Raw genomic sequence first — 144,179 nt, forward strand, 5'->3', positions numbered from 1 at the left:
CCACTTATTCTCCCAGTCCAGGATGCTTCATTTCTATACACCTGACCTTAATCATTGGTCAGGGATTCTTTCTTTGTCATTCCCTCCTCTCCAACCCTGTTTTCCCATTCCCACTCTCTCTGCCCAATTCAGCCCTTTGTCACCTCATATCAGAATGGTATTTCCCATCTTCTTCTTTTTTGGGGGGTACCAGGGATTGAACTCAGGGGCACTCAACCACTGAGCCAAATCCAAGCCCTATTTTATATTTTATTTAGAGACAGGGTCTCACTGAGTTGCTTAGAACCTTGCCATTGCTGAGACTTGCTTTGAACTCGTGATCCTCCTGTCTCAGCCTCTGAGCATCACTGTGCCTGGCCCTATCTGCTTTTTGGATTTCAGCTGATAACATAGTTCCTATGGCCTCCAGGATTTCTGTTCCATAGGGTTTGCACCTGTCACTTTCCTATGAAAAACAGTCCAGAGATATCCATAAAAGTTGAACCTTCAGGAGACGATGTCTAACTTTTCACATTCTTTCTTCTCTCTGCCCTGCATCCATCCATCAAAGCACAAACATCTGCTGAGCTTTCTTTTTCTACCCAGGAAGTGCTGCCCTCTCTGTCCAAAGTCCTTTGTCGGGTTGCCTCCATCCTGTCTTCACGGTGACCTTGGAATCAGCCCCGAGAGTCTACCAGACAGAGAGCCCTTAATATTAAGAAGAGGTAGTCATTTGCCTTCATGTGTCACTGCTCATTGCTTTCATGTGTCACACATCAATCTGGAGGTCCCTTATCTTCATGTGTCACATATCATTGTCCTAAACCCTCTAATGTGACTTTGATGCTGCTAGCATTTCCCTGAACCTAGGTGCAGTTTCCTAATACTTACTGGAACAAATTAGCTTAAAACTGGAGAAGGCAATAGAAGACTATTTGGGGAAAACTAGCTTCTATTATGCCCTTACAGTGTGCCAGCCTCTTGCACTACTTTATGTCATTTAATATCTGCAGATTCAGTTTTGCACGATTGCTTAATAACTGTGGAATGCCCTTCCTTTATCCATGAAGATGAGGATGATTATAAATATTTAAGTGCAAGTTCCTAAGAGAAAGTTTCCAAGAAATAGTAGTTCGCTGCCTTTTCCATAGAAGACTTTTGGGCAATCAGGGTTTTTCCTTACAGTTACCCATAGACCTTGAGGTGCCATGTATACCACAGCAGATGAACTTAAGATTCTTATGGAAAAGTTGAGAAGAATAAAGAGGTGTGGGTACATGCACGTGTATACCTATGACAGACAAATATGCAGGGTGCACTTCACCTTATATGATGAGCTGTATAAGTCCAGTTATAAGAGATACATGTGCAAGGATGATGTCTGACCATTTACAAAACTGTAATGTCTATTCACTAGGCTGTGCTTTGTACATTAATAGAAATATCTGCAGGAGAAATTAGTTTATGTAATTGCTGAGATGGATGCTAATGTAATCAGCAATGATATAAAGATACTTGGGTTAGAGATAAGCAAAATAAAACACACAAACACACACACAATGTAAATGCATTTGTGCATCTGTCCACCTGACTAGTAGCAACCTGTCTTACACAAGACGTCAGAGGCTTTCAGCATTTTTTGTTATTCTGCATCCTGCTGGGAGAGTTGTTGCTTCTCTGTTTAATTTTACCAGTGCTTGCTTTAAGCCTCTCTTTTCAGATATTTGCATTCAGGAATTAAAAATAAATCCAATGGGAACATACATTGGTTTTCATTTTCTGAGGTCCCTAAGGCAGTAATTGGTGCTGGGGAAAAAACAGATTTTAATTTCTTTTCAAGACTTGAATTCTACTTATCTACTTCTGAGAAATTATAAAACATTTGTGGTCATTCTCCTTAAACTTTGGTCTCTCTAGAGCCTCCCTTCTCTTTTGTCTGAGCTGGGTGGCAAGGGTACAGAATTCTAGAATTTCAGGACTCCCAGTGGAACTTGGAGATCTTTTTGCATAATTGCTTATTTTAAAGGAAAAGAAGATGAAGCCCAGAGAGGAAAAGTGGCTTGTCCAAAGCCACATAACCACAACTTGGAGGAGACTGAAAGGATCTGGCTCTGTCAATTCCTAATCAGGAAGTTCCAGGGAGTACAACTGAAATCTTAGCTTATGCTGTCCCCCTGCCTGGGGATACCCACCATCCTCAGGCCTTGACCCTCTACCCACCAGGGGTCATAGGAATCCTCAAGCCTGTACCAGCCATGAGGTCCCCTGAGATCCCAGACTTCACTCTTCCTACCTAAGTCATCTTCCCTCATTCTGCCAAAACTTCTTTGAACCACAAGATGATCTTGTTTCCTTCCTTCCTTTTATTACAGAGATGAAAAATGGACAGAACTTCATGGGATGAAGACTTTTCTAGTGCTGCAGTGTGATTCTGGCATTCTTGACAATGTAACCATAACGTAGCCAACAACAAGGACATGCATAATCTGAAGTCACAGGAACCCAGACTTCTACCAGTCTTTCAGGGGCAGAGCATTCTTCCTGTGGCTTAAGCATATCTTGCACACTCTAACCATGAAGCCTTCACACCTATTGCTGCCACTTTGGGGGACACTGCTGTCTGGAATCTGCAGAGTTTTCTTTATCTACTCCTTCAGGTCATTGAGGCCTTCTCTGATGGGCTTATTTAAAAGAGTCAGCCCTGCTATCCAAATTCCCTGTTATTATTACAGTGCCAGTAATTGCACATTTTATTTACTTGTTATTATTTGGCATATTGTCTTCCTTCCCCAAAAAGGATGTAGACTCCATGAGAGTGGGGGTTTTTCTGTGTCTTTTCCTTTGTCTCATTAGTAGTGTCTACAAAATGCCCAACATATAGTCATTCAATACACATTTATTAAATGTGTGAAAGAATAAATGAGTAAATAAAGAAATCAATAAATAGCATAGTTCTTCTATTAGACCATGATGCCTTTCGGTTTTCTCAATGGCCATAGTCCTAAGGCTCCTTCTCCATTAAGAGTGCTGACCTGAAGACTTATATCTGTTACCTCTACTCAAAATTTTATGGAATTCCATTTCAGGCTGCACCAATGGTGGGAAGAAGGCCCTTCCTTCCTCCACTTGGTGCTTCTAAAAAAACATTGCACTGATGTCAGGATTAGAGCTTGGTGGTGCCAGAACCCAGCTCTTATCCTGCATGTGCCTTCACTCATTGGGCCTTGACTCCTTTGGAAACTTTATCTTCCAGTTTTAACAATCTGTGCTTGGAGGAACATTAGCCTCAGGAATGTTTCATAAAGCACGATTCTGCCCTGTCAGAGCTGGAGTTCCAATATAGAAGAGCAAGAGACGGTCTCCGGCATGGGAAATAAAACAGGGGACCTAGTATTTTGAATCAGACATGTGTTAAGATTTGGTTAAGGGAGCTGAAAGGGAGACTTCATGGCCAAACTTCAAGGTCAGAGGAAGACCAGGGATAGTTTCAGCTACTTCATTAGCTCCTTAAATTCTTCAAGTGAGAGGATTGGTGGAAGAGGCTGGGATGTAGCTGAGAACAGAGAGCCCTGCGTCGTGTGGCCTGTGGTGCGAGTTAATGGCAGTTTCTGGGCATTCATGCAGTCATCCAGGTTGCTGGGCTGGGATACAGGAGCACCTCCTTTGCATTCTTGTTCCCAGTGAGGCAGCATTTCCCTGAACTAGACAACTGCCTATCTGCTGTTCTTTTTCTGGGGAGGAGGGAAGGGTTACCTGATTGCTGAATTTGTGATTGGAACTGGTAGCCTCTTTTTGCTTTCTTGTAGGGCCACAGTCTAACTCCAACCCAGGGTAGCTTGTCGTTTTCCACTAGGTCCAGGAAAGAGTAAATAAATAAGTCTGCATAATTATAGGGAGCAGCCTTAGAAATCTCACTTGTGCAAAAACATAATCTGCCTTCTCTAGTATCAGCTTCTTATCAATAATCAAGATGATTTTTCTGACCTCCACGAGCCTCGCTTTTGAGACTTATGTTTTACTTGGGTTAGGACTTGGTGGGAAGAGCAGAGTTGTTCATTGGATCCCACCAATTCCCACATCATCAGCGAGTCAGTCAGTTGCCAAGGCTCACTATGTTCCCTGTGCCGTGGCAGTGGGGAAGCTGGGTGGGGAACCGCTGCTTGTGGATCATGTGCTGTGTGGCAAGCATGCTCTGGATCCATTGCACATGTTCTCACTTAAGCCTCAAAGTGGCTTTGGATGTTAGATTATCATTCCCATTTTATGGATGAGATGACTGTGACTCAAAACTAAAATAAAAACCAAAACCAAAAGCTCATTCCTGGTAAGCATAGTTAATATATGTAGGGGTGAAAATATGTGTTTTACTGTGTTTGCTGCCAAAGTGAACTGATCAAGTGTAGTTTCTGGTATCCAACTCACAGTCCACTGATAGGAGTAGCTAACTAAATCCCAAATGACAAATTTTCCAAACTGTGGCACTGTTAGTTAGGCACAGCTGCAGTGGCAGTGGGAAGAGAACTGTCTACTCAGATGAAGAGGTGAAGTTATGAGAAACTTGCTCAAGGGGGATGAGTAGCAGGAGCCAGATCACCCTGGGTTATTTATTATCTTATAATTTACTATTTGTTTGATACTAAGCAAGTTATTCAACCTCTGTGAGTCTCAGTTTCCTCATTTGTAAAATAGGGATCATTGCAACCCAGAGCTTTGTAGTATGTCTTAAACTATGTTTGGTTTAAGTAAACAGAGTAACTGTTTTTAAGTATTGATGTTCTCCTTATCTACTCTATGGATCTTAGCCCTGGACATGGGTTGTGGGGTCAAGAAATTAGTTTTTCCTGGAGATATATACAATTCAGTTGGACGTATCTTTGATTTCTGGGCATGAGCTTCTTTGAGTGTGATTCTCACAGGTGACTTCCAGAAATTCAGCAATGAAATAATTTCATTACCGGACCACAATTACCACTCAATGGACTGACATTAAAATTTCGTAGAGCCAGCTTTATTTGAAGCTTACAAGCCTTTTGAAAGAGTAGACAGACCCAGATGTTAAAGTAACTTTTATTGCTTATGCTGCAGCTACACAACTCTGATGAGACTATTACAATCCAAGTGTCCCCATGCTTACCCCAGGAAAGCAGAAGGTAATTATCATTTCTGTGAGTACTTGGAGTGCTGAGAAGCATTTTTCATCACCAAAACATGAAAAGGAGGTAATTTTCTTTTTATTTGTTTAGCTCCTGATTGTTTCTTCCTTTCTCTTATGGGATCAAAGAAAAAAGTATTGCATACTACATTTGCCTAGGGATTAAAATAAGATTGTGTCCTCAAATCATTTTGTAAAGAACACAATGGTTGCATTGTTTCCTGGAGGATAAAGTGTCCAGGTCTTGCAAAAAAAAAAAAGGTAAGTTTAAAGCAAAAACTTACAAATGAAATTCTGTGGGGGTTTCTCCTTCCCCTCCCTCCATTCTAAGCTGGGGAGAATACAGAGAATAAATAAAGCAATATGGAAAGTCCGATGTGTATTGAAAGTCTTCTTTTCTGTGTATCTCCTCAAGCTGCTGTTCATACAAGGAAGCACTTCTAAAACTGCTTTTAGTACCAATAACTATGCTGTCCATTTTGGGTTAGGCCTGTCCTGCCCAAGGAAAGGAAATGAACTATCTCTATGCCTTGAGCACATGACCAAGTGTCAGTTTGAGGAACCCCATCCAGCTCCAGATAGCCTGCCCGAGCAACCATGGGAGTGTCTCCTGAGAATCTATTTTTGTTTGCGGTTTAAAAACAATCACCTCATGGTATTCTTATTCATATGGAGGCTTGAAAAACACTGACACTAAATTTGTGCTTTAGCACAGAATAGAAAACACAATCTGATTTCCCCAAGAGTTGAACTAGAAACTCTTTAATTTGGCTCTGTTGGGAAAGACAGATCCCCTAGATAAACAAAAATAGAAGATAACTTTTTTCTAATATTTATTATTAGTTGTAGATGGACCTTATTTTATGTATTTATATGTGGTGCTGAGGATGGAACCCAAGGCCTCATACAGGCCAGGTAAGCGCTCCACCACTGAGCCACGACCCCAAGCCAAGATAAATGTTTTATAAAAAGCTTGCTCATCTTAGAACCTCCCTCCTCTGCCTCCTGCTTTTCATGCATTGGTGTTATTGCTCCCTTGAGATCACAGGATGTTCCAAATGGTGTGGTAAAATTGAGCATATTCTTTGGGAGTGTTCCTCGGCCATACTCCAGAGAGAAGAGAAGCTCAGAAATAAGTCCCAGAGGCAGGCATGTGCCCAACCAGCTTACAATTCTTTGATCTTGACCTGGGCCTTGACTTCCTTTCTATTAAACAATTCCCCTCCAGTTTGATTTAGTCTTCTTTATCCACTAACCTCCTTCATTTCTCAAAGCTCGACTCAATCTCTCTCTCTCTCTCTCTTCTGGGTGCCATGCTTATTCCTATCTGCTTTTCAAGACATTAAATGAAAATCCTCTGTGTAACATTCTCTAATCCATTCTCCCCCTTCATTATTTTTCATGGTGTTTGCTGGTTGGGCATTAGTGCTCTCCTTGGATTAAGAAAAGGTGCTGAGTTTCCAATAGGCTTATGACTCCCCCAAGATCAGGAAACTAGTTCATGTTAGACAGGTCTTCCCCCATTATGCTGTTTTCCATATAAATTGTGTAGATCTAGGCCTTGTTCATCAAATTGAGACGTGAGAAAGGGTTAAAATGGAAAGGCAAAGAAACTCAGGCTCCTTGAGGTAGAGTCTCTGGGTAGCAGGGCTGAGAAACAACAGACACAAACCAGGACTGTCAAGCTCGGGCTGATTCCTATGTAAGCAGAAAAATATGGGAAGAACTGATGGTGAGACATCTACTGCCTGGTACCCAGATCCAAAAAGGGGCACAGTCACCTGATTGGACTAAAGGTGTGGGAAGATCTTGTGGACACTGAATGCCTTACCAGGATTGGGTGGAAGGCTAGATCCCTTAGCCCTGCAGATGCCTGTATACCACCAGACAGCAGCCATTCACTGAACTCCTCTCTTGGGATCCCTTCCCTTTGCAAGCTCTGCTTGCCTGCTTTGTATTACTCTAATAAATCCTGTTACTTCACTCTCACCCTGTGTCCAGGGATTTCATTCTTCAAATTCACAAGACAAAGAACCCAGCCCCACATCCCAGTGCTACAAAATCACACATTTTTTAAATTAGGCAACTATATGTACCAGAAGCATGCTAGATACTATGGGATATAGATATATGCCAATGAAGTCTCTTCCATTAAGAAACCTACCATCTCATTAGATTATAAATCAAATTCTTTGATTTTCCTCTCTATTATCTTGATCCTGCTGTCAAGATTATCCAGTGACTATTTTATTTTGGCTAATCTATTTTTCTGTTCTATATTTCCATCTGGTTTTCATTATAGTTTGTCTATTTGTCTGATAAGATACCCCTTCTTTCCTTTCAAGAGTGTTTACATTTACTTTGCACAACATGCTTAAAATATTGTCAAATAATTCCAACATTGATGTTATCTTGGGATCATCATCTGTTGATTAGCTTTTTTCTTGACACTATTGATGTTTCCAGGTTCTTCATATTTTGTAATTTTGGATTATGTCTTGAACATTTTGAATACTATGCTATAAGAGTCTGAATCTCTTTTAAGTTCTATACAAAACATATATTCTTTGTTCATTTGTTTTATCATGCAATCAACTGAAAATCAGGCTTCAAGTTGTTGCCTGTCTTCTCTCTGGGCTGTGGTTCCAACACAGGTTTAGTTTTCAAAGTCTTTAGTGTACTCTTTAGTTCTGAACCATTATTTTTTTGTAGCCAGTTTAAGATCTGGGAGGGAATTTACCATAGTTCAGTTCTGAAAGCCTTTTGTGTACATTTCAGGTCCAAGTTGGATTATCTGGGGACTGGACGGGAGATAAGGAAAGGACAAAACAAAACCCAAAATACAAGATTTCTATCATTCTTTATGACTCCACTTTTGCTCCTTGAACCCAAAATAGAGTTTTCTTGGATTTTTTAATGGGTCAACTGTGTGCCTCCAAGGTTCTTATGTGGAAGTTCTAATTCTTGGAGACTCACAAGGCAACAGTATTTTGAACTGGGATCATGGGAGATGTGTTCAGTCAAGATGAGGCCATATAGGAGAGGGGCAGACCCCTAATCAAATATGACTAAAGGTATTTTTAAAAGGTAAGTTTGGACTCACACATATAAGGGAAGATGATGTCAAAAGAGACAGGGCTAGGCTGGGCTTGTGGCTCAGCAATAGAGCACTCATCTAGCATGTGCAAGACCCTGGGTCCAATCCTCAGCACCACAATCAATCAATCAATCAATCAATCAAAATATTCTGTCTCACTACAACTAAAAAATAAATATTAAAAAAAAGAGAGAGACAGGAAGAAGATAATCATAAACATGCCAAGAAAAAGGTTTGGGACAGATCCTTCCCCCATGGCCTTTAGAAGGAACCAACCCTGCTAATACCTTGATACTGGAATCTGGCCTTCGAAACTGTACAACAATACATTTGTATTGTCTAAGGCATCTAGCATGTTGTACTCGGTCATGAAATTTTTTAGAAAATGAATACTCTTTTTGTATTAAATCCCTGCCCACAATTGGTATACAATTATGAATTTTAGGTTGTCTTTGAAGCTAGACTGTGAGATACTAGAGGGAGGAAAATGAACAAAGTGGTCACCACTGACATATTAATTTGATTTCTGTTTCCTTCCCCAATCTGCCTACTATCACATGCTCCTTATATTTCTCAGATAGCTTCTATATACGTTCTGTTCAGGGTTTTTAGTTTTATTAAGTAGGAAGAACATGGTGGAGTGTTCTTATTTCATCTTGACCAGCAGAGTGTGCTTTTGTGTAAGTGTGTGTGTATGTGTGTGTGTGTGTGTGTCCCTCACACAGGGTTGGTTTGAGAAAAAGGATCTCATGCTATTCATCATTTTCTCAATAAATGAAAACAGGGAGCTCTCAATCACTTTTGTTTCTGAGACTAATTTCCTCCAAACTCAGCTTAGAGATGTTAACATCTTTAGTTGTAATTTAAACTTCTGAGTTCATCTGTTCATTATTGTTTAGGGCGGAGGGCCTTTTTGGACTTTGGTGCTATACAAGTGAATTATCTCTCCTCACCTTTAGTGAAAAATGAACAGGCACCCATGGTAAAGACATTCTTAGAAAGCCTGTTCCCATTTCATTAGATATATCCAATTCACTTTATAGAATTTATTGATCTTTTTTTTTAAAAAATACTAAAATATTAAAAAGATGGATCAGATATGACTCTTCAAGAAATTTAGGCAAATGACATTTCAGAGCCTGATACTCTCGATTTAAAGAATCGAATTAATGTGATTCATCATGCAGATACTATATGGATTTTTTTAAATGAAACTAAGAAAGCATTTTGTAAACATGAAGTGCCAACCCACCAAAGGGTTATGGTTTATTGGGCCTACATCTGTCTTCTTTCCATCCTTAAGAGGAGTCCAAAAATAGGATTCTAGGTTTTGCTGAATAAAATTGTGTTTACCATTTCCAAATCCCTTCGATTTTGTTTCCACCTCTTCTAATATTTCAAGGTAAAACATTTCTTATAATTTTAGTCTGGAAATGTGCAGCAGCCTTGGCTGGACCTTGCCCTTTTTGGAAATATCCCAAGCATCGCTAAGTCTTTCCAAAAGAACAAGTACCAGATTTGCACACTGTATTCTGCACACAGACACCTGGGTCCCACACAGTGAGAGAATATGGTGTATTCAGATTTAAGAGAAAAAATTTTAGGTATGAAAGCAAGTAACTCTTTATACTGACAGACAATTTGCTTTGCTGTTGAAACCACCCCAGTTTCTAATGTCTTCTCTCCTACTTCTCCAGCTGTTTGTTTTTGAGCTCATTCTTGGTGACAATAGCAGTAGATAGGAAAAAAGTTTGTGCTTTCAAGGGACTTCAATACTAATGGCAGAGGGCGGAAGGACCTGGAGAGAAGGAGGAGGAAGTAGAGAAAAAGGAGAGGACAAAGAAAGATCAGCTCATGGTAAGTGCTGGGAAGACAATTACAATAGGGTATGATAATAGGGAAAATGGGGTGTCAGGAAAAGTCTGTGACACATGAAGGTCAAGCACTCCAAGCAGAAGTAATAGCTACTTCTCAGGCCCCGTGACAGAGATGGGTAAGATGGGACACAACTCAAGAATATGACAAAGAGGGGCAGGCACAAGATGAGGTCATAGTGATCATCTCAGACCAGGTTACACAGGACTGTGGAAGCCAAAGCCAAAAGCTTGTGTTTCATTCAAAGTGTGATGGAGCCATTCCTGGTTTTCAAGTAGGGAACATTCTTGTTTATATTTTGAAATTTTCACTCTGTCGGTTTCATGACAAGTAGTTCATATTTCTTCTTTTAGATCCACTTCAAACTTTTCTTGAAGCCCTGGGCAAAGTCAATTCCCTCTTCATCTTGGGCTCGAATGCAGATTTGTCTTTATACATAGTCACTTGAACTTTGGTGATTAATCCAATAAAGATGAGCCTTTTTCCTCTGTATATACAATGATGGCATAAAGATAAATTAGTTAATAGAAAATGGTGTGGCTCTTAGGAACATCCTCATAAATTCTAGTGTACTACTAGTCCTTAGCATTTGAACCTAAAATATGGTAATTTCTAATATTTAGTCTTAAATTCTAGTTTGTCATTTTTTATGTTTAATTCATCCAAATGATGCTGATCTCTTCAAGATGCAATTTGTTATATTTGGTCCCCTGGTGGGTTTGTCTGCCTAGTAGTTATAGAAACACCATGACAGGGTGCATGTTGCTGCAGGTGCACCAATGTCCCTTTCTCATCCTATAGAAACAGTTGGACAACATTTCCCACCTCCAGCTAGTTGTGGCCATTGGACTGAATTCTGGCCAACTAGATGAGATGCACAATTTCCAAGCTTGGCTTCCAGAAACCTCCCATGGGTGATTCTTCCATTCCCTTTTCTAATTTTCAAGCAGAATCCAAATTACTAGAATCCACATCACCTTTTTTTTTTTTGGTGGGCCTGGGGATGGAACACAGGGCATTACCCAGGCTAGGCATGTGCTGTACCACTGAGCTACATACCAGTTTCAAATACTTCTCTCAAGTTATCAGAGATGAACATAGAACAAAATAATTGTAATAAGTTCTTATATAACCACTAGCAAAACACAATTCATCATTCTGAAAATATGAAAAAGAAACCTCCTTAGTTTAAGGTTCATGACTCTGAATCTCAAAAGTTGAAACCAACAGAAAATGGAGCCAATGGCTTCCTTCGCTGAAGTACTCAGTTAAAAGCAGTGTCTGGTCCACAGGTGGCTTCCTTTAGCATTTGTGAAACATGTCATACTTACACCTTCTTATTAAACATCCCACTCATGAGTGGAGTGTGGCCTCCTGGAGGACAGGGTGGTGGCTTTGGGTCACTGTAGTGTCTTTATGCCTAGCAGAGAGTGTGGGAGATATTGCTTGTTTGGGGGACTAGAAAAAAATCCATCCCCTATGAAACAACTATAATTAGCAACCAGAAGACAATTGGCAGTGATTAACTGCTTTGGGGAGGTGGGACACTGGATGTGAGGACAGAATCAGGGACTGTCAGCTGGTGACTTTCTGGCTTTCCCTCCATGGTATACCAACCAGGCAGAGGGCACAGCAAAAATTCCAGTCTATGTCGAGCAGACAGAGGAGCAGAAAAGCTCAAATTCTTCTTTGAAAATGGTATTTATCCATCACCCAAATGAACAGAGTGTGGATACTAAGGTCAGCAAACATTTAGAGTTCAGATATACAGTATAGGAAAGCAGCCTGGATGTCTCATCACAGCTGAAAAACGAGTGAAATGGAAAATAAGAAAGAAGCCTGCTGCCAAGCCCATGAAAAACTCATCCTGAATGCTCAGGAGGTCTCCACACGTGTGAATAATGGTTTTGCAGGAATCAGAGGAAAGGGTTAGGAAACTAAATAATGTTTCAATAAAATCTGAGAAATCATGATCTCTATTAAAAAGGGAGCAGAAAGGCTTATGTGAGAACTCGTTGAAATGCAAAGGCAGCAGGCTGGGAAGACAGGAGGGCTGAGAGAGATAAGGTAGGACTGCTGCAGAATCAATAATTCAACAGCAGCATTTAAATCCCTACTGGAAAGATCGGACTCAAACCAGTAACGTGCAAATTGACAGTAGGGCACAATGTTAGCAGTGGGTTACGCAGCCGCTCCAAAATGCAAAAGAAACCATTATGAGAGAAGAAACTGACGTCTACAGAGGAGAAAAACACACAACAATAATATTAGAGATCTCCAGTGTTACTTTAATAGTAAGAATGCAAGGTTTTAATCTGATCAGATTATAAAACTTGGCTTAATTCATATGATCTTCATCTTCCCACTCCAATTTTGTTTTTATGCTTATCTGTGTTCTGGAAATTTCCAGCCTTCTATGGATTCATTGCCAAGGAAAGTGGGCACTATTCTGCTTAGGGTCCTAATTTTTTTATTTTTTTAGATATTGAACTTGCTTAGAGCTGAGCTAAGGGAATAAAAGTAGTGAATATTTAAAATAGGACTAAAGACATAATATATATTATATATATAACATATCATATAATGAAATAATGAAATACTGTTTGGCTGTAAAAAAGAAACCCTGACATTTGTGATGACCACATGGATGAACCCAGGGGACATTATGTTAAGGGAAATAGACCCATGAAAGAAAGATGAATGCTGCATGAACTCACTTAAAAGTGGCAGCAGAACTCAAAGGAGTGAAGAGTAGAATGGTGGTTACCAGAGGCTAGGTTGGTGGAGGGGAGGAAACAGGAATTGATAGTCAAAGGGTAAGAAGAATGCATGTTGAGATCTACTGTTCAGAGGGGTGACTATCATCAATAATAATGTGCCTTATGTCTCAAAATTACTAGGAATAAATTTCAAATGTCTCATCAGAAAAAGAAATTAATCATTTAGTGATGATTGTGCTAATTAACTTGATGTAATTACTACATGTTGTATACTTCTATTAACACTCACAATGAGCCCCATAAATTAAGTAAGTGTACTTTGTCATTAAATATAGTATTAATACAAAATAAGTAAGAAGCCTATCTCAAAAATAAGTGATACTGAAGACTATAATGGTACTTAAGAGTTCATTGTGACAGAAGTAAAATTTCAGTTTAATTTTTGTTTCTCTGTAGAAAATTGTTTCTTATCTTTATTTTGCTCCCTAAATAGTTTCATCTTGATAAGTTAAAAGAATCACAACAGGTTGTATGAAGGGATTAGTGGCATTTCATTAATATTCTCTGGAAAGTACTTTTCATTTACAAACCACAGAATTGTCTTTAATCTAGGGAAGTTCTCTATCATTACTATTTCAACTTTCTCTCCTTATATGCTGCAGATCGGTTCCAAGACCCTCTGTGGATACAAAAATTTGTGAGTGCTGAAGTCCCTTAAATAAAATGGCATCAAATTTGCATAGGATCTATGCATACCTTCCCTGTACTTTAAATCAATTGTATATAGGTTGCTAATAATAATACCTACTACGATGAAAATGCTATGTATATAGTTGTTACTGTGTATAGTTTAGGGAATGATGATAAGAAAAAAGTCTATGCATGTTAAGTGCTAATGCAATATTTTTGAACATTTTTCAAACATTTTTCATTTTCCATTATTTAAGTACATGGAAGTAGAACCCACAGATATGAAAGCCAACCTATTATTTCTTCTATCCTTCATGACATTGTGTTCTATTATGGATTCCTAATTTGAATTCCTAAATTTGAACTTGGGCACAATCTGTCAAGTAGTTCTCTTCTTTCATCCAGACTAAAATTTTCATTGATGTTTTTAATATGACCAGTGAGCTTTTCACCTCTTTAGTCTGTTCTGATATGATAACATTTCTTTTTAGTGACTGCAAGCTCTAGTTTTAAAGATTTGAATCTTGATGAGAAAACTATTTCAGGATGTGAAAGATTTCTCCTTTATTTCTTAATTACCCATTTTCAGACTCTTTTTATCTATGGTATCTGTCCTCATTTCCCAACTCTTCTTTGCCCTACTCCTGCCAGTGAGAGTGGGCCGGTTGAGAGCTTCTCTCAGAGTCTGTGGGTTCCCTTTTCAAGTCCTAGGCATCTATCTGCTCCTTCAAATGTGGCAAATCATCGTCCACAGTGGTACTTTCTGTAACCCAAGTTTTACTTTACCTTGTAGCAATTGCCCAGTATTTTTGGTGTGTACAAGCCACACTTGTTGAACTTTTAATAAAAATAGCATTTTCCTTATTTGAAGTTTTATCGATCATTTTACTATATATCTGGGGTGGACTCCTGTATCCCATTTGCATGGATAGATCTCACATCAATTTTATGATTAAATTGAAAAATAGCTGAGTAAAAAAATCAATTTATATATAATTTTCTTTATTCCTAAGGGTTTTACAAAGAATATATGTTATTCATATTACCAGGGAAATAAATTTTAACATTCATTTATATTATCGATAAGGAAGCTGTTCTTAGGGGACCACCTCAGATATGTGAAAAGGAGATTTGACTAATAGGAACCAATACTTGCCTCATCTATCCAGCTCTCGGCTTATTCTTTAAGTCAGTCACTAGAACATGAGCTTCATGGGGGCAAGCATTTTGCTGATCTTCATCCTGGTATTCTCAGAACTTGTAACAGCTTTTGGTACATAATAGGCTCTCACGAATCACCAAATGAGTGAATAAAGAACTCTGTGAGCTGGCTAAGAGTTCTGTAAAGAAGGTAATTCCACAATGCCATGAAACCTAAGTTACACACAAGCCTAATACGTGTCAGTATAAGTCAGGTTCCTCCTGGGGACCTCCCAAGGGCACTGGCTGTCTCCTCTATAGCCCTTTCCTGAATCTTTGTTGTTGGATCCGCTCCATAAGCTCCAGCTACCTTGAACCTCGTTTGGACTTTGTTACCAAACTATCTATCAAGCCTGGGTCCTTCTGGATCTGGATGAAATGGCATTTCCTGACATGAGTGTTGCTTGCTTTTGACTTTCACTTTTATCTACTGGTTGCCTCTTCTTAGTGTCTATTTGAGAGACGGATTCCAATAATGAAAATTTATTTTTTTCTGATGAGTGGGAAGAAATCAATGAAAATGTTAACCTTGATTGTATTGGAGCTGATGTGTTGGTGAATTATTATTATTTTTTTTCCTTTGGCATTTGCCACTCATGGATTTTCCCAGGTTTGTAATGTTGACCATAATATACATGCATAATGGAAAATTCTATAATGTGTCTGACATAGAATTATATGACACACTGTGCCATCTTGTATCCCTTGTTCCAAAGTACGTTGGTAAAACTTAAGGCACAGTTTGAGTGAAAGAGTCTTTATTCATTGCTACCCTTTCCAACACCATAAGAATGCTATCTTCCCAGTATTTTGAGAAGTTCCCAAAGAATATCTGATATTTGAATATCAGATATTTTATTTGTTATTTATTGTTTGCTGAATTTGCCATTTTTCTTCTGTGCTCCACTGTAGTGGTGTCCACTGACTGGGCTTCTGGATACCAGGTCAACGGTACATAGGCAAGCTCTTGGGGCTCCCAGCTTTGCTGAAGTTGCCATCTCCTCTTCCTCCAGAAACTAGAGAATTTGCTTCTGCTAATTGTTCTGCCAAATTGAACTTTGTGACTGACATAGAATTATATGGCACACTGTGCCATCTTGTATCCTTTGTTCCAAAGTATATTGGTAAAACTTTCATTGCAACTCCTTTTCTCTAGAAGCTGGAAGGGTGTTCTTGATAGCAAGATGGCTGGACATATTTGAACATTTCCTGAGCTATATTCAGAATCACTATAACTCCCATCATTACTGCATTGCCTTGGGAACACATGTAAATGCCACAGCTCTTTTTTTTTTCCTTCAGACAAATTATACTTCAAGATATCTCTTGCTTCATCATTGCACAGTTTCCATAATATCTCCCCTAATGTCCTGAGCAGTCTTCAAGCTTATCTGCATTTGAGAGTTAATATGCCATTGGCTGCCAAGGTGGAACATTGTCACCTATCTATTTTAATTTGATTGATAGAAATTTTGTGGGTACATCTCTTTTTTTGCACATTCCTAATTCTTGGAATGCCTGAAGCACAAGATATTGCATGAGTATTATACTGTGACTCAGAGGATCCCGAGTAACATTTGGACAAAAGAAACCCTTACCTGTTTTGCTTACATGCAGCATGGTGTCTCTGTAGACATCTCCTTCCTCTACATATAGCTTTTATCCATGGAATTCTTCAGGATTCAGATGAAAAAGGGAAAAATCTGGATTGGGAGTCATGGGGATTATAAATAATGCTTATTTATGATTTGTGAGAAAGAGTCAACTTAATAATCTCAACATTAGTAGTACTATTAATACTGATAACTAATATCAGCTTTCAGATATTGAATACCTACATTATAGACTCTTTTCTAGGAGATTTACCGAGAGTATCATGTTTAATCTGTACTGCATTAGAAATACGATCCTCACTTAACAAAAAAGGAATAATAATATTAGAGAGGTTGATAGACCTGCCAAGAGTATAAGGAGCTGCTCAGTTTCTCTCTAAGCCCTACTCTTTCTAATCACTCTAGGAGTAATATAATGCTAGAAAATGTCTTGTCTGATATTGGTGATATGGTACTTACATCATCCCCAAATCTTAATTCTGGGCTATTTATTCATTGACAGCATACTCCAGATTTTGGCTGTAAGTATGATGATAAAGAAAAGATATAGAAAATACTTCTCATGCTTGAGGGGAAAAAAAGGACCAAGGGACGACAGCGAAGTGCTTAACAGGAAACTGAGAAAGAAGCCACATTGAATGAATTGAGAAATTAACTCAAAGGGTGAGAAGTTCCCTAGCTCAGGTTCTAGTGAAGAAATGTTCAAGGCTCAACCTGGCACTGGAACAACCTGTCAAAGAGGCTGAATCTTCACTTCAAATACTACCTGGGTTGGGATGACCCCAGAAGTGGTCCCTGAGTGTCCCTGCAGAGGACTTGGCACTTGGACACATCTGTTCTCCCCCTTCTGTGAAGCAGCCCAATGAAGAACCCTCACAGGGCAGCTCACACTCTCACATTCTGGGAAGATGATCATGTCTACAACAACAAGTTCTTATTAGCTCTTCATCTGTGTTCTAGAACTTCTGGAGGAAGCCCTATTCATTGGGTTTCACCAGGACAGATTTAGTTCTCACATCTCCTGACTTCAACAGAGCAAGAAACACTTTCCAGAATGCCTTCATTTTTCTTACATAGGAGAAGCCAGGACCCTCCACCCCAACAAAAAAAGTGAAAACCAGGCACAGTAAATCAAACTTCCCTCATATAATTCCTGGTTTATAACCAGGAGTTCTTTCAGTTAAGTGAAAGGTGGATGTGCCATTAGACCTCTCCTGTGTGATCCCAAAGGAAGGACTAAGCCCAGGGATACAAGTTTTGAGGGGATGAATGAACTTTGCTCAAGTGGAGGAGAATATTACAGCAGCAAAAGCTGTCCAGAAATAGAATGAGCTACACCAGAAAAGGATCCATGCATCAAGAAAGGACATGTTGCTAGACATGATCTAACATAGGCTGGAAAAGCATGTGACAGATACATCAGAGAAGGGACTGCAATATCATGCAGGATATTGGATTAAATTTTTCAAAATTACTATTTCAGTTATCTATTGTCATATAACAAATGTCTTCGAAGTTCAGTGGCTTAACATAATAAGTGTATTTTAGCTCACACTTTCTATTGAAAGTCTAAGTACTTCTTTCATTTTTGTTGGGCTCCCTCAGGTGTGTGCAGCAACCTAACCTAGGGACACCTGGCTTTGCTGATATAGTCTGGGTATGGGAGTGGGTGAGGGTGGTATGGCTGAGGATGGTATTGGCCTGGACCAATGGACGCTCTTGAGATCTCCCTTCCTCCATCAGTCTGGTCTGGGCTTATTCATACAGTGGTAGCAGGGATCCCAGAGAAATAAAACCTCACAGCCTCTTGAGGCCTGTGCTTGAAATGGGCACTTTATTTAATTGACTGAAATAAGTCCAAGGCCAGTAAATGTCCAAGGTGTAAATAGACTACCTCTTCATTGAGGGGGAACTGCAAACACTTCCTGCAAAGGATGTGGATCCTGAGAGGATGAAAAGCTCTGGGCATCTTTTTTGGTATTTGACCACAGTCCTGCTTCCATTCCAGAGAGTCCATGATCTGTTAGGCTTTATGAACAGGCTGTGACTTTTATTTACTTTTTTCTTCTGCTAACATATAACCTGCTTTGTAGCTAATGAATTTTTGGTTCCTTAGGGTGACAACTTGTGGATATCAGCTGTGATTCCTTGCATGATTTTGTCTTCTTTATATTCTATTCAAAAGTTTTAGGATAATAACAAAACCAACATCATTGATTTGAAACCATTATACGCAGGCCTTATAAATGCATAATTATATGTGACCTGTGCAACTAATATTTGAGGCAGGTAGAACATCCATTTGCTAAAGGAGAAACTTGGACTCAAAGAGTTTAAGAAAATTACTTAAGGTTACCCAGTGAAATCTGCTCAGTTTCACTGTCTGGGGCTCTTTCTCAGAGTTCTTTGGGCTTTTCCTTGAAAGATGCTAGTTGTTAAGCAGGATGTTCCCCATATCACAGTGCAAAAAGAACATTTTACTGTGTTAAGAAATAAAATCTTGCTAGGCATGGTGGTGCACACCTGTAATCCCAGAAGCTCAGGAGGCTGAGACACGAGGATCACTAGTTGAAAGTCAGCCTTAGCAACAGTGAGGCACTAAGCAACTCAGTGAGACCCTGTCTCTAAATAAAATACAAAATAGGGCTGGGGATAAGGCTCAGTGGTCGAGTGCCCCTGAGCTCAATCCCTGGTACCCTCCTCCACAAAAAATAAATTAATAAATAAATAAAAATAAAATAGAATCTTTCTCTACATTCTGTCTTCATATTCTTTTCCACAGTAAATCATAGGTTCATGGAGGTAGAAAGATGAAGATTTTACATATTAGATACAGTAGTAATTCTCCATTCTGTCTTCCTTTTTAAATATATTCTATTCAACACTTGTCAGTAATACCTAATCTTTTCCAAGTATGGCCTCAGAAAAATCTAGATTTTATGTGTATTATCTTATATCCCATGGTAATACTATGATATTATAATATTATATACTCCTATAGCAATTGGTATTATAATATTAGGTTCTAGCCCACAAGATAACAAGGTTTGCTAGAGGTAAACTCAGAATTTAGAACTATTTAAGGTTGATTCCAAACCCCAATTTATTCTACTGCATCATAAACTTCTTTTATTATCTTATTTCCTTGAATAGATAATAAAATTCTGCATCTTGATGGAATTTGATTTCCTTGAATTGCTATTTTATTTATTTATATTATCTCATTTTTTCATTACAACAAGGTTGGCAACAGATGAAGATCAATGTAAGAATTTCTTTCCCTGTCCCTGCTTACAGATACTAGAGTGCAGACTGGGAAATTGGCTTACCAGAGCTATCTATGGTGGGCCTGGGACATATAATCAGTACTGTCTTAAATTCTAAGATTGATTTCAAGTATTTGTTAACATCTTCAGATAGAAGTGCCTCTGCTGCTTTAACTTATAGTATCCACTTTTATATTTTTCATTGAGAAAAAACCACCATTGTGTTACATTTTCTATATTCGATGTTGAATCCTTTCTCATAAGCCCAATGGGCATTTTTTGATGCAATAATATACATGCTTCTCCACATTTCTGCAAGAAGATAAGAGAGAACAGTAAAAGTTTGTCCTGACCAGGCACAGTGGCACATGCCTGTAATTCCAACAACTTGGGAGGCTGAAGCAGGAGAATTGTAAATTCAAAGCCAGACTCAGATACTAAGCTCAGCTCAAAGCAACTTAACAAGACTCTATTTCAAAATCAAAAATAAAAAGAGTTGGGGATATGGATTAAGCCCATGGGCTCAATCCCCAGTACCAAAACAAACGAACAACAACAACAAAAGGTTTGTTCCTTTTTGAAGTATTTCTTGGAGGAGTAAATAAAAAATATTGATAATTTTGTGTTGGATATTTATTAATCTCCTCTGAGTTTTTTTTTTAATTAATGGAGTGCAATAACAAACATGATAGATAAATGAGAAACAAAAGATCAATTTAAACAAATTTGAGCAAGTATGTGATACTCCAATTTCATAAACATTAAATTATTTTGGTTAATTTTTCCAACTACAAATCTACACCTTTTACATGACAGAGAGGTTGGGAGGTTTCCTCTGTCAAATTGATCACCAGACTTTCAGGTGCATCTGACCTCTTATGAGATTCTCATATTCAGTTGTTGGCCCTACGGTTTCTTATTTCATAGCTCTAGGATGAGGTTAAGAATTTGCTTTTCCAACTTCCAAGCCCTCAGGTGATGTTGATGCTGCTGGCCCAGAGACAGCATTAATCTGGGACATATATATATATGTCTCCAAAAGGAAGAGTGGCCCAGAAGGAAGAGTGCCTTGACACTAGGAATAAAATGATAGCAACAATGATAGCCACACTTTTATAGCTGGTGGTGATGAAGCTTTTGCAGGGTGTCAGGTGTTCTTCTAGAGCTTTATGGGAAATACTTCATTTAATTCTCTCATTCTCTTTAAGTAGAGAAATTAATTCTAATTAATTCTGTCCCTAGTTTGCATATGAGTCTGATGCCTAAGAATCCGTTTCTAATAAATGTAGAAGCTGGGACTTGAACCCAAGCAGACTCTAGAGAACCGACCACTATGCTGAGTTTTATTAGTTATTTACTCTGAGTTCCATTTATCCTATCTATGCTAGTCAGCATATCCACCAGAGACAAAGAGTCAGTAAGAGATAGATAGGTGGGGGGGGGGGAGGAGAGAGAGAGAGAGAGAGAGAGAGAGAGAGAGAGAGAGAGAGAGAGAGAGAGAGAGAGAGAAAGAGAGAGAGGAATTTGTTGTGAGTTTTTGCATTGATGATAGAGGCCCAAACGTCCCATGACTGGTTGTCTGCAACCTGGGGAATCAGGAAACCTGGTTTTATAGTTCAGTGTGAGCCCAGAGGCCTGAGAACCAAGGCAGCCTATGGTGTGACTCCTAATTACAGGCCTTCAGGTGAGTGATGGAGTACCACTGGCATAAACCTTGGAGTTGGAAGGCCTACGAACCAGGAGCTTCAATGTCCCCCAGGCTGAAGAAGATGATATATGTCCCAGCTTAAGATGGACAGAGTGAATTCACCCTTTCTCTGTTCTTTCAGGGCCTGAAAGGACTGGATGATGCCACTCACACTGGTGAGGGCAGAACTTTACTCAGTCTACTGATTCAAATGTTAGTCTCCTCTAGAAATCATATTTCATCAGCCACCTGAGCATCCCAAAACCCGTCAAGTTGACACACAAAATCAGTGTGCACACAATGTATAAAATTGAACTCAGAATTCTTATTTGAGCTCACAGGAAATGCTAGAGTCTTGCTCATCTCCAGCTCTACCACTTAATGATGTCTGTGCTCTGACATCATTCACATCCATGTCAAATGGAAAGGTCAGACCCACATGAGACTTTTAATTAATGCGAAATTCCTCTAGATTAGAGATGGGAAAATGCTTTGAGATGGGAAAATGAGTATAAAGTTACGGTGACAAAACTTGCTTATCATCTCCGCTACTGTCAATTCTCCTGTGTAATTTTCACACGTGTTCCAATAGGTACCTGAGACCTCAATGCTGTTTACAAAATTACAGAGCTCAGGAACGACACCAACCATTGTGACATGCATAGGAACCTTCTTTGAAACCCTGATATAAATAATGGGGACGAAAGGGCTGTGGTGCAAAAGCAGGGTCAACTCCTGCCAGTTCATGGATGACTACTGTGTCTAGACACTCTCTCAAATCAGGACTTGTCACCTCATTGGAGGTCATGATAACTCAGTAAGGTTTGGTGTTATTTTTGTGTCAATTTTCAATTAAATTGAGGTTTGGAGAAGCTGAAGAGCTAGTAGTCAGGATTAGTTTAGTAAATCTGTGGTTGAGCCAGAAATGAACCAGGATGGACCCCCACCCTTCCTTCTAACCACTCTTCTGGGAGTCAGTGTTTACACCTTTCAAGGGAACTGAAACCCAGTTTTTAAATTTTTTTTTTTCATTTAAAATGTTCTCATATCTTTCATAGATTCTATCCTTGATCTAAGTCAGGGCAGCGTATGGTAAATTGAGAGAAAAATGCATGTTATTCTTTAATGTCAGGAAACTTCTCAGCAGATTTGTCATTCTGAGCATAGCCACCTAGTCTACAAGAAGGTCTCATTGTATAAGTTTCATACATCTGTCCACAATGTCCAGAGGTTTTTTTCAATTGTGAGTTTTATGTCAACTAAATAAGACTTTGCCACCTTGATGAAGGCTCAACATATCTTCTTGTTCCCCAAACTTGCCAAAGTTCCACAGAAGGATACAATGTAAACTTAGAGTCACTTTCCCTGGAGGAATTTCTAGAGACCCTGGGCAGGAGATGCGTCCCTCTGGACAGTTGTGTTGACTTCCACAGTGCAGCTGAATCAGCTCTCTGTCATTCCCTCCCTGCCCTTGCTGGCCTATTCTGGAATGACACCTTGTCAGGGCACGTCAGGCCTCGTCTCCACCTGGCCACTTGGCCAGTGCTCACCTCTGATGGCTTTGTCACTAGAATGTTGCTTCTTCTGGTGAATCTAGTAGATGTCTGACTCCTGGGTTGCAAGTTACCTGGAAAAGAGCTTCCTCCTCTCTAGGTGGAATCATTGCTGGATCTTTCTATATCCTTGCCTTTGATTCTGCTCTGCAGTGTGCTAGAGGAGAGGTTGTAATTTGAAGCCTGAAGCTTAACTCCCTATTTGGGCTCAAAGTTTTTCACTGTGAAGGAGTTGGAAAAAAAAAGGACTGAAAAGCAATTTAATAAACTTAAAAGTCTGGGGCTGGGGCTCCTCAAATTGCAGAGCTTATATTCATGCCAATTTTAGATAGAAGAAGGAGAGAGTTTGATGGGTACGTGTTTGATGAGTGTGTTTTTAAATGACTCTGTGTAACTTTTTTTCTTTAAATAGGTAACTGGCATATCCAAACTGTGAGTTTTACAGATATTAGTGCTTAGGGTAAATGCCATCTCAGATGCTTATGCACAATATCAGCCCTGTTAGGCATACCCAGCTAGCTGGAGGATCTGGCAGACATCTGGAAGTGGGCTTATGGATGAACAATTTGTGAAATGTTCATCTGGACAGACAGGTATGAGGACAAAAATCCATGGGACCTGGTCAAGCCTCCCAATGCTGTCCCTCAAAGAAGTTTTGGGGGCTTTTTATTTACCCATTTCATGTTCCCTCTGATTATCTGACTCCAGGTCCAGGGTCTACCATCTTGTTTGCTGTGGGACCTGAGAGCCACTATTACCATTCTGAATCTCAGTCTTCTCTTCAATACCTGGAGGAAGGTAGAGTAACACCCGATTCTCAAGGCTTAAACCATACTTCTGTATTTAACTTTGTACCTGTATGCTGTAAGGCTTAGAAGGTGCTAAAAGTAGGGCCAAGGGTGAGGTCCATGGTAGAGTTCTTGGCTAATATATATGACACTTTGTGTTCAAGGTATCCTAAAAAGTGTCATGACTTTCAAGGATTCTTCTGACTGAAGAGTAAGCCAACTGAGGCCACGAGGAACTGTGTGAGTTATCTATGGTCATGGAGGTCCCCAGAGCCCAGGATCTATCCTCCCTCTTCCCACTCCATAGCCAGAGTTCCTTCTTTAGCCCAAGTTCTCTGAATCAAATTTGTCCTGTTTTTCTGATTTTCTGATTCCTATGCAATAAATCAAACATGATGTGCTACAACCCAGAGACTCCTGCCTGATTGTAACAACTTCAAAAATCACAACAACCTTAATCAAAGGTAGAACCCCGGGGTTTTTGATTTTCTTGTTCCCCACACCTCAAAGGTACATTATACAAATGCTTTTAAACAACAACAAAAGGAGTTAGGGCCATTTCCTCCTCCCCACTTCTGCCAAGAGATTAAAACAATCAAAGAACTTTTATAAATTCACAGCCTTGCTTTTTAGCAAGGTCATCAGCTTCAAAGGGCATTACTTTCTTTATCGATCGCTTTGTTTGGGCTGAGATGTAGCATCCTGTTGTCACTCCCTCCACTGGGGCTAAGTGTGCATTTGTCTCTTTACATAGGAACAGACCAGTCGTGGCCATTCCTCCATTCCCAAGTGTTTCTTGCAGTTACTATTTTTTTTTTCCAATGGAAGGATGCGCTTTGACTTTGTTCATGGTTTGAAGCATCTCTGCTTGAGGCTTTACTTTCTCAGGCTTTAGGGTCATCACTGTTTGCAGAAGAACCCAGAGACTGGGAAAGAGAGCCTTTGTGAGGGATGCCTGTCCATTTACCATGGAGCACTGAACGGTGTGGGGGTGGGGAACGCAGTGGCCACTTCTGAGGTTGATGAAGCAGGACACTTTTATTTGATTTTTATTTATTTTTTGATATACATGACAGTAAAGTATATTTTGACATATTTTTACAAACACGGGGCATATCTTATTTTAATTGGAATCACAGTCTTCTGGCTGTATGTGATGTGAAGATTCACTAGGGTCTATTCATATATATACATAGGAAAGTTGTGTCAGATTCACTCCACTGCCTTTTCTACTCCTATTCCCTCGCCCTTCCCTCCATTGCTCTTTGTCTTATCCATTGAACTTTTATTCTCCCCTCCCCTTGTTGTATGTTAGCAGCTACTTATCAGAGAGAACATTGGTCCTTTGTTTTGGGGGGATTGGCTTATTTCACTTACCCTGACAGTCTCCAGATCCATCCATTTACCAGAAAATGTCACGAAGTCATTCTTTTTTATGGTGAGTAATATTCCATTGTGTATGTGTACCTCATTTTCTTTATCCATTTCTCTTGAAGAGCACCTAGGTTGGTCCCATAGTTTAGCTATTGTGAATTGAGCTGCTATAAACGTTGATGTGGCGGTGTCACTGTAGTATGGTGATTTTAAGTCCTTTGGGTATATAGTGAGGAGTGGGATGGCTGGGTCAAATGATGGTTCCATTCCAAGATTTCTGAGGAATCTCCATACTGCTTTCCAGAGTGGTTGCACAAATTTGCATTCCCACCAACAATGTATGAGCATGCCTTTTCCCCCACATCCTCACCAACATTTATTGTTACCTGTATTCTTGATTGTTGCCATTCTGACTGGAATGAGATGGAATCTCAGTGTGGTTTTAACTTGCATTTCTCTAATTGCTAGAGATGTTGAATATTTTTTCATATATTTGATGACCATGATATTTTTTCTTTTGTGAAGAGTCTGTTCAGGTTCCTTTGCCCATTTATTAATTAGATTATTTATTTATTCATTTTATTTATTTTGATGTGAAGTTTTTTGAGTTCTTTATATATCCTTGAGTATAATACTTTATCTGAGATGCAGGTGTCAAAGATTTCCTCCCATTCTCTATATTCTCTCCTCACGTTCTTGATGGTGTCCTTCGTGGTGAAGAACCTTTTTTGATACCATCCCATTTACTGATTGTTAATTTTATTTCTTGTGCTTTAGGAGTCTTGGTGAGGAATTTGGGTCCTAAGCCAACGTGAGGGAAAGTTGGGTCTACATTTTCTTCTTGTAGGTACAGAGTTTCTGGTCTAATGCCCTGGGCTTTGATCCACTTTGAGTTGAGTTTTGTGCAGGGTGAGAGACAGGTGTTAAATTTCATTCTTCAGAGTAGCCTGCCATCTAGGCTAAGACAGTCCCCACAGCACCCTGAATGTCACAGACTCCCTTGTTTGGCAAATGGTCATGAACATAACATACAGCACAGTCCTATCCATTATATAAATAATGGAAATAATGTAGTAATTCAGTCAGAGAGTTGGGCCACTTACATAGAGAAAAATCCACAAATTTGTTGGACTTCTTAGTCTTTATTTGTGTTTAGTGTATGTGGCAGGGACTGAGAATCATATCTTTTATTCAGTCATACATCTGGACCTCTCCTGAATTTTGGTGATTTCACAAAACTAGGCCCTGGCTAATGAGAGATAGTCATATAAGCCTCTTATTTTATAAAGTTTAGTTTATAATTTAAAAAAAATCATCTATGGTTTTCCAAGGTATTAAATATTTCTTTTTTTTCTCTATAAATTTTATAGTTTTTAGTTTCTATTGATCCATCTTGAGTATTTTCATGGATGGTGTAAAATTTAGATCAAAGTTCATACTTTTGAATATGGATATCTAATCTTTTTCATAGAATTTGTTAAGAAGACACACATTCAATGAGTATGTTAATCTATCTTGATGTTAGTTCTACACTCGCACGATTACTGTAGCTGTGTAATTTAGCTTGAAACCAGGTAGTGTTTATTCTCTAACTTTCTTATTTTTTAAAAAATGTTTAGGATTTTCTATTAAGTTAACTGCATTTCCATATAGATTTTAGAATCATTTTGTGAATTTAAAGGGGAAAAATGCTTTCTAAAATTTTGATTGTGATTCCACCAGATCTGCAGACCAATGGGGTAACTGGCATCTTAACACTATAAGTCTATACAATATGACTACAGTATGCCTCTTCACTTAGGACCTCTTTAATTTGTTTCAGTATTGCTTTTTTTTTTTCCAGTAGTCAGGTTTTGCGCATCTTTGTTTTAGACTTATCCAAAAATATGTTAGAATTTTGTGACATTGTAAAATTATGACTTTTGGGAAGTAATTGAGTTTTAAAAATTTTTAAATAAAGTTTCATTTTTAGATTTGGAGAAAAAATGTGCAGGTAGTTTTAAAGAGTTGCTGTGAACCCTGAGCCCTCTAGTATACCATACTATATGGTATATATTTTTTAAATTAATGAACCAACACAGATATAGTATTAAGTAATGTCCACATTTTATTCAGATCTCCCTAGTTTTTGTCTAATGCATCTTTCTGTTACAGGGTCCCAGTTGGGATACCTCATTATATTTAGCCATTGTCTCCTTAGGTACCTCTTAACTGTGACAGTTTCTGGAACTTTCCTTGTTTTCAATGAGTCACATGGTTTGAGGGAGGAATCATTAGATATTTTGGAAAACATCCCTCTATTATATTTTTGTTGTTGTTGCTGTTATGACTTAACTGAGATTATACTTCAGGAAGGAAAACCACAGAGGCAAAGCGCCATTCTCCTCCCAGGATACCCGGGAAAGATAATGTCAATATTACCTATCTCAAGTGAGCCCCCCGCCCATCACCTAGCTGCTGTATTTTGTCAGTTTCTCCTTGGTAAAGCTGTTTCTTTTTTCTTCTTTGGAAGGAATTCACTAGGCATAGCTCACATTAAGGAATGGAAATGTTCCACCTCTTTTGGGTGGAATAGCCACATAAATTATTTAGAATCCTTCTCAATGGGGATTGTGTCTCATATAATTCACTGATTTATTTATTAATCATTTTTTATGTCAATATGAACTTGTACTTATTTATTTTATACTTTGACATTAATTTTCACTTTATCCATTTGAAGGAAGTCGAGGCACAGAGAGCTATTGAATTTGCTCACTGTCACAGAGCAGTAATTGTGGCCAGACCTTGAAGGTGGCTCTTCAGGTTTTATGTAGGACTGGGCTGTCGTGACAGAAACCACCTTTGTTTTCCACTGCTCTTCCTCTGGAAGACCATGCATGCCCTATCATCTATGTGAAATGAGAAAATCCTGTGATGCTGTGGTCTCCACGGAGAGGGCCAGTCAGAAGCAGATATTATTGACAAAATTCTCTCTCCATATCTGTGAATGGGAAGATTGACAGAAGTATGGCTTCATGAACCATGTCAGGCTAGAATTTACAGGGAGCCACTCAGAAACTCTAAGGCTGACCTTATCCGTAAAATTAAAGAAGTTCTGTCCAGAGTTCCACTAAATTATTTAGGTTTTCTAGTTCAACCTAATGGAGTAAATGGAAAAAATATACAGTGGATTAAGCCTCAAATCACAGGCTAGGGAGGCTGATAGTTATAATGGGGTCCTGGGAGACTTAACACCAGGTTGCCTGCATTTGCTACCGTCATCATTGGCTTTTTATTATTTTTTCACATAAACACATTTGCGCACTTGCAGTGATGGATGTTAATTTCATCAGAGTTATAAATAAAGCAAAGGGTTTTTACCTTTTGAAAGCATAACAGTACCTAGCTTTCTAGTGTATTCATTGTACATATGAGTATATCTCCTGTGTTTGAGCCTGCTAAGTTCCCTTTTTGGCCACATTAAATCCCTTAGTTAAAGGGCTCTTGGAGATATTTTGAATGGAGTGGTTGTCCTCATTTCCATTTCAGAGGATTTGTCGCTGATATACAGGAATGCATTTGATTTATGCGTGTTGATTTTATATCCTGCCACTTTGCTGAATTCATTTATTAGCTCTAATAGTTTCTTTGTAGAGCCTTTTGGGTCTGCTAGGTATAGAATCATATCATCTGCAAATAGTGATAATTTAAGTTCTTCTTTTCCTATTTTTATGCCTTTAATTTCTTTCGTCTGTCTAATTGCTCTGGCCAGTGTTTCGAGAACTATGTTGAACAGAAGTGGAGAGAGAGGGCATCCCTGTCTTGTTCCAGATTTTAGAGGGAATGCCTTCAGTTTTTCTCCATTCAGAATGATGCTAGCCTGAGGCTTAGCATAGATTGCTTTTACAGTATTGAGGTATGTTCCTGTTATCCCTAGTTTTTCTAGAGTTTTGAACATAAAGGGATGCTGTACTTTGTCGAATGCTTTTTCCACATCTATCGAGATGATCATATGGTTCTTATTTTTAAGTCTATTGATGTGGTGAATAACATTTATTGATTTCCGTATATTGAACCAGCCTTGCATCCCAGGGATGAATCCTACTTGATCATGGTGCACAATTTTTTTGATATGTTTTTGTATCCGATTCGCCAGAATTTTATTGAGGATTTTTGCATCTAGGTTCATTAGAGATATTGGTCTGTAGTTTTCTTTCTTTGAAGTGTCTTTGTCTGGTTTAGGTATCAGGGTGATGTTGGCCTCATAGAATGAATTTGGAAGTTCTCCCTCCTTTTCTATTTCCTGAAGTAGCTTGAAAAGTATTGGTATTAGTTCTTCTTTAAAGGTTTTGTAAAATTCTGCTGTATACCCATCCGGACCTGGGCTTTTCTTAGTTGGTAGTCTTTTTATGGTTTCTTCTATTTCCTCAATTGATATTGGTCTGTTTAGGTTTTCTATATCCTCCTGACTCAATCTGGGCAGATCATATGACTTAAGAAATTTATCTATGCCTTCACTATCTTCTAATTTATTGGAGTATAAGGATTCAAAATAGTTTTTGATTATCTTCTGTATTTCTGAAGTGTCTGTTGTGATATTGCCTTTTTCATCCCGTATGCTAGTAATTTGAGTTCTCTCTCTTCTTCTCTTCGCTAGCATCGCTAAGGGTCTGTCGATTTTGTTTATTTTTTCAAAGAACCAACTTTTAGTTTTGTCAATTTTTTCAATTGTTTCTTTTGTTTCGATTTCATTAATTTCAGCTCTGATTTTAATTATTTCTTGCCTTCTACTTCTTTTGCTGTTGTTTTCCTCCTCTTTTTCAAGGATTTTGAGATGAAGTATGAGATCATTTATTTGTTGGTTTTTTATTTTTTTAAGGAATGAACTCCAAGCAATGAATTTTCCTCTTAGAACTGCTTTCAATGTGTCCCATAGATTCCGATATGTTGTGTCTGTGTTTTCATTTATCTCTAAGAATTTTTTAATTTCCTCCTTGATGTCTTCTATAACCCATTGATCATTCAGTAACCTATTGTTCATTCTCCAAGTGATGTATGCTTTTTCCTTCCTTCTTTTATCGTTGATTTTCAGTTTCATTCCATTATGATCAGATAAGATGCATGGTATTATCTCTACTCCTTTATATTGTCTAAGAGTTGCCCTGTGACATAATATATGATCTATTTTTGAGAAGGATCCATGTGCTGCTGAGAAAAAAGTGTAACTGCTTGATGTTGGGTGGTATACTCTATATATGTCAATTAGGTCTAGGTTATTAATAGTGTTATTGAGTTCTATAGTTTCCTTATTCAACTTTTGTTTGGAAGATCTGTCCAGTGGCGAGAGAGGTGTGTTGAAGTCTCCCATGATTATGGTATGGTGGTCTATTAGACTCTTGAACTTGAGAAGAGTTTGTTTGACGAACATAGCTGCACCATTGTTTGGGGCATAAATATTTATGATTGTTATGTCTTGTTGGTGTATGGTTCCCTTAAGCAGTATGTAGTGTCCCTCTTTATCCCTTTTGATTAACTTTGGCTTGAAATCTATTTTATTTGATATGAGTATGGACACTCCTGCTTGTTTCCGAAGTCCATAAAATACTTGGGAATCAACCTAACAAAAGAGGTGAAAGACTTATACAATGAAAACTACAGAACCCTAAAGAGAGAAATAGAAGAAGATCTTAGAAGATGGAAAAATATACCCTGTTCATGGATAGGCAGAACTAACATCATCAAAATGGCGATATTACCAAAAGTTCTCTATAGGTTTAATGCAATGCCAATCAAAATCCCAACGGCATTTCTTGTAGAAATAGAGAAAGCAATCATGAAATTCATATGGAAAAACAAAAGACCCAGAATAGCAAAAACAATGCTAAGCAGGAAGTGTGAATCAGGCGGTATAGCGATACCAGACTTCAAACTATACTACAGAGCAATAGTAACAAAAACAGCATGGTACTGGTACCAAAACAGGCGGGTGGACCAATGGTACAGAATAGAGGACACAGAAACCAATCCACAAAACTACAACTATCTTATATTTGATAAAGGGGCTAAAAGCATGCAATGGAGGAAGGATAGCATCTTCAACAAATGGTGCTGGGAAAACTGGAAATCCATATGCAACAAAATGAAACTGAATCCCTTTCTCTCGCCATGCACAAAAGTTAATTCAAAATGGATCAAGGAGCTTGATATCAAATCAGAGACGCGCCATCTGATAGAAGAAAAAGTTGGCTACGATCTACATACTGTGGGGTCGGGCTCCAAATTCCTCAATAGGACACCCATAGCACAAAAGTTAATAACTAGAATCAACAAATGGGACTTACTCAAACTAAAAAGTTTTTTCTCAGCAAAAGATACAATAAGAGAGGTAAATAAACAGCCTACATCCTGGGAACAAATCTTTACTCCTCACACTTCAGATAGAGCCCTAATATCCAGAGTATACAAAGAACTCAAAAAATTAGACAATAAGAGAACAAACAACCCAATCAACAAATGGGCCAAGGACCTGAACAGACACTTCTCAGAGGAGGACATACAATCAATCAACAAGTACATGAAAAAATGCTCAACATCTCTAGCAGTCAGAGAAATGCAAATCAAAACCACCCTAAGATACCATCTCACTCCAGTTAGATTGGCAGCCATTATGAAGTCAAACAACAACAAGTGCTGGCGAGGATGTGGGGAAAAGGGTACACTTGTACATTGCTGGTGGCACTGCAGATTGGTGCAGCCAATTTGGAAAGCAGTATGGAGATTTCTTGGAAAGCTGGGAATGGAGCCACCATTTGACCCAGCTATTCCCCTTCTCGGTCTATTCCCTAAAGACCTAAAAAGAGCATGCTACAGGGACACTGCTACATAGATGTTCATAGCAGCACAGTTCACAATAGCAAGACTGTGGAACCAACCTAGATGCCCTTCACTAGACGAATGGATAAAAAAATTGTGGCATTTATACACAATGGAGTATTACTCTGCATTAAAAAATGACAAAATCATAGAATTTACAGGGAAATGGATGGCATTAGAGCAGATTATGCTAAGTGAAGCTAGCCAATCCCTAAAAAACAAATGCCAAATGTCTTCTTTGATATAAGGAGAGTAACTAAGATCAGAGTAGGGACGAAGAGCAGGAGAAGAAGATTAACATTTAACAGGGATGAGAGGTGGGAGGGAAAGGGAGAGAGAAGGGAAATTGCATGGTAATGGAAGGAGACCCTCAGGGTTATACAGTGGAGGGGGTAGAGAGAGAGGAGGGGAGGGGAGGGGAGAGGTGGGGAGGGGGGAGGGTGGAGGATGGGAAAGGCAGCGGAGCACAACAGACACTAGTATGGCAATATGTAAATCAATGGATGTGTAACTGATGTGATTCTGCAATCTGTGTGTGGGGTGAAGGTGGGAGTTCATAACCCACTTGAATCAAAGTGTGGAATATGATATGTCAAGAAATTTGTAATGTTTTGAACAACCCACAATAAAAAATTTTAAAAAAAAAGGGTTCTTGGATATATGAAGAGGGGTTAGATTTATTCTGAGCTCGGAAATCATCTTATGTAGTCAAGGGGAACTTTATAGGCAGTGCATAAGGATGGGAATAAACAACTTCTTTATAAACAACTTCTTTATCCCTCAGTCTCCATATTTGCAGAGTGGGGATAATGATAGAACCACTTTATAAGGTCTACCTCAGTATTAAATGAGATAAATTATATGTCAGGCATTTAATTTTGTATTTTATTTAGAGACAGGATCTCACTGAGTTGCTTAGCACCTCGAGGCTCACTTTGAACTCATGATCTTCCTGCCTCAGTCTCCTGAGCCTGTTGGATTACAGGTATGGGCCATTGTGCCCATCTGAACATCTTTATAATATTGTGTATCCATTAGCAAATTATTTAGCTAGTTACTTTTAATACCTTTGTATTGTTCTTAATACTTTTATATTGTTTTTGTATTGTCACTTAGTGTCCTTTTGTTTCAACTTGAAAAGCTCCATCATTTCTTGTAGGGCTGGTCTAGGCATGATAAACTCTCTCAGTTTATGTTTATCTGGGAATAGCTTTATTTTTCATTGTTTCTGAACGACACCTTTGCTATGTATAGTTTTATTGTTGGCAGGTATTGTTTGTTTGTTTGTTTGTTTAATATTAGCCTGCAAAATTTCTGCTAGGAAGTCTGCTGAAAGCGTTAAGGACATTTGACCACCCCTCATAGTCTCTGGAGATTGTTTCAGCAGGAGAGTTTCCTCTCTTGATTGACCCCTGGTGGATGGGATTGCCCCTGGGTCTGCATGCAGTCATTTGCGGTTGAAGCCAGATCACTTGGTTGCTGCTGGGTCCACACTAGATCCATGGTTGACAGATCTATTATCAAGCACTTAAATGGATGTGGATCCCATCTGGCTCTTGGGTGGATTTTCCAGGACTTTCATCAGTAGGGTTGGTGTTAGAATGAAAGTCAGCTTCAGATTTCACAAATATTAGGCCTTTTACCCCATGTATGGGTGTGTCTTCTTCCTGGTACTTGAGAAGTCTCCCCCTGGGTCCCTCTGTAGGTCCTTGCATTGGGGAGACTGCTCCTGACCTGTGGCTGAGAGGAGATGGAGCCAGGTCACAGGTCATTTCACGATCCACAAGGGGTTCATGGTTGAGAGGCCTCTGGGGTGCAGACAAGAGTGGGAAGGACTGCTTCTAGGGCACATCTTAGAAAGGCTGGAGTGAGTTATAGGATTGTTTCAGTGTCCACAGCCAGGACTAAGGTCCCTGGGCCTGTCCCCTGAGACATGAGTGGGCCTGGCTATTGCCAGGTCCCTTGATGGGTGGTTCAGATGGCAAGATCAAGGCTAAATGGGCTGTAGATGAGTCCACAGAGCCATTTCTTGTCTGGAGCTAGGACCACAGTCAGTAGCCTGCCATCTGGGTGTGGGGCTGCCTTCTGAAGATGGCCTTCCTCAGTCTTGGTATTCACAAGGGTTCTGCAACCTCCTACCTGAGATCCAAAGCTCCGGAAAAGGCAATTTTGTCTATGAATGGCTGAAAAATTACTGTAGCAGTGAGGAATCTAAGCAGGGGACTTCTTATTCTATCTTGCTGACATTCTCGATGACTCTTAAAAATATACAAAAGTGGACAAATTAGGAAGGAGAGTCAAAATTTACAGAAATGACCAAATGGGAGTGTGTTTTTGAGTATATTTATGTCTATTTTTGGCTTGACTAAAGAGTTCAAGTTATAAATTTTATAGAAATGGTAGGTAAAACTCTTACCGCATAGAATTTCTTTCTGGCCAGTAAAATTAGGAAAAGAAGTCTCTGTAGGTCAGCAGAGACGGTGAAAGAACCAGACTAAAAAAGGAAAAGTAAATCACTGTTTTTACCAGGGGTTATCAGTTATTTTTATAATAGCCTTTTTTTCTTGAATAAATGCTTTTCATCATGCTTTCTTGAATAAATGCTTTTCTTTGATGATCAACTTCCAGAGAACTAAAAGATTTATTTTAGTGAATTTTATCCAGTTTTGGTGTTAATTTGTTTTTAGGAGAATGGATTTGCTAAACTCTGTATTTTGACATTCCAGAAGTAACACAGCATTTAACAGTTAAAAAAATATAAAAGAAAGAACAAAGAAGAAAGAAAAAGAACAAACACAACAATGACAACAAAATTCAAGGGAGTAATTAAAATAAAGTCAAGCTTACTTGCTACAAAGAAATGAAGAGAGGGCACTAAACACAGCATTGATGTATACTAGATTGGATTGTTTTGGAAATAAGAAAAAGTATTAGGCAATTTCCAGGGACAAGGTGGTAATGAATGCCTAAAATAACGTCATAATGCAACCTGAAGAAAGAAGAAGGGCCCTTGAATCAGGTATTGCATAAATGATTTTTAGGTTCTAGGCAATGAAGGTAATTGACATAAAGGAAATGCACAATTGGAGATTATATATATATATATATATATATATATATATATATATATATATATATATATATTTTTTTTTTTTTTTTTTTTTTTTTTTTTGGTGATCCTCTTGAGTTCTTTCAGATCCATTGATTGCTTTTGTGCATCATCTGGTCCTGATTGAAAAGGGATAAATGATTCAGGTAAAAATGGCACATTTAAAACATATGTATATTTCCTCTGTTCATTTTATCTTTAGACTTTTAGTTGCAAATGGCAGAAATGGAACAAGAAACTGTATGCAATAAAAAAAAATTGACCTCAGAATGAACTGATAAGGAAATAGGAACTTGTGAGGTGAAATTAGGGAAACTGTGGCTCTATAATCGAATAGTGACTGCAGGAAAAGACTTGGAATTGGAGAGATTCACTTACTTTTTGATTCACTCAACAAATACTGAGTTGTTATCAAGATCCATGCATGGCTGCAGATTCCAAAGAGGATAATAGAAGCAAAACTTTCTTCCCTGCAGCATTTGATATTCCATTGGGGTGAGGCAGGATACAATCATGGTAAGGAATTAAAATATATAAAACACCAGGGTGTGTCAGTTTTATAGCAAATGTTAAACAGGATACTGGGAGAGGAACTGGTGAAAAGTGCTGCCATTTTAAAGAGGGTTGAGAAGATGGGCCTTGCTGAATGATGATGTTTGAGCAAAAAGCTGAAGAGAATGTAAGGCCTGTGAGCACCTGGGTAAAGAGCATTCCAGGCTAAGGAAGGCTAGAGCTGAAGAGGGAGTGTATTTGGCTTGTGGAGTAACAACAAGCAAGTGATGCAGTAGAGTGATCAAGGGCGTTGGTAGAGATGGGGAGGTAGAGGGGCCAGGAAGGCTGGATTATGCAGGCTTTTCAGGATGTCTCAAAGACTCGGCTCTTCTGCCTTGAGTGTGCTCTTCTGCCTACCCAGAGTGCCTTTATTTGTGCCTCGAGCTCCTGTCTCTTTTGGTTAGCATTACAAGTAGCACATTTTATTGCATTGCTCACACTCCTTTGCTTCTCCCCCTACCCTTAGCAACAGGGCTGAGTTACCTAGGAGGTCCTCCATGGGAATGCATTATATTGGGTGTAGTAGGAACAGTTCTAACTATTTGTCTCAAGTTAAGGGGATATTTACATTTGTGCTAAGACAAATTTCAAAGAGAATAAGGCAAGTTATAATAAAAAAATCTGTATTTCAAAAGATTCAGAATAATGATAAAATTCAAGAAATTTTATGGAAAGACCGATGGGAAGAAATGAGTATTGTAAAAATCTAGATGAAATGTGTCTTTTATTCAATATGCTTATTATTACTTAATGTTATGTCATACAATTACTGGCACTTTTTCTTCCACTGAAATGATATCCCATTAGAGCAGAAACTGTCTTTCGCACAACTAGGCTTGCATTTCCTAAAATGATATCTAGGTACATAATAAATATTTGTTAAATGAATGAATGATCTCTTTAGGTGAATGCTAAGCTTGGGTATGAGCTTCTTCATCATGCTGAATTATTTTATTTTTCTGGAGATAGGAACTCTAAAAGCTTTTCCAAGAAAGGTGAAATTTTTTGATATATCATCAATCCTTTCATGGAATGTATTTCACTTAATCTCACAAAGTCCTACCTAAGAACCTTTGGTGAAGATGACAATATCTTTAGGAGTAGAGATATAGGAATTTCAGCAATGTTCTTTGGGTAATTATTCCTTATATTGACCAACATGAAAACTCAATATCCTGCCCATTATTAATATCATCATATTAACTATTTCTATTAATTATAATCATGATTAATAAACTTATATAATTAATTATATTAATTTTTAATTTTTAATAATATTATCTTTTAGTTCTAAAGAGACTGAAGAAATACAACTCATTAGTAGTTTCTGGTTAATATAACTTGGGGAAAAATAGACTCCAGTACCCTGTGATAACCGGTAAGACATTGAACCTTTAGTTTTCTTTCTCTGACAGGATAATCACCTAATAGTCGCTGATGTATTTCCCCATTTATTAATCTTGATTGTCATTTTAAGCCTACAGATTATAGCTATTTTTCCAATTAGCAGTAAGTTTTTCTGTTCATATACTCATTTCATTTGTGCTTCTACTACTCAGCATTGAGGATTTAGACCAAAGGAGGAGGTGATACACAAGAAATCTTGGCAATGCTGCCTCCAAATGTCAGACCTGTGGCATGTGCACGCATACTCACGTGCACACACACACACACACACACACACACATTTCATGGGATGACCTCAAGATGGCTCAAGGAGAGGACACTTGTAGGTCATTCTGGAGGAGGGGTTCTCTTGCTTCTGCCCCTGGAGTAGACCTCTAATCTTTTTGTCCACTGCATTCCTTACTGATCTTCTAAGAACAACTTTATTTTGTCTTGGGGAATAATCTGTTCCCTCTGGTCCACATGGGTGAAGTGAATAAGACGGATTTGACCTCCCCAACTGCCCCCCTTGTCCTTAGTCATGGGGAGTGGTGTAGGCCTTGCACGGCTTTGCTGTCAAGGCTTCCAACCCCAGAAGCATGGTGGAGAAGTGATCTCAGTCAGGGGTTCAATGTCACCAAGAAGTCAGTTCTCTGACTTCCATCTGCAGTTCCAGGGAAGTGAGTGGTCTCTTCTGCTGGAACAGACACCACGTGGCCAATAACCTGAAGCCACTGGAGTCAAAGACAGAAATCACAATGTGTTCCACCCCCAGGAACAGGAGAAAAGGCCAAGCCTGTAATGGCATCATTTGGGGCCTGGATCACCACTCACCTAAAGCTAAATCTCCTCCTGGACATGCAGCTCACAGAAGCACCTGATTCCCGTTCTCACTTAGCTAGTGTGAACTGGGTTTTCTGACCCCAGCAACCAGAAGAGTCCAAAGTGTTGGAGATAGTAATTGGTTGTATGCTGGGAAGCCCATCTAAGTAGCTACCCATACTCCTCAGTCTCTCCCTTTACCAGATGGGAACAATAATCCTGTCCCAAAGTGGCAAAGGATACAGAGAGGTATTTAAGGTATTTGAATAGACTACTAAGTCACCTTCAACACCTTTCTCTCCACTATGGGCAACTGGAACACGGGGTGGGGGAATGTGGGGAAACAACATATTTTATAGTTAGACCATGTTAACGTGTCACAAGACTAGTGCTGATAACATTTGAGGGAATATGTAAGAGGAAGAAATTTCTTTTGACTTAGTTGGAAGACATTAAAAACTAAAGAAAAATTTGTTGGGGGATAAGAGTCATCTTTTTGAAAGAAAAATATTATGTGCCATGCACTCATGCATTATCTCACTTATTATTATCTCAATTATAGCAAATGTATGAATTCTTTTTTTTATAGATCTGGAAATTAATATGAAGAGTGTTTGAATGATGGTATACCAGTAATTTGTAGCTGATTCAGGATTCAAACCCACATCTATCTAATCCTAGAATTCATGATCTTTATGAAGTTTGCTTTATATGGTAAGGAGGATGTGGGAATTCAGGAGGAGCAAAGGAAAGCTTGAAGTGACCTGGGATCTTTCCTAAGTTTCAGGGGTCCTTAATTAACACCAGTGCAATACGGGCATCCTCTGCATCACCAATATCCAGCCCTGGATGTCAGACAAGCAAATCATGGGCCAGGTGACTGTGGGATTTGAATGGCTGTATTACTGAAGACTTGGGCTGCTCACAGTGCAAGCACGTTTGCAATTTCCAGGGTGCTCAAAGCTCAAGTGGAAGTGTTTGAATAATGCAGATGCTCTGAAGAGCAAAGAATGAAGAAATGCACATTCCTTCCCATTTTATCTTGAAATTATTATCTGGATTGCCATTTAAATTCATATGCAACCTAAAAGGCAGTTTAGACCTTTTACCAGTCTTTCAATCTGCTTTTCATACCAGAAGCTTACTTTTACCATTGCTGATAGACAAAAAAAATGTATAGGATTTTACAAAAGCAACCATCATAAAAAAGCCAATTTTAGAGTTGCCTGCCTATCCTATTAATTGACGTTTCTCCATTATGATTAATTTAGAGGACATTCAAGGTCCTAAAGATATATGATTTTAGAAATAAGAATTATATGACAATGGAGTTAGCATTAACAAACATGGAGAGAAAAGAGCCAGCATTTAAAGATCCATTATATGTTAAGCACCTCGTTTGAGTTTGCGAACGTTACCTTGGTAGATTTCTTGCAACAATTCTTTAAGATAACTCTTTTTAACTGTCTCACGGACAAGACTCAGAGGGAAAAGCAATTATTGCAAAATTATAAATTTTTTTTAAAAGTTAGCATGTTTGGAACACTTAACATGTGGGTGGTATGCTAAGTACATTTCAGGGTCTGATAGTGCTACATGCTCTGATAGAATCCTGTCCTTGAAAATGGGCACCCAGGCTCAGAGGTCAAGTATTGCTCAGGATAGCACAAAAGAAAGCAGGTAACCAGAATTTGAATCTAGCACTGGAGGACTTGCAGAGGAGTCAGGGTGTTCAGTTCTATCTGTCCCAACATTTGCAAGTTTTAAATGCAGTCTTGCAAAATTAGGAAATTTTGAAATTCATAGATAATATAATCTAGATACACATATATTGCAAGAAAAACCAACAAAAAGAACTGAATGCAATATATAAAATAAACAAATTGGCTTATAATAAAACAAGTCCTATAATATAATAAATAATACACATTACTGTATTATGCATAGTTTATGAGGTACACAGACATTTGTTGTTATCATAAATACTTTATATGTAATTACACATGACACTCTAAAAGACTTAATGAATTGTTGGTATTTCCAGTATCATAGGTTCACCAAAATAAGAGAACTACAGAGACAGGCTGATCTGAGTGCATTAGCTAGGCAATTCAGACATCAAAATGTCACTACTGTTGGTAATTTTTTCAATGGAAAATAACCCTTAGAAACATCCTATAAATTAAAAAAAAATCTTTTCTCACTTTACGTGGCAGTAGCATCTTCAGACAATTATCTTTATTTTAATATCACAAAGCATACTCTGTGTATGTAATAATCATTAGCAATTTCATAATGATTGTACAGTGGGCACTTTAAAAACTGCATAGGGCGTGGAATGATTCTTTGTGTGGGGGTCTATCCCTGGCCATGCAGGACAGCTAGCCACCACAGGTTTTTAAACACAGTGTTGGTCACCATGCCCAATTCTTGGGACTATCAAAAATGTGCACTATAAATGTCAAAAATGGAGAGTTATAGTAGTTCTTTTGAAGTGCTGTCATCAGCTTCTCAAATTGCGTCTGTCTGAATCCCTGTGGACACTGAGTCACTCTAGGTGAGAGCTGGGGCGGATGGCTCCTTAACTGAGCCTGCACTTCCCCATCTCAGTCATTGTCATCTTCAGGGTGTTTACCTCCTGTGCAAATTACTGTTATTTAATACTTTCCTTTTAACAGGTTCACTTTTATCATAAAATTTTCACTTTACAAAGAAACTTAAGCCACCATCTCAAGTGGAAAACAAGAATCACCACAGTGAAATGCAAACTTAAAAATAATGTAATGAGTAAAACAAACATGAAAGAACAAACAGAAGGTGATGCTATTAAATTCTGGTTATGTCCTGTTGCCAGCTCAAGGAGTCTCAGCTTGACATCTATTCTCTTTTGTGTAATTCTCCCCATTAAGCCCGACTTGTCTTCTCAGAATTTCAACCACCCGCCTCTCCTGTTCTTGGTCCAGTTTCTAGAAGAACAGAGGGAAAAAATTTTTCCCCTCTATCATGTGGATTTACCTGAAGTTATTCTCCCTTCTCTAGGATAAAGGAGTGTTTCTTTTTACTTAAAGAGAAAATGCATTATTTTTTCCAAGTATATCACCCTTTATGTAAAGATTTTTTCTTTTTTATAAAGAGAAAATATTGTGCTGTATTTGTTACTGAGCACTACTCTAGACATTGAAAACATATTCTTCCTGCTTTTTTATACAATGCTCCAATGCATGTCTCAAAACTCCCATTTTATGGAGAAGGGAATTAAGCTACAGGGCATTTGCTTTTATATAATTGTTACAAAGTCTGACAGCAGTTCAGTGGCAATGTCAGGGTTCCAACTGAGGGCTAACTGCAAGGCTCCAAGAATGCTAGTGCCTCCCTCTTGTGTTAATTGGCCATGGAATTAAAAGCCATAGTAACAGACTTGCCTGTCTGTATGGAGACAAGGATTTAAGGTGATTAAAACTCCTCTCTGCCTAAATAGAGAGGTTTTAGGCTTGACCTAGCAGTGAATAAATATAATTTCAAAAGTTTGACTTTAAACCTCATCTCATTCCTTGAGAGGGTAAGTGACTCTGGCCATTCACCCAACACAATAGCTCTGTTGGGTCTTCATTCCTAAGCCCTGCCTCAAAATGGAGTACACAAACATTGATGCTCTGGAAGTTGGTTCATTGCTAGAAACAGACTCTGTGATGGTGGCTGGGTACCCTTGTGGCCTGGAGGAGACAGACATTAAACTCAAGAGCCCAGGAGAGACAGGGGCTTCAACAGCCAGCTTTCCCTCCTGTCACACTCCTGCACACGCCTGTCATTCTGAAATTAAAACGTGCTTTTCCCTCTCTAATAGGGTCATGCTCACTGCATTAGATCACTTCAATTTCAGACCTCCATTTTTCTTTTGGACCCTCTGACCCACTAAGCCTTCCCTTCTAAATCTTCCTCCATCACCTGGCCGCCTACTTCCTGAGCAAATACGGAGACAGCTCCCTGCTCTCACCTGCATCTGCCTGTGTTTTCCTCATGTCCTTGTCACCAGGGATGATGTGTGCCTCTTTGCATGGAACGAGTCTGCTTCTTTAATTTTTACTTTTGTTCTTCTGTTTCTTGTACTGTGGGCTTGACCCCCTTCAAGGGTCTGACCTCACTTACTCCCTGCCAGTTCTTCCCCATCACCATTAATACAAGACAAATTCCCTCTTTTCTTTGAGATTTTATCCTCTTTGTAGATTCCTTCCTCTGTCTCGTGACTCTACTTACCTGTGTTTACTATTTATGCCTAATTCTCTATTTGCAGGCCTGACCCTTCTCAACTCAAGACCCCATACACAGCCTTCATAAGGGCATGTCCAACTAGGTGTCTCACAGAAGCCTCTTCTGTCCTCCTCTTCTGAGCATTGCTGCTCCTGACATGACCATCTGGCTGTCAACCAAGGCGGGCCTGCAAGGTCAACCTTGACTTCCTGCCCTCCCTCTGCTCTACCACCCACATGCAATCAGCTGTCCGCATGCAGGGACTCCTGATGTTTCAGGTGGCCTGTCTAGACTTCTCCATTATCTGCCACCACCTTCTCTCCAGGCCCCTCACCTTTCCCTGCTCCTGGAGGACTTCCGTGGTTCTATGCTGAACTCCCTTTGGCCAGTCTTATACCCTAAAATCCATTTTCTGCACTGTCGCTAGTGGGGTCAGAGGAGAAAATCAAACTGAAAACGTTCTTTCACTGGTTACGACCTCTAGGATAAAATACTAATTAGCATACAAGGACTATGTTTACATGAGGTTTCATTACACTGAAATAATATATGATGGATAGGCTGAGCTAAGTTGAATAGATATGCATTTGTTTGAGATCTTGCATAAATGGCAGAACTGGTATTTGAACCCTGGGTTGCTAAGCTTAATCACTATGCCATATAAAACATGTGAGCCATTAATATCTGTGTTAGTAGGTTTTTTGTTGCTGTGACCAAAAGCCCCGAAATGAACAATTTAGAAAAGGAAAAGTTTATTGGGGCTCACAGTTTCAGAGGTTCAGTCCATGGTTGGCCAAATCTATAGATCTGGGCCCAAGTGAAGACAGAGCATCATGGCAGAAGGGTTTGATGGAGGAAAGCAGTTCATTCATGACAGCCAGAAAGCAGAGAGAGCTCTGATTATGAGAAGCCAGGACTAATATAATGCTGGGGACACACCTCTAGTGACCTACTTCCTTCAACCATGCCCAACCTGCCTGTAATCATCACCCATTAATCCATCCCAATTATTAATTCATGAAATGGATGAATCCACAGATTAAGTTATAGCTCTCCTAATCTCAGCAACTCACCTCCAAACATTCTTGAATTGTCTCACACGTTAGCTTTCAGGGAACACTTCATATCCCAACTCTGACAACATGTCATGAACAAAAATTCCAGAGAAATGACTTTCTGTACTAAGAAGAGTGATCAGAGTGACCCAATTCATGATGTTCCCTAGGGTTGAACCCAACATTTTCCAGGAGAGGTGCCTGCATGAGTTGGCTTGTATGTGAGGGTGCAGAATCCTCACATCCCTTTAGGCTGCCTCTAGAAGCAGTAAAAGAAGCAGCAGCCATTGGGGACAGGGGTATCATGCAGTGGCCCAGAGCTTGGGGGCTGCAGACAGAGCCAGTGTGGAATCTCTGCTGAGTCACTCTGTGTGACCTGGGCAAGTTGCTTCATCCTTTGTGTCCCAGTCTTTTCAGATTTAAAATAGGGATAATAGTAATCCCTGTATTGGGATTTTTGTATAGACTGTAGAAATGTAGGGCACATATCCAGCGAGTGTCTGGAATATGTTAGATTGCTTAATAAGCTTCACTTACTGCTTCACAATATCACTTGAGATAGAGGCATGGTGCTCAACTTGAAGCCTGAATTCTCTTTGTCTTGACATCATGAACTCCTTTATGTCAAAACAAACAAACAAACAAAAAACAAAACAAACCCACCTTTTTCCTTCTCCCTAAAGCATCACTATATACCTACTCATTGATTCATTTGAATGTGCATTCCACAAGGGACTAGGAATATTTAACAGTATGCAATTTAGGCTCTCAAATAGCTTCCAAAACCAGAGCCAGGAAGCCATATACACAGGTAGCATACAACAGTGTAAAAAATTGCTACAATTTACCAATCCAATTTGCCAATTTCTTACTCATCCTTCAAGTGGGTAAATGTGGATATCTCTTCCTATTGGAAGCCTTCTTTGATTTGCCCATGAACAAAGCATTTTCCATTCTCAGTTGTCACCATGACCTTATTTACTCACTGTAACCACATGCTTTATAATTACTCATATTAAATGAAGTCTGAGACCTAGTGTTTGTTTCCACCCTTTTGTGGGGCTTTTGAGTTTCATACAGTGCCCCCAATACAGGAGACGTTCAGATGTTAAATGATGGAAGGAGGGAGAGAGGAAGACTTGGAAGGGAGGAATGCAGAAGGAAGATAATTGACTCCAAAGGAAACACAGGGGAAGAAGACACATTCCTGGAGAGTAAGGGAGAGAAGGAATCCTCAGAGCACAGAGGATGACGGCAGTTTTAGCCTAGCAGTCACCTGTATGGTAGGAGGCTTGTGAGCAGTGGCACTCTAGGCAGAAGGAAAAGCAAGTGTAAGGCATGGCACAGAGGCATGGGTTGATGGACATATTCACCAAATATGTAAACAGTTGACATTCGAAGGTGGAAGGGAGAGCAGGGGAATCACAATACAATAGGCTGCAGCCTATGAAGAGCCTAGGAAGCCACACAAATAAATTTGGACCTTCAAAGCAGAGTGGGCCCTCAAGAGCTTGCCTGTCACCCTAAAAGTTTTAGTCATGATGGAGAACATTATTTTCTCACTTTCAACCAAATGCTAAATACTTGATTAAAATTGAGTGCAGTTAGACAGCTCCAGTGGTATTTCCTAGGAACCTAAATCACAGGGTTTTGGCATGTCTGGTTTTAAAGGGAAATTGAAATCACTCCAGTACTCATTCACGCTGAAACTACTTTTAGAATTTCCAAGAACAATTGAAAACACAAATCTGTCTCCTAACAATGCTCAGGCACTGGGATTCTTCCTACCTTTATTCTGTTGAATGAGACAGAATGGAAGGAATAACAATACCTGACATGCCCTTACATTGCATTTCTAGAGCACTCTCACAGAAATGATCTCATTTGATCTTCACAGAAACCCTGTAAGCTAAGCACTATTATCTTCATTCAGCAGCGCAAATAGGCACGGAAATAGTAAGGCAGGCAAGAATCCATTCTCTTCCTTCTCCTTTCCTCTGACCCTCCCACCTAGGTAAGGTCTGATGATTTCTACATGTAGTTAAAGGCCCAAATGAATCACCAAAGAGGAAGCCAAGAAAGAGACTATGTAACGTGTGTTTCAAATGTGCCCTGTCATTATGCACTCCATCGCCACTCCTCGACGGAAGTGTAATGTGTGCACTCTGTAGGAAAGGACACTGAGGGTCAGAGAGATTAATAAACTGGTTTAGGTTAGTCCAGCTTCAGAACCATAGAGCCAGATCTGAACTTCCATCTGAAGACTTCAACACACTCTGTCCTTCATCAACTTCATACTATTGGGAGGTTAGCGAATGTGGCCTCAGATCTTGGGCTGCCCTGCTTGATGACTGACTGGCCTTCGGAGATTGGGACGGGTCTTGTGATACTCAGAGTCTGTGCTTTGGGTTCTCTTCTGTAGAATGCAGATAGTTCTTGCTCCTAATTCTTTTCTGAGAATATTTTCATTAGTGCCCAGTACTTCCCATTTCACCCCCTCCTCCCTTCCCTGTCCCCCTTTCTCTATTTCACCAGTCTTTATTCTGTTTATTTATAGTTACTTTATAAGTAGTGCATTATAGATATACATCAAGGTGAAATTCATTGTGGTATATTTATATATGTACATAGGATACTTTGATCAGTTTCACTTCACCCTTCCTCCCTTTTCCCATCCCTCCTTCCTCCACTCCACTGATCTCTCTTCTATTTTTATGGAATCCTCCTCCAGCTACTTTTCTCTCCCTTATTTTTGGTTTAGCTTCTGTATATGTGAAAAAAAATGTTGATACTTAACTTTCTGGGTCTGGCTTATTTCACTTAGCATGATCTTCTCCATTTTCATTCACTTACTGGAAAATAACATAATTTTATTCTTCTTTATGACTGGTAAAACTCCATTGTGTACATATACCAGATTTCCTTTATTCATTCATCTGTTGATGGGCATGAGGGCTGGTTCTATAACTTTCTTATTGTGAATTGTGCTGCTATAAATGTTGATGTGCCCATATCACAATAGTGTGCTGATTTTAATTCTTTTGGATAAATACCAAGGAGTGAGATAGCTGGGTCATATGGTGGTTCCATTCTGAGTTTTTTGAGAAATCTCCAAACTCGTTTCCAGAGTAGTTGTACTAATTTGAAGTGAATGACTCTTTTCCCCTGTTTCCTCATCAACATTTATTATTATTCATATTTTTAAAAATTGACATTCTGACTGGAGTGAGATGAAACCTCAATGCAGTTTTGATTTGCATTTTCCTGATTGCTAGAGACATTAAACATTTTTTCATTTGTTGGCCAATTGTATGTCTTTTTTTGAGAAGTCTTTTTTAGTTCATTTGCTCATTTATTAATTAGGCTTTTCTTGTGTGTGTGTGTGTGTGTGTGTGTGTGTGTGTGTTTAATAGATTTTGGGTACTAAGTCCCTGTATGAGGAGCGGGTAAGAAAGATCTTTTCCCATTGTGTTGGTGCTGTTTTCATGCTCTCATTTCCTTTGCTGTGCAGAATCTATTTAATTTGGTGCCATTGCACATAGTGATTCTTGGTTTATTTCCTGCATTTTGGAAGTCTTGTTAAGGAAGTCAGTCCCTGTACCAATATATTGACTGTTGAGCCTACATTTTCTTCTAGCATTTGCAGAGTTTCTGGTCTAATAGATCTTACATCTACAAATTCTCTTTTGATGTATAAGTGTAAGGCTTCATGATATTAGGGATGACATCAGATAGAAAATTTTATAGGGACCAGGAGAATTCTTTCTATGTGTGTAACAGCCTCACAAGTTCAGTAACTGGAAACAGACTTAAGGTTTATTTCTCATTTGTGAAAAGCCCCATGATGGATTGGTTCTATCCCTGTTCTGCAGTACTCTTCCTTCAGGACCCAGACTGAAGTAGCCACTGTCTGGGACATCACCAGGTGCAGGGCTGTGAGAGAGGGCAGGAGTATGGATTGACACCAGCTCTCAATGCTGTGACTCCAAAGGTGTCCACACTGCTTCTAATCACATTTCATCAAGGAGAGATAGTTTACATGACCAGAAAGTGCTGAGGAGATGCTGTCCTTCCATCTGCCTGGAAAATGGACGACCCAGAATTTCCCTTACATTGCCAAATATTTGGTTCTCTTTCTTTCCAAACAAAATGCATGAACCCTTCCTCTGCTCTGAGGGAGACAATCCTGAAACACCATGGAGGGTACCTAAGATCAAATTTCAAAATTGGGGGATGTGTGAGCTTTTGTGGCAGGTCTCAGGACCCCTCAGTGTTGTCCTCAATTCACAGAGAAGCTTCATTTTGTTTCAAAAGATTAAGTTGTCCAACAACCAATAAGTGCCAAAGGCAGGATTTACAGCAGCTTCTTAGTCTTCACAACTCTTGTTACTTTCATTGCTTTATTCCCTGTTGACCAAGTCAGAAGCAATGTGGGGACAACTTGTCTTTGAAGGTCATTAGCCCAGCTGAGGAGCTGAGCACAGTCACCCCAGCTTGTGATCAAAGCTGGAGCAGGCATTGGCAGAGACCCTGGGGGCCGGAGGGGATTGAGTGAAATCTTAAGGTGAGTTTTCCAGGTAGGGAAGCAAGAGAGGAGGCATGGAATTCCAGAAATGAGAAAGGGCATGGACACCCAGGGGCTGCTCTCCTGTGCAAAGTGCTGCAGTTTGAAGTGGGTGTTGGCCTGGAGCCTTTGGACAGGGCTGTGTAGACCTGCTGAGGAATATGGACTCCACCCTGTGGCAGCCTCCAAAGAGCTGAAGAAGGAAATGGTTAGTCTCAGTCCCCAGAAAAGGCGAAGCCAAGGTGTGATTACACGTGTGTGCATCTAATGAAAAGAAGTGGAGGAGAAACACTGCAGGGGGCACAATGCCCTGGGAAGGAAGGACGGAAAGAAGTTTGGGTGGAAGCATCCCAGAGTTGGAAGGTCAACTGAAAGTGTCTCAAGATGATAAAATACAAAATTACAATATAGGCACATTTAAAGATAAGCACCTATTAGGAAAAACATAAAGAAAATTAAAGCAATTAAAAGTGCTTCTGTATGAGTAGCTGGGTGGGAATAAAAAATCATGGGGTCATGAGCCTGTGCACAGTGTCCTTAACTCTGTGTGTGTGTGTGTGTGTGTGTGTGTGTGATTAAAAACTGCCTTCTTTTTCTAGCCTACGTAGAGGCCACATTTCTAATGTGACTTTGAGGTTTCTTCCTCAAAGTGTGACATGAGGCAGCCCAGCATGAGGCACCTGGCCATTTTTCCTTCAGACATTGGTCTTTTACTGAGTGCTCCTTGGGGTTTTATAAACTCTATAAAAGAATGTGTTTACTGTAACCTTTCTGACTATGCCCATTAACTGTTGCCTGCTTCTTGATGAACCTTGTGCAATTTGGGAAAGAAAAGAAGGTGGCAGAAATGGCTTTCAAAGAGAGGATAAGAAACCCGTAGTAGAATGGGCACCAGGTGGGACAATGTGGTCCCTGACAACGTGCGCTGAAGCAAACAATCTGTGTCCACAGAGAGGTAAGTAGGAAAACCCCAGGCGAATGGCCGTGGAAAAATCTCTGAGGAGCAAAATGCAAACTCAGAGGAGATGGAAATAGATTATCAGAAAAAGACAAAGGGTCAGAGCAGATAAGGGGACCCAGAGCAGCAGTGATCTCTTAAGAGATAACTAGTACTGGATACACCACACGTGTCCACTTCACACTCCTCCACACGTGTGCACACACATGCACACACACACCTCCCCAACTCACATTGCCTGTTTGCATGTGGTGCTGTGGAAGTTGATTCAAATCATGTCCCGTGGCATGCACAATCCCTCATGTCCTTGAAATGAAGATCCAGGCCTCTGTCTCTCCACCTAAGGCTCTGCCATCCGATCACTGTCCTTAGGGCAGAGCATCAGAGCTTTGTGGTCCATTCATTTTTCTTCAAAAAAAATACATCTTCCTGTCTCAGCGTACACTTACTTCCCATGATGACCCCTCAAATATGGCCTATGTGAAAATTTTCCTTTCCCTAATAATTTTTTGTTCAGTGCATTAATTTTTTTTTTTAAAAAATTGATTTGCTATGTCTCTATATTTTTAGTACCTTGTGAAAGGGACTTTATGCAGGTTTCCATTTACCCTGACACCGTTTACCCTGGCACTTAGTAGATTCCCAGGTTACATTTCTTCAGTGAATAATTAGATTTACCACTAGTTGGAGCTCAGATGGGTGCCTGGCGAGAGGGGTAGGATCAAGTCTTTCCTTAGAATCCTCTTCCAAGCCTTCTTTCCTTTGTCTTACTCACGTTACCTTCTCATTGCTAATTTATTCCTTTTCATTCTCTTATTAAAGAAAATGGGAACCAAAACGAGGGAAAGGAATCTTGCTGCATTTGAGGGTGTGGATGGTCTGCTCTATAAAATCCATCCTGAAGGGCTGCCCTTCTCCCGCCTTTGTTCTCCTTGTTCTCACAAGCTTCTTGTTAGGAAGGACAGGCAAGAGAACTAAGCACGTTGGTCGTGTTTTCCAGGAGCTGCATAGGGGTGCTTTCAACAAATATTTCCCCTGCCAAGTCCACAGTTGTTCACAGGTTAGGAATTTTTATTTATTGGTGTTTGAAAGTCGAGGGAGTGAAGGTGCAGGTAGACGTGATGCTAAGCCCACAGCAGCAAGTGGCAGGGCTGGAATGGAGCTCCTTCCCAGGGCTCTCGAAATCAGTGCTCACTTCCCTCACTCAGGCGCCTCTCAAGCACGTTTTCTTGGGGAAAATCTTGGCAACTCTCTCAACAGTTTTCTGCATGTTCCACATGAGCAGGCTGAGGCAGAGGCACTGCCTTTCCATGGTTCTTCCTTATCTCCCTCAAGAAGAGACTCATGATGCTTTTAATATCTAAGCCAGCAGCTCAAAAGGCTGCAAAAAATAAATATAAGTGAGCAATCCTTAGATCGTTGCTTTCATTAGGCAGGCTTATTTTGAATGCAGAGCTTTGATGTCAGGCAGATTCAAGTTCAAATCCCAGCTTTCTCACTTATTAGCTGTGGGAGGAAGGAGTCAGTTTCATTGACTATCAGTTTTCTCCTGAGGTTATTACAAGGATTAAATGAGATGAGGCATGTAAGACAGGGAGCATTTTATCTGTGCTCAGTATGCACATCAGATAGGAGTGCTATTATCTTTATAAATAAGCTTGCCAAGTGCAGAAGTGTGTAAAATGTCTTTGATAGTAAGTATAAAGGAGAATAATTCCTAGTCTCTGTCCCCTGCCTCTGGCCATGTTAGTATGACACAGCCGTTACAAATTTCCAAGTCCTCATACAATACCTTATGGGGTTAGGCTTTATCATCCTTAAATTCTTAGTATTTCTAGAAAGCCAGTGTTTTTCCAAAATTATGCTTATAAAAAGAGGTTTCTCTGTTCTTATGTGCCACCAGCTTCCTTCCAGGTGGTGTAAATCTTTTCTACTCAGAAGACCTAGAATTTAAGGGAGTGTTGCTATGGAGAAAAATATGTTATCATTAATAATAGAAATGCTTTGAGGTCACACACATGGCAGCAACATTGACTTCAAGAGTTCCAAATCACTTGAAGTACTTGCAAGTGCAGAAAGGAGAGCTACGGTCTTAAATTACAATTTGACAGCTCAAGTAGATGATTTTCAATGGCGGGGGTCTAGTGGGGAGGAAAAGCTCATAAGCTTTTTCAGTACTACCATCTTTAGAATCCCAAGACCACCACTGACAAGCACTGCATTGAAAAGGCTCGTGGTCCTCTGCATCTCAGGTTTTTTATTAATGAAAAAGGGATTCCAATACCTCCTTGGCCACATTACTATGATCCTTAATGTGAGTGTCCCTCATATTGAGAGTACTCAGAAATGACAGTTCTGCTTTTTCTTATATGAACCACAATGCCCTGTGTTTGAGTCCAACTTTACTACTTGGTAGCTATGTGACCTAATTACTTAACTCTTTGAACCTGAATATCCAGTGTGCAAAATGGAGATAATAATATCTACATTATAGGACCGCCATGCATGCCAGATTAATTCACTTGTGAAGAGTGTTGGTGTGGCATTATAATTCCATAAATGTATGCCTTCCTCTGTCTTTTCTGCCTCTTTCCATGTCTCCCGCTCCCCACTTTCCCTTCCTTCTTTGCCAGTGATAATCATGAACATTCCAGACACTCTCCTCTTGCACAAGAATGGCTAGTTGCCTTCTTCCCTGGTTCCCAGAAGCCTTTCTTGATTCCTTCATTTCCATGAGCAAAACTCACGAGGCCAAGAAAGAAATCTGACGACAAGCTATCCGTTCTCTGGGTGTCATGCTCCTCTGTGGGGTACTTCAGTCAACTTTTGGTTACTATAAAGAAATACCTGAAGGCGTTTACTTAGGAAGAAAAGAGCTTGATTTAGCACATAATTTTGGAGGTTCAAAGTCAAAAAGATCCTACTGGTTCAGCCAATGGATGGCATCCTGGTGGAACAGGCTCTGCTCTTGCCAGTGCTTCCCCATGAGCTTGCAGGCTGCCTGCCCTGTGTTCACCCTCTTCTTTTGCTTGTGAGTGCACAATAGGAAGGCATGGTGGACCTGAATGGGGCTTACCAACCCCTAATCCACTCTAACACTGCAGCTCAGCTACATCAAAGAGAAATTCTGCTGAGTGTCATGGTCTAACTTAATTTTATTTTTATTTTTGACATCCTTATTCAACCATCATTCATAGTGCGCCTACAGTGAACCAAGGAATGCATTGGGATTTCAACAATCAGTAACATGGGCGTGCTCTGTAGTTCACATACAGAGGTTGGAGGAGATTCAGACCATGCATGAGTAGATATATGGAGCAACAGTGTCATGAAGTGTTTGGTCCCTGTTTAGATTTATGCCTCCTAGAAACCAAGGGATCAGACAGACCTAATTTTAAATATTGAATCTTCTAACTATTTGCTGGATCAGTTGGGACAAGTTGCTTAAGCTCTCTGAACCTCCATCTCCTTGTCTCTAAACAAGGGTGGCTACTAGATTTAAACAAAATGCAATGTGTAGGTGCCTAATGTGTGTGTATTCTTTTTAATATTTGAAGAATCAAAGAGGCCGAGTTATGAATCCCAGATTTGTCAGTCAACTTTTGGTTACTACGAAGAAATACCTGAAGCAGTTTACTTAGGAAGAAAAGAGCTTGATTTAGCACACGGTTTTGGAGGTTCAAAGTCAAAATTGAACAGATCCTACTGGTTCAGCCACTGGTGAGGGTTTAACAGTGGATGGCATTCTGGTGGAAGTGTGCATGGGAGGAAGCATCACAATTCAGAATAGGAATTCAGAGAGAGACTCACGAGTCAAGTGCAGGCATTTATACTGACTCTTGCTTGGGAGAACTCACTCCAGGAGTTATTATTCCCTTCCATGAGCAGTGTCCTCAATAATCTAAGGACCTTCCACTAGGCCACCACATAAAGATCTCACTTCCCAAAAGGGTCAAACTGATGACCAAGTTTCTAACACATAAATCCTTAGAAGCCCAATCATGTCCAAGCCATAACATCAGGGGTATAAGTACACACAGCTTCTACATATATGTACATACACACACACACACACACATATGTGTTTACCCCACCACACCACTAACTTCTCTCCATGTGTTATGGTCTGTATGTGAGGTGTCCCCCCAAAAGCTCACATGTAAGACAATGCAAGGTAGAAGAGAAATGATTAGATTGTGAGTCTTAATCCAGTCATTAATTTAATCCCCTGAAAGAGTGGTAGGGTATGGCTGAAGGAGGTGGGAATTTGGGTGTACCTTTGGGTATATATTTGTATTTGGGGAGTGGAATTTCTCTCTCTGCTTCTTGATCACCATGATATGAGCTGCTTTCCTTTGCCACACACTCCGCCACGATGTTCAGCCTCATCTTGAGTTCCAGGAAATGGAGTCAGCCTTCTATGGACTAAGACCTTGAAAACTGCGAGCCCTCAAATAAACTCTTCCTCCACTACAGTTGTGCTGGTAGGGTTCTTTAGTCACAACGATGCAAAAGCTGACTAAATCACCATTCCTCATTTTGTTGGAAGCTCATCAAATACTCATTTTCTCCTGTTCTCATTCTTTTAAACTGAGAAATGTATGTTGCAACATTTATGGAAACGAGTCGACAAAGACCCTCCACTAGTACAAAAGAGCACTGAGATGATTTCATGGGCATCCCCAAGGTAATTCTCTTCCAAACTCAAGATCAGCTACTGTAATGTTCTGGATGTGACGTGTCCCCCAAAAGCTCAAGTGTGAGACAATGAAAGAAGGTTTAGGGGAGCAATGATTGGGTTATGAGAATTTTAAACCAATAGGTGAATTAATTCCTTATGGGATTAACTGAGTGGTAATCGAAGGTAATCGAAGGTAGGGTATGGCTGAAGAAGTGGGGCCTTGGGGAATGTTTTGGGGTATATACTTTGTATCTGGTGAGTGAGTCTCTCTGCTCTCTGCTCATCATGTGAGCTGCTTCCCTCTACCACATTCTTCCACCATGATGTTCACCTTGAGCCCTGAGGAATGAAGTTGGCTGTCTATGCACTGAGACCTCTGAAACCATGAGCTGCAAAATAAACTTTTCCTCTTCTACAATTGTTCTGGGCAGGTCTGTTAGTCACAGCAGAGAAAAATCGGACTAAAACAGCTATCTTCCTTCCAGGCCCAAATGTTGCACAAACGATCACTTTAATATTTGATGATATTACTTGAAGTGGTTTTTGGTAGAATGCCTATATGTTTATTAGGCACATGTTGAAGGTAAGGATTCCTAGGAGAGAGAGTAAGCTCTCCAAAATCTCCTCCAGCATGAAAATAGTGTGGTTGGGTTTTATGATAAGGGAGCATTGTCCACATATCAACAAGTTTATAGTACTAATTTGGCTAAAAATATTAGGCATGAGTCATATCAGTCTTTAAAGTGCTTCTTAAAAAGAATAATTATGGCATTAATTATGTGTATGTAATTTATTTTTCACCACTAACATAAATTTGATAGTTCCCATTTTTTCCCCAAATAATGAGTTTTCTTAGACTCTACCATTTTCCATAATTGATGATTGATAATTTCAGTTTTAAAGTGGGATGGTGTTTTCAAAGAGGATAGGTCAGTTGTCAGGGTGTTCACTCACTGTTGAATCATTGAGTGACTTCCAGCAGTTTGTGGGCAAATGTTTAACTACTAGATCTTTTATTTGAGTTGGAGGAGCCCAGATTTTTAGTGTTTATCAATTTCCACGGTGAAAATATTCCCACCATGCCCAATTTCAAGCTAATTGTTTGTAACAACTGACTTGTAAAATTCCTGAGCTGCTTCCAGCACACCACGGGCTTTATATGAAGTGCTCTGCTAAGTACTGGGAATACAGATATAGGAAGAACTAAGGTCATTTGAAATATCAATATTGCACTCAGTAGTGAATTCAGAAAGCACTGAACTTGGAATAGGAAACTCAAATTTGATTCCTGGTGCTTTCCCTAAATAGCAAAAGATGAGTGAAAAAAAAAAACATTATTTCTAAATGTTAAAATTTCAAGGTATTAAAAAATAATATGAGATGATTAAATGATAATATATTGTGTGGAACTATGACCCAAATGATAAGAGTATAAAACGCTTCAACAATAATGCCCCTAACATATTGCATCAGTAAGATGTCTGATGCTGAGAATGGTGAAGGAATTCCAATCTAGGAGCAACTCTTCTGCCCTACAGGAGAGATGTACAGATTCTCCCTGACCTGGAACAAAGTCACTTTCTAATAAACAAATCTGTTCTATGTTAGACATATTGTAAGTTGGAAATGGATTTAACATACCTATAGAGTGTCACAGCTCAGGGGCACAGTATCTGCATGGTATCATGTGATCACATGGCTGCCTAGGAGCTGTGGCTTGCTCTCATTCACATGGAAGATCAAGCTGCCTATCACTAGCTCCACAAAAGATCAAAATTCAAAGTCTGGCTTTTACTAAACACTATTGTTTGAGCAACATGAAAAAAACATCAAGTTGAGCCATCCTAAGGGACCATCTACCTATCTCCACAAGCACAGATTTAGAGAGAGTAAGCCTCAGAGAGATCCATATGCACAATGAAGCATTTGGATTAGAGATAGTAACAAAAACATAATTAATAAGAGTTAATAAATACCTGGTGCTTATTGCATAAATGGACATATCTTTGTCACAGCATTGCATTTACCGCTCTGTAACACTAGGAATTCACTGAAGATGAACATATTTTTCCTCTCCTTTCTCAGCTTCTCCTAACCTTGAGTCTTCATTTTCACTAAGCAAGACAGCAGAATTAAGAACAAATTTGATGTCCACTGGGCATGTGCCAAGAACAGGTGGATGCACACTTTGCCACTATCTTCTCATTTAATTCTGGTAATAACCCTATGATGTCCATACAAAAGGAAAGTTTTGTAAAACATATATTTTCTCCCCAATACGTGCCCTCCTGCTCCCTATTTTACAGAAAGGAAAAGCCAAGATTCAAAGGAACACTGACATATGCCTGAGCCTCACAGTTAGTGAGTTTCAGAGCTAGAGCTAGGCCACTCACCTCTACATACCAAGATTGATTACAAAGAAGGCTGCAAAGATTTTTTTAATGGAAATAAATTACAAACTCTAAAATATTTTGCAAAATTTCAAACATTTAATACACACTTGTTCCATGGCTAAACAAATGGTTTCTTATTACTGAAGAGAACTGGGTAGAAATAAATTCAGGCCCAATTACTGGAATTCCACAGGCTCAGGTGTCAGACTGGAATACTGGCACAGCCTGTTGCTACTATGTCCTTCAGGCTCAGCCATATTAAAGATGCTGATTTTCTTACTGATATGGTGGGCACTATGATACCTCTGTCCTTGGTCAGAGGAAGGCTTAAACAAAGCAATTGAAGCAAAGAGCCTGATCCTTAGCTGATAAGTGAATTTTTTTCTGTTTTCTTTTACACCATAAAATATTGTAATATGCCCTCAAATTTCAGTTCCAAAGAAGTGATTAGAAATAAATCAAAATTAGAGCCTATAGTCATGGTAGAGACTAGCAGGGAATAAAAATGGTTTCCAGCAAGTGGCAGAAGTCAAAGGGGACAGATTCTTAGTCCAAGAAGATAAAAGGGACTATAAACCTACAGCAACAAGAAAAAAAAATCATGCTGGGTTTCTCAGGAAATAAATGTTACATGGTTTTAATTGGCTACTTATTAGTATCTGAGTTTGCCGGACCCTCACTATGGGGTCTGCCCTTTTAACCTCCAATCTGAGTTATAAAATAATATGATTTAGTTAGGAAAACTGAGATGAATAGTGACCTTTTAGAAGGAAAGCTTTATAAAACATATATTTCCTCTCCAATAATGTATGTTTTATTGTGCTTGCCTTTTATCTCACCTTTTAAAAAATAGTTACATGCTTGTCACATTAGTCAGGATAAGCCAGGGTATGCTGCAGTTATTAGTAAACCTTGAAATTTTGTTAAGTGATATATGTTTTTATCTTGCATGTATTCAGATCCAATGGAGACTCCACTTTCCAGAAACACTCAAAGATCCAGGTTAATGGAAGCTCTGTTCATATAAATAGTCGATTTGACAATTTCCTATGGTGGAGGAAAAGAAAGTCTGGAGAGGTGCTTGGGATTTTACATTGCTCAACCTGGCTCACATTTCATATGCAAGAAATAGCTGTGTGACTTCACCTAATCGCTCAAGAGGCTGAGAAGTCTAGTATTCAATTACTTAAAATAAAGGGATTTGCAACAGGATTTGGTGAACACACAGCATTATTCATGCCAGTGTTTAGTCAACTTTTCGCTGCTGTGACTGAAAAACCTGCCAAGCATAATTTTAGGGGAGGAAAAATTTATAGGGGCTCACAGTTTCGGAAGACTCAGTACATAGACTCCACTCATTGGGGTTGGAGTTGGGGCTGAACGTCATGGTGGAAGAGTGTGGCAGAAGCAGCAGCTCACATGATGATCAGAAAGCAGAGAGAGAGACACCACTCCCAGATACAAAATATATATACCCCAAAGACATGTCCCCAAGGACCCACCTCTTTCAGCCACACCCTACCTACCTACTTTCAGTTACCTCTCAGGTATCTCCTCAGGGAATCAATTCACTGATTGGGTTAAGGCTCTCCAAACCCATCATTTTAGCTCTAAGCCTTCTTGCATTGTCTCACACATGAGCTTTAGGGGACACCCCACATCCAAACCATAACAGCCAGTTATACGAATGATTCAAACCATTGCATCTTTTTCCTTCACAGTGTGTAAGTTTGTGTCTCATGAGATCCACTGATTCCCTGGTGCTTAATCCATGGCATCTCATCGAGCTGGCGTTTAGGGTAGAGCTGTTGAAGTCTAGCACTGAGCTTCTATTAGTATTCATGTACTGCATTTCCAAAGCTTTAGATCTCTATCTATGAACTTGGGAAAGTGATAGGCATTAAGGAAGGAATAAAAACACGAAAAGAGCTTGTGATACTGAGGTTGTGCTGACATGTACTTAACCTGACCTCTAAGACGTCAGGTCTCTAGAGGTGTCAATGGGAACTTCAGGTGGAGATGCTCAGTGAACATGCTGAGCTCTTAGGGAAGATATTAAGAGAAAAATCAAGGCCAGAATCCTAAATTTAGAAATAAAGTCCAAAGAGATTTTTAAAGATTTACATTGCAGATATGTTCAAGATGTAGAAAAACAATATTGGAAGAAAAGAGAACAAAAAGGCCTGACATTGATTGTGCATACTCTGCACCTCTGGCACTGTGCCAGGCAGTCTAGACAGCATGCCACTGAATTGTCCCACCAGGGCTGATTGTGTTACTATTCTCTCTCACAAGAAAGGGGGATGTTCATACATAGAAACTGTGGTCCAAACTCAGGAAAAACAAGAAACTGGGCCATGGCAAGGCAGTGGACCAGCACGGATCCCCTGTTTAGGTGCAGGTCTCCATCCCTCAGAGGGCATACAACTCATTTCTGTGCTCAACCCTACCTAAAGGGGAAGTACTCAATAGTGACCCTATTGCCACTGGAGAAGTCCAGGCACAGGCTGAAGGATCTTGTTAGGGGTGATGTAGATTGAGGCAGCATTGGATTGGGGTTTCAGTGACCTTCAAAGTACTTTCAGGATTGGTGTGCAGCACTATGGAGTTGAGCCTCAGAGACACCTACAGTTGGAAGGTGAAGGTGCAAAAAGCACCAGTGTCAAAGAAGCGGCTTCCTCAGTGAGGTCTGTCTCCAGTGCCACTGCCGTTCTGCCTTCCTCCTGCTGCCCGCTGCTCTTGAACCTCTCAAGAACTCAGAGGAAGGAGCCCCAGAGGAATGTCATTGATGAATGTTGCAGATTTGGAGCTCCAAGGGTCCACTCACCCTCTAGTGTTCTTGTTAAATCTATCCAAGTGGAAATCTCTTGACAGATGTAATTAAGGTCATTGCAAGAGCAAATAAACACTTGCTTATTTTACAGTCTCTTGCTCAGTAGTCTACCTAGACATTTGCCAAGCTAGATCCCTCCTCTAGACCCAGAGGCCACACAGAACATTCACAAACTAGAAGAGAATGCCTTGCCCTTCATGGACCCATGATTTTTCACCCTGGGTTCAATGCACCATGTGAAGTTAGGGTTGGGGATTATTCAAGATAAGTGAACATCTTCTCTGTGTGCTTTCCCCAGCCCACCAACTCTAGTAATTAATTTTAGAGGCAAATAAAGCACTGTTGAAGCAATTGGGAGACCCCATCTTAGACATTGCCAAGTTACTATAGCTAAATCACTTGTGTCTAGATTTCAATTTTCTCCTTTTTCATGCATCAGCACTTCTTAAATTGACTGCTTATAATAGTTTTCATGTCCTGAAAGCAGACATGATGGTCTAGGCTCTGATTTCTGATGTAGTGGGGAAAGGATGGCAGGCAGCAAGTTGAAGTGACTTTAATGTCAAGGGGGCAAGGATATGGCTCCCAGCTCTGTTATTTACTAGCTGTGTTGCCTTAGGCAAGTTCTCCGAGATTGAGGCCCACTATAGAAAGCAGAAATAGTATTATCTACTTCATCATGTTATGGTAAGAACTGGGTGGTAAATGAAGCTTCTAAGACAGTATTTTGCTAGACACATGGCCTATGTTAGTGCACCCTCTTCCTCCTCCTTAAAATACCAGGAACCAAGATGGGTCCACAATATCTCAAGCAGTGGACCTCATGGGGGCAAGGACTCATTCCCACAGGAAAACTGTCCAGGCACCCATGTAGCTGAGGGCATGGTGGAGGGGAAGAAGCAAGCTTGGAGCACAGCCCCAGCGAACATCACTCAAATTTCCTCTGTCCCTGTCAGTTCACATCCTCCTACTCCATCAGACTCCTGGAAAGAGCTTTAACAGAGGTAGGAACAAAGCAAGTTCCTGCACCAAAATTTTGATCTCTGAGAAGGCTGAGAAGGCTGAGAAGGCTTCCTGAATGAAGTAGATTTGATATGATTTTTACAGTGTAGGAAAATGAAAATAAATCAATCCAAGTTTCAGAGGTCACAAGTTAGTCATGGAGTCTTGTAAGAGAGAATAACAAAAAGATGGGGGATTTCCCCATCTTAGCCTAGAGCAGAGGTCTCTGGGGACCCTACCTACCCTATGAGGTTAGGCTTTGGGTTTCATAAAGACTACTAAACCAAAAAATCTTTTGGTGTCCTCAAAAATGATCAAATCTTCCTTAAAATAGAATCAGAGTCCTTTTTTCCTTTTTTCCCGATATTATCAACAAAGGTTATGGTGATATTTCAATTGATTTTAATCTTTTTTATCCCAACATGACACCTACATTACCCACAGATAAATAGTATTTACAAGATATACAGAGACAGAAAGCAAGAAATAATAAACATTAATCATTATGTACTACACTTAAATTTTGCTTTTTTTGTTTTTTTAATTTTCTGACCTAAAAAATGAAAGTGCTTTAATTATAACATAATAAAAATAAGTGTTTGGAGTAAAGATGTTAAGGTTCTTTTCTGAACCAAAAAAGCAATGGTCAACCCAGCTGTTCATCTTAATTCTGCCCTTTACTTACTTGTTAGTCTTGATTACATTGCTCAATCTCTGTTAGTCTCTCTCTGTTAGTCTGGGATGTTTTGAGAATTAAGGAGATAATTATTTCAAGTGTTTGCATGATGTGTGGCAGCTCTATTTATAGCTGATGAAAATGTCACTATTATTGTTATTATAGTATTGATTAAGAACCGTAGGTTTTCATGATAGAAACCAGTTTAACAATGTATTACAGAAGTTCTCAGGATTGCATGAGATAAGAGCATGCCTAGGTCTTAGGAGGAAACAGAATCAGAGTCTCAAACAGAACCAGGATCCTTAGTCATTTATCTCCGATTCTCTTTCATCTCACTTGTCTACATTTTTCTCTTTTGCCTAGGTGTTTTCTATCCCGTCCTTTTTCCATTTCTCAGGTTTACCATGTGTGATTAATGGCAAATGGTAGTTCACAAACTTCTTTATCTTCCAAGTTGAGTGTTTCTGGTACAAGTTTCTCCTTTCAAAGTCAAAAACTCCCAGAGATAGGGCATATTGACCTAATTCCTGGACCAGTCAAATGTATCTAGGGGGTGGAATCACACACAGTGGCCTCCCAGGTACAGTTGGTGCTTCATGTTTGGGATTAAAATGGGTGGGGAAGTAATCTTGATAGATCCAATAGGAGCAGAGACATTCTCTGACTAAGGAAGGTTGCTGATTGGAAAATGTCAGTGACCTCCTGTAACCATCATACTTGCTTTTATTTACCATCGTGTTTATATGTCTGATTGATTTTGTAGTATTCATAAATTTCTGGTGTCTTAGGTGTAGACTGGAAGAGATTTTATAATGTCGTTTATTTTATACAACCTGACATTCAAATATTATTGGATCTTTCTGAGAGGTGGATGCACGTGCTTGTTTAAGACTCCATCACCTCCCTGTAGTCGGACCACCTTCTCTGCTGTGAAGATAGAAAGCTCTGCCTTTTCTGCCTTCCTGTCATTTATTAGTAGATTCCTTGGGTGTTCATCTGAGAGATGACAAAGAGCAGCTGGCCACCATCTTTAGTGTTGTCACGTTTGATATGTCTGAAGACTGCTGTTAGTCCCATCCCTTTACCTCACTTCAGACTCAATAATCCCAGTTATTCCAGCCTTGTCTGTAAATTGCATCATTGTAATTGTTTCCTTCCTGACTCTTCTGGTGTCTTTTCTTCAGAATGTGGAGCTATCTGTTGGCCAGTGGCCCTGATGAAGTCCAGTGCCAGGTTTGGCATTTCACTCTTCTGTCAAGGGCACTTTGTCTCTGGGAGATTGCAGGGAGGTGAAGCAGTAGGAAGAGGAGGTGTCTTCTGATGTGGGTCACCTGTGTGCCCAAAGTCCCTGCATGATTCTCCCCACTGATGTTAATGAGATAAGGATGTGTACTGGGCACAGAATGAAGTTTTATAGACTTGAATTCAATTCTTTGCTTTATCATTTATTGATCCAAGGCAAGTGATTAATTTCTTCCCCTAGTTTTCTTTCCCCATCTGTACTGTGGAGTGAATGATGCTAATTGCATTTATAATATTAAATGGTATGATTTATATAAAGTGACCAATAAAGAGCCACATTCATGAGTTGCCCAAGAAGCCCCAGTTCCCTTCCCTTCCCCCTTGTCCAAAGGGACTTTTTAGGAAACCAGCAGGTGACAGGATTAATATTCAGGTTTCAGTCTCAGCTAGGAATTATGGGAACTTGGGAAAGTTCATTTATTGTATGGCACTCAGCTTTAACAGAGAGCTGGAAGTAGAGATGAAATTGAAAAGATTACCGATAATTCTTTAAATATAAAATCCTACTATTAGATTCTTTATATAACTTGGCAATTTTCAAAGAGTTAGGAGGAACTTCCCATCACATATGTGCTATAAAAATAATACTGACCTCAGTATACTTTTAATCCACACAAAGATATTTCCTGTATCTTTAGGTTTATTAAACATCTCCAAAGCGATCCTGTATTTTTAAGTTTTCTGGTAGTTTTTTTTAATACTCTATTGAGGGCAAAGTCAGGGAGTGAGACAACAGTGGGAAGTGAAGTCAGAAGTTCAAGGAGTTTCATTGAGTTCTGGGGAAGAGAAGTCAGAGCTGGGCTCCAGGGATCATCACTAGTGAGGGAAGGTCTTGGAGGCAGGATCCAAAACCCAGTCAGGGGCAGCCCAGGAGAGGCAGAACATGTGGGTTAGTTCTGAGATTCCAACATACCTGGCCTGGAATCCTTTTTATACTGTTACTTAGAAAATAAAGATAACCCCTCTTACCTAGAAGCATGATTGAAAATGTCAAGTGAGTTAGTGTATGCAAAGAATTTAGCATATATCAAGAATTCAGTCAGCTGTGGCTTATATTATTAACAGATTCTATAGCAGGAGTTGGATGGGGTTGTCCTGATAAGGCCATAAAAGAAATATGCTGGTTGCCCATGTTTTACCCCGGATATACCCTTCCTACTGTGTGGGTTCCCAAAAGGCCAGGAGATCTCTGACATTCTCTGACTTTTCTGTTTTTCTTCTCCCAGCAAGCATTATTTTAGATGGTTATTTTGGCAGCACAGTTGGTTCCTGACTGATATATACTAATAGCCTCAATTAACAATATTATTGAATGACTTTTTCTTCCTTAAGCATATGCCAAAGGATGTAAGAAGACAGTCTTAGGTTAAAATTCTGTCAGACAATCCATGAAAGAGAAAAGAACATTATTAAGATAATCAAGTATTCATGAGATCAGCATATTTAACTACGTTAAAATTAAAATCTTCCATAAGTGACAAAAAAAGAAAAGCACTTAAATAACAAGACAAATGACAAGCTCAAGAAATTATATTCAATAAAGAGCTGGAACTCTTCTGACTGCCAATTTAAATGAATGAACTTCTGAGAGCCCAATAGATGTATCGGCAAAGAATACAAAGAGAGATGTCTTCACTGAAAAACAAACAAGAAAAATTAGTGCTACAAATCATCATGAGATCTGTGAAATGAAACACCATGGTGTCTGTTTTACCTATTAATTATCATCTCTCCCCCAAATAACTAGGCTCAAGGCTAAGTTACTTAGAAAATAAAGATAACCCCTCTTACCTAGAAGCATGATTGGAAACATCAAGTGAGTTAGTGTATGCAAAGGATTTAGCATATATCAAATATATGCTAAAGAGTAACTAGGTGAATGAAATAACCTCATCCAATGTAAGTGGCCCCTTCAATTACTAGGAGTTTGAAAAATCAATTGACAATCTGGCTCAGGAGCAACTTCTGGGATGCTAGCCTACAGAAATAGTCCCAAATAAGGAAAAGATCTTGCACAAAAATATCCATTTTCAATAGTAAAATATTAGAGGTAACACAAATGCTCAAAGAATAAGCAAACTGTAGCGAATTCATTCAAGGGAGAAATATACATTCACTAAAAATTTTCTTTATGAATTGTGTGTAATAATCTGGTAAGCCAATACCATATAATATCAAGGGGGAAGTAGAATACAAAATAGTTTATAAAACTTGAACATATTTAAAACATGAGAAGTAAATGTAGCAAAATTTGCTCAGCTTCTTCATGTTCTTGCTTCTTAAACAACTCCTGGCCTGTTTCTTTGCTCTTCTTTCCTACACAGCTTTACACCTCACAGGTCTTGTTAAGGCCTCGGGTCTTACTCTTAGGAGATCCGTTTTCCTTCACGCTGCTTTTCATCAGCTTTGGACACAGGTGATCATCATCTCCTTTTAGAACCTTCTTCCTTACATTGCTCTGACCTCCCATTTTCCACTCCTCCTGCCCCCTGGCCACTCTTAAGCACATTAGCCCTTCTTTCCCCCTTCCTTGACATCTCAATATTGGAGTGCTTCAGGCATTGGTTAATGGAAACTAATGTCTTCTCTTTGTGTCTTTTCTCCTAAAATGAGTTCATCTGGTATAATCCCTTTAGGTACCATCTTTATGATGACAAGCCCCCAATTTTTATTCCTAAACCTGACTTCTCACCAAGATCTAGGCTCAGACATTTAGCCCCTTATTTGCCATCTCCACTTGCATATTTAGAATGCATCTCAAACTCAACATGACTCAACCAAAACGTTGATTCTCACTTTCCCCTACCCAAATTGAGCCGTTCTCAATCTTCCCATTCTCAGAGAATAACGACTCTATTATCCTCATTGCTCAAGTTCAAGACCCAGGAGTATCCTTTCACTCCATCAGTATGACTTTATCAGATTTACCCATGAATCGATATAATTATCATCAGCTCTGTGTCCATCACCTTAATCCCCACCACCATAATTTCTCTCCAGAACCATTGTATACGATCTCAATGTTCTCTCTGCTTCTGCTTTTGCCCACATCTCCCTCCCACAGTTTATTCTTCATATGCATCTGATGTGGCTTTCTGAAACATATGTTAGACCATATTGCTTCCATTATGAATCTCCAGTGACCTCCATTGGTCTTGAGATAAAATCCCAAGTCCCAGACAGGAATGTGTTTGTTTCCTTATGTGAACTCCTCTCTCTCATCTTCCCCTTGACATCACATTGCTCCAGGCCAGGCTGAGCTCATTCAGACTTTACATTCTTGGCATTGCTGTTCTTCCACTTGGAACACTTCTAAATGCCAATGGTATGAAGCTTCTTGCCATCCAGCTCTTAGTTTAAATATCACCTTACCAACAATGCCTTTCCTGACCTCCGCTCCAATTCATTTTCTTCCCCCATCTGATCAGCTTATTTGTTATCACCCCATTTGCATCTCACTTTCTGCAGTTATTGATTTATTTGTTGAGCTGCTTATTGTCTTTCTACATTCCCCAAGAACTGGAGCTATTTAGATCATGGTATATACCCCTTTGGATCATCACTATCAACATCACTACCTGTCTTTGACAAATGTAGAGTAGGTGCTTAAAGAATATATGTGGCATGATTATTGGATTTACCACCCCCCCATTTCAATATTTTTCCTGTAATTTTAGAGTTAAAATTTAATTCTATGTATAAAAGAGAAAATGAGAAGAGTACAGCACTATATTTAAAAATGTTAATAAAGGAGGCACTGCCACTAGATTATCTAGCTACCTCTACCTTTCTGTGTCTTATTTATTTAACTTCTCCAAAACTCAACCTTCCAATATTTAATAGCTAAGCTACACTGGTGTGCCTTCCTTGATAATTTGCTATTAGGAGTTGAATGAAACAACACATATGAAAGTGCTTATTAAGTTGCTAAATGCTTCAGAAACATCCAGTGTTATTTACTTTTGTTCTCCTATATGTTCTTTTCCAGCTCCCATTATTCCAGAGGGCATATAAATTAGGGAAATTCTCAAGGGTCCGCACAATGAGCTGGGGTAGCTCAAAGAGTTAGAGAGACTGGTTGCAATTATAAAATCAAACACAATTCAGTCTTCAAATGGCTAATCTTTACCTGCAAGCATCTTTTCCTTGCCTTAAGTGTAAAATCCCATGCATGAGAAAAAAAATGTCTGATATGAGTCCTAAAGAGATATATATATATATATATATATATATATATATATATATCTCCTGCTATTTTATTTCTTTGTTCCTGGATTTATTTTACTATATGTGCAATTAAAAAAACCAGCAACTTCTGCCAGCAGCCTTTATAACCACCCAGAGAGAGGTCAATTTGTGTGTCATTTGACAGTAGAACAAGGAATCACAATGTCTACTGGCCAAATTATCACTGCAGCTTCCCATGATTGCTTAGAGTTAATACTGTGCAGGCCCAAAAGGAAAGAGGTTAAGGCAGCCAGAAGACTACAGCCTACCCTGAAAGGCAGAGCTTTGAACCTTGAGTTTGAATTTCAGCTCTGTTGCTTATAAGCTGTGTGACTTGGGAAATTAAAATAGGCACAGAATGATGATGAGATATGATTGGAACAATATCTGTGAAAATGCATTGTAACCTACAGCATGCTAGGTACACATAGGGTACTGTCAGAAACCATCCCTTGCACTGAGTTGGCATGTAGAAAGAAGTAGATTCAGAGAAGCAGCTCACACCCCACTCCCCGTGGGGCTGTGCAAGTTGGAAAATGCACATTTCTAACTCAGACTTAGCAAGTTCACCCATAAAATAAGGGAAGTGGTCTCCACTCATCTCTAAGCTTCCCTCCAGTTCTTCCTGATTCTGAGGGTACCCAGGAGCAATGTGAGTTTGGTGTAGCTTCGTCCAGCAGGTGGGGCTTTTGAGCACCACATTTTTCTCACAAGTTTTGTAATTTTTTTTTTTTTTTATTGAAGAGGAGTTCATTAAGGTTGATTTTTGCTAAACTATTTCTCATTCTAGACCCATAAGGTTTGAAACTATCTGACATATAAACATTTTTTTAAAAAAATTATAAATCAAGAAAAAAAGTTTATTGGTCAGATCTCTTACTGTTTTAAAGTCCTGCCAATTTGTGTGAGCCAAATACTGAATTCTTATAATCTCTTCTAGAGAAAAGAGAATGAAAGTTTTTAAAATCCTCTATTGGTGAATTTTCCATTTATTTAAACATGTAAATGGTTTACAGTCTCCACTAAGATTTCCCTAAGGCTTTTGTCAATGTAGTAAAATGGCATGGTAACTGGAAAAGGGAGATAGTAACAGTAGAAGAATAACTATCATGTATCATTTTGTGTATTTCATTTGTAGCTTTCATAACAATTATTAATTTATTTTTGCCTATATTTTAGTAAATGACAGAAATGAACCTGAAAGAGGTTAAAAGATTTGTCACTACCACTTTGCCTGAACAGAAAATTACAGTTATCACACTCCATTTGCCAAAAAATAAGTCAAGTATTTGAGTTTGATTCCACTCTAGCTGTTTTTCACCGACAGAAAATTTTCAGCCTCAGATAAGAGCCCCACTGGTGTTCCATGTTACAACGTGTCTGTGAGGTCCTGGAAGCACAGGGCTCAGACTTGAACCAAAAACCATGAGCAGGAAGTGAGGTAAGTTGGGGCAGGTGATTTAACCCAGACAGTGCTGGGATCAAAGGTGAAGCCAGGATGATAGAAGACAGGGCACAGGAAGTATCTGAGAGAACATCAGCACTGCCTTGCTAAATACTATAATCTTTCTTCCTTGTGTTCTTTCTTTGGTATCAGGGATTGAACCCAGTGGCACTGAGTCACTTAGTCTCATTCCCAGCCCCCCTTTTAAAATATTTTTATATTGAGACATGGTCTTTCTTAGTTTTTCAGGACTTGATAAGTTGCTGAGGCTGGCTTTGAACTTGTGATCATCCTGCCTCAGCCTCCAAAGTTGCTGGAATTAGAGGCATGAGTTACCATATCTGGCTATGTTTTATTACTTTGGTTTAGCGGATGAGGGTCTCTAAGTGTGTATGACATTCATATCTGGCAATATTTCACATTTTAGCCAGAATAAATCTCAAACTTAGGCTGAGGCATAGAGAGTATGAGTTCTGGATTCGGATCCTGTATTTTAGATGAGGGGACTCTCGAAAGGTGACTTAATTTTAGAATTTTAAAAAATTGTACCTACTACCTGGTTTCAAGAAAATAGCTAAATGAGATTGTGTTCTAACACTGAGAACTCTGAGCTTTACTTTTGACATGTACCATTGCTCACTGAGGTACTTTTAAGACACTTCAGTGACCCATGACAGTCTATTGTCTGTTTTTTCCCAACGTGGAATCCATGGGCACTCTATATTCCTGGTAGGGCTGAGAAGAGTAGGATGTGACTGAGGAGTGGGAAGCAGACCTGAGATGATGTAAGCACACTCCAGTTTCCATTTGGTTCTGGTCAATTCACAGTCCTTGCTTCCTGGGTCAAGAAAGAACCAACAGATGGTGTTGTCTGCTGCCTGCAGCCCCAGACCTGCAGACTCTCCACCTCTCCTCTGCTGAGACTGCTTATGCCTGACACAGGCAGTACAGAGGGGAAGCTTCTGGGGAAGTCCAGGGTCTGTCCTCACTGTATTTTTAGCCTTGTGTTGTGATACAAATGCAGGTAATTGAAAATTATAAATTAGTGTCCAATCAATACATGCACTTAGACCATTATTAATTTTGAAGGTTTTGCTTTTGAAACTTAGGACTGACTCCCTCTCCATCTTTTTCTCTTTTTATCCCATATTTTTTATTGATGCATTATAGTTGTACATAACAGTGGTATTTGTTGTTACGTATTTATATATGCATGCAATATGACAATATACTCCAGCCAATATCATTCTCCAGTATTCTCCTTCTCTATCTCTAATCCTATTTAGAGTACCCTTTTCTCCAGTCAGAACCCTCTGGGGATATCAAACCCCTGTACACTGTTTTCATTACTCAAATTTATATTTTATATTCTTAAAAAATATACTGAAAAAGTACTGGGGAGGGGGAAGAGTTATAATACAGTCCTCAGTGTTGAGAAATAATATCTCAAGGCTTAAGATTGAATTACAGAATACCTGGTCTTCAACAAACACACTGTGTTAGGCAAATGCTGGCCACGCTTACTTCAGGCTAATTGCCTCTGAAGGCCTTAAAAGGCGACCTCATCACTGTCAAGGCTGAGGTACTATCACTGGCTAAAGTGAGAGTTCAGGGCTTGAAAAGGAGACAGGTGACCAGAACCACTTTGAATCCCTGAGAATGCAAAGAATTTGCAGAGAGTGAGAAGAAAAGAGGCTATTTTAATGCCAGTGTATATTTGGGCACTTATGCAGCTATAGCTCTACTTTGTGGCAGAGAAACCATACAACAGTGTTTGAAATTGTTCTTTACGCATTAGTTGAGTGCATTGACCAATATTGGAAAAAGTCCCTTGAACTACTGGGACATAACATCATTTTTTTTTCTTGTTTGAGTCAGGTCTAACACAGGATAGATGGTCCTCTGCCACCCTGTAACTCTATCATCTATGACACTTGGCCACCAAGTGCACCATGGCAGCCAGTGGGGAATGTAAGGGACAGATGGCTGCTTATTATGCTGGATATAAAATTACAGTGATCACCCTCCATTGGCGAGAACTGACCACATGGCTCTGACTTCAGTGCAAGGGTCTGGGAAACCAGAGGGAACATGTAAAATACTTGGTAATTATTGTCTCTGCACCACCATCTCATCCCTTTGTTACATGAAGACATATTCTCAAGGGAATAAGGGTTGTCATCATCAACCCTTATTCCATCATCATCATCATCATCATCATTATCATCATATTACCCTCATGAGCTCAGTTTCTAAAAACACAAGAATGGAGTGGAGCAACATTTGAAAAGCCCTTAACGTAGGGACTGGCACAAAATAGTATTCTACATGAATACTCAGTAATGCAATCTTGATAGGGAAGTGGGTTGGGACATTCCCACGACACACCATTAAACACATCATGTGAAATGGGGAAGAATGTGCAACACGGTTATTTATTTTGAGTTGAGTCATCTATTCCAAAGCAAGCTGATGGAGGCTCCAATCTCCATCAACTATTTGTTTTGCAATTCACCTCCTTATTATTTAATTGACTGAGATCTATGGTTCTCAACCTCAAGGTGATTCCAATGTGAAGCCATGGTTGAGTACAAACACAACCCTTGCTTCCAGCCTTTCTACTCCTACCCTGTTCCTCTGTATACCATCTGGAAACTGTATAAGTACCAGTTGATTACCTTCAATTTTCTGCTAGTCCTCCATCACCGCCTTCATGATCCCCACCAACATCATCATTATTAATACTAATGTTTTTCACAAAACAATATTTCTAAAACTAACAGATTACTAAGGCCACTATAATATTAGGTTCCCATGTATAAATTGATAAAGAGGCTCACAAGCAAGGATATTCATTCCCATTTTACAACGTGGGGAATAAGACTCAGAAAGGTAGGTAGGGGAAGAGTATGGGTTGGGTTTGAGGATTTCTCACTCACTGTTCAGTGTTTTCAGTTTTACCATATTCTCCTAAGTATGGAGTCTCTGGCTTTGAAAGAAAAAAAATAGCAGTGGCTTTTAAAGGTGATTAGCATTGGATGACCAAGTAAGGCATTTCCTTGTGGCAAATCACTGGTAGACTCATAAGAATTGGATATGTGTGTGTTTTTTCCAATTGCCTTAATAGTCAGATAACAATTAGATTTAAAATGATAACCAGAAGCATTAAATGAACAAAGTAATTGGAATGACCATTTGTGCACCTGTTATTTTGGCCATTAAGAGTGGCCTATGTAAAATGAGTTTGCTTAACTGCAAATAGCTTCATCCCTAGCTCCCTGAGTCTTGCTGGTTTCAAGAGCTGAGCAAAGCAGTTTTCTTAGCTACGTTGAATACATATGCTTTCCAAAGTGTCTTGAATGCTCAAAAAACTTCAAGCATCTATTCAGATATGTTTCCAACAGGATTTGCTTCCTTTTACCAAGGATATTCAGTCTAGAAAGAGTCTAAATTAATGACAGCTCTCCAGAGATCAGTAAAAATCAGAAATGTCGCTGTCTACTGTAACTATCAGTAGCCTACTAAAGCCTGAGATTTAAATTAGTTTGGGGAGAATTAATGATCAAGAGGCAATATATTGGAAAACCTGGAGGGTAGGGGATCAAAGAGGTTGGTCATCTGTGTTTTAGTCAATTTTTATCACTGTGACCAAAGACTTGACAATAACAACTTTTTTTTTGAAATGTTTCTCTAAAACTTTATTTCAAAGTTATTCACCTTACCATCAATAAGGTTTATGGTTAATGATCTGTGCCAGTATTACCAGGCTTGCCCATTGCCGGCAATGGACTTTGAGAAAACCCATTTCTTGGCAATCAAACATTAAATTACTCTTTTCGACATACTGAACTCCCAATACTTGGAAAAGTATTACATGCACCATTTTACCACCATTCTTTTAAATCTGAGCTTACATCATTAATCTACATCAGTGGATGTTAAAATGAAGTCATTTTAACAAATTATGACTGTACAAATCAAAATACCACTAGTTAATATTAGACAAGAGTATCTTATAAACACTACATTACATATTAGCTTGCAATCTGAAACATTACATTTTGTATTTGTTTATTTTCGATAACTGAAACTTCACAGAATTTAATGGTAAATAAAGTTTTAAAAATTTAGTTCTGTACATTAGTTCCAACTATCTCTATTTTACAATCTATAAGGCTCATATCATAGTTCAGCACCAAAAACATCTATAAAACTTTCTAACCAATCTCTTTCATTCCATGGGATAGTTTTTCGTTGTTTTTTAAAGGGGAATGTCCAAGGAAAAGCTTTATAAACCCTACTTCCAGACCTTGAAGTGGAATACTCTTTTTGGTTAGTCAGACTATGTGAAAACTTAGGTTGTACCATCTTGTTTTCATTGAACAGATACAAAAACAAAAGACCCACACAAACACACATACACACAAAACAAAAAGAACTCATACCACAAATCTGTCAGTCTAGAAATTGAATTTGTAATACTGAAGCATAAGTAGCCTAATAATGCCCTGCTCCATTCTTCCTTTCCAGTTTAAAATTTTGAAAAGGCATCAAAGAAATGTTTTATGTATCCTTTAAAATAAGGTGCAAAGAAGGATTGCAACAAAAAGCTTCCTCATACATACCTCCAATAACATCTCGATGTTGCTGAGCACAGTCCACCGTGAACTGATCAGGAGCACTCAGCTCCTGCAGCTATCGTGACAGCTCCCAAATGGACCATGCTTTTTATGCCAGAAGCCTGCTCAATGCTAGTGTCTCTCTGATCATCACAATAACTTTGTCACTGTTGGTCTGGATAATATTCCAGAACCAGTGTTACTGTCCTAACACTTTTTTGACTCTCTAGGATTTATAAATCTGAGAAAAAGAATGTTTGTCTTGCCATTTTCAAAGAGTATTTGTGCATATCACATTTTAAGACCACATTATTCCCCAAGCTAGAAAAAATTTTCAAAAACCACAGGTACTTTCAATAATCTTGTTGTTCAAAGTATAAAATTCTTACACATTAAAAAAATTAAATTGGAGACTAGTACCTCTGCTTTCTTCTGACAGAAGCACAGGATTCATACTACATTTAAAAACTAAATTTCATGCATATAAATGGCCAGAGAGGTATAAAGTTTACAGAGCCCTTAACATCATTCGAGTACATTTAGCATTGGCTAGACCACAACAGGAAGCGTGTTAGCAAATTGGGCAGATAGACTTTTCCAAGAGCACAACAGTTTTTTAGGCTCTGTGTCAGTCACATAAAAATTTAAGCAATGTGTAAATTCTTTAAAATTGTCCCCAGACGTCCCCTTTTCCAACCATTCCCCTATCCCCACCCCAACCCAAACACACTGTGAAGTCTCGCAGTTCACAGAGTATCTTCATGTTCCCCATTACTAATGACAGCTACTTCGGGTTCTGCTGCTGATGCAGGGAGCCTTGGCACTTTCTTAGCAGGGCTTGGAATATGCTCAGTTGCTGTATTTGAATGCACAAGTCCTATTCCTTCACCCAAAGTGTCATCATTTGGAGAGGGGCGACGAGCGTACATTCTTCTATGCTTTTCATCCACTCTAACTAGGTACCATGTTCCTTCAAAGAGTGAATCTATTGAACACTGGGGTATATAATTGGCCAAGTGATGAGTGTCCTCTCTGAGCTTCTAGTTTTCAGCAAAGACATCTGGTGCTACACAATTTCTTGAGTCAAGCCTTGATTTAAGATCACATAAACTTGCTGTCATTTTATCAAGAACAGACCCTGGTGTGGCATCTTGTGTAACTTTAAGAGAGTACAGGGTGGCAGCCAAACCAGAACCATAAGAAAACACTCCTATCCTCTTCCCTGCCAATTGCTGAGGAGAGTACTGGGCTAGAACAGAAGCAAGGGAACCATATACTGAGGATGTATACATATTTCCATTTTGATTTGATACAAGCAAAGATGCCTTTGTTTTCTGATTAACGAGTTCAGAACTAGCCTTCATAAATGCCTTTTTGTCAAAGTAAGTATCTTCTAATTTAACATCCCCGAAAGCTTCCAGGCCACTGTAGATAGTATTTTTATCTCTGTTCTGGTCATTAAGGAAGTCATTCAGCATCATTCGAGCTAGAGATTTCTGAACCAGTTTACAATATGGTGAGTGAAAGATCATGAAGCCAAAATCATTTAAGGTAAAATCTTTAACATTTCCCTCTTTCTGCCACTGGGCACGGATGTAGCATTGTATGGAGAGTTTTCCATCGACTATAGGATATTCAGAGACCATATCGGGCTGTAAAAATCATAGGCATGTTGCATATGTGTTCCAAGAAGCCCTCGTTCAAAAATTAAAGGAGCATTGGGCCCAATCAGCAAAGCTACAGCTCCAACTCCACCTGTAGGTCTGGCATTTCCTGTGGCATATATTGCAATATCTCCTGCAACTACCAGGGCGTACCGTACATCCCAAGAGCTGGACTCAATCCAGTTAACAGCATTGAAGACAGTAGCTGTGCCTCCATAGCACGCATTAGTTGTATCTATTCCTTCTATATCTGTATTCCCAGACTCCTCAAATAGCTGCATCAAATTAGTCTTCACTGACTTTGATTTGTCAATGATTGTCTCTGTTCCAACTTCTAACCGTCCAATGCAATCATAAGAAAGGTTATTTCTCTCCATTAGATTCTGAACCACAGTTAGGCAAAGAGAGTTGATATCTTCTCGATCTGTGCAGAAGCCCATCCTGGCCTGGCCCAAGCCAATGGTATACTTTCCAGCATTTACACCATCATATTTTTCCAATTCTGCTTGATCAACATATTGAGAAGGAAAATAGATCTCAAGGGCAACAATTCCCACATCTTTTGGCCAACAAGCTTCTGCATTCAAAGGAAGAGCTGTGTGAAGGACAGAGAACTGCAGCCTCCAGGTCTGTCACTGTTTCCTCTGCTGGGCACCAAATGTGACCAGGTAGTGACCGCAGGAAAAGACCAAACCACGAAAGACAGTACCGACAATAACAACTTTTAAGGAGGAAAAGTTTATTTAGATACAGTTTCAGAGATTCAGTCCACCGTCAGCTGACTCCATATCTCTGTACCTAAGGTGAGGCAGAACATCATGGAGGAAAGTATGGAGAAAGAAAGCAGCTCAGGACATTGCAGTCAGGTGTGTGGGGGGAGGGGTTGGGGGAGAGAGAGAGAGAGGCGCACGCAAGTGCTCTGCCCACTAGAAATAAAATATAAACGCCAAAGGCACACTTGCAGTGACTCACTTCCTCCAGCTATATCTTATTGCCTACAGTTACTACTCAGTTAATTCATAGCAGCAGATTAATGCACTCATTAGCTTAAAGGTCTTATGACACAAACAGTTCACCTCGGAATGTTCTTGTGTTTCCTCACACATGAGCATATAACTTATATCTAAACAATATAACTTATATGGAAACAATAAAATTTTATCCCTGCCCCCCAAAACTTATGTCCATCTCACTAGGCAAACTACTTTTAGTCCATTTCCAAGTGTCTTTCTAGTCTTAATAGTTCTAACATTGCCCCAAAGTTCAAGTTCAAAATCTCATCTGAGATTTCAGAAAAACTCATAGCTATTTTCATTGTAAAGATCAAAGCCAAGTTACGTATATCTAATATGGCACAGAGTAAACATTTCCATTCACAAGGGAAATACAGGGGCATGGGAAAAGGGTATGAAACCAAAGAAACACCCCAATTCAACTGGCAGACACATCCTAGAGGCCATATGGCATTATGCTGTTCTCTCTGATGGCTTTTGTAACTCTGCCCCTATGGTCTTGATCTTGCTGTTTGTAACTCACATTGTCTCTTGGCTTGTCTGTGCCAATTCTTCCATCTTTCCTCAGCAGACATTTCATGGTACTGGTATCTCTTAATCTTGGAGGTTTTCACTGAGCTTCAGCTTCTTTCTCACATCTTCATGCATCACCCTTTCAGGGGCAGCCCCTAGGAAGTCCTCCTCTGCTACACTTTGCCTGGTGTCCCATGTCTTCCTTTGAAATCTCAGTGAAAGTTTTCATGACACAATAGCTCCAGCATCTTGAATCCCACAGAACCAGCACCATGTGGTTCCCACAAAGGTCTGCCACCATCTGAAGCAGTAGCCAAGCCTTATGGGACCATGGCTGTAGCAGCCTCTGAGTATCTAGGTACCTGACTGAGCACAGTGAAACCACTTTCTAGGCACCTTTTAGGCAAGCAGATGCTCCCAAAGGTCTCTTTCCAAAGGAATTATTACTTTTATAAGATTGAGCCTGAGATGGGTGATGTCTTGCCAACTCCTGAGATGCCATAAACCATCTTTCCTATTATTTCTGGCTGAAGTACTTAGTGTTTCTTTAGTGGTTATACTATTTTTAACAACTAACACTTCCTTAGCACTGTTTCACACATGAGCTTTTGGGGACATTCCATGTCTAACCATAACACATTGGTATAGTTACAGTTAGATAGGGTGAATAAATACTGGTGTTTATTGCATGATAGGGTGACTACAGTGAACAATAACATAGTGTGTACTTCAATATATCAAGAGGAAAGGATTTTGATTGTTCTCAGCCCAAAGAAATAATAAATGTTTGAGGTGATGGATATGCTGATTACCTTGAATGATCAATACAGAATATATATATATATATATATATATATATATATATATGTATCAAAACATCACAGGGTACCTCATAAACAAGAAAAATTATTAAATGTCAATTAATGTTTTATTAGCATAATGTTTAATTAGAATAATCTAAATATACTAAATCTTAAGGAAGATAAAAATAACTATGTATTTACTCCACCTATAAAAAGAGATGCAAAACTCCCTAACCCCTGAATGTGAACTGTAATGAATTTCTTCCAAAGAATAGAATGGAACAGGAAAAAATTGGTAACTTCATTTTCAACAAACCTGAGCAACACTGTATCATTCAGGTAAAAAAGGATAATAATGTTAGCCATCAACTCATGTTAATAAGAAATATTTTTGATATTATACATGTTGAAACGGCACTTGATCTCTGATCTTTCTCCCCAAACCCATAATTCCATTGTTATCCATGAGAAAAATATCAAGTAAATTCCAATAGAAGGGAATTCTATAAAATGTCTTATTTGTAATCCTCAATTGTCCAGGTCATCAAACATTAAGAAAATATAACAACACATGGCACCTAAATGTAACATGGGTCCTGGTTGGTGCCCTAGAAGAGAAAAACAAAGGAAATACAAATAAAGTACGCATTTCAGTTAATAAAATATAGTAACATTGTTCATTTATTATAACAATTATACCATACTTATGCAAAATATTAGTAGAAAGGAAAATGCAAAACCATAAGTGTGGAGGGGTGTTCTATAGGAACTCTTTATCATTCACTCCATTTTCCTGTAAATCTAAAATTGTAATAAAAAAAACCACATATTTTTAAAATTAACAATAGTAAAGCCTCCCATGTGATCTCAGGCACTCTTGAGTTTTTTTTCCTGTTATATCTCAATGTTTACAACTGTATGAAGTAGGTGCTATTATAATTACCATATTAAAGATGAGAAAACAGAAGCACAGAGAGAAAAAATTTGTCCAAGGCCATGCTGCCAGGAAGTGCTGGTGCAAGTATCAGGACTCTGGGACCCTGTCTGCGGTGTCCCACTATTAACCGTGATGCTGTATGCCCCTCTAAAACCTATTTTTTTGTTTGTTTGTTCCATTCTGGGCTAAACTTCATGGGCTTTTTTTTTTTTTTAATTTTTTATTGTGGGTTGTTCAAAACATTACAAATTTCTTGACATATCATATTCCACACTTTGATTCTAGTGGGTTATGAACTCCCACCTTCACCCCATACACAGATTGCAGATTCACATCAGTTACACATCCATTGATTTACAAATTGCCATACTAGTGTCTGTTGTGCTCCGCTGCCTTTCCCATCATCATGGGCTTTTTTGAAGTCAGCCTTTGTCTAAACTGGGGCATTTATCACCACTCTGCCTCCACATGAACTTCTCCAGCTTTGGATCCACAGCTTCCCCAACAACAACCAAGAAGGTGTGAATTGTGTCGACTCTATATCCAGTTACTGGGTCAGGCCCTGATTGGTCTAACACCCAATCTAGAACTGGCTCTGAACTCAGCAATTGGCTGCAGGAGATCATGTGATATAATCTCCGCCAATGAGAAGCTATCGGACTCTGGGGTTTCTGAGGAAAGCTCTTCTCTGCACTTGGTGAAGTCACAACTTGAACCTTTTTTTCTATCTGGAAGAAAGGTCTTTCCAGAAAAAGGCACACTGTAAAGAGGGAAGAGGAAGGTGATTCAGAGAACTGGATTAGCCTGTTTACAGATTATAGATAGCAATATTCCTCTTCCTTCTACCCCCTTCCCTTCTTCTTCCTTTTTCTTCTCATCTTCCCTCTCTTTCTGCTTCTCCTTCTCCTCAATTTAGTAAAGTCGAGTTGAGTTTTTGAACATAAACACAGGAATTCTAACTCCTGCAGCATAACTCTGTGAACCTTGGCTTCTGGGAAATCTGAATTTTTCCAGGGCACTCAACAAGACTCTGTAGGTAAGTTAAAATTTCCACATCTTGTCTTGTCAGTCTTCCCCTGTCTCAGCCATGTCCCTCATGCCCCAGTGCTCCAAAGACCATAGCTGGCTTTAACTAAAAAGACTGGCATTTTTTTTTTTTTTTTTTTGATTCAGAGGTTTTGTCTTTTTGCTTTTTTTTCTTTCCTTGTTTGTAAATGTTAACACCTCCTTTATTCATGGGCCTCCTTTTCTCTTTATCTTTCCCCTTTCTGCCTTCAATTAATGAATTATACTTTCTTTTTATTTAAAAAAAGAAAGTATAATTCATTCCATACAAATCTTTTCCTCCCTGCCTCCCTGCCTTCCTGCCTCCTTCTCTTTCCTTCCTTCCTACCTCCCTTCCTTTCTTCGCAGAATAACATGATTGTATTAGAAATTATTGTTTACTCCCACCACTTAGACAGGCAGTTATGTGATAAAAGAGAAGTTTCATCATGCCAGAATCTGCACAAATTTTCTTTCTGTTGATATACCTCCAATCCCACTGAATATTTCCAACATCCATCTAGAAACAAGAAATCAGAAAAATTAGGAATCTTTTTTATACTCCCCCTTCTTCTATACATTCACATCTCATTTTTTACCACATCCCCCTAATTATATTTTTTAAGTATCTCTTAAATACATCAATTTTGTCTCTTCATCCACACATCTATCCACTAGTATATCTTATTTTGAAGCCTTAGAGCAATAACTATTTGACTTCTTTCCAGACTCAAGCACTAAAAATTATGAAATCCCAGATGCTTGAGGCTGGTAGAAAAGTCTTGGATGGTCTTGTCCAACCCCATGTTAAAGTATTAGGTGCAGTTTCTACGCACCCTAGTGTCACCTGTCCTGCTTTCCAGCCCTTTACCTATGGGTCCTTCACACAGTTCCAGTCCCATGTACTTCTACACTCCTGAGCTTCTGCTTACTTGCATCTTTCCAGTTACTAGTAGGTTTAGACTTTGGAGCTTTTTATCCTGCCCCCTTTCACCGCAACCCCCCCCCCCGAAAATTTATCCCATCCCTTCATCTGACAATACCACATACTTCTTCATAATTCATCCCAACTGTCATTTCTTATATTACTCCCTGACTTTAATTTTACTTCCTGTATAGAATTGATTTTTTTCAACATTCTTTTACTGTGGGCTCTACAAACTTATCACAGTACCAAGAACTTCTTATCAGACCTGATCCTTTATGCATCTGTCTCCTTACCTAGATTGAGATTTTCAAAGGCTGGAGATGTGTCTTGTTTTCATTTATTCCTTCACTTTAACCGTAATATAAGTGATCTTTCGGCAGGAATCTGGGAATTTGTTGAATCAATGGCTAAATTAATGAGCGAACAAGTAGGACTGTATTCTTAGTAAGCTAGACAGGATCTCAGTAATGTCCCCTGACTCTTTCACCTGGCCTTGAGTTACTTAAGAAAGTCATGAGGTATCCTTGGTTCACGTTTTATTTCTATCCTTGTATCAGAACATAGAATCCTCAAATAAGATCTCAAGGCAGGGTCCACTTATAAGTGGTCTTCAGAGTGTTTCACCTCATCAGTATCATCTGAAGACTTGTCAAATGTTCAGAATCCCCTTCACCCTGAGGGATCAGAATCTATGAATGGGAGGCCCTGAACTCTGCCTTAAACCCTCCAGAGGATTCTGATGCAGTCTGGTGCGAGCTGAACTTAATGCAGAAAAAAAATTGTCTGTCTCATTGACACTTTCTAATTACACATGTGGACTTCTACTACAGTTTTGCAGCAATTATTCTATATCATCATTTTATGGACCGTATCTCTAATTCTTCTCTTTACTCCACTATTTTCACCAGGACAGATGATTTATCAACCTGAGAACATAGAGGTTATTCAAATGACTTTCCTCCGTTTCCTGCCTGGTCATTTAAACTGTTCTCAGTTTCAGCATTCAAATAAAGTTTGTCTCAACTTTTCTGACCAGACTTTCATGGCAGACAACGTCTCCATCTTCATCTCTATAGTTTATTCAATTATAAACCATTTTCCAGACATACCCAAAGGCAGGGAGTCTTCTGGTGTGAAAACTGTGACCATAGTCTCATAGAAAAGCGTACTCTGCCCTAGCTCCATTTCCATTTACACACATATGATAAAGGTTTCTTAGCTTATAGTTAGGGCTCAAAATGAGTTTGTTAATCATGTAGTAGGGGAGACAATAATTAGAACTCCTGATTTCAAGGACAATAAATCAATTTTACCTAAATTAAGCTAATAAGTGAACCTTATTTTGGAAAAAATATCTATCTTAGCTTATATATTTGAAGAAAATGCTAGACCTTCAAACATTGGAAAGGACAGCTTTGGAAACAGGACAATGCCCAAGAGGCATTATGTTAGTCAATCACCTCCACCTACTTTTGGCATTGAACCCGATGTAAAACCATAAGAATGGAATCTAAACTGGCTGAATTGGGGTCAGATATAACATCTAAGTCGCAGGGCATTGTCTTAACTTGGACTTTTTCTATAGCAGACCCAGGGACAAAAACTTTGGTGCTTAGAGTTTATTTGGGAGGTAATGTCAGGAACCAACTATAAGTGAGAAAGGCGATGGAGAAAAGAACTTCTGTTAAACTATATGGGAAATCTGAATCATGTTGTTATGTTTTTGAAGGGTAGCAAGCTGTAAGATCTGCTTACTGACTATCAGATGCTGTTTGAGATCTCCACCAGCTCTTTGTTATCTCATGGTTCTGAATTTATCTGGTTTGCAAACAATTGAGCTCTATGGTGGAAATATGGGTCAGGGGTCAATAGTATCTACTATAGGTAGTCAGTTCACCCCTTGAGAAACATGTGAAGGCTATATGAGATAACCAGGAATCATTTCCTAGAAGAAAATCAAGTTACTGTAAACAAAAGACAGGGGAAGAGATCACAGATATAACAAATTATCAGTTATCCATAATCTCAGGCAGTAAGGAAATTGACGCATAAGAGAAGTTTAGAAGAATGTGCTTGTGTCCCAGTTCCCAGGATGAAAGATGAAGAATCATTGAAAGCTTCATAGAGAAGTTTTGTCACCACTGCACCATATGACCTAGCATAGCAAAGTCTGCTTTCCTATTCTCTCTTCTTCAAGGACATACACTATATATATGAGCTATATTGAATTCACAGGATCTCAGCATAATTTAATGATAATTTATGTGAACTTAACAAATCATTAGTGCTGTGTGCTCACTTAGAACTCATTATTGCTATTTTCAGGTGAATAATTGCTAATTTAATTCTTGCTGGGAGAATAACATTACACTAAAATTCCTGTGTGTGAAGAAAAAAGTGCTAATGACTAGATAGACTCAGGTTTCCATGGCAACATATTGCTCTCAAGGATCAAGTGGAATAATAAAGTAGTGGTTCATTTAGTAGCACTGTTTTTTTTTAAGATACAGCATATGTAATATATAACGTGTTGCTTATCTAGTTTATGATTTAAGGTCTCTACTATACCCTGTAGATCAGTAAAAGAAGTGTATTTTTAAGCCATTTCACCTTGTAAAGAATAATTTCAAAACTATAGCTATATTATTATATTTCTATTCAAATCCCTTTGCCTCCGTGTAGCTGAGTGTTTGCTACTATATGTATCTAGTTATCCATCTATCTGTCTGTCAATGAGATGTGCCCTCTGTCTATCAAACCAGAAAAAAAAATACTGAGAAGAGGGGGACAACTTTCTGTGGGTGTATATGAATGTCTGAAATTGAAATACTCAATGGGCTCAACATTCAAAAACCTCCAGGCTCTAAGATTTTATTATTCCATTCCCCTGCATCCAATTAGAGTCATCCAAGTCTCTTTAAAACTGCTTTTTCTTTTCATTCTGCAAGCCATCTTCCTGGAAGATTCTTCTATAACTCCTTTGCTTGTTGAGAGTCTACCCATTCTTCAAGGGCCACTTGAAATGTTCCATTCTCTGTCCTTCCCAACAGACCTTCCTCAAAAAATGGATCAGAAATAACTGCCCATCTTTCTGACCCATATAAGTCTTAATTTATACTTCTATGATGACTCTCTCAGGTTGGTTTGTTGGCTGCAGTGTTAATCAGTATTAGAGATTTAATCTGAGCCTTCTCTCCCACCTAAACTGAATAGCAATGAAATCAGACAGACCTGTCTGTGCCTCTTGTTTTCTCCTCCAGTAGTCGTTGCCTACATGTCCTTGAGACAGAGATAAAGCCTAGCTAAGCCCCAATTTTGTCATGGGTTTATAATCAATCATTGGTATTTTATAGATTTGTAAAGAGGAAGAGGATGATCTAACTAGACTTGTTTAGATGTGCTTGAGGGTTGACTGGAAATTCAGATTATAAATATATTGAATACAGGGTGGAGGGTGTGGCTGAAAAGAAGCTGTAAATAATACATTAATCCTCCCAAAGAATAATGTGTCTCCTTAAATTAACTGAGCATTTGTTAATCAATTTCCATGGGCTAGCTTCTGGAGAAAAAGGTCAACCCAATGGATGCATAAAAACCTTCAAAACTGAGTTCTGTTTCTTAGCCTGGAATATGCCATGACCTAAATCCTGCTGGCACCTGTAGAATTTCCTTCTTTCATTTCCTGGGTTTTATAGTTCTCTCACACCTCCATAGTGCTGCACTAACAGTTTGTTTCCTTTGTTCAAGCTTTTTCTCAAAGATTGTGATTCACCTCCTCTGGCAAAATTTATTTGATGTATCCTCTTCTATTATTTAGCAAAAAATAAAATGTAAACAAACATACATCATTTTGCCCTCTATATCTCCCTGTGCACATCTGTCAGTACTCTTATTTTCTGGATCATAAATGCTGTAACTTGATTTTCCATGCAAAGAGATTAGCATTGCTTCTGTATCTCTGTAGCCTCAGCACTTAATATAGCACCTGGTATTTAATATGAACTTAATAAAAAGCAAGTATGTAAATGAATGTAGTAGTTACTATTGTTTTTGACAATATGCCACATTAGATTTTTTTCAGTAAATATTCAATCCTGTTCTCCTCATCTTCATGGGAGGAATATATTTCCTTGGTTTGGCAACTTCATGGAATGATCCCTGAATATAACACAGCTGAGGAGTTCCTCCCCAGGGCTTCCTCTACCCTATGGCCTGGTCTTACCTGTCTGTACCTTCTTCTCAGGGGTAGCTCTAATCCAAATGGCTGGTCAGTTCAGTGGTACAAATTTCTGACTCTGTGTCTCAATCTGGGACATTCAATGATTCAGAGTCTTGTATGGTGAGCTGAGGATTCTTTGGAAACTTAACCACAGTTCATTTTCTTATTCCCAGTTCTGCCTCTTACTTCTCTCACAGGTTTTGTTTGTGAGAATATTCCCAAAAAACTACTCCCATGCAAATCTATGTATCTGACATTTTTCCCACAGAAAGAAGATAACTACAGTTATAGATGATATTAGTGTGCAGCAAATATTCACCCTACCCCCTTGCTTTCTTGGAAGGAGTATTTACTCTTACTGTCTTGATATAGACTTGCTTTGACCAATGGGATGTTTTAGAGCATAACATAAATGTGTAATGGCTATAACATAAGCAAATAATCAACAATCATCTGTTTATGTCTTTACCTTGGCTTCTTAATCCATAGGGAATGAGGCACATATGTTTCAGATTTTCACCCAACATGGGCTTTGAGTCAAGCTTAGCTAAGTCTAACTTAGATCAGCCAAACCCAAGGAGCAAAAAATAAATTATTATATCCCATAAAGTGTTGTGATGATTAAAAAACATTATTTCACTTGCAGCTGGCTATTACATTCAGTGTTTCCAATTTCCCACCACATTCTATACATACTTAAGTAGTTATTCCTGGCCCTATCATGTTGGGTAGAACCATGTAACTAAGTCTAGCAAAGGCATTGTGGGCAGAAGTTTGTGTAAGTCTGGAATATGTATTTTTCTGTTGCCCTAAAATCCTCTATAATGCCCTATTATTCTTGGTATAGTGATTGGCTTTACCACCTTAGTTGCCCCAGTAACCACAATTGAAGAATCCCCTTCTGAAGCACAGTGGACTTGAACCATAGAGAATAAACTTTTGGATTTTAATTTCCTTAGACTTAGGGTGTCTGTAATGGTAGAATAGTCCAGTCTATTTTGACCAAATCAATAAATGGCTGAATGATCAAATGAGTCCATGATTCTGTGAATCAGTGGAGGGCATGGACCCTCACCTCACTGACAGGTGTGAGAAGAACCAGTTCATCATGATTCAGTTCATATTCCAAGTCTTCAAGAAAGTTTTGATCTCCTGATGATGATGACGATGATGATGAGGATGGTGATGACAATGACACGATGGCATGCAGTAATTACGATTTTCCAGAAATAGTTCTGAATGATTTACATATATTGACTCATTTGTTTTTCACAGTGTTTTACTCAGCTTTTTCACTGCTTTGACTAAAAGATCTGACCAGAACAACTATAGAGGAGGAAAAGTTTATTTGAGGGCTCACAGTTTCAGAGGTCTTAGTGCATAGAAGGCTGTTTCCATTTCTCAGGGCTCAAGATGGCGCTGAACGTCATGGCGGAGTGTGTGACAGAGGGAAGCAGCTCACATCACAGTGAGCAGGAAGCAGAGAGAGAGACTGCACTCTCCAGCTACAAATGTATACCCAAAGCCACACCCCAATTCTCACCCCTCCAGCCACGCCCCACCAATTCAGTTACCACTCAGTTCATCCCTATCAGGGGATTAAGTCACTGATTGGGTTTAGACTCTTACAAGCTAATCATTTCTCCTCTGGAACTTCTTGCACTGTCTCACACGTGAGGTTTTGGGGGACACCTCACATCCAAACCATAACACACAGCAAACTCATATTTTTGTCTCTCTTTTGTGGAACATGAAACACAAAGGGATTGTCCTGGTTTGTTTCACACTCCTATAGCAAAATATCTGAAAAAAATAAATTTATTTCTCAGTTCTGGAGGCTTGAAAGTCCAAGATCAAGGTACCAACAATGTCAGTTATCTGGCAAGGGCTGCTCCCTGTTTCCAAGATGGTGACTTGTTGCTGTGTCCTCTGGATGGAAGGAATCTGTCCTGCCATGGGGGAGGATGGAGGGCTGCATGAAGCCTCTTCTTTAAAGGCCTTTATCTGATTCATAAGGGAAGGAGACCTCATGGCCCAGCCACCTCTTGAAGTCATCACTGTTCAACATCATCACATCGGCCATTAAGTCTCAACGCCTAAATTTTGAAGGGAACACAGTTCAACTATAGCAAGGTCAAGTAACAAACATCTTCAGTCACACTGTTAGTGATTGACAGGACCACGATTTGAGCCCACACCACCTGATGATCAAGTCTGTATGGTTTATAAATTTATTTTGCATTTATTATTTCCATCAATTCTTACAGAGAACTTCAGGGTAAATTTTATACCCATACATAGAAGTATCAAACTGAAGTTTAGAGAGACTAAATTACTTGTCTCATTTCACATAATTAGTGTTTAACTTTTATATCAGTTGTTGACAAACTATCCCGAGGTTTAGTGGCTTAGTTCAACAGCAGTCATTTACTTTGCTCATGAATCTATCTGCAGATTAAACTCACTAGGATACTGAGAACTTGACAGGTCTGAGATTATTTCCTACTTGCAGGGTAACGAATTATCCTGCCAGAGCTTCATGGATACTGACAGGAGACACAGGCCTCCTTGTGTGGAAACGAAGGGTTTTATTTCACGGGTACAGAAAGCAGCATTGGTGGAGCTCTCTTGTTTCCCAGTTGCCTTGTCCTGAGCTGCTTTTCTGTGCCACACCTTTCCACCACTATGTTCTGCTTCATTTGGGCCCAGAGCTGTGGAGTCTGCTGACCACAGAATGAACCTCTGAAACTGTGAGCCAGAATAAACTTTTTCTCCTCTAAGTGATTCTTATCAGGTCTTTTGGTCACAGCAACACAAATTTGAGTAAATCACACTGAGTGGCCCAGGACAGTGCTTTACACAATGTGGGTTTGCAATACAACCAAGGAACTCTGAGCTTAAGAAACTTGGATCTTTTACAAGGAGTGCAAACAAACTTATCTGTTCTGGGGGGAGACTCTCTCTATCATCCTAAGCTGATTACTATACCAGCATCTTATAAAATTTAGTCTGGTACAAAATGAATAGTGCTTCACTCTTAAGATAAGAAGAAATGTAAGAGACTATGAAGAACTGTCACCTCATAAGGGAACATGCAACCTATTCTGCATGAAATTGTCTTGGGCTCCTTAACTGAGGGCTGCAGAATCCTTTTTTGAGTGTTCTCAATCACATGGCAGGCAAGTTGGCTCACTGCTGGCTGGAAACTCGGTTGGAGCAGTGGAACTGAAGCCTGCCTTCCTCCCAACTGTGGTCTCTGCATGTGCTGTGTGGGCTCCCTCATGCATGGTGTCTGAGCACGTCCTAGCCTTGGAAGTCCCAGAGCATCATTTCTCCCAAGTCCATCCAAACTCAGTGTCTCGACAGGAGGACCATCAAAATCAATATGTAAAAGGAACTTACAGGATGAGAAATATTGTCACTTTTTTTTTTGAAAATGCAATCTTCCCTAACATCAATTTATGTAATAGCTACACATTGAGCATCTATCATGTGTCAGACACTGTGCTAGGAGGTAACCAGAGAAGAATGACAATGATGTTGGCATAATGAATTTTCCATCAAGTGGAGGAAAGAAAGGCAAAAAGAAATAATCATTAAAGTGTGTATAAGAGGACAGTTAGAGATAGAGTGCTTCAGGAACACAGTGCAGGGACAGGGACCAGTCTAAGAATAAAATATCAATGTTCAGAATTCAAAGCCAAGGCCAGGGTCCTCAGTACCTTATATTCCTTTGAGTTTTCATGACATCTCACATTGCACTTACCTGGAACATGTCTATATTACCCAGTGGATTGTCAGTGCCTCAAAAATACTATTTCTTGATATGTTTTATATTGGAGAGACCACATACATAAGCACTTTATTTATGATGATTGTTTTTTCAACTGTTTTCAACAAACCTAAAGAGGTTGGGCAACACTACACCATTTTAAAAAAGGAGAAGGGGGAGTTTAGAGGGAGATGTATTGAGTTAACTTGCTATCAGGGTTCACCTTAAGCAAGAGGGAAGGTTTAGTTCATTATCTGCTTATTCCAACTGAGTAAATTAGGGCAAAACTTTCATCCAAAGTGATTCCACCACCATGTAATGGAGAGAAGCCACCTGGGTAGTTTCCTTAGGTTACAGGCATGGCACATATTAATAGGTTCATCTCTGCAGAGCTTCCTATGGAGTGAGCTTTTCTGCTTAGGCACTAAGTGACAGTCCTCAAGTACTCTGGCAAAGTATCTCTCTGAATTGATTTGCTACCTATGATACCTTTGGAGCTACCTCTTATTCAACTATATTTTTAAACTCTATATTACATGAAACCAGACTCTTATTCATCCCGTGATTATTGCAATTATTTTATTGACCAAGTGCTTCCTAAAGAAGAGCCAATAGTTTTATTAATTTTGTACCTCTGGAGCCCTACATGGACATTGGCAGTGGTAGAGGGGATGGAAATAATGTGTCAAACTGTGCAGGGGATATTTCTTTACCACGGTATCTATGCTGAGGGGAAAAGGCTACCAGGGGTGAGGGCCTCTCTGCTACAGCATGAGAGTTGGTTTTGGGTTCAAATCCTGGGGTCCCTCACTCTAAAAATCAATGTATTTTCTATGATGAAACTTTGTTTCAATATGCTCTTGAGTTTGTCCAAATCAAAAATTGGTCTCCTAATGTCTTCCTTTTTAATCAGTTAGATTCACTTGTCTACTTCCTATCTATGTGATCCACAAAGTAACTTAAATAATCAAAGAGAATATGAGCTCTCTATGATGTGGAATAACACCATTACATATGAAGTTTAAAAAATAGACATGTATACAGATAACGTTAAAGCATGGTTACAATTTTATAAGATACTGTGAGTATCTAAATTCCTGAAGGTTACACACAAAACTTTAAATTTTAAATGACATTTTTCTTTGAAAGTCAAGATCACAGGTATCTTACTTTTTTAAAAAAATTTTTCTCTTCCAAGTTGTCTATTATTTGGAACTACTCCTATGTTTTGTTTTTATAGACAGATAAAACAATAATGTATTTTCATGTTGGAAGAAAAAAAATCTTCTGTACATATTTTGTACCTTGTGATTTGGATTTCAGTGCATAGGAAAAGCCTAAGTATTAGGAAAAGCAAACAAAGCTGCTCAATGAAATAGGCAGAGGCTGAGTAAGTTCCCCACAACCCAGCTCTAATACTCTGGGTTCGTGTCTACTGGGTCCAGGTGTGACTGCTCAGTCCTTTGGCTTCCTCTTTAACAGCCAGCTTCATGTGTGTAGCTTTTTACAGTTTATAAGATCCTTTTCTCCAATCCCTCTTAATCCAAATGCTCTTTGTATAAAGAAGGAAGCCAGGCAGTGTTTGCCCCCTTCCCCTTCCCATTCTCCTTTCCCTTCCCCTCCCCTCCCCCTTCTTTCTACCTGTTTAGACCAAGGAAGTCAGAATCAGAGAGATGGTTACTTGCCGAGTCACACACTCAGCTGAGTGAGTGGAGTCAGTAAGGTTATGAATCCTCATAATTACTGTCTTAGCCATTTATCTTCCCTAGCACCCCCAATAGAATTAGCTACTCCCTCCTCTAATAAATACTGCACATACCTTTAACCCTAATAAAAAATTTGTTTACATGCATCTCCTTGAGGGAAGACAGCATTCCAATTTCATAATGCTTCTCTCAGTGTTTGACACGCAACAAATTCTCAATACACATTTATTGAATGAATACATGTCTTACGTCCTGAAGGCTCATAGGGCAAAAGCAATTATGGAAAATAATGGAGGGAACTCTTTCATTAAGAACATAGAGCCCTGGGATGTTGAAGACAGGGTGCAAGTTGGGCTCTGGACCCTCATATTATCTCTATATTACAGCAATTTCCACCTCTGTCCTGGTATTCTGGAGCTGGCTCTTATCAGCTCACTATCAATAGCTGATTATTAAAATCTTGAGGAATTCTGTGAGCCCCTTGACTCATATTTGTTACTCAAAATTGTTCAAGGTCGGAGTATTTATATCATGGGAATTAGCAAATGCTGCAAATAAGGGTTATTTTCTTTAGTTGCTGAACTGCAGCCTCAATATTGTTTGTTTGCTCATGTCACAGACCCCCAATGGGAAACGGACACATGGGAGTCCTGCAGAGGCAGGTGGGGGGAAGCGACTCCCCCGGATTCCTTGGTGACTTAAGTAGGGCAGGCAGAGGACTTAACCCTGTCTTTCAACTCCTATGACAATACTCTTTCTTCAGCCCAGCCGTACTAGGAAAATTCAACTCCTCATGAAGGCCAGCTCCTCCTTCTCTGCAGTCTTAACAGGGCAGCCTGCCTCCACCTTGACCTCTGTCAGGAGCTGCTGTAGCCACAAAAGAGCTGACTTCTCTGAGGGATATAAGCAAGAGGACCTAATGTCCTGCTGGCAGTGTTTCTTTGGTGCCCCACCCTGGGCTGAGCTTGTCCACATGCAGTGTGATTTAACTCTCCGGGCAATCCTGAAATGACAATACAGCTACTGTCTGCTGAGTCAGCACTCTGTGCACTCATCCTATGGTAGGCTCAAAGTGGGAGGCCAGATGCAGATGATCACAGCACCTCACAGTCCACCCCACATCTACATCAGTGACAACAGCAACAAGAAAAGCTCTGACAACTAATGGCTCCTCACTGCTGTGTTCTAGGCCCCTTACTTGCATTATCTCCTTCTATGTGCCTCTATGGGGAGGCTGGCATTTTTATCCCCATTTCAGAAATGAGGCACAAGAGGTACAGGAGGACTAACACTGTTTACCCACCCCCCAACTCTACCATGTTGATAAAACAGAAACTCTTTTTTGGTAAATAAAGGAACTGAGGCACAAAGGGATGCAGGAAGTGCTCAAGGGATGGAGATGAGATTGGACCCAGGACTATGTGGCTCCAGAACAGGAAGTGTCTTCATAGTATGGAGCACAGAGCCGACAATGGTGGTGACAGGGAAAACTGTCACCTTCTAGTTATGGGCTCCTCATAGGGACATAGAGAAAAAGAGCCAGATATCATCCACTTCCTTCTCCACACAGTGAATCACACAAAGCAGAGTCCTAAAACTAGCTATGTCAAGTCAGAGCCCCAGTCTCTCACCTTGGGTTCTCTCACGTCCTTGGAACTTCTTCCTCTGCTTTCCTGTGGACTTTTCAGAAGGACTCCTACCACAGGCCTGGGCTTACTGGTCAGTTTGATATCATTCTTGGACAAATTGGAGTCTCAAGTAGGAACTATAGCTTTTAGTCATATACAATTTGATCTTAGGCCTTCTCCTTCTCTCCCTGGATTTCTACTTCCTTAAGGTAAATTGGTGTGCATCGGAAAAGAGGCCTAATAATCCCCAAAGAGCCTTTCAGAGCTAATATTATATTCTAAGTTTAGCCAGGGGAAATGGAGTTTGCTGAGAAAGAGCCATACTCTATAGCTTCAAATGAGAAGGAGCTTTATAACATGAGATTTTGGAGAATTAAGAAGTCAGCTAAGCATGGTTGAGTGAACCACAAATGGAACTATGCTAGCAGATCCTCAGGGATATGGCAATTAAACCAGAAGAAGATTAAAGTTATTCTAAAAGAGATGTCAGCAAAAACTAGTGCTGTGCCTGACCGCTTCTAAAAGACCTGCGCAAAGGTTTGGAGGTGAGGGAAACTGGGCCAGAACCTAGGAGTGGGAGTCCTACTCCAGAGCGACCAAGGCCCAACAAAACTTTGAAGAAGGGTGACAGCAATACATTGAAGGCTTCCTTATTAGAAAATGCTAAAATCAGGTGGAACCCACTGGTCACCAGGTTTTATCACTTGTGAAGAACGAGTGAGACTTAGGGAGAATCCCATGGTCTTTTCTGCACCCCTATCCGAGTCACAGAAGTTCAGGGTTCTCTCAGTATTCATTTTCCAGCTTATAATACTGCTTGGGCCTGCGGCATTACTTGCAAGGCAGGGACAGTGGTACCTAAGAATGAATTTAATACAGAGAAAATTTAGAGCTGAGAAATTAAGTAAAAAGTAAGGTACTAACTGAGGCCTTGGCTCTAACTGTTCCTAAAGCCACACTTCCTCTTACAGAACAGTCTGTCCCCTCACTTTTCGTGCCTCAGGCCTTTTGGGTTAGATGCCTTTGATTGCAATTGCAAGCATTCTGATGCTGAATACAAACTTCTGACTTATTATATAAGTAGCCACGTATATACTGAAAAAGCCTAAAAAAAATAACATCCCATGATAATGAACTCTGCCTGCCTTGATCTCAATTTCTATACCTTATTACCCAATAAAAAGAACCAGCACAAACGGCTGATGCCAGGTTTGAGTCAGAGAAAGTGCAAAGTAAGCCTGGAATATCTTCTCCTAGAAAGTAAGAAAAACTCAAGGATTAGTACCGACCATGGGCAAAGAGCACGGGAGCAGAGGGAAGGGCTCCCACTAACTAACTTTTAAAGTTTAAGCACCAAAAAGAAAAATGGCTCTAATGCAGTGTACTTTATATAAGTTTTTAAAAATCCATAAATCTATAATGAGACAAAAAGGGGAGAGAGAGAGAGAGAAACAGAATGAAACAAAAGGATAAAGTGAAACCTCTTGTACACAGAAGAGTGTCAGTTTGAATATACAGAGGGAGTTGCAGAATTAGAAAACCAACAATTAATTTAATCTGATTTAGTTGATGACCATCAATGGAAGTATGACCTATTCTATTTACCCACACTTCCACTCGTGTGTGTGTGTGTGTGTGTGTGTGACACCAACAATCAATTCTCCAATTCTCCTGAGAGCAACTGGGTGTCCAAGGATTCAGTTCAATTCTGACCAACTCGAGTTGGCATCAGATCCACAGGTGACAGGCCCAGTCTGCTCTCATTTCAGACGTCAACTGCAAGTCATGGGCCCTCCTCTCCTTTAACTGACCAGCTGGGAGGTCAAGGGTCCCCACAGCTGACTCCTGGAGATGGACGAATTCCTACAATAGCTCCTAGAACTCAGTAAGGTTACATTTATTGGTTTGTTATAAAGAATGCAACTCAGGAACATGTGTTTTGGTCCTCCTTGGGATTTCCTGGTTTCTTTAAGTGTTATCATTTCTCAGTTGCCTCCCAATGCTTCTTATATACATTGACCATGACTCGAGAGCCTCTAGACCTACTGACAGCTTCCTTAACTGATTCCCCAGTTAGTGACCATGTAACACAGAAAGACCTTGACTATGTAGGAACTGATCAGAGGAAGTCATTTCATTTCCAAAGCCACGTCTCCATGGCTCCTTCTTTAGGAGACTTGACTGCTGTGGCAACTGGGGACTCTGAGACTTCTCCTGCCTGGTTAAAGCTCAAGCAGATGTAGAGTTACTAAGGGAGTTCCTAGTTTTGGAGAAAGGTCTCAGGTAAAGACTGAAAGTGCTAAAACGTGTTACTTCAGTATCCACCAACCTTTTGCCAGAATGGTATCAGAGTCAGCATTATAGAACAAACTTGAGGTTCTTCTTTTTAGCCCTGGTACTGTTTTTAGAGACCTCCATGTATCTCTGCTTGAACAAATTCTCCCCCTGTGCTCTCTCTGGAGCAGTGAAAGTCTAGTCAGACAGCAGCCTGTCAGAAAGAATCAGCCTCGTCTGGCAAATAGGCTGAAGATAAACTGTTCATCTTATTTGTATTTGCAGATAAGATCATGGCTCCCATTTAAGGGGTTGATTCTTAGGACAGATGGAATTTCTGACACTATATCTTTGGCTGACATGATTGAAACTGGAATGGGAATTAAGAGATAATGTTTCTATCCTTGGTTAAGCACTGTATTCTCCCTTGACATTGTGGAAAGTTGCGATCAGGTGGGTCGACCTAATGACTTCCAGTTCATGCCTTCTATTTTACTACAAGTCCATTCAAATGTCTATTTTGGGCTTTTATTTAATTTTCTAGTCATGAAGCTTATTTTACATACCTCAAAATAAAAATTAATTTCCAGAGGAAATAATCTATTCATTCAACTTAACAGATGGGGAAACAGTGATAATGTTAGCCAGCTTTCTGTTACTGTGATAAAATATCTGAAATAACCAATGTAAAACGTTTTAGAGGTTTCAGTTTATGGTAAGTTGGCATGGCTCCTTTGATCCTGTGGTGGTACTGTGCATCATAATAGGGAACATTTAGGGGAAGACTGCTCATCTCACAAAAGCTAGGAAGTAAAGAAAGAGAGGAAGATACCAGAATCCCAATATCCCCTTCAAGGGCAGAGCCCCCCAAACCCAGTTTCCTCCCACTAGGCCCCATCTCCTAAAAGTTCTACCACCTCCCAGTAACACTGCAGGCTGGTGACCAGGTTGTCAACAAACAGGCCTCTAATGGAATATTCAAGATCAAAACTATAGTGACTAAAGGAAATACACACACACACACACACACACACATGCACACACACACGTCTACCTGCAAACTAATAAAACTAGAGAATGAATATGTCAAAGCTGGAAAAATTTCACTAAATTGCCATGTCATAGCATGCTCCACAGAGTAAAAGGAAAACTAATGTAGTTTTTCATTTACTTTGTGGCACAGCTATTGAAATCCTTACCCTAAGGCATGTGCGTATCATAACTGACCTAACTGTGTTTTGCTGCTCTGTGGTTTTATCCACTGCTCCACTTTAAATGGAGAAGAGGTAGATAGGGAATTTCTCAGACACCATATCTCCAGAGCCCTGCACAGTTTCCAGTGCTCAACAAATATCTGTTGAATACGATAAAATTGAATGAAATAAATTCCTTCAACGGATCTTAGAGTTTGCCATTAGGAAGCAGAGAAACTTAGAATCAACGAAATCAGGTGTTTCACCTGGTGTAGGAAGAGTTAGAATTTGATTTTTAATGTGTTGGATTGTAGTCTATATTAATTCCACCAATCTGTTCTGCTTTGTAGGACTATTGTTCCGTCCAGACAAATTCATGAACTTGAGGGACTTTGGACAGGACACAGAAAACTCTACCTTCAAACTCACCAAGAAGCCCATTTCAAACTAGCTGACACTGAAAACTCTACGTGGTATAATAATTTCATTCTTCAATGTGAAAGTTCTGATCATAATTAAAAAGGCTAATAACCTTGGGGAGCTCAATGTAAATTATCAGACATCTACCCTCTTATTTAAATAAAACATCTTATTCTGGGAGCACATGTTTCTTTTATCTTAAGAGTTTAAATACCAATCACTATGGAGAAACAGAGAGGGTAATGAAAATCAGGAATAAGGGTAGTTAAGAAATGCAAAGCTGTCTGACACAGTTTTGATGATGGTGCTTCATCTTCCTGCCCAGCACCCTCCTAGAGGTGTCTCTGGTAGCCAGGTCATTACCTGCTGACACTTAGCACCTCACCAAGGGTGTGCATTATTCCATTCTTCAAATAAGAAAAGTTGTCAAGACCTAGAGGAAATAGACCTCTGTTGGGAACAAGGGGATGACTATTTTGGGATTTGAGGTTCTGCCCAGCAAATCTGAAATCACTCTTTTTAAACCATGAATATAAGATTATTGGAAGTACACATACAAGTGTTTGTGTGACATGAATTTAGAACAAAGGGAAAATGTATATTTCAGAAGAAAACATTAACTTGAAGCTAGATGTCTTATTTGGTTCAATTGATTCTTTGAAATTGCTTAAGTGAAGGGGAACGAAAAATCCTTTTAAACTACATAACTATAATATTCCTCCTTGATTCAATGATTCATTTTCATATGGAAATTAGTCAAAATATAAAAACTCTTTTTTTCCTTCAAGAAGCATTGTTTCTAAATGAAATGCAACCTATGAAAGAGAGCTCAGTTACTGCAGAGGTGTGGAATCAGAAACTATATCATTATTTGGCAATTATATTATAGAGACAATTCTGCTAAGAACTTAGTGGTTCTCAAAGTGTAGTCCAAGATTCATATATACTAAAATTTCACTAAAATTTAATGCTCAAAATCTATAATAGTGCAACTGAGAAACATTTATATTAATGTTCAATTTACCAGAAAAATTCTGATTTGGTATAAAATTGGGAACTGTTGGTGAAGACAATTGAATCTGATGATAATGAGGTCCAATTTTAGACTATATTTCCTCTCTTCCTTCTTGTTAGTACTTAAACAAGTACTGCTTGTTCAAAAAGACTAGGGCTGGGGTAGTACATCATCTAGGATTCCTGAATATGAGCAACAGAAAGAAATTCTGCTAAAAAAATTATCTCAGATTGGAGACAAGACTGCAAAAATCCAATTTTGGAAGCACATGACCTGCAGTCCCTACTATGAACCTGGACAGGAGGGCCATCTCCTGAGGCAATTCAGTTTTGATTTATTTTAGATTCTGAGATCAAGACTCAAAATTTTAGGAGAAAAGACATCCACATTGGAAAGAAGTAGTTGTTAGTATTCACAGATGAGGTGATATTAAATATTTATAATTCCCAAGAATCCACAATTAAGCTACCAGTGCTAGTAAATTAAGTCAGTAAAGTTATAAGATCCACACACAAAAATCTGTCACATCTCTATCCCACCAATGAATAATCCCAAAAGAGAATTAAGGAAATAATTCCACTTACAATGGCATCTAGAATAATTAAATAGGAATAAATCTAAATAAAGAGGTGAAACCTTATACATTGAAAAATCATGACATACTGTTGAAAAAAATTAGAGAAGACCTTGACAAATGACTCATGTTCCTTGAGAGGAAGACTTAACACTGTTAAGATGTCCTTCCAACTCAAAGCAACTTATGAATTGAACACAGTTCTTACCAATTTTTTTAAGAAATGGAAAAGCCAATACCCAGATTCATATGAAATAACAATGAGGTCTAAGAATAGCCAAAACAGTCTTGAAAAAGAAGAATAAAGTTGGTGACTCACACTTTCCAACTTGGAAACTATAAAAAATGAATTCAAAGTCATGGAATAATACTGGCAGGTGGACAGACATCTAGACCAACATGGTAGAATAAAGAGTGTAGAAGTCAACCCTCATATCTATGGGCAATTGATTTACAGCAAGGGTACAAAAACAATAATGGGGTTGGAACAACTAGATCCTAGTGTTCAAGAGAATGGATTTTATACCATATAAAATATTTTTAATGGATAAAAATCTAAAGGTTTGAATTACAAAACTCTTAGAAGAAAATATGGAGAAAATCTTTATGACATTGGATTGGGCAATAGTTTGATAAATATGAGACCAAAAGCACAGAACAAAGGAAAAAGTATATAAATTTTACCTAAATTAAGAGCTTATTTTGTGCTAAAAAACACTATCAAGATAATGAACAGACAACCTGCAGGAGAAAATATTTGTAAAGCATATGTCTAATAAAGAATTAATAATCAGAATGTATAAAACAGTACCTACAACTAAATAACAAAAGACAAACAACAAGTCACAAAGTGGGCAAAGGATTCCAATAGACACTTTTCCAAAGAAGACATGCAAATGGCCCATAAAACCATGAGAATGTGCTCAATATCAGTCATAATTAGAAAAATGCAAATCAAAACCACAGTGACATACCACTTCACATGGCTATTATCAAAAAACATAATATAATAAATTGTGGAGAAAATGGCAGCCCTAAGAACTGATAGTGAGAATATCAAATGACACAGACACTATGGATAACAAGTTGCTTTTCCAAAATGCTAAATATAGAATTACCATTTGATCTAGCCATTCTACATCTAAGTATATACCCAAAAGAATTGAACACAGGAATTCAAGCAGACATTTAGATGCTAGGGTTTATAGTAGCATTATTCATATTATTCAAAAGGTAGAGACACTCTAAGTATCCATCAACCAACAAAGGGCTGAATTAAAGTTGGTCTATATACACTGTGAAGTAATAGTCATTAAAAAGGGATGTAATTTTGACATAGATTGATACAGTTTAACCCTGAAAACATGCTAAGTGAAATAAACCAGACTTAAAGGATAAATGTCAATAATTTCACTGATCACATTTACATGAAATACCTAAAAAGGTCAAATTCACAGGCAGAAAGCAGTAGAGACATTACCAGGAGCTGGGAGAGCAAGGAGTACAGGGTCATTATTTACCAGTTTTGAGTTTATGATCAAGGATGGTGAAAAATTTGGGGGTACAGATAGGTAGAGGTGATGGTTACACAGCATCGTGAAGGTACTCAATACCATTAAAACATACACTGGCTAAAATATTACCATCACTCATAATCTACTGCAATAGAAAGGGGGAAAATACATAAGACAAAGATGGAATTATAATCCTAGCCTTGAATCCTATACCTGCTTCTTGTCTGGGGCATGAGCTGCAGGTGGAGCTTCCCTGTCATCCCCCACCCACTGCAGAAATGGGGAAATATTATTTTCTCAAAGAAAAGCCAGGACGGAGCTGAGGAAGCAAAACCAATGTTTACGCAGAGACATTTGAATTACAAATTAAAGATTTATTCTTTACATCCACACATTATTAATCTCTTAAACTCTTTTTTGCATTAACACAAAAGATGATTGAGCAGACTGCATGAAATATGGTTTTTAATCTGCTTCTCTGAAATATCATTCCTCCTTGGCAATTTAACATCCCTCAGTTAAGTCACTTTTAAAGTAGAAAACTTCTTTTTTATAAAAGGATCGAAACCTGCTGTCCCCCAAAGAGTAATTTCTGAAAATTGATACTTGAATTTGTTTGGTGAACCCTTCTAAAATCTTAGACTTTCCCCACATCACTCATTTGTGTTATCTATCTGGTCCATGTGGAGATTAAAGTTGCAGTGATGGGCTTAAGGTGAGTTGGCCAGAATGTGTGGGAAAGACTACGTTGGCTTGTGCAATTGCAAGACAAGGAGGGCAAAGTGACTCCTCCAGTTCTGGATGCCTGCTGGCACTGGACATGCCTGGAGAGAGGCCTGGTGTCTTCCAAGCCTTGGAGGAAGGAGAGAGATAGACAGAATCCATGCCAAACTAGGGACTGTCCTCCCCTTCCAGCACCTCCTGACCTTCTCTTAGCTCTTACATCTTTCGTCAAGGAAATATTTTTTATTATTATTATTATTATTATTATTATTATTATTATTATTCAGTTTCTTATAGTGGTATATATTTTTGTGTTTTCTGTCTTTCTCCTACCTAGAATGTGCCTAGAATAAGTGAACGAGGGTTTTTGTTTGTTTTGTTTGTGCTGCTGTACTCAAAGCACCTGGCTGTTTGAGCATGCTTTGCTAGAACAAAATAGGTAGACTATAAATACTTGGTGAAAGATGAACTCTCAATCCATATTCTTAAAAATCAACTATCTGAGACTTCCTCCAACATCTCCCTCCTCTACAATACAAAACCGTGTGTCTGAGGCACAGGGTTTCACATAGCAGCACCCACTGCCCTCTAGGAAAGCAGAGAAGCAGATACTATAATTATCACTATGTTTGTTCCTTTGCCTGTCTTCCCAGGGGGTCTCATCGCTTCCAAAACATGGATATGAAAACCCTTTCAGGGACTGACTATGGAATGATTGAGGAGAAGCATGATTTCAGAAATCAACTTTAAGAGTGAATGTTAACAAATGAACTTAAGGTAAAATGCAATGCTTCTCTTCTCTGACTAGCCATCAAGTTCAAGAAAGTGCGTTGGTTCTGATGTGTTGTCCTAGATACTTAAGCTTCTTGCTTCTAGCAGAGAATATCTAGATTAAAAGATAAAGGTTGAGATAAAGATGGATTGTAGGTTGTTAAAAATAGCCATCATTATTTTCTAACACTGCCAGTATAGTAGGATCTAAATTAATCCTGGATTATGAATATTTTGTGGTCAATCATATGAGAGATAACTCAAAGGCCACATTAAAATTTTTAATCTTTATAAACTCGCTCCTGAATTTCAAGTTCAAGAGTATATGGACAACAAAAAGTTAATTTTTTCCTAATTGTCATAGGAATATATAAATTTACAACATATAAAGGAATAAGTATGTATATTCATATGTATGTATCTATCACCATATTTACAGTTTAAATATCATTTAACTTCATATATAAGCAACTTCACTTCATTAAATATTATTTAAAATTATAATAGCTGCATATTCTTGCAACATTTGGATCATTCATTCATTGAATACCTTATTGCAGGGCATTTATAGCCTTAGTTTGTAAAAGTGGCCACAAGTCTTTACCTGTCTTTGTGTTCCCACCATTTTGTATTGGAACTTTGATCTTCTATCAACAAGGGTGGTCTGTTCCTCCACTGGTCTGTAAGATCCACTGCCACCAACAGAACATGGTGAAAACCACTATCACCTCCAAGCCCCTGTGCCTGGAGGCTATGCACACTTGTTGGTTATTAGTAGTGGTGGTGTTTTTTCATTTTTCTGATTTTTAGGTGTTTATCATGCCTGATGTTCTCTGAACTTCCTGGACTGTGGTTTGGTGTCTGTCATTAATTTTGGAAGGTTCTTCATTATTACTACAAGTATTCTTTTCTGCTTGGTTTTATTTATTATTTCTGTAATTTTAATCATGCACATATAGTACTATTTCAAAGGATCCTACAGTTCTATATTCTTATTAAAGATCACTTTTTATTGGGTGTGTGTCCCAGGCTTGAAGCCCTCCAAGGGGTTTCTCAGGTAATGTGCATTTCCCTTGCCCCTCCCTCTTGTCCAGCTGCAGCATTTTACCTCCACAGGAAATGGAGAGAGGGTTGAAGGACTGCATCTCCTGGAAACACCACAGGGCTCTGCAGTGTCCCTTGACCTGGAGATGGGCCTTTGTCACAGAAAGTACTCTGGGTGTGTTTCACATGTAGATTCTTTTTTTTTCATTTTATTTATTTATTTATTTTTTATTAGTTGCTCAAGAAAATACAATGATCTTGACATATCATATATTTGATTCAAATGGGGTATGAATTCTTATTTTGCCACGTGTACAGATTGCAGGATCACGTTGGTTATACAGCCATACTTCCCCACCCTCTGCCAGACCTGGGAAAGGATCTTTCTTGGGTCTGGACTTTGAGAATCTGATGGATTCCTTGAGGAAAAGCCCATGAAAGCATGTGGGTGTCTTAACTGTGGCCCCCAAGAGGTCCTTGCCCACACAGCCCACAGCAGTGTGTTGGAAGAGCTGTTGAAGTAGCCCTACCAGGTGAGTCCCCACTGGATTCTGCTCCTGCATTGCCGGGTTTCCTGGAAAACATCTCTATCTCTAGATTTTGAACTATAGATTGCCCTGTGCCCTCAGTTCTCGGATAAGTTTTTTTTTTTTTCCAATTTTCAACTTTTATTGTTTAGAGAATGGGCATGAGGACTTCCAAGTCCTTCACATATTGAAGGTAAATTTGGATATCCTGTACATGAGTCCTATAAAAGTAGTAGTTTTGGAGATACTTTCATATCAGTGTTGAAAGGACGCTTAAGCAAAAGATCCTCCTTTTCCTTAATGTCAGGCCTTGTATAGCTCCTGCTCCTCTCTCGTCCCTGTGACAGAAGGTGTGTGGACCTCTGTTCCTATATCAAATGCTACCAAATAAGAGTGGTTTCAGAAGCCACAGTGCTGCATACTATTGGTTCAATCTCCCTGTGGCCATCAGTATGTTTTTTACCTAATTTTCACATTTCTACTTCTTTTTATTGTTTACTACAGCAGAGAAACTCCTCACCAAATGAGGGACTTGCTTTTTTTTCTAACCTTCTCTCACCTGCTGTCCTGACTTGATTCCTGCCTCTCAACCTCAGCCCAGTATCTGATCTCAGCCCGTCTCTGCACCCATGAGAGCCAGTGAGCTCTACACACATCCTTAGAGGAGAGGACACTCCAGCTGCATCTAGAGCAGTTGCTGAAGGTCTTGTTTTTTTCTTTAGCTCCCAGCCCTCCCACTCTGTTCCAGGTCACCTGCCTCCTGACCCAGGACTTTCTTCTTTCTCCACAACGCTTTTGACCCTTCTTTCTCCCTGACCCTCTGAGGTCTATTGGAATTTAGGTCTCCACCTGAGTCTGTCTCTGCTTTTATGGCAAATACTAGATCTACTAAAATTGGTGTTCTTTCATTGAAAGCAAGATTTAAATTATCTAAATAGTATAAAATCCTATTCACTGAAGATTGCAAGTAATTGGTTCTCGAATACTGAGGGAGATAGAGATAGTTTTGTTCTTTAGATGGCCAGATAGTTAATGTGTTTGCTGTGCATATGCAGAGTACATTTGTTTGTAAAACCTTATTTTTATTCCAAAAATTAATTCTGCTGAACAGCAAGCTACATATATTTGTTTGTTTGTAACTGGGGATTGAACCCAGGAGTGCTTTACCACTGAGCTACATCTTCGTCCTTTTTATTTTTTTTTTATTTTGAGATAGGGTCTTGGTAAGTTACTTAGGACCTTGCTAAATTACTGTGGCTGGCCTCAAACTTTTGATTCTCCTGCTGTGGCCTCCTGAGTTGCTGAGATTACAGGTGCTTGCCACAATGTGTGGCCACATACGTTTAGTAATAGCCCATACACTCTAATGGAAAGAGCATAGACTTGAAAAGGAGTCTAAGCTGTGTTTGAATTCTGCCTCTACCACTTATTAACCTTGCGACCTTAGCTGTTTACATAAACCTCCCACACCACCTTCCTTAGTCTTAAATGAAGATAACACAAATTAAGAAAATATCAACCCTTGCACTCTTACACATACTCTTCAGCCTGAATGTGGCCTTTCTCACTTTTGCCCATGTTTAACTTGCTACAAAAACATATGTTCAAGGATTCTTTGTCTTTTCAAAAGGGTTCCTCACATGACCACCATGCTAATTTTTTTTTCAAGCTTGTTTATTCCTTCAGGCTCACAAACCACAAACTTATATGTGTCTGTGGAAGATGTCTTTGTCTCACATCAAAGTCAAGATCTAAATGTAACAAACTGCTTTTCACCCTCAATACTTATGTAAGTTTTACTTATCCACACAGTGGTCCCTCAGCTTTGAGAGTAGAATTTACTTATGTGCAAACCTCTCCCACTAAACCACAGCCCAGAGAGCGCCAACCACACTACTGGTGCCAGTGCAGCTGTCTACGCATCCCAGGCTCTCCACAGACATCTAGCAAATTAAATTTATTATTGGATCATGATCGTGTACTTGTAAGCACAAAATGATGGGTGCCAACGTCAACAGATCCAAGGAAGCCTGTTATTGTTCTTCGTGGACTTGGATGGCACGGGGACTCATTTTCTGGTTGCAAAAATGGCCATTTTTCAGAGGGGATTTTGGTTTTAGAGTGTGCAATTAGGGTGATTTCATCATTGGAACTTGTGGGTGTGCTGCTCAGACAGTCAAGGGCTAGTTACGTAGGTGAAACTTTTAACTAGAAGGGCAGCTGTAAAAGGTTGAGACTCATTGTTACTTGGAGAGACAGGAGTCCAGATTGTGAGGGATGGGTGTTTCTTGTTCTGGAATTTATTATCTCCCAGAATTTCAGTATTAGCTTCCTTATTTCAGGGCCCATTTTTATCAGGAAAGGATTTACTGGAAGGTTAATGCTTGGCTAGTTTCTCCTCTCTCCCCGCAAGCTGCATTGTCTCTCCGCTTTTTGTTGGGGGTTATTTTGTACGAAAATTATTTTCCATAACTCTTCAGTACTCATCTCCACAATGGGCCTATGTGCCTTTAACCTTTGTAAACACTGCACATAGCCCCGAGCCACATGATCTACATCATTAATACATTTGAGGGCCTTAGGATATTTCACAATTTAAATAAATATTTCAATCAGTAGGGAACAAGAAAACTGAAAATCAAATATTGTAGGAAAGGAAAAGGCAAGAAAGAGAAGGAAGCAAGGAAATATCTAGCATTTGCCAATTCTATTTTATTTTTTTTTTTTAAGAAAACAAAGAGAATGCTACAGCCTCGTCAGTTTTGAGCAAAAGCCAACAAGAAACAGGGTTATGCTCAGATTGCAAATGAACAGAAAAGTGACAGAGAAAAATCACTGAGATAACCCACTGGTCCTCTTGTGCTGCCCCTTATCTGACAATCTGAGGTCGAGAGAAAACCGAGGGCAAGGAAGGAAATGAGGTCCTCCTCAGCTCTCATTAAACGCCCGAGGAGCCCAGCAACTGCTGAGCAGAGCACTTGGAGGGTACTGGGAGAGGAAGCAGGTTACTTATTTCACCACCTTCCCTGCGCTGGAGGAAATAAGAAATAGCTCCAAGACTAATAATAACAGAAACAGCTTCCAAAGCAGAGGAGCCGGGCCACGCTTCTTAAAGGCAGTATAAATAATTAAGTGTCTCTACAGGCAAACCACTGGGAGAAAGGGAGAAGGGCTGCAAAGTGCCCCTGTCTTTTCAACTCAGTTCTGCACATATTCTTTAAAGGGAAAGGAGAGGGGGTGCCAGGACCAAGTCTTAGAGCTGGAAGGAACATGTGTTTATTCTCTGATTTATTCATTTATTCACTCCTACCAAGTGTTCCTCATGGACTATCAGTTATACCACCTGTGGGAGCTTTGATATCAGCCTCTCTTCCTTCTTCATTCTTTACATGAAGAACTGCCCAAACTGTGAATCCAGAAGTGAAGTGATGTGCAAAGATGACACCTGGCTTGTCCAAACCTGGGACCATAACCCAGTTTCCCCGCTCCCCAGAGATGTTTTCCATTATGCTCTACTCTCTTAAAAATGTGGCTTGTGAATTACTAATAAATAGCTTTACTCTTATGATTATATTAAGAACAAGAAAATAAAAACAATAATAAAGGAGAGAAACACATTTCAATATTAGTACTGTTGAAGATGACTCTCCAAGGTGCTCCCCCCACTGCCTTTTGGGGAAGTTTGCTTTGCCTGCCTTCAGGCCCCATTATCTCTGATGCCCCTCTTTCTGGGTGGCTGCTCCTTCTCTCTTACCTTTGATCTATCCACTCCACATTCCTGACATCTAGAATTTGGATTCCCTTTGACTTCTCTTCACCATCTCCGCACACGCCCTAATTAACATTTCTGTTTTAGTTAGCATTTTCCACTGCTGTGACAAAGGATCAGACCAGAACAACCATGGAAGAGGAAAAGTTTATTTGAGGGCTCACAGTTTCAGAGATCTTAGTCCATAGAAGGCTGGCTCCATTTCTCGGGGCTTGAGATGAGGCTGACTATCATGGTGGAGTGTGTGGTGGATGAAAGCAGTTCACATCTTAGTGATCAAAAGCCAAGAGAGAGATTCCACTCTCTGGATACAAATATATATACACCAATGTCATGCCCTAATCCCCACCTCTTCCAACCACACCCTACCACTTCGGTTAATCCCATCAGGGATTAACTCACTGATTAGGCTAAGGCTATAACCCAATCATTTCTCCTCCAAACCTTCATGCATTGTCTCACATGTGAGCTTTTGGGGGACACCTCACATCCAAACCATAACTACATCCAATGTCACAGCTCTGAGTTATACCAATATTCTGATGATTCCCAAATTTACATATTTTTCTCTCACCTTTCCCTTCAATTCTGTACTTCTCTCTGAAAATCTGACATCCAAGTAACATCACAACCTTAGCATCTTTAAAACAAACTCCACCCATTCACACACTGAAAAGAATCTGCTTCTGCTCCAACTGTCTATCTCAGGAAAACGAAATACTCTTTTGTCCTTCTGCTCAAGTAAAACACTGTGTAAGGGATGATTCTTCCATTTCCTCTTTCTCCACACTCAACCCATCAGCAAATTAGTCTGAAACATATACTGCACCCAGCCACGCCTGTCCTCCTGCACCACGGTGGATGACTGCAGCAGCTTCCTCATTGATTCTTCTGCATTCCCTTTGCCCCACTCCAGCTTCCTCTTCACCTAATGTCCTAAGTCACTCCTCTGCTCAAAATGACCCAATGGCCACCCCCACACCACCTAATAACCAAAGCCCCTGGCTACTGCTAAATGGACCCTTGCCAACTGGATCCCTGCTGTCTCCCAGGCCACCTAGCCTCTCCCACTTATCCCACTAATGCAAGTCACCACACATACTAATGCCCGCTCTCAGGGTCTATGCAAGCTGCTCCCACCTTTGAGTGCTATTTTGCTTTATCCCTCCATGAACACCTTCACTTCACAGAGGTCTCTGCTAACATGGACACACTCCATCATGTTCTGGCCCCTTTCTCTGCTTGGTTTCTCTCCTTGGCACCTATCACCATGTGACACATACTTTCTCCTCTGACTTCCACTATGGAAGCATAGGCACTGTGACAGCAGAATGCTACTTTCTGTATTTCTCTTTCCTTCAACATAATTGCATTGCTCCAGAATCCTAGACTCCTAATTTTCAACAATTTCTTCCCCCAACCTTTATGAAAACATATTATAAATCAAAACTGTAATACTTTCTGAACAGAGAAAGAGATAAAAGGTTATAGGGCTAGGGGCAAGGGGACGGTGAAAGATCGAAAGGAAAGGTGTTACATTCATTGGGAAAAAGGGTTAGCCTCCGATGGAAGGAAAAGACAGTGGGACGCTAGGGAAAGGGGTCAATGCAGTAGCACCCCCATATGTTGGTGATGTGTTCTAAGACCCCTGGATGCTTAAAGCTGACAATGGACTAAACACTGTTTTGTTCACACTGTTTATACACACACACACACACACACATAAATATATATACATATGTATGCTGATTTTAAAGTTTAAAATAATTAAAAATATAAAAATTATAATAATATACTGTGTTAAAAATTATGGGATTATTATCTTTCAAAATATTGTACTTTCAAATTGCTAATATCAGTACTTTTGTATTTGGAGGCTATTATTAAGTAAAATAAGAATTACTTGAACACATGCATTGTGATAACATGACAGTCAGTCTGGCAACCAAGATGTCTATCAAGTGACCAGCAGGTTAAGTTACACAATGCAGATATGCTGGATAAAGGAGTGATGCACATCCTGGTTGGGACAGTGAGGTGGTAGGAGATGTCTTCATTCTCTCAGAGTAGAATTCAGTGTAAAATGCATATAATGTTTATTTCTGGAAATTTCCACTTAGTAATGTTAAAACATGGCTGAGCATAGGTAACTGGAATCATGGGAACTGAAACTGATGGGGGTGGAGACCAGAGTGTTCCAATATTCAGTGAGTAGGATTATTTCCATGAGTCAGGAGTTGAAATAAACCAGGCAAATAGCTCAGTGTGGAAGCAGTTGTGCCTGCTTGGAGTGGATCTAGGAGGGAAAACCCAGAGTAAGGTGCTGGGCTGGGTTCTTAGAGGGAGAAAGTATTATTCAACTGAAGAAGAAAGCTGCTATCTCCCTCAAGTCTACCTGTTTAAGGTGCAGTTCTGCTTAGTTCTAAGGGGACTTAGAATTAGTTCTTTTAGAATAGTCCAGCATGATGGTATATTGAACTATTTGATGAAAATAGTTCTATTTTGTATTGCTTACACAAAATTTAAATATGGTAGTCTTAATAAATGCTAAAACGGAATTTGAGAAAATTCAAAACTGTTTTAGCTGAAATTTATAAATAAGTATATGATTGTTTGAACAATACTTGCCTATTAACATTGGTCTCAAAAATAATGAACAAGGGAAGAGTAATTGGATTACCATTTTTGGTTAAATTCCCTGAGAATTTTCTGCCCAAAACATGAAGTAGACATAGAATTATACTTCTTTGAAAGCACAATAAAAATTTATTATTATTTGTAGGTAATGTGATGAGAAAACTCAGACTACCTGAAAATTGAACAAATAAAAACTCCAAGAATATGACTGTATAAAGAATATTCAGCTGTTTCTTATACTGCAACTATAACCAGATAGAAAAGTTTATGAACATAACTTCATTCTCATGATTTAAAGAAACACATAGAACAACAACAAAAAAATGTTCAGAACTTATATGGGAAATTACAGTTGAATAACTATAAAAAAACCTTATTGTTGAAAAGAAGACTGCAAATGAATATAATACCAGATTTTCCTAAGTTAATATATATTAATGCATTTTCACAATAAGTCTGTAATTCCCCTATAATTAATTTGAATACTTTTATAAAGAGAAAAAAAGTCATATTTAAATGTTCAAATTTTTGAAGTAGTTACCTGAAAGGTTAGTTAACACTTAAATGATATGTCCCATTAATTAATAGAATGAGTAGTTTAAAGAGAAATGATAAAAACTATTATTTTATATAAAAAATCAGGGATAAATAAGATCTGAATTTTAATAACCGTATTAAACAAAGACATCTCCCTTAGATAACACATTTTGCTTTGAAAATGTAGCATAGTGGCCACTGATAAAGAAAACACTTAAATTCCAGAGAGATATTAGCCATCTAGCCTCCAGCAGTAAGTGGTCTATAATCTCAGTGGATTCATAGCCAAGTGCAAAGGTTTTAATAATGGTGTCCCTTCCAAAATTCATGTTGAAGCTTTGTCCCTGTGCTCCACTTTCAGGAGATGTGGTCTTTGGAAGATGGTCGAGTCACCCTCTGTTCTGGTTTGGATGTGAGGTGTCCCCCAAAAGCTCATGTGTGAGACAATCCAAAAAGGTTCTGAGGAGAAATGATTGGGTTGTGAGAGTCTTAACCCAATTAGTGAATTAATCCCCTGATAGGGATTAACTGAGTGGTAACCAAAGTGGTAGGGTGTGGCTGGAGGAGGTGAGATTTAGGGTGTGGCTTTTGTGTATATATTTGTATCTGGAAAGTGGAGTCTCTCTCTGCTTTCTGATCACTGTGATATGACCTGCTTCCCTCTCCCACACTCTCCCACCATGATGTTCACCCTCACCTTGAGCCGCAAGGCAGGGAGCTAGCCTTGTATGGACCAAGACCTCTGAAACTGTGAGCCCTCAAGTAAACTCTTCCTTCTCTAAAACTGTTCTGGTTAAATCCTTTAGTCATAGCAGTGAAAAGCTGACTAAAACACCCTTATAAAGGACACATAAAGGACATGCGCTTTTGCCCTTCTGTCCCTCTGCCATGCATGGATGCAGTGTTCAGTCCTTCAGAGAATGCACCTACTAGACCCATCCTTGACACAGACACCTTGACAGACCAGACACCAGTTCTACAGTGCCTTGATACTGGACTTGTCAGCCTCCATGGCCACGGGAATTTCTATAGTTTATAAATTACTTAATGGTGAGTGTTTCTTTATGGTGGCACAAAGGAACTCTGACAACAAGGAAGCCTTATGTCATGCTCAAGTTATATGGCAGCAGTGAATGCCTGGTATGATTCTCCTCTGCTTCCGTTTTCATGGTGGGGCCTGGATTGAATGGGCAGTCCCTCTTGGAAAATACCATCATTCTGGAGGACGGAAGCAACAGTTTAGAGGGAAGTTACACTGCCTCCGGGAACTCAGCTCAGAGAAATAAGGATCCCATCTGCCCACTTTCTGTGGGCTAAAGCATGTTGCAAGGCCAGCCTCCACCCAGGTGCTTAGAGGGTCACCTCCATGGTGAAGGTGACACTGTAAGCCACAAGGTAGTGAGAGCAGATATATAGTCTTCTTAAACAGAAGTGAGGCAAAGTCAAATAATTGGGTACAAAAATATAACCTACTATATCTACATATCCTGTTTAAGTAGAGAACGAAGCCCAGGCACAACGTCCCTCTGACAACAGCCAAGGAGACCAGGGTTCAGCCCATGTGGAAAAGCCTCGGCTGTGGGCCTTTCTTCCATCAGCATACACTCAGCAGCTACTACTTGCTATTTTTGTCACTCTGGATGTGGTACTTAAATTCTCTGGTCTTCAGTTTACTTATCTCTAAAGCAACAGTACAAATCCTAATCTTTTAAGTTTGAAAAGTGCCTGGAATGGAAGGTGTTGATAAGTATCTCTTTGCATGATTTTTAAAGACCTGGTGCTACTTTGCCCCTTTAGCATGTTTATGTCTAGCTGAGGATGCTGTCTGGTGTCTAGGCCCAGTCTCTCTGTGTTCTCCCTACGGTGCCCATTTTATTGCAGAAGCTACTTGAAAGGGTGGTTCACAGCCCAGTGCTTTCTTTTCTAGAAATTATACCATTGATCTGTTCTCAGAAACGTAAATATGCATGTGTAGAAGACCATTCATTACTAGTGGATGGGTACATAGTAAGTGATCAGCTGTATTGTTGTGGGATGTTGTTTCTCTGTGGATGAAGGCTACCCACAACCCCCCTCACTGTCACTTGGAAGTCTAAAATAATGAAAGAAAAACAAAACAAAACACAGCACTAGTATTATGCGATGCCCTTGCTGAAATCCTTCAGTAACGCTCCTGTTGTCTCTCACACTGGTATACAAATCCTCAGGACTTTTTTTTTTAACACAAATATATACACATAACTATATATTTATAAGATTTTTAAAAATAAATTTCTCTCCTAGTTGATGTGAAATCTTCTGAGGGCAGAGACCATGTCTGTTTTGTCGTCCAGTGTATCTTTGACTACTAAAATACCCAACAGATGGCAATTGCTGAGTAAATTAAGCTATTGTCCAAATCACAGAATTCAATTACTACATTGTCAAACAAGTTTCTGTCTGGCTCAGCACCTCCATCTTTTTCTTCAAAGCATACTCTGCCTGGAAAAGAGTTTCTTTACAAAGCAATGCTATATTTTAAGACCTGAACCCTTAATACTTAATATACTTAATTGTAAGTTATTGATATATTAAATTCTGTATATATGTATTGGTAAAAATATGAGCTTGGCATAATTATTAATAATGATTGACATTTTTTAAATCTTGTATTCATTTTAAAGTACTCAACTATAAAAGTGGGCATACATATGTATGTGATAATGTGGATATTCAGAGTGGGTTCCTTAGAGCCACAGAAATGTACTTCTCTTTCAAAAGCTAAATAACTGGAGGAAAACTCACTTACTGCATAAAAAGGAAGGAATTATGATATTTAATAAAAGAAACTTCATAATGTGTTTTCCAAATGAGCATATATTTTTGTCCCTGATTTATAAGTACCTGTAGTTTAAGAAATTTGAGATCAAGGTTGATGACCTGGTAAACTCCCCAAAGAATCTTTTAAAAATTGGTATTGGTACTGTTATGCACTATGCCTTTAAGGAGATGAATCTTGGATGACTTCAGAGTTCATGGCTTATGTAACTGTCCAAGTGATCCTTCTAGAAATTGGCTATGTGACCTTGCATCTCTCTCTTTTCCTCATTGCATTTTGGTTTTTCCATTTGTAAGACTAGAAAGTTGAATGATTCTTAAGGTTTCTTCCAACTCCCTTATTATTTCCTTATAAATTTAAAAAACCCTTCTGTCCCCAGTGGCTGCTGTCACTCAAGCTGCCTGTTTTGCTGACATGGTGTCTAGACAGCTGCAGCACTGTGGTCAATGTGACATTGTTATCAGCTGAACAATGACCCCTTCCAGCCTTGTTGGTGGCACTGTGACATATCATTCACAAGAAATAATGAGCTTAGAGTGGTTTTATAATTAGACCCATTCTAAAGCAATTAAATCCAAGTTAAATGATAAAACTGTGTTACTTCTGCCAGGGTTTCAGAGGGGTTGTGGGTGAACATATTGTGTTCAGTTGTCATACAGAATGAACAAATTGAGGAACAATGCTAACTGGTAATATGATAAAAGTGGCAGTGAATAGACACAATCAAGTTAACAAAAGCAGTTGTCACTCAGGGAGAAAACCTGGGCTGCAGACAAGGAAGAGGGATCACACCACTTTCTACAAATGGTTTGCAGATACATGAAGTACTCTCTACCATGCTAGGAGCACAGGTTCCTACTGACAAGAGCCTTCCTTCCTGTATTATGCCCCCTCTGTGCAAAAAGCAAAGCTTGAAAAGATGCAGGAACAGCAAAATATTTCTTCAAGATTGCTCCCAAGAAGCAGGTCTACGTAGCCAAAAGACTGTTAGAGCACAGCTCCTGAGATTTGAGCTCTGAGGTCAGACTGCCTACTTTCACATTTTTACTGCTGCCCAGAAGAGGAGCGAATGTGATTGGACAAGTGACTCAGGTTCGTGACTCAGAAAGTGGATGTAATGATATAGTTGCCTGATCTCTTATCTGACAAAATCTTCAGACCAGAAATGTTTCAGATTTTAAGATGTTTGGGGGATTCCAAAAGTTAATGATGCATATGCAGTAACTTACATAACATAATAAGTAGGGATATTTAAATGTAAAATAATGTACCTATCATAAAAAAACAACAATAGTATCTTCACAGTTAAACATTAATCACAATAGATGAGATAAAAATAAATGACAGATAACCTCACATCACTTTAGGCCAGTTTATTCTGCCAAAAACAGTGTGTGATTGTGTGTGTGTGTGTGTGTGTGTGTTTTCTCTCTCTCTCATAGCTAGAATACCTATGGCTAGATAGTGGGTATCCTATAAACTCAGGACATCCACAGGACAGAGAAAGTATTGTAGAGCTGTGATTCCTACTTTGTAAGGGAATATAAGACTTAAATGTCATAAGTGTAAAATTCTTAAAACAAAGTCTCTCTTGTATATTATGCTTTATTAGAATAGTCCTGTTTTGGTCAGTCTTTTGCTGCTATGACTAAAGGATCTGACCAGAACAACTGTAGAGGAGGAAGAGTTTATTTGAGGGCTCACAGTTTCAGAGGTCTTAGTCCATACAAGGCTGGGTCCATTCCTCAGGGCTTGAGGTGAGGCTGAACATCATAGTGGAGAGTATGGTGGAGGGAATCAGCTCACACCATGGTAATCAAGAAGCAGAGAGAGAGAATCTCCTCTCCAGTTACAAATATACACCCAAAGCCACGCTTCAATTCCCATCTCCTCCAGCCACACCCCACCACTGCAGTTACACTATTAATCCCTAAGAGGGGATTAAACCACTGATTGGGTTAAGACTCCTACAATCCAATCATTTCTCCTCTGAACTTTCTTGCATTGTCTCACACATGACGTTTTGGGGGACACCTCCCATCCAAACCATAACAAGTCCCTATGTCTATTGTTTTGATTATTCCTGCAATGGACCTCAGAGAACTTAACCTGTTCCAAGTGATGGATCTCTGTGTGATAGTCTTAGTTCTGTTTGGCTGCTGTAACAACATACTACAGATTGGGTAACTAGTTAAGTAATACAATTGATTTCTCACAGTGCTGGAGGCTGGAAGCTCAAGGTCAAGGCACCAGCATGAATAGTATTAGGTGAAGGCTGTTCTGTGCTTCTTAGATGGCCCCCTGTTGCTGTGTCCTTTCATGGTGGAAATAAAAAGTGGGACAAATTTTTGTCCCATGTGGCAGAAGAGATGAGAGAGCTGGGCATCTCTCCCAAGCCTATTTTATTAAGGTAGTAAATTCCATTCATAAAGGAGGAGCCCTCCTTATTTAGTCATTTCCCAACCACATTCCCCAATGATTTAGTCATTTTTCATGACTAATCAACTTCCCCAAAGGTCCCACCTTCCACCATTGCAATGGGAATTAAGTTTCAGCAAGAGTTTTGGAGGGATATAAAGATTCAAACTGTAGCAAAAGCCAACTAGCATCCCCACCCACATCGCTTGGATACTAAAACTTAATCTCTGCTCAGGACAAAACTCCTTCCCCTGAGCCAAATATCTTACCAGAAGAAAAAGCTAGAGAACCCTTATTTCCTGACTTCAAACCTCACCATATACAAATAGTAATCCAAACCATAAGGTACTGGCATGGAAATGGACATATAGATGAATGGAATAGAACAGGGAGCCAGAAATAAATCCTCAAAAATATAGTTTGTGTGTGTGTGTGTGTGTGTGTGCTAAGAGGTTCAAGAATATTCCATGGAGAAAAGACACTGTTTCCAACAAATGACAAAATTATATGCCCACATTCAAAACAGTGAAGGTAAGCCATTATCTAATACCACATACAAAAATGAACTCAAAATTTACCAAATAGCTAAGCCATAAGACCCGAAACAACGAAACTCAGGGGATAACAGTGTGGTGTGGACCAGCAGCATGATTATCTCCTGAGAACAGGTGACATAAGATGCTCAAGCTCCATCACAGAGCTACTGAATAGAAATCTAAATTTTAACAGGATGCACAGATTTCAGGAAAGCACTGCTCTAAATCCCGGTTCCTGTTGCATCTTTGTTTCTTACAAGCCAAAAGGAACAACTGGCTTCCAATTGGCTATCTCCACAGTCAGTCCTTTCCAATACCATGATCCAGCACACTCTCTCCAGTGCCCACAGCCACCCTGCACCATCGCTTCCAGACGGGACTTTCCATTGTACTTCTTCTTCTTTCCATTTTCTAGGTGAAAATGAAGCATAATATCTAAGAGGGGCATTAATGTATAGGCATTCTTCATAACTTCTAGAATTGTTTTTTCTTATTTCCATGTGTACAGATTTCTATAAATTCAGTGATCGCTATTGAAAATCATTCATAAGAAAAAGCATGAATGTCTAAAATGTGTACCAACCTCTAGAGGTTAATCAGGGAAGAAAAAGAAGGAACTTAGTAATTTGTAGGCTGGTGTCTCCTGTGGCATGAATTTTGTCTCTGAACCCTTTGGACAGTTGCCAAAAGGGCATGCTTTACAAGTGTAGAGAAATTAAGGAACTTGCTCATGATACTCCAGCTTGTATTTGAAGTGGAATTCAAACCCACGGACTAATCAAGAGGCTAAAGCTTTAAACACCGAGAGTTCTCCCTCTGCTCTGCCTTTGCCTACCTGACTGTCAGCTGCTACATCTCCGCTTCATTATCCATGGCAGAAAAATAAAAACCTCCACTCTTAAGGGAATTATGAGTTTAAAATGAGACAATGTAGTCCAAGGAACTGCACACATTTTAATATGTTCTATAAATGTTAGGTTAGAAAGTGGGCCTACTTTATCTAGAACCAAATATGTGAGAGCAGTATTGAATAAAAACTTCAACAGGATGAACCCAAGTTAACCAATTTCCTTAATTAGCAGGATAGTGTGCATCTAATTTACAGAGGAGGAGGAAAATCACAAGAAAATGAGCTGACATCTAGCACTTACTTTTTTTTAAAGCCTATGAAATACGCTGGGGTAATATTAATTCAATCACATCTGAGATACCCTCTTATTTCCTCTTGACCTTGATAATGAGAATTATCATTTGCAATCCACAGGGCCAAAATATTAAAGTGTGTGTGTGTGTGTGTGTGTGTGTGTGATGGTAAGATAAGGGAGAGCAAAAAAATAAGAGCAAAAGGCTCTGAGAGTTGCCACAGCAAATACTAACACCTGCTTACTGGGTACTGTGAGTGATTTCATATGTAAATTCACTTAATCTTCAAAACAATACCCTGAGATAGATACCACAATTATTCCCATTTTACAAATAAGAAATGGAGACACAGCAAAGTTAGATATTTGCCTAAGATCATGTGTCTAGAAAGTGCTGGCCTAGGAGTCGAACCAGGCTGTCAGCCCCAAGGGCACAGTCCAAACAGTTTGTATTCTTTTTTTTATTAGTTGTTCAAAACAGTACATAGCTCTTGACATATCATATTTCATACCTTTGATTCAAGTGGGTTATGAACTCCCATTTTTCCCCCGTATACAGATTGCAGAATCACATCGGTTACACATCCACATTTTTACATACTGCCATACTAGTGTCTGTTGTATTCTGCTGTCTTTCCTATCCTCTACTATCCCCCCACCCCTCCCCTCCCCTCCCATCTTCTCTCTCTACCCCATCTACTGTACTTCATTTCTCTCCCTTGTTTTTCCCCCCTTTCCCTTCATCTCCTCTTATATGTAATTTTGTATAATGATGAGGGTCTCCTTCCATTTACATGCAATTTCCCTTCTCTCTCCCTTTCCCTCCCACCTCTCGTCCCTGTTTAATGTTAATCTTCTTCTCATGCTCTTCCTCCCTGCTCTGTTCTTAGTTGCTCTCCTTATATCAAAGATGACATTTGGCATTTATTTTTAGGGATTGGCTAGCTTCACTTAGCATAATCTGCTCTAGTGCCATCCATTTCCCTGCAAATGCCATGATTTTGTCATTTTTTAGTGCTGAGTAGTACTCCATTGTGTATAAATGCCACATTTTTTTTATCCATTCATCTACTGAAGGGCATCTAGATTGGTTCCACAGTCTAGCTATTGTGAATTGTGCTGCTATGAACATTGATGTAGCAGTATCCCTATAGTACACTCTTTTAAGGTCTTTAGGGAATAGTCCAAGAAGGGGAATAGCTGGGTCAAATGGCGGTTCCATTCCCAGCTTTCCAAGGAATCTCCATACTGCTTTCCACATTGGCCGCACCAATTTGCAGTCCCACCAGCAATGTACAAGTGTACCCTTTTCCCCACATCCTCGCCAGCACTTGTTGTTGTTTGACTTCATAATGGCTGCCAATCTTACTGGGGTGAGATGGTATCTTAGGGTGGTTTTGATTTGCATTTCTCTGACTGCTAGAGATGGTGAGCATTTTTTCATGTACTTGTTGATTGATTGTATGTCCTCCTCTGAGAAGTGTCTGTTCAGGTCCTTGGCCCATTTGTTGATTGGGTTATTTGTTTTCTTATTGTTTAATTTTTTGAGTTCTTTGTATACTCTGGATATTAGGGCTCTATCTGAAGTGTGAGGAGTAAAGATTTGTTCCCAGGATGTAGGCTCCCTATTTACCTCTCTTATTGTTTCTCTTGCTGAGAAATGGAAATGAGGACAACCACCCCATTCACAGTATCCTCAAAAAAAAAAAATTTGGGAATCAACCTAACAAAACAGGTGAAAGATTTATACAATGAAAACTACAGAACCCTAAAGAGAGAAATAGAAGAAGATCTTAGAAGATGGAAAAATATACCCTGTTCATGGATAGGCAGAACTAACATCATCAAAATGGCGATATTACCCAAAGTTCTCTATAGGTTTAATGCAATGCCAATCAAAATCCCAATGGCATTTCTTGTAGAAATAGATAAAGCAATCATGAAATTCATATGGAAAAATAAAAGACCCAGAATAGCAAAAGCAATTCTAAGCAAGAAGTATGAATCAGGCGGTATAGCGATACCAGATTTCAAACTATACTACAGAACAATAGTAACAAAAACAGCATGGTACTGGTACCAAAACAGGCAGGTGGACCAATGGTACAGAATAGAGGACACAGAGACCAATCCACAAAATTATAACTTTCTTATATTTGATAAAGGGGCTAAAAGCATGTAATGGAGGAAGGATAGCATCTTCAACAAATGGTGCTGGGAAAACTGGAAATCCATATGCAACAAACTGAAACTGAATCCCTTTCTCTCACCATGCACAAAAGTTAACTCAAAATGGATCAAGGAGCTCGATATCAAATCAGAGACACTGCGTCAGATAGAAGAAAAAGTTGGCTCCGATCCACATATTGTGGGGTTGGGCTCCAAATTCCTTAATAGGACACCCATAGCACAAGAGTTAATAACAAGAATCAACAAATGGGACTTACTCAAACTTAAAAGCTTTTTCTCAGCAAGAGTTTGTATTCTTCACAATTGTTTTGAATAGAGACTATGAGTTGGTAATGAATTTAAGGTGAGAATAAATGCTGATTTGCCACCTACTGTGTTCTAGGGACTTTCTATTCTACCTAACATTTCCTGATACCACCGTCCTAATTCTTCTCCCAACCAACCTTAGCATCACAGACAAAGGCAGCCCAGTCACATCCATCTCCATTTTGGGAAACATTTTGATGCCCAAAGGTTCATTATGTTTCCCAAAGTCAAAGATTGTAAGAGACAAAGATGCTTTGTCATCATGGCTTTCTTCCTCTCCCTTTGGATACAAAACCCAAATGTCCTATCTGGATAAGAAACAGAAAAGAGTATTTGACACAAACATCGATGTAACAATTGTGGTTTTTGGACCATACAATTTATGTCAGGTTAAGTTTTCTGAGAAATATACACCAAAAGGGGCTTAGATGTGCAGGAGGTAGATTGGGGAAATGCCTGTGAAGGACAAAGGGGAAAGGCAGCAGGAAGAGGCAGGAAGGCTCTTCAGAGCAGATGTGGCTGCGGCATCTGTAAGGAGAGAAGGAACTAAGGGCAAACAGATGGGAGCCCCCTCAACTGCAGGGCAGTTCTGAGAAGTCTTGGCAAGACCAACAGAAAGATCTGTAGAAAGACTAACCACTAAGGAATCCTTGGTAGGGCAGAAATGGCCCTGCTCTGGTCACCCATCAGGCTGAGTCATTGGCTGGGACCAGGGAGCAGCCTGGAGATGGCGGGGCCTCCCTTGAAGATGGTGCACATTCAGCGCTGGAGCTGTTGGCCAGCCAGCTTTCCGACAGCAGGTTCTCCTAAGGGAGATCTGAGTGGCACATGCAATGGCCACATGGGCTCCCTGTGGTCATGCCTACAAGAAGATGATGCCTGGGGAGCGTTTACTCACTGGCATTTTTATCAACAACCTGTGGATGCAACCTTCCTTCAGAGAATTCCACTGCTGAAACGGGAAAGGCACGGATGCAGAGGAAGGAAGCAAGGAAAGACACAGCAAATTGGCATTTGCACTCAATGCAGGGACAATGACACTGTTTCACTGACACAGGTTGGGGTTTAGGGAAGCTGGGTGGTTGAGCAGCTGGGGTGCAGATAGGCAAATCTGAACCCTAACCCTGGAATTCTCTTCAGGTGTCTCCTCTGCTCTCTCCCACTAAGCGCTGGTGTTCAGTGAGATTCTCTTTGCAAATGCTGGCCTCCCTGGTAGCATGGAGGAGGAAGAGGGAAGGAGCTTGGTGTGCAACATAGAGCAGGGGAGAGATGACCTCCAAGGCCTTCAAGGTAGGAGAACCAGAGAGGGAGAGAAAGACAGGGTGAGAGGAGGAGACTAGGAGGCAGAGACAAATGCAGAGGCACAGAGACCGCTCAAAGGAGACTGTGGAACCCAGGAACACAGTGTGGCTACTTACACAACTCCATTTCTCATTCCTTAATTTTGAGACAAAAAAATCTTTGGACCCACATTATCAGCTCATTAGCATGAGGGGCTCTGGAGAGATGACCACCAGCCAAAAATAGCCCTTCCTCTCCAGGAGTTGATCCCACAATGTTGGAGAGAAGTGAGTCTTCTAAAACCATGGAGAATTCCTGTGGTACTTTTATGAGGTTTCTGTGTGTTTGTTTAATTCTTCTCTGAGGAAAGACAAGGTGGCAGAGGAGACAGAAGTTTCTTATTTTATTCCATTCATTGTGCATAAAAGGTGACAGCAACACTCTCTCCTAACATCTGATCATACCTTCCAAGTGTGAAAGAACTCTCAGAACTGCTCAGCTAACAGAAATATAGTACTAATCCCTCACAGTTACGTAACTCTTGTTCTCTCTCTCTCTCCTCCTTCCCCTCCTCTCTTTCCCACAGTCCCACGTCCTCTGTCCCTTCCTCCTTCTCTCCTGCACCCCAGTTTATCTTCTGACTAGTTGAGAACTGAACCTGGAACCAGAAGGCCTGGAATTGGATCCTACTGTTAGGTAATTGTACTTTCCTGGCCCTCATCTTAATCATGTCATTGCAAAATACTCCATCACATAATTGAAACTTTTTAAGACATGTCTGACATTCACCATTTCCATCTTTCCCTTTTATCCCCTTTTCTTACTTTTTCCCATCAGTTTTCTCTGAAGCCAAATGTCCAGTCCGTAGTTCAATAATTGCAAGGTCACCCATTGCTTCAAGACCTTCTGGTACAAATGATCGTGGGAAGGCCGTAGTTAGAAACCTGGGCACACACATCAATTCTCACAGAAGCCAGATTGGACAAAAGCTGAGTGGTACCAAAGTGGTACCAGTATGTGGTGAGAGTCATGTGGAGTCGGCTGGTGAGTGCCTGGCACCTTTGTCTTCGATCCATTTCACCTAGTGTCTATGGAGAGGCTTAAACCTATGGTAAATGTAATGTGCCAGGCACTTTGGTGTGAGCCCTTGTCTCATCCAACACAGGTGTGTGATAGGTAAGTCTGGGTTCCTGTTTCCTCAGTGTTGCAGGAGTCTCCACTCCAAGTCTAGGTCTCGTTGGGCTTCAATGTGTCCCCTAGGTCACCGTCACTCCTGATTTTCTCCAGCAAACCCACTGTGCCTTCTTTGTTTCAAAATTAGCTCACTGACTTATGACAAAGGGTTTGCCCTATATTACTATTGCAGAAGTTGTGTTTTCTTATTATGGCTTGGTTCTGGACTGTCCCCCAAAGGACACATGCTAAAGCTTTGTCCCCTGTGCCACGATGTTCAGAAGTCAGGATTTGGGGAGGTGAATGGATCATAAGGGCTCTGACTTCATCCACTGATTAATTAATTTAGAGATTCCTAGCTGAACGGACTGTGAGAAGGTAGAGGAGACTTTAGGAAGTGGGACCTAGCTGAAGGGAGTCTGTTCTTCAGGGTGTGACCACAGGGAAAATGCCTTGTCCCTGCTCCCTCCCTTTTTCTCCCTGTGTCTGCTTCCTAGGCACCATGAGGTGGGCAGCTCTTCTGTCCCCTGCTCTCTCTGCCATGATGTCATGCCTTGCCACAGACCTGCTGCCAGAGAGCCTGGCAACCACGAACCTAAACCTCTAAAACTGTAAGACAAATAAATCTTTCCTCCTTTAATTTGTTTTTCTCAGGTATTTGGTCACAGTGAGAAAATGCTGATGAACACTTTTTTTTTTTTTTTAATGAAGATAAAGTTGAGAGGATACTCCTAGGATTTTGTTTGGACCCATGTGTTCTGAAGAGAATTAGACAAACTCATTAGCTCAGAAAAACAAAACCAAACAACCTTTCATTCCTAGCACCCCTCTCAATATCCTGGATATTGAGAACCACTCTCATTCAATTCAATAACTTACTAAATATGTACTGAAAGCCTATAGTATGCCATGTTCTATGTGCACTAAATATAGATTGGAATTTACTGACTGTGTTAGTCAGATTTCAGTCACTGCAGAAAAATAATTGAGATAATCAGTTTTTAAAAAATGAAAGATTCTTTTTGGCTCATAGTTTTAGAGGGTTTTTTTCATGATCAGTTGGTCCTATTGCTTTGGGCCCTGGTAAGGCAGCATATCATGAGGACAGCCTGTGGTAGAGGAGGCTGCTCACTTCATGAAGGAGAAGCAGAGAGAGAGAGAGGAATGGGCCAGGGTTCCATGACCCCCCAAGGGCACATCCTTAAGGAGCTAACTTTCGCCATTAGCTCCACTTGTTTGGGTTCCACGACTTTCCAATGATGCCAGGGGTTGGGGCCAAGCCTTTAACACATGGGCCTTTGAGGGACAGTTACTCAGACTATAGTAGTGAGGATTCCAGAGATAGTCATGAATCCATTCACTACCATACATATGAGAAACTCCCAGGGGACAAAAGGGAGAAACTTGTCATTGTTGAGAGGTCAGCAAAGTCATTTAGAGCAGAGGATAGATAGTTGAGCTGAGCCAGAGCATGAGAAGGTTTTTCAATATGACAGGGATGGTTGGTAAGGCTTTCCCAAAAGAGCAGAGATTAGAAAACAGATTTGTGTGTGGGGGGGGCGGGGGGTAGGGTACCAGGGATTGAACTCAGGGGCACTTTTGACCACTGAGCCACATCCCCAGCCCTATTTTGTATTTTATTTAGAGACAGGGTCTCACTGAATTGCTTAGTGTCTTGCTTTTGCTGAGGCTGGCTTTGAACTCATGATCCCCCTGCCTCAACCTCCCAAGCCACTGGGATTACAGGCGTGCAGATTTGTAAAAGCAACAATACAGCATCTCCCAGAAAGCATAATACAAGAGTCAGAAAAGCAAGAAATGAGGTTTCAAAGAAATCCAGTGATGAAAGAGGGCCAGATCACTGTTGCTTTGGGAGGACTGTCCTTATCCCCAAGGCTGTGAGAGCCACCAAAGCCCTCTTAACCTATCCGGGAACAAACCATCATGTGTGATATTAGAAATGTGTCTCCAGTGGCAAGGCAGAAGGTTTTTAGGACATAAGTTCAGAAGAGAGAAAGTGAGTTACAAAGTCCTGCAGACCCCAGGGGCCTGAAGTGGGCCTTGGCAATGAGGATGGAGGTGGAGGGAATGTAGCCAGTGAAGTGAAAGGATTCCTTGGTGGGACAAAGGGGGGGAGTTAAGTAAAGGTGATTATCTGAGGACCAAGCCCACGTTTCTTAAAGTCTCTGGGGAAAGCTCCCTATAGCAAGACAAAATTTAGACTTAAATGTTTTAAATAGTAAGATGCATAAAAATAACTAGCATTTTTTTCAACATTCAATATTGGTTAGACACTATTCTCACATATATTACACATGTACTTCACGTACTCATATGTACTATGAGTAATTACAAAGTACACATAAAAAGAGCAGAACATAAGATAAGCAGTTAAAGAAATGACATTTGGTATAATTTCAGGAATCTTTGCTATTAGAGAGTGATAGCATCTTTGGTGAACTATCATTGACTCACAGACCCATGGAGCAAGAAGGAAAATGCCCAAGAATTAAGCACCTGACTTTTCTCCCTACCTAACACCTGTTTAGTGTTGAGATGTTAAACGGTTACCACCAGGATTCTTAGGACATATTTCCATGTACTAAAGTTAGCGAGTGAAAAGGGTCAGTAAAGGTCCAATCCACCATGACCAGAATCAGCAGATGCTGGGAGGAGTTTCATGTAAAGCTGCTGAGTGCAGTGGATTGACCCCATAGAGCTTGTCCCAAGTCCATCACCAGGGCACAGCTACATCTGAAACTATGCTGAATGCTTGCGGGATCCCACAGTAAGCCTTCCAGCAAATACCAGTTGTTCCATCTTTATAGGAAAAAACTGAGGCTAAGAGATTAAATGATTTTCCCAGTCTGAATTGAGAGTTCATGAGGGCCAGGGTTCACCTCAAAGCCTGCTGCTTCCAAAATCTAAGCAGCTTTCTTCCTTCCCTTCCTGTTTCTGTTCCTTTCTGTGCTAGGGCTCCAACCCAGGGCCTCACACATTCTAGGCAAGTGCCCTATTACAGAGCTATACCCCTGCCCCTATATCCACTTTTTGATACACTGTGTTGACTTTATCAGAAGCTCAGTAGACCAGGCTAGCGCATACTGACTGAGGATTCTCAAGGGCCAGGTGCTATGTAAGTTTTAAAGACTTGTTTAGAAAATAAAATGTCTTCTTGCTCTTGAGGGTCAAATGGGGTAAAAGGAGCAATGGACATAAACACGATTTCAATGCATGGAAGTAAGTGGGAAGGAGGGGAACGAAGAAGGGGCTTCAGGAACCTGAAATCCACCTGGAATACAAGAAAGGTTTCCTGGAGAATATGGTCCCTTAGTGAACTCTAGGGTGATCAGTGGGATTTAGTGAGACAGAGAAGGTGGTTGGGCAGGAAGTGAGTGGTAAGGCATGAGGTGAGACTAGGCCGTGGAGGGGCCGTGTGAGTGCTCAGGGTCATTCAGAAGCTTGAATCCTTGCTAGCTCCAGTGTGGACACCGCGCAGGCCTTGAAGGATTGCAGTTAAGAACCGCATGCTAGAAAGATTCTTCGGGTTGAACTCAGAATAATGGATTTTGGAACTTAATGGATGAGTGGACTGCAAATGATGAAATAGAGACGAGAAAGTGGGCAGCATGTGTGGCAGACAACAATGGATCTCCCTTCTGTACCCATGCAACCCTCTTTTGAATGAGTCCACCCTTGACCTAAAGAAGGACTCTGTCATTCCCGGTCCATGTGCTTCAGTTGGAATCTTTTTCCCTTCAGGCTTTAGCAGTGGATATAGGATGCTGATCTGGCCAGTTAGAGCATTTGACGCTCTTAACTGAAGTCATTGCTTCAGGGGTGGATACAAGATCCATCTGGAGCCCATGAGATGCAATTAGACTTTTACACAGACCACTGAGTGAGGCAGATGCTTCTTCTATTGTTTTGAATCTAGGAGGGCATAGCCCTAGTGTTGCCAGAAGCCTTTTGGTCACCATGAGGACTCAAACAATGAAGGCAATGTAGATGTCAGCAGAGCCAGCAGGACAGGTTCCATTCTTACAAAGCTTGGGCCACATCACGCATGAGGTCTCTCCAGGAAATTTATTCAGCTAATACATTTCATACTTTGTTTAAGCCAAAATTGAAATGGAAACATCTGCCATTTGGGAAGAAAGAAAGATAAAGAAAAGAAAAGAATCACTTCCACAGAAGCCATTTGTGATACTGCAATGGGAAGAAACCAGGAGGTTTGGAATTGGTTTTGAATCCATTACTTCATCTGGACCTCAATTTCCCTACCTATAAAATTGTTCTGGTTGAGTAAGTCCCAGGGTGCTTCCCTGTCGCACACTGTGAGCAGTGCTGAGTCTCATGCTGATGTGGTCTTTGCAGTCACCAAGACTGGAAATGCCACCTCACCACCCAGTTACACTTCCCCACAGTTTTCTTGGCTCATCCTTGAGCAGAGAACTTTAAATTTACTGAGGTCTAGTAGGGAGATTCATAGCTAAGGGGGAACTTTCAAACAGCTGCCCAATTATTCTCCTTTCTGGAGAAGTTCATAAGGACCCTGAGTTGGCTATACATCCTCTTCCCTTCACAGTAAGGAAGATTGTTACATGAAAAATTCATTAGTGCTTTGGGTCTCAAGTGCTTCATTCCCCTGCCCCAGAGGCTTCATAATTCCCACTGAAAAGACAGTGAATTTAATCTGCACAGAAGAATGAATCTCTGAACACTCAATCTTGCCAAGACAGGAGGTAAGGTATGCATTTGCTTCCTTATGACATTCTGCATAACATTACCTGTCTCCTTTTGTTTGTAGCAATAAGAATGTGGAAAGGTTATTAACAGATGGTGCAAAATGTGGATTTATTTGAATTATATGGCAACATCTGCAGAGTGGAATTTAAAGTCTTGTGCTTATGCTTTCATGTGCAGCAATAATTTGGTGGGTTATAGCCCTAGTGCATTTGGAAGCAAGAAGAAATTCTCTCCTTTATGATACAGGCTTGATGGAAACCCTCCGTACACTTGCTTAATGAAGTCATGCCTCATGCTTCTCAGAGAACACATTCCATTTGATTCAATTCCTCCAGCATTATTGAGCTCTGTGTTAGGTGCTGGGAATATAAACATGAAAAAGACATGATTCCCAACCTCATGAAACTCAAAGATTTGGTAGTGGAGCAGCAAGAAAAGGCAGATTTAGAGTTCAGCAGAGCATGTGTAATGAAATGGGCCCACAGAAGCACAGGTATGACACCGAGGGAGGAATGATGGGCAGCGCAACAGAAAGAACTAGAAGAAACAATTCCCAGGATGGACTTTAGATAAATGAGGTGGAATTCATGAACACAGCAGTGGCCATTTTTGTGCACTGGGGAAAGAGAAGATCATGTGCAAAGGAAGAGAGAAGCCTGTAGATGGGTGTGTGGCTGAAGGTATGTGACCCATAATGGCTGCAGAGCCTAGAGCCCAGAGAGGGGCTTGGATGGGAAAGTGGGCCAGAGAAGACTCAAGCTGAGCAGGAGGAAAACTGGGAGGCAACCTTGATTGTCCAGATAGAGGCCCAAGTGAGAGCATCTGTAGTGAGGATGGAAATTGGAGCTCTGGGGACATTTTGGACATTTTGAGACTAGAATCTCTAAGTGCCTGATTGCTCCTCAGGAGACAGATGTGATTAGGTGGGTGAGTCAAGGTTGCCTGGTGGTCTCTAGTAGCTATGTCCCTGCACATTTTCACACATGCAAACAGCCTCCCTTGCACACACATTCTTGTGTGCTTTGGCTCCATGGCAAACTAAGCAGGGCACTTCTTTCCTACAGTTTTCACCCATCATTTCAGGAACTAAGTTGTAATTTTCAGAAAAAGTTCAGAAACCTTCTTTCCCTCACACCTAAATGGAGTTTCCTAATCTTATTAACATAGGCAAATTTTCATCTTCGTTGACCTGACTCCTATGTCTAAATCTCATTTTGCTTGGAACTTGAGAGAGAAAGAGAGGAGTATTACTCATAAGCTCATTCAAATACCAAAAGCTGAATTCCATTTTCCTTTTTCAACCTCATGCAGCCTTCTCATCATCATTTAAATGAGTGGATTCTCAGGTCAAAGAGGGAACTCTTAACAGCCTTGCTGTCCCTCCTCCTCATGGGGTCCTGGTATTCTCTCATTTCCACAGTAGTCCCTTCTCTAGCCCTGAGACTTGGCAGAAATCATAGCTTCATAAAGCACCCCTCACTTTATAGACCCAATTCCTAAGGAACCACAAGCCTGAGGGTTCCTATTCCTCAGCCAACCATGCTGTAGATTGATCTCTATGGAGGGGTCTCTACTGGACCTTTTTTTTTTTCAATTTTTCTGCAATTAAAAAAGTTTGCTCACATACTGGGAATGAAAGCAAAAAATCCACAATATTCCATTATTCTCTAAAAGAGTTAAAATTATTTCCCAACTGATTGACATAGAGTTCTCTAGGATGATCTAATTAATTATATCTTGAAACTCATGATAAACCTACTAAGTTTACCACATTCACCACTCTTAAAGCAACTTAAAAAACCACTTCTCTAATGGTGGCAAATTAAGCTCAAAGACTATTCTAGCAAATAATCCAAATATTCCTACCCATACAATTCTATTAATTTAAATATTTATGTTTCATACTTTATATCTGTAAGCCGTAAAATTCATAATTTATTATTACAGGCTGAATTTTACCCAGTGCCCAAGGGTTGCAGATTAAATAAATATTTTGGGAGTTTTTATTATGAACCTTTCTCTTTAGTCTTAAAGTATATCCTCTCATTTGATTCTCATATACCATTTTCAAAGGTAAAGAAACAAAAAAGCTCTGGGAGGTTGAATGGGTTTCCCAATGTAACACAGTTAATAAGTCATAAAATAGCAACTGGGAACCAGGACTTCAAAACTCCTGTCCTTTTCAAATAATGAAAGGCCGACCCAGTGAAATTTTTTCTAGTCTGAAATGTGACATGTGCAACAATGCAGTAATGAGCTTGAATTCCCATGAGGTTACCATTGTCACTTTTGTGCCTCCTGAAATAGAATGTAGACAAACTTATTAATAAGGAGCTTTTTACATAAGGAATTCACAGATTAAAATAATGTGAAAAGAGTCAAATCACACTGTTATATGCATGGGAAAAATAGCCATTCCATATTTAGGGAAATGGCAGCTTTCAGACAATTCAAGAGAAATATTTCTTCTGTATCCAAAAAAACACGGTAGTGTTCTTATTGTAATGAATAAGTTTATGGAGCTTGAGTTTCACGGGAGAAATGTGCACAATGTTTTATGTGTGTCCGCTCAGAGCAAGAGAATTTAATCACTGCAGTTAAGTCAGTAATGATAATGAAATTCTGTTGCATTGTTCTCTTTCAATAATAATAACAATTCCCTTGAACATAGGGACTGCTCTTCATTTAACAAAGTGCTTTGATTAATATACATTTATTAGGTCCTTGCAACAGGGCTAGCAGGAATTAACATCCTGCTTTAGCAAAAATAAAGTTGAGACTCTTAGAGATTTAATTCATGCCACTGGGGAAGGTAGACAGAATTTTGACTGTTGCTTTCTCCCCTCCATCATATACTGCCCCCAGAAAATTAGTTTTCCAAATCAACATGGTCTTCAAGGAGCATTTGGATTCTGAATATTTTAGAGTCCTAAAATGCTGGGAGTTTCTGAAGGTGCCTGATAAGTAGCATCCTTCTTGCTCACCTGGGTTCTAAACAAATCAAGTGGAATAAAACAACCAAATAAATAAGCAACAAAGCTGAGAGTGCCAGGCTCTCCCTTTTGTTACCAATAATGCAGAGATGGAGTATAAAGCTTGGAGTGAGCTGAATGGGCCTTGTGTGTGTTTGTTTTCCATAGCTGTAACAAAGTACCTGAGGGTGGCTGGTGTGTTAGCCAAGGTCTATTCTGGGTGAGCTCAATGTTTATCACTGCTATCATCACCTGCTCTTCAATTTTCTCCTTTTGGTCTATATCCACTTCTCAGAGGCTCCTGGAGAGAGTATACAGTGACCTATTTCCTGCCCCCAAATAACATAGAATTTAATATTTAGTTGTTTTGATGTTTAATTATGTGTCATGCATAAGAAAATTCCTTCCCAAGTATCCAAACTAAAGGAGCTCTCTTCATGGTGGTCCTTTTGTCCTTTCCTCATATTTATTTTCTCCACAGTACTTACTACTTCGTGCCACATTATGTGTTTATTTATTTTTTTCTGTATCACCTCCCATAAAATTGCACGTTTTATCATAGCAGGAACTTTGTTTTAATATTCACATATTCCCAGGGCCTGGCTCAGAGCAGTCACTCTAAAAATATTCAATGACAAAGTGAAAGACTAATCTGTCTATCATGGAGATGCAGAAGGAATATTAAAAATGATTGTTTATGGTGATGTTAAACTTCAAATAAAACTGGAATCAGCTGGAGGAAAGGTGCGAGGAACCCTTTTTTCTGACTCCTCATCTTATGTGATATGTTGAAGAGTTTTGATGTCCATACATATGGTCACATCTTTTGCTTTAGAAAGTCTTTGATCCTTCCAATACACCAGAGGTAAAATCCCACAGATATGTAGAACTTCAGAAAGAGCTTTTTGATTAAGTATTCAGGGGCCACCATGCTATGGTGTCCTTACCTGGAAAAAAAAAAGTGGTAATCGGGAATCAGAGGAGTTGTAAAGATTAAAGATGGTGTATCCAAGCTCTCAGTGCAACCTGGGGCCTGGGCCGAGACTGTAGCAAAGCCTGGATGATGTGATTAGTGTTACCTGCTACGTCACAGGACTGTTTGGATCGCTTTCTTTTCTTGTCAGTTCTAAGATAGTTTTTTTTTAATCTTTCTATCTTTTTTATTTTTATGTTTTAGAATCTTTGAAAGTAGAGTGGACATTTTACAATTGCTAACAGCCCTGCAACAGTCATTTCTTCAGTCTTACATCCTGGATATACATCAAAATGGGCAGAAGGAACACCAACAGCTTGGAAGCAAATTCAGGACAGAAGAACAGAGCATCTTGGAAAATCACTACAATTCTAACACAGTGGTTATGGAGATTGATACTATGCAAAGGGAAAAAAAATATTTTAAAGACTTGAAACCACATAAGATTTTGAAAAATCAGATATTGTGAAGAAATCTTAGGAGAAGCTTCACCCAAATATTTCATTTCCACTTTTCTTTCTATGTATACTCATGGGTGATGTTGGATATTACTCTATAGGCATAAAAGCAAACTTTTAATTAGGATAAAATTAAGTGGTAAGGAAACACTGCAGCATCATTTGTCTAATCGTTTACTAGACACAGATAAATTAATGTTGAAATTTATAGCTGATGGCATTTAAGAAAAGAATGTATTGTGTAGGTAGGCTATCAAAAGGTGTTGAGAGGGCTGGGGTTGTGGCTCAGTGGTAGAGCACTCGCCTCGCACGTGAGAGACCCTGGGTTTGATCCTCAGCACCACATAAAAATAAATAAAATATATTGTGTCCATGTATAACTAAAAAAAATTTTAAAAAGGTGTTGAGAGTAAATTGGAAAATACAATGTTATTTTAAAGATATTTACAGAAAATTCACCCTTGAAATCTTGATTTTTATGATATGATGGATGCAAATATGACCAGTGAAATTTTCTGACTACATTGAGCACTGTGTTACTCCATGATCCTTAGGCAGAGTTGCAGGAAGAACAGATTTCGTAATAAGAAGTACATGCTTTTCAATTAGTTGACAGATTAAGTGGATTGAAATGCAAATAAAAATAATACAAACTGTGTTTTTTCTTTATAATATGGATAGTGGGTGACTCATGCGTAACTCTGATTCCTTATGCCCAGCAAGCTCTGCCTGTCTTTTCTTTAAGATTCTGTGTCCTTGCCTTTCAACCCACCCACCCCTGTTCTTGATCCTTCTCAATTATGTGTCTTCTCTAGCGTGATCCTGAAATTTACTGTTCAAACTCAGACTATATCTGATAATTAAATAGGTAGCTCTCTGATTTGAGCATATGACCCCCAATTCATGTGTTGGAAGCTTGACTACTGAATGCAGATGTGTTGAGTTGGGAGGAGGGGAAGCTGCGTCATAGAGGAGGATTACTTTGTGGTCAGGAATGGATTGATGTTTTCCTGTGGGAATGGGTTAGATATCTCTGAGTTCTGCCCCTTTTCTCTCTTTCACAGATACCCTCTTACCCTTCTGCTTTCCACCAGGAATTGAAGAAACACAAGGCCCTTACTGGATGTGACGGGCTGAACCTGGACTTCCTAGACTCCAGAACTATGAGCCAAAATAAACCTCTTTCCTTTCTTCACGTGTTATCTTGTCTTGAGTATTCAGTTATAGCAACAAAAGATGGACTAAAATAGGGAACAATTAAAAATTATGCTGGGGCAATAAATATACAGAGGGGCTGTCCCAGGCCAACAGGACAAATATTCACTTAATTCCTCTAATCTGAACAATTTCTTCAGTAGCTATACAAATATACTCCGAACACATCTGGTATCTTTTCTTATTCTGTACTTCCTCCTTTCCCCAGCAGATGTCAATTTCCATATATATTTATTTTATATTCAGAGGACCATAGTTTTACCCCCATTTAGAATTTACTGGACTAGGGTTCAAACTAGGGAATGCTAAGCCCAAAGTCAATTATTTTTCCAACATTGCTTCCTCTGCAATGAAGTATTTTTGAGCCATTTGATTTTACTGTTTTTGTCTCTACAAAGAAACGATAAACATTTGAGGTAAAAACATTTGAATTTTTTTCTCACAACATTTATCCTAATGGTGAACATGCAATTTACATCTTTGTGAACTTAGGTATAAATTAAAGTACCATTATTGTAATTTCTATAGTTCATCTGGATTAGAAGTAGATCCAACAAAAGCCACACAGTGGTAACTTCCACAATGTCATCTTTTGGGTATATGAGCATCTTTGGGGTGTAAAGTGCCTTCAGTTCCACTATACTATTTGATTTTCCCAGGTAGGTGATAGTATCCCATATGACAAGCAAACTAACTGAGGGTCAGAGAATTTAACTGATATAATGAGATGCCACAGAATAATGAAAAACAGAAACACTTTAAAACAGAAATAGTGTTCATTCAATAATGCTTAGGATACGCCTATGCTCTAATGCTCCAAATGTAGAATCTTATGAGAAATAACACAAAATGGCATTTTTAAGGAAAATACCAACTCTATAAAAATGAATGTAAAGTTCAGCTGTGATTTATATATAATCCTGGAGATTTTCATCAAACCTTTCTCTAAAGAAACTAAATTGTATGCTTTCATAAACCAGTTTCTTCTGTAAAATAAGGTACAAACAAATTTCTTTTGTCAAGGCCTTGCTAAAAAATTCACTGGTAATGATTTATTGCTTTTTAAACAATTTATCATTAGAAAATAAAAGTTAACTTCTCACATAGTAGAAATGCCTAGAAATCCCCAGAAATGATGTATTTTATCATAATTTCAGATTGGAGATATCAATAAAATTCAGAAATACAATGAAATTCTGAGTGATGAGCAATATACAATCATGCACCATGAGGCACTTATGTCTTCACTTTGGGAAAATGGACACAAAATTTTATCAAAAAGAAAAATATGAATATGAATAGATGTGGAGGAAAGAGTGTTGAGACTAGCCAAAGGATGAGACCAAGGAGCCCCAATTTAGTGCATATCAGCACCAACCTTCTGGGTGAGTCTGAGTCTCTGTACTACATAGTTACCAGTGAAGTCTGGAGGCTAAGAGGGACCCAGACAGCAGTAGCAGGATCCCAATCATGGCAATAGGACCACTGCATGAGGTTCCAAAGTCTTCACCGCCACGGCCCTTGCTCTGTGCAGGTGATTTCTTCCTCATCTCTGTCTTCACCCTGCTTTGGCAAAGGCTGTGGTCTTGCTTCCTGGACTGCAGAAGTCATCAGATAGCAGGATGCTCTACCCGAAGAAACCAGCTGCCCTCCCAAAGGGAAAGGTGATGCCTAGAACCTGCCCACAGTCCTGACCAAGGATCAGTGCCCGGGAGCATGCCCTGGGCCTTTCCCAGCTATGCCTGTAGCCTGGGGTCTCTTCAGAATATCCTAAGTGTGAACACAACGCCTCGCAGTCAGTAAACCCAAAGGCAGTCAGTCACCTCCAACACGTCCATGCCTGCTCTCATCACGTGAGAATCTCCTTCCACATTCTACTTGGAAGAAGAAATGAGCACGACCAGCCCCAGAAACCCAGATTTTCTCTGCTTGACCCAGTACTCGTCATGGATCATGTCAGTCTATAACCACCTCGTGCCACTCTCTTACTACTTGATCCTGTGTCTATGAACATTGGGGTGACTCAAATGTCATTTGGGAGTCACCCGGGCTAAGTGTGGGGTTCCTGGAGGTAAACAGTAAGTTTCATCCTCCATTACTTGAGGTCACTTGCTCAAGTTCCTGGGAAAGTATAAGCAGAACTCAGAGGACAAATCCTAGTGATGTGGGAACTATGTTTCCCTCTTTCCTCTTGGTTTCAGTCTCTTGTGCCTACGCTTTAGGGAGGGTGGGGAAGGTCTGATCCTGAATAAAGATACTAAAAAGTTGTCCTCCCTCTGGTAGCAGCATGAGAGTAAAGAAATGGGAATACTCAAAATACCAAATGTTCCGTTTGTCTTGTAACCTTAACAAAGCAGCTTCTCATGGTTTTCCATTTATTGTCTATTTATATGCTGAAAGTCAATGAAATTTTGTCTGTGTGCTCAAATTTTGTTTTAATGAAGCTTCAATATTCAAGGACAAAGCTCATATTAAGTATTAAAAAATAGAATAATGACCCTTCCTCTCCCTCCTGCTCTTAAGTCCACACATGAAATGGTAGTGGTAGGAGCAATCAGTAAGAAATCCTTAGAGGGGCTATAAGATGTGCGGGTGCTTCTCCCCTGTGTAGAGATTGCTCCAGCACCAATCCTGTAGGATCTGGCTTCTCTCTCCACTGTGATGCATTCCATTTCCTTTCACTTGAGCCTGATAAAGTAACAAATTATTTTCAGTACTGAAGTTTGTGGGGGCTCTTTATTACCTAGTTGAATATCTAAAATGCTATCAGTCTTTATAGAGCAATAAAAATTGACAAAACAAACAATAAAAATTTTTGGAAACGTTTTTGAAAAATTTTATTTAGCTCTAAATCATAACGATGTCAATAAAATGTACCCAAATAAAGCAAAAATTTATACTTGTTCATTCTGTTTGTTGTGTATATGTAAGGGTTTTACAAGATTGACACTTTGCACAGATACAAATTTGCATTTTGGCTTTTGTCATTGTCAGAGTTTCCATTTTGGTACAATGTTTCTATACTTATTTTTTTATTTTTATTTTTTGTTTCAATTGACATGTAATAGTTATACATATTTAGGAAGGTACTGTTTTAGTCAGCTTTTTTTTTTTTTTTTTTTTTTTTTTTTTTTTGTGGCTGCAACCAAAAGACCTGACAAGAACGATTTTAAGGAGGAAAAGTTTATTTTGGGACTCACAGTTTCAGATTTCAGTCTATAGACCGTCAACTTCATTCCTCAGGGTTCGAGGGGAGGCAGAACATCATGGAGGACGAGTGTGGTGGAGGAAAATGGTTCAAGATATCACACCAAGAAGAATACAGAGACTCCACTTGCCAGGGACCAAATATAAACTTCAAATGCACATTCCCTGTAATCTAGTTCTTCCAGACATTCCCCAACTGCCTACAGTCATCGTTCAGTTAAGCCCACTCAGGGGATTAATTCACTGATTGGGTCAAGGCACTCATCACCCAACCATTTCACCTCATGAGTTTTTTGGGAGACACTTAATCTAAACAATAACAGGTACAGAGTACTATTTTGAAACATCTATGAAATGAATAATGGTTAAATCAGGGTAATAGAATTTACATCATCTTAAACATTGATCATTGTGTGTGTGTGTGTGTGTGTGTGTGTGTGTGTGTGTGTGTTGGAAACATTCAAAATCCTCTCTTCTAGCTATTGTCCAGTATATACTCAACCAATAACTATGGTCACCCTTCTGTGCTATAGAATACTAGAACACATTCCTCCTAACTGTATAATTTCTTCCAATTTAGAAAGGACATGGATTAATAATATGAATGATGTTTACATTAAGTTAATTTGTTTTGTTTCTGTCTACATTTTAATCCCATAAAGTGGAACTTAAACAGCACCTGAAAGGCTCTTGCAGACTGACCTGTCATTTGTTCAGGAGTAAAATGATGTTCAGAGGTTGGAACAGTGATGGAGACATAAGTCCTGCTAGTGCTCAAAAAAAACACCAGAGGCCAATTCAGTCTGGAAAGCACATGGGAACCTGGCACTCATGAAAGAAAAGACAGTGGCAAAATACTCTCCTCTTTGAGGGGAGGGGTAAGGAAACACGATTTGCTATTCAGGGACCCTGGGAAAGAGGCACACAGCATTGCCTGGTGTGGTAGGAAATGCACATTATAACATACATTATAATGATGTCAAGCACACTCATTTCAGTATTGACATATTTATTTTAAAAAGCATTAGAAAAATATCACCAACAGTTCAAAATATGCACATTTGGGGATATTTTTGCTTTGCACAAGACTAACATTTAAAAGAGAGCTGATTTAGAGTTGATTTAAAGAAAAATGTGAATCACAGTCCTGTTGGTATTCTGATGTGGTAAGAAGTACACGGTGACATGAGTGGCTACAGACTGAAAACTCTGGTGATGCATGAGCTGGGACTTGAGAACTGAGTTCTGTTCTTTGGTTAGATGCTGCAAAGACCTGGCTCAGTCCTAGATCTCGGTTTTCTTATCAATAGAGCATGAGGAATTTTGTTATATGACCTCTAAGCACCGCTCTACCACTGTGATTTGCAGAAAATTGAAACCATTTGGGGGAAGAAGGGAAGAGTCTTTTTTTCCTGAAAAGGCATGATCTGAACATGGTCTACATTGTCATGCTTGTTGAGTCAGAACATTTGATTGGCTCAATCCCCTTTTGTTTCCCCAGTAAACTTCTGACAGCACAGGATGTCACAGAATCTCTAATTTCACAGTTCTCTTTGCCTTTTGTGGATAATATTTTCTGACTTTTACCATACTTGGGACATACCATATAATCAAATTGATGAAAAACAATCACAAGATAAACTCTACAGCTGCTGGAGAAAGAATCTCTGTTATATCCAGGGCATGAAAATAGGGACCACACTGACTTTTCAGGTGTGATGCAAGTTGGAATACAATGGAAGGGAATAACAATTCTGAAGTGCTAAAACTGCAAATAAAATTATTTCACTAGAATTGTATATGCAGAGAAGAAATCCTTCAAAAGTAAAGGCTAAGTAAAGCTATTTACAAACATGAGTGAATGAATTTGTCTCTAGCAAACTCGCACTACAAGAAATATGAAAGGAAGTCTTCAAAATGTAAAAAAAAAATAAATTAGATAAAAATATCAAGGTTTGGGGGTATGGAAAAGGCAGATGTTGATTGAAGGATGCAAAGTTTCCCTTTAATGGAGGTGCAAAATTTAACAACTGATTGCAAAAAATGGTGACTATATTAAATAATATTGCAGTGGCATATTTAAAAATTACTAAAAGAATAGGATTTATTATTTGTTTGTTTTTCTCATACTACAAATTGAACCCAGGGTTACCCTATCACTGAGCTACATTGTCATCTCTTTCTATTTTGAAACAGGTTTCTCTAAATTGCATAGTCTAATCTCAAACTTGGAAACATCCTGCCACAGCCCCCCAAGTTGCTAGGATTATAGGCAAGTGCACTATATCCTGCCGCAGTCTGGCTGGGCACAATCAGGAGCCACTTGTCAAAAGAAACTAACTTTATTTTTAGAACCACACACAACAAACAAAATAGTCTCTCAGGAAAAACCCTCAGAGCCTCAACTGCCACCACCGGCTTTCCACAAGCCTCTCTCTCCCCCACAAGCTTCTCCCCACCTCCCACAATCCTCCTGCTCTTGAGGCCGATTGGCTGGGTCACGTGGGCGGAGCCAAAAAAGTCCCCCAATGAGCAGCTCCGTGGTCTGAAAGGGCAGGGAAACAGTCCAATGAGCATCACTGCAGAGGAGCCAATCAGCTAGATGTTGCTGGGGCCGAGGAGCCAATCAGCTAGATGTTGCTGGGGCCGCTGTGAGCCAATCATCAGCCAGCAGCTGGAAGTTTGCTGGCAGCTGGAAGTTTGCTGGGGCCCCTTTGGCTGTGGCTCTCAACATCTCCCCCTCTCTGTTTAAACAACAAGCATGTGGCTTAGGGACCGTGCCTGTTAGGCAGTCCAATTCAACATATGGTCCTTACCCGTCATCGGATGAACTGACCTCTAGGCGTCAGCCTCCTGTCTTAGGTTGGTACCACTGCAATTGGATCATACCCGTCACTGACTACCGGTCCAGCATACAGCCATACTTGTGGATAGGCCTTTGCACCTGTGGGGGGGTGAGGTTCTTTGCCTCACCTCTGTTGGCCCCCAAATTTTAGACCATCACTAGTAGAGGAGGATGCAAAATGCCATGACATTAAGCCAATTGAGGGCTCCTAAATTGTACCACCGGTGACACCATCAGCAAAAATACTCCAGCACTACCACAATTCGCTGTACCAACAGATAGTTCACAATGCATACAGGTGAGCTCACAATGTGTCCAGGCAAGTTCTGCAAGCAGTTCAGTGATGGCTATTGTAGAAGCTGTAGATTGGTTTTATCTTTCACTTCACCAGCACTGGGATGAAGATAGGAATTCTGGCAATAATGGCTAAAGAAAAAATTATGTAACATTCTAGAAGGCACTAAAAGAAAACAATTTTCTTAACAATTTACATTGTCTTCACCGGCACTGGGATGAAGATAGGAATTCTGGCAATAATGGCTAAAGAAAAAATTATGTAACACTACAGAAGGCACTAAAAGAAAACAATTTTCTTAACGATTTACATTATCTTTAAGAGAATTATTAAATATAATGAAAAGGAAAGGTAAAAGTAAACAAACAGATCTGTTAACCTTCTTTTTTGTTTACATATTAAAACAATCCTCAACAGTTGTTTATCCAATTTAAATTAAACCATATAAATCACGTGAAAAAAAAATATTTGGATCCATTTTATCATGAGCGCTCATCATATATGATATATGGACATACGTACATTCAAACATATAACACAAAACACAAGTGTGCACACATAATATAATACATACAACACATAACATTATAGTAAAGGCCTTATAACTTTTTACAGGTGAAATCTCCATTGCAATGTTTAAAAACTCTATAGTCAAAAAATAGAACTGATCAGCAAAACATTAACCTAGGTCTGTATGAGCTCAAAAAACAAAATAGAACTTCATGATATGGCAAAGGGCAATAATAAAATAGATATTGAAAAAAGCATCCTGGTTCTGTTGCAGATGTAAGAATAGCCAAACTGGAGTTTTGGATATCAGTTGTTATGGATTTGAGCCAAATCATCTTCTTTTTGGTCTGTAGAAATCGCTTTAGTTAATCTTTCTGGAATCCAAATCGGCTGCTGTTCTCCCTGTGGAAACACATAAAGAGACCCCCGACTCCAGACAATCACTGGGTCAGGACCTTGGTTAATCTCTCTGGAATCCAAATCGTTGGTGCTATACCTTGTTCTTGTTTTTCTAATCTTTTTCCTTTCCTAAAACCTTGTCTAGTCATAATAGTGGGTGCATTTTGGTTGATGTTATTTGTTAATGTCAAACCTAATTGATCTAGGACATCTCGTCCCCATAAATTTACGGGAAGATGATCCAATACATATGGCTGTACAGTTCCTTCACATCCTTCAGGATCCTTCCAATCTAATACCATTGCACTTCTATGGGGATTAGTTGCCACTCCTAGGCCTCGAAGCGTTTGAGTGGCTTGTTGTAATGGCCAATGTTTTGGCCATTCTTGACGAGAGATGATGCTAAGGTCTGCACCTGTATCCAGTAGCCCATTAAATTCATGTCCTTGAATATTTAGTTTTAGCATGGGGCGAGAATCTAAATTTAAAGAAAGCATAGCCCAATCTACACCTGTGGAGCCTAATCCCTTGGAACCTCTTTCTACAGTACGACTGGAAAATTTATCATGTAGGCTGGGTATTATTAGTAACTGTGCTATTCTATCTCCTGGTGAAATTACTGATATACCCTTTGGAGAACTGGCTATAATTTTTATTTCACCTTCATAATCGGGATCAATTACCCCAGGACTTATCATAAGTCCTTTTAGAGTAGAAGAGCTGCGTCCCAATAATAAGCCTACTGTTCCTTTGGGAAGAGGTCCTTTCACCCCTGTGGGAATGATTTGAACTCCCATCTCTGGAGTTAGTACTGCTCTGGCGGAGGCGCAGATGTCCAACCCTGCGCTCCCTCTGGTTTGTCTGATGAGGGATCTGATGGACAATGTGTCCTGGGCACTACCCTGATGGGGTTGCTGGGTTCCTCCAGTGCTCCGTATATTTGTGGTTTTGGGCCCCGGAGCATTGGGCCCTCCTGTCCGTTTTTTGGCAATGGAGCCCGATGCCTTTCTCCACGATATTGTGGATAAACACCTGGTCCTTGTTCGTTTTTTGATAATGGAGTACCCTCTATGGTGGTTTGAGAACGGCATTCATTAGCCCAATGTCTCCCTCTACGGCATCGTGGGCAAATACCTGGTATTCTACTCCTTTGATACCTAGTTTTGTTAAACCCTCCTCCAATGGGGCAATTCCTTTTAAAATGTCCTGTTTGTTCACAATTGTAGCATGTTCTTGGCCTGGCATCTAAAGCCTGTTTTACTGCAGCTGCCACAATTTGCCCTTGTTCATTAATGTCTCTGGCATCTAAAGCCTGTTTTACTGCAGCTGCCACGACTTGCTCTTGTTCATTAATGTCTCTACATAATTTAATATATGTGTTTAAATCTTCATGTTTCCATGGTCTAATGATATCTCTGCACCAACGATTCGCTTGCTCATAAGCCAGGTGTTTTAGTAATGGCATTGCTTGTTCTGTATTCCCAAAAACTCTGGTAGCTGTTTGAATAAGCCTATCTACAAATTCAGCATAAGGTTCATTAGCTCCTTGTATTACCTTAGATAATTGACCTTGTAAACCTCCATGTCCTTGTAAAGTCTTCCATGCCTTAATTGCATCTGCAGCAATTTGTGCGTATACGCCAGGATCATATGCAATTTGTTGCTGCTGATCCTCATAAGGTCCCTTTCCTAACAACATATCTAGATTTCTCTGAGGATAACCAGCTGCTGCATTTCGCCTAGCCGTCTCCTTGCAAAATTCCTCATTGGCAACCTTCCATAACAGGTATTGTCCTCCATTTAGCACAGCTTTACACATATTAGCCCAATCTGCTGGCGTCATGTTCAAGTTGTTAATGGATTCGACCAAGCTTACAGTGAAGGGTGCTTGAGGACCATAGGTTGTTACAGCCTCTTTTAGCTGCTTCACTGTTTTGAAATTTAAAACTTGGTAAAATCGCTGCCCTCCTGCCTCAAATACAGGGCATGTTAATATTTGAGACCTTGTCTCAGGATCCCAACTATCAACTGTGGGGGTTGGGGGCCTCCCAGCATATGGAGGTGGCGCTGTTGGTTGGACACTTTCGCCCTCTGGTGATAGAAAGGTGTTAGTAGCAGTCTCCTGTAGAGGTGGTGCTGTTGGTTGGACACTTACACCCTCTGGTGATAGAAAGGTGTTAGTAGCAGTCTCCTGTTGTACCTTTCCCCCTGATGGCTTTTTCTGTTTTACACTTTCTTTCTCTGTCTGACTAACTTGAGAGACCTTCTCTTTTACTTGAATCATTATGTCTTCTCCTTCCTCTACCATTGTCTGAACTGAAGGCTTTGGACTAAGCAAACAAGATATGAACGTCCACAATGGCAATGTGCCAACTGGCAGAGTCCCTGGGCTTTTCTTTTCTATTCTTTTTAAATCTTCACCATGATGGTTCCATTGTGATATATTTAACAACTCCTCCTTAAAAAGCCATGGGCTACATTTCTGTATTGTATCAACGTATGCCCTGACTGCTCTTGATTTTACTGGGATGCCTCCTTCCTCTAACAATTTACTTAACACTCTTTCAGTTTGTTTTTTACTAATTTCTGATCCCGTATTTCTACTATAATACAACCCAACAAGATGACGCCAAACAAAACCGAGACAGAATGAAATAAAAAGGGAACAACAAAAAGTCATTATAGCCTTTCTATCCTCCTGACATGGGCATCCGTCCTTTCTCCCTATCTGTTCCTCAGACGTAAATAGTTTTTCCTCAGATGTGAGCGGTTTTTCTTCCGTCTCACTCATCTCCAGGGACAGGCAACTTAAAACAAAAGTGAAACAAAATAACAAAAGAAGAATCTTAAAATGGCTACCCATCCTCTCGCCCTGCCCTCAGGGGCGAGCAGTTTCACTTACCCTCAGTCGCTCCCCGTGCGAGCCACCAAATGCCGCAGTCTGGCTGGGCACAATCAGGAGCCACTTGTCAAAAGAAACTAACTTTATTTTTAGAACCACACACAACAAACAAAATAGTCTCTCAGGAAAAACCCTCAGAGCCTCAACTGCCACCACCGGCTTTCCACAAGCCTCTCTCTCCCCCACAAGCTTCTCCCCACCTCCCACAATCCTCCTGCTCTTGAGGCCGATTGGCTGGGTCACGTGGGCGGAGCCAAAAAAGTCCCCCAATGAGCAGCTCCGTGGTCTGAAAGGGCAGGGAAACAGTCCAATGAGCATCACTGCAGAGGAGCCAATCAGCTAGATGTTGCTGGGGCCGAGGAGCCAATCAGCTAGATGTTGCTGGGGCCGCTGTGAGCCAATCATCAGCCAGCAGCTGGAAGTTTGCTGGCAGCTGGAAGTTTGCTGGGGCCCCTTTGGCTGTGGCTCTCAACAATATCCAGCTTAAAAGAGTAGATTTTAAAAGTATTTATCCCAAGATATAAGTATGTGAATATGAATTTTTTAATTACCTTGATTTAATCATTTTACATCATAAACATCAAAACATTGTATCATATCTCACAAATATATACAATTATCATTCATCATTTATGTATTTTTAAAATGCTCTTCTTATTTAAAATATAAAATATACTAAAAGAACATAGAGCACTGAAAATGGTAAATATATGGGTAGGGACTCATAAAGAGGTTGCTAGTCACTTATTTATAGAATTGTTCAATAGTCTACATCTATTTTTAATAACTATGAACTCAGACTAGATTACTTTTCAGGGAATAAGAAGTTGTGTCTGAATTTCACAATCTACTGCTTCTCATCTGGCTGGGGTCTCATATTTGCAATATTTTCAGTTAACTATTAGACAATGAAGTCTAGTGGAAATGCTTTTTTTTCAACATAGGTAGAAGGGATGTATAAAGATATATCCTATAACTCAGTTCCTTTTCATGCTCCTGCTAATTTTCTCTATAATTGAAATAAGAAGGTACCCTAGCTCCATGATAGGAGTGAGAAACAAGACTCAGCAAGTGTACGCTATGTGACTAAAGTTATAAAACTAATTTGTTTCTCTTTTAGTTCTTGGATCCCAGATGCAAATAACTCTAAATTCATTTAGTTTTATATTGAGACAGTGTATCTTAAGATGAGCTAGAAATGCACCCCAGAACTGGTACTCAAAGAGTGAATGGCTTCTCATAAGAGCACAGCGAACCCCTACACTGTTCTAGTTCTCAGTGTTTCATCTGCAATACAGGAAGTAGGGGTCTAGGATCAAGTGCCACTTATTACCCCTTCCATGTTTGTAATCTGCCATTCTAAACCCCAAAAACTTCCAGTACCCAGTACTTCCAGTAGTCCCATGTACCCAGCTGCCTCAACCAGAAACTTAGACATCACCCTGTTCTCCCTAAACATCCACCCTTGATCCATCACTAAGGTCCTCTGATTCCACTTCCAGTGCATACCTCAGATTCACCCCCCACTTTCCATAACCATTGCTTTTGCTCTGGCACAGACAACAGCATCACTTCCCTGAACTACTGTAATAGTTCCTAATTAGTTTCCCTCAATTCAGTTCATGCAGCAGATTCATTGACTTTTTTGGTTTCCTCTTAAAAAATGTGAAATATTTATCAAACATGTAAAAAATAAAAAAATAATAGAAAATACTTATGTTCAGAATTAATAAATTTAAATTTTGTCATTTGCTTTATATAGCTTTCTTAAAAATTAAGTATAATTTCATGGAAGTCACAATCTGTATGTCTCACAGTTTTGATTTCCATCCCTCTACTTACAGAAATAAATAGTACTTAAAGACAATGTGCAGCATTTGACATATTATTTCCAAGATTAGGATCATGGAAAGATCCATATTTTGTGTGGTCTATAACTTATTTAATTCGGGGGGCCTGACATTAAAAAAACTCAAATTTATGAGATCAAAATTAGGCAAAAATTTTATATTTACTTAGAATGTGAACCATAGCAATTGAAAAAAAATAAACTAACATACACATGACATAAATCATAATAGCTCAAAAAATAACATTAGTATTTTATTAACAATCAGCTTGACTATATCCTTTTTTCCATGTACCTTGGCTGCATATTCTTCAACCATCACTTCCAATGGGAATGTTTTCAAACATCATTTTCTTTACAGGGACTAGAAAGATAATTTAGTATTTTCTTCACCATGATTCATTAAAATTTGGTTCTTTATTACTGACAGTCTAGTAAGCTTTACTTCATCTTGGTAAAGTCTTGTAAATTGGGGAGATATGTGTCCAATTTGGAGAAAACTTCACCAAGTCTCTTTCATATAAGATCTGCAATATTCTAGGGTGAATCATACTTTCTTGCGCAGTGACTAATCTTCAATATCCTTTCTGTTGACAGCATTGATTAATCACTATCCATGCCTTCCAGAGCTTTAGGAGACACTCTGGCCCTGCACCTTTCTGTTCCAATGTCAAGTGAGTCACTCAGAAATGGTAAGAGTATTCCTGGAAGCTATCCCTGCACAGGATGGCTTGCAGCAACCTATGTCCATAGGGAAATGACTGAACCACAAACATTTTTCTCTAAACTCAGACCAAAATTCCATTTTCAATTCAGTTTCCTCAGCAGATCTTAAATCAGGTTTGGGACATTCCAAAGACAATGATGCTAGAGAGAATTCCATGAATGGAAATGTGAAGTGGAAAGAGTCATCAAAACTGATTACATTAACTTTTTCTGAAAGATTTACAAAAGCATATGATCATGAGAAGAGTAAGTGAGCATTCCTCCCAAGGCAAGTATCCTGTGAGGGAGAGATCAGAATCTAAAGTTTCAGTTAGTGTCACTGCAAACCTGCCTCTGAAGACTGTGGACAAAATGCTTTTGGATTTCTACAGTCTCACTAGAGACACTGGTGGATCCTCACTAGTCTATCTTAGTGCCTTTGTGCAAGTTGGTCAAAAGGTCCTCATCTGGGTGGCTACACCTCTGGGAGTGAATGCCTATATGTGACAGCATGCTCCTGTGGATACCATGGTGGTGCATCCTCCAGGCAGAAGCAGCTCTGAGGTAGGGTAAGGCTTGGCATGCAGGTGGGTCATAGATTTCCATCTCCTGAGCACTCACTCCATCAGCTAACTGCCCCACACAGGGGCAAGGTGCCACATGCACAGTCACAGTCACATGCACTGCCCAGTGTTCATGCATTCACAAGCAGCGGGACACTGTGCATTCCCAGGTGATTTGAACTTTTATTTAAATGGAATCATACTGATCTTCTGTGGTTATCTTTCCTGTACAATAGTTTTTCAAGGAATATTCATGATGATTTGAAAAGATACAGGGATAAATAGAATTCATTTATTTTGCTTGCTATATTTTGTTCCACTTTTTGAGTATTTCAAAGTACATTCACTCATCTCTTCACTATGTAGAATTTAGGCTGGGTGTGTATCTCCTATCCCTTTCTTTTTTCCAGTTTTTTTCTTTTAAATTGTTGTGTTTGGTTTTGGCTTGTATAAACAGTAAAGTGATGTAGATCTTGGACACATTTCCTTGGGTTCATGAGAGTTTCCTGACTAACTGGATGTGATTTCTAGGTTTTATAATTTGGTGCATGCTCACATTTGCTAGATGTTGCCAAATTATTCCACAACTCTATTTCCTCCACTAGCACATGAGTTCCTGACCCCTTACATTCTTAAAAATCAATGTTTTTGTGATCTTCAATTTTGGCCAATGTGAAACAAAAGTTAAATTGTTTTCAATTTTGTTTTGAGTTGCATTTTCTGTGAATACAAATAAGGATAAGAAAATTTCAAAAATTTTATCACTTTTTAAATTTTCTTTTATATAAACTGAATGTTTATGTGTTTTTCCTACTTTTTGTTGAGTTATTTTACTTTAAATTATAATTTGCAGGGTTTTCTTTTTCTTTTTAATATTTTCTGAACTCAATTTTTTTGTTTTTATGGGTTGCAAATAAAAATTCTGTTGATTGTCCTTCAACTTTTTTATGGTATTTTTCACACTTTTTTTAGTACAGAATATTTTAATTTTAATGTAATTCTATTTATTAATCTTATTTATTTTCTTATTCTTAACATTATTAAGTTTTCATTATTCTTATGTAAGAGATTTTTAAACATTATTTTAATGATTATCTTTAACCATCTGGTATTTTTTTCTGTGTGCTATGAGGTATGACTTTACTTATATTTATTTTCACACTAAAGTAACTGTTCCCCAATGCCATGGGGTTAATTGTTCAGTTTTCATAAACCTGAAGTGCTCCTTCTGCCATAAGCCACATGTCTTTGCATGTGGAATGTCTTCTGGCTTCTTTATTATGCTCCATCTATCACTTTGTTTATTCCTGTAACATATTGAACTCATTTAATACCAACTCTTTGAAAATGTCTTGATATCTGATTAAACAGGTACTCTTCCTTCTTTTTCTCCCTCTACACTTGTAAAATTGCATGGCTACTCTTAGCTCTTAACTCTTCCATATGTATTTTAGAATCAACTGTTGAAGTTGTGCACACACACACACATGCACACATGCGTGCACACACATACACACATATCAAATGTACTGTCATTTTATTTGGAATTCCATTATGTTTGTTGATTACCATGGAGCAAAAGGAAGTCTTTGTTAGTTTATTTTTCCAATCAGAAACATGGGCCATAGTTTATTAATTTAGGCCTTTGGATTAAAGTAATAGCAGAGGCATTTAGGGATGGGTGGATTAAATTAGTCTAGGATTGGAGGCATTAGTCGGTAAATG

The 144,179-nt window shown here is 39.4% G+C and overlaps 1 pseudogene; it reads right to left on the minus strand.

The window, feature by feature from the left end:
- Nucleotides 1-72,437: 72,437 nt before the first annotated feature.
- LOC124107049 (hydroxymethylglutaryl-CoA synthase, cytoplasmic-like) lies at nt 72,438-74,980 on the minus strand (annotated as a pseudogene).
- Nucleotides 74,981-144,179: the final 69,199 nt, after the last annotated feature.

Source organism: Marmota monax, unplaced genomic scaffold (genome assembly GCF_021218885.2).
Source record: "Marmota monax isolate L192 unplaced genomic scaffold, Marmota_monax_Labrador192_F-V1.1 WCK01_AAM20220418_F8-fsc00003, whole genome shotgun sequence".
Classification (NCBI taxonomy): Eukaryota; Metazoa; Chordata; class Mammalia; order Rodentia; family Sciuridae; genus Marmota; species Marmota monax.